At 39.2% G+C, this 118,285-nt stretch overlaps 1 protein-coding gene across 14 annotated transcripts; it reads left to right on the forward strand.

Annotated features, from left to right (window-relative positions):
- The first annotated feature begins 2,555 nt into the window (after nt 1–2,555).
- On the forward strand, nt 2,556–117,677 carry ATF7IP (activating transcription factor 7 interacting protein). 14 transcript variants are annotated; one of them, XM_080616494.1, is made up of 16 exons: nt 2,556–2,708; nt 61,867–62,927; nt 70,292–70,378; nt 74,594–74,739; nt 75,829–75,966; nt 77,847–77,912; nt 78,659–78,732; nt 79,667–79,755; nt 81,035–81,664; nt 83,247–83,314; nt 84,665–85,282; nt 98,642–98,720; nt 105,273–105,440; nt 106,336–106,521; nt 110,314–110,426; nt 111,815–117,670. In XM_080616494.1, the coding sequence occupies exons 2-16, from the start codon at nt 61,874–61,876 to the stop codon at nt 112,229–112,231; spliced, it is 3,933 nt and encodes a 1,310-aa protein (XP_080472620.1). In that variant the 5' UTR covers nt 2,556–2,708; nt 61,867–61,873; the 3' UTR covers nt 112,232–117,670. The 14 variants fall into 14 exon arrangements, with proteins under 14 accessions (XP_080472620.1, XP_080472615.1, XP_080472619.1 ...); XM_080616489.1 differs by having other exon boundaries at nt 2,580–3,042; XM_080616482.1 differs by lacking the exon at nt 2,556–2,708 and adding an exon at nt 9,937–14,003.
- Nucleotides 117,678–118,285: the final 608 nt, after the last annotated feature.

Raw genomic sequence — 118,285 nt, forward strand, 5'->3', positions numbered from 1 at the left:
CAAACAAACAAAAAAAAGCAACAAAACGAACAAACCAAAACCTTTCTGAACAGCACTTGAAATATTTATGAGTAATTCTTCAGAAATAGCCATTTGACTACCGGGCATTGCAGAAACTTTCCCATGCTATTTAAGTGTGAGATTTCAATGGCAACTTTCATGTTTCGATGTTTCATTACAGAACTGGCTCGATGAACTTCTTTCAGAGATTTCTGTTTCTGTCCCTGTGAACAACATACGAACTCTGCACAGCTGGATTCTTCATAATTTGAAAGAACACTATGAATAAACTAATAAACACTTCTCAAGTCGAGGAATAGTCACAATCAACAGCATCCTATCTCTTTTACTAGTAGATAGTGGGTCCCCTCAGTTACTGATGAAACTGTGCTCTGTCACCAAATGGAGACAGATATTAAGCCTGAAAATAGGATTTTTTTAAAATTTTTTTTATTTTTTTGAGGCACTCAGATTTTTAGTACTATTTTTTCTTCAGAGATCCAAGAAAGATTTTTGTAATAATTAATTCCTTGGCTCATTTCTATATTTTCTATTTACTTGTAAGAAAAAAAAAAAAAGTCAAGCTACAAGCAGCAAATTCATGCCTAAAGGCACACTTGACAAACTGTATATTTTTTAGGGTGACAAAAACTTCTTGATTCTCCCTTTAGATACACAAAATGCACTGCAGTGGACAAAATGGTGTTCCATATTAAGTTGTTTGGAATAACATCGATTGTTATCCAAATAAATGGTTGTAATATTACCCAGTCTTCTGAAAACATGAATCTTTTAGCCACAAAGCACTAATTCCTGATTGACTCTCAAATGATGTATGTGCATGGACTTTGCAAAAGCATTCTTCAGCAGTGAAATTTCAAGTTAAACAATAGGCATGGCTAGGAACTGCTCACTTCCAGATAATTCTACATTTTTCTTTCTGAAATATCTTGTCCTCAGACTGTACGCAAGAGCTTACAAGACTCAACTAAAACTCAAGCCTCCCTTTTTCCAAGACAAAACATTCCACTTTTGCACTGCAGCTCAATAAAGCTAGCTAAGAAATAACTGTTGCAGGTGCCTGTCACACTTTCTCTTAGAAATTTTCATGCCTGTAGCAAAGATCGCAGAGCAAGGTGTGTGTTCACATTTCGGCAGTTTCCAGGCTTGCACCCCTGCTTAAGGCACTCTTGCAGACACATTTGCAGAAGTTTATGGGCACATGTATACATTTCCTTCTTCCATCTTGGCTGTGCAATGGAAGCATGTTGCAAGGAGGTCAGGCAAACCACTGGGAATGGCAACATCTTAAAACACTACCACTCAGTCGGCCAAGCACATCTGACAGGACTCTTAAAATGGCTGTCTCGTAGGTACTGTTCCACAAACTACAAGAACAGAATGTCCTGTTGGTCAGCCTGGTCTGTACACAATGGACAAAAGAATTCGTATTTAGCTTACTCTTTAAATAGATAAATGAGAACGACATTTCTCACGCTTTCAATGCGAAGAGTATGAACTTCGTTTGTCTTAACAAGGAGGGAATAGGACTCTCCATAGCCAGGTTGGTAGGCATCTGATACTTGAATCTCAGCACTAGATTAGCACAGGCAGTATAATAGCGTTTCTGCCAAAAACTCTACACATACCCTTCTGTGCTCTTTTATCTTCTTGTGTACCTGAGATACAGCTGCTGGTCTCTCTGCTAGACCTGACCCATGCCTCATTCGTCGGACAGACCAGCTGTCAGCAATGGGCATTCCTGCCTTTGCCTCTGATACAAAGAGCGTCAAGTTCTGGCTCAGATTAAAGCAGGTCCTGTGGTTTTCTCCCCATCTGCACCCCTGAGGCAGAAATGGGTTGTGGGAAATGGCCACTGTGGTTTGGACCTGCGCCTCACCCAAGGTAAGCTGTGTGCCTTAGAGCCACTTAAAGTGCAGCCCATGGTAGCCTTCAGCTTCTTGGCACTTTTGAAATCCAAAGCCGATTAATAAAACCCCAAACCTCTGTGTTTTGGCCACATGCAGCCTGTCATGGATTTCTCCTTAAGACTTAAGGCTTAAGACTACCTGCAAGCCGCCCAGAACCTGGATAAGAGGAGAGCTGGAAGAAACTGATAAAGTAGGTTATTTTCAGAGATGCCCAGCAGACCTCGGGCCAGAGACGCTCCAGAGGCACACAGCCCTCAGCTCCTGTGGTGGGAAGCTGAAGAAGGGCAGAGAGAGCAGGAAGCACAAGGCAGGGACGACAGGAAAGGCGGGAAGGAATGACGCATGGCCGGCTGCCCCCGACCGCGCCACAGCGCCCTCTGGCAGGGACGGCTGCACCTCAGGCCCGACGCGTTATCAGCAATAAACATCCTTCACTGCCAGCCAAGGGGCGGAGCCACCCGCTCATTTAAATAACTCGACAGCTCATTTGCATGCTGCCAAGATGACTGGCCCTGCGATTGGCCGGCTCCAAGGCAGTCCCCGCTACCGGCCCCTCTGCCACAGAGGGGGCGGGGTCAGCGGCGAGAGGGGAGGGGACACGTGGCTTATTTGCATAACGGCCCGGCGCGTGCGACGGGGTTTGGCGGTGTTGGTTCCTGGAGTGGGATCCGATTTGAATCTCCGGCGGCAGCACCGAGGGAGGCGGGAGCGGCGACGGCGCCCGCGTAGCGCTGAGGCAGAAGGCGCGGCGGCACACGGCGGCACACAGCGGCGCAGGTACGGCGCGTTCCTTTCGCGGCGTGAGCGGCCGGGCAGCGGCAACACTGTGTGGAGCGCTGCCCCGCGCGGCGGCGGCACTAGTGCGCATGCTCCGGGGCTGCAGCTTTGCACACGCACCGCAGCGGGCAGCCACACTGACTCACAAGCGCGGCGCAGCTATGCGGGCGCTGCATGGGAGCACGTGACGCGGCTCCAGTGCAGGCGGCGGCGCGCATGCGCGGTGCCGTTTTCGCGCAGAGGTGGCAGCAGGTGGGACGCTGGGTGTGGGGTGGCGCTTTCCTTTGCCTCCCCACGTGTGGAGGGGTCCGTGCGGCGGCAGCAGCGGTTACAGGTAGGTCTGACGTGGGGCAGAGTATGGCTGGGTCGCTCCTCTCCGTCGTGAAGGTGGAAAGAGCTGGCCAACACTTGGGCAGTTTTCTGATTGCATTCTGTTCTGTGTATGGGTGGCCTGAGTGAGGTGAGGTGAGGTGCAGGCGCCTCCCATATGTCATTGGGCGGGTGTTTGGGTGGGACAGCAGTGTGTCTGCCTGCCTGGCGCCTCAAGAGTGTTTCCTGCTCTCTGAGTTGGGAATGACATGAGCTGAGTGGCATTGCACACAGCCAGTGGGTATCCTCACAAATACAGCATATTTGGAAGTTGAGTGTCGCAGTAGGAGCAATGAGGAGAAAACTGGTTTTTGTGGGTTTTTTCTTATGGCGATCAATAACACACTGATGAATTTAAAGTTTCAGAAGTGTATGGGCATGTTAGTTTACTAGAAATTAGGTTGCTTCAGTGGGAAAAAAGGGCCTAGTTGTGCCTTATTTACGTGATATCATCAGTAAACAAGGTCAGAGTGGCAACTCCAGGTTGTCATGAAGGCCCATGTCAAACAAAATGGCACAAGTTAACAGATTAAGTAGCATATTAGTGTAAAGAAGGCGCATTTGAACTTCTAATTTTCTTTGAATTTAATTATTCACAATATGGAGACTGTATTCATGGTTAAGCATTTCACATTTTAATGCTGACATCACATGGTAACCTGCTGAAGGTGTAGCAGTTTTTCATGTATATGCATATATATGTGGCCTACTGGATTTCCTAATCTCTGGCATATACGCAGTGGAAATCCCTACATTAGAATATTGTGTTGCATACTAGTAATCTTGAAATACATCTACATATTGGGATTTTGGTGTGACCCTTAAGGGACTTGTTGGGTGGGAAAATTGGACAGAATTGCTGATGGGGAAAAATATTAAAGGGGTGAATAGCTCAACTATTCTAGGCAACGGTCAATGAGCTTAAAACTGCATCCTTCATGCAGTCACAGAAAAATAACACTTGTGCATCTAGACAGCAAGCAGCAGATATCAGTGTAAGAAATAAGTATGTTTTTCTGATTAGGTACTGGTTTGTGCAGTCCTACAGGAAGGTATGAAGGGGATTATGACCTCAGATATTAAAAATTCTTTGGAAGGGAATAAAACAAACACAAGCCCCACTGCTATTTGGACGTGATCTTGAGTAGATAATTCATCGTTTTTCAGATTTCTGAAGTAGGGCTAATGGTAGATGTCAGGTCCATCATAAAATGAATTCACTGATGATTGCATGAGGACTCGTGCAATTTGTGAATCGTGGCAACTACACCCACTATTTATTCTTCAGATTTGGCAGTTATTTTCTATGCTCCAGAAGTATCAAGTTCCTATCTGTATATAATTCAGAACGGAACTATACTAACGGTTTTGGAGAGCAATACATTTTTCAATAAATGCCAAATAATTATAATACAGAAAAACTTGTCACTGTAACTAACTGTTCATTGAGTGTTCTTTTTCAAAGAATATCAGGAGATCTTTGTGTTCTCATTGTTACGTTCTTAGTTTAGTACGCTTATTACACTGCTTGGAGTAAAAGGCTTTTTGTCAGCTGCAACCTTGCTACCAAATGTAGCCATGCTGAACTGATGCTTCCTGTGATAATGTGGAACAGTGTAGTATTTTTCTGTATGAATTATTTTAACAAGGCCATCTTGAATGTTGTGAAGGCTCTAAACTGATCCTAACAAAATCGATTTATAGAAGGATGCAATAATTATATACATCAATTAAAACAGTTGAACTGATGCTGTTATTGAGGAATCTCTTAGTTTTCATTTCCTATCCATTACAAAGTCAGTTTTCAAGATGGTAATTCCACTAGGATACATCCTATCGTCTGCTGTATTTGCTGAAGCCTCCTGCTTTAGCTTGTATTGTTGTGCCCATTTCATGTATTTAGCAGATCAATATTAACTGTAGTACATTAGTTTCCTGTAAAGGCTCCTTTAGTAATGCTTCCATTTGGGGCATAAAGACAGGAAATGTGGTATCATATAGTACCATATAGTATAGTATCATAGACATACGCTTTCCCCCCAGCATGGGAGGTGATCTTGCTAGCCAAGACACTGAACAACCTATGAATAAAGATAGGTCAGGTTTAGATACTGATTTCACAGAATCTGCAGTAAACAGAAACTGTTTACAGGTTAAGCAATTTAAAAAAAATCTTATTTTAGTAACTGATTCATAATTAGTTACTAAATCCTCATCTTCATTGTGTTTGAGATTTTTGGGAGAAGGCAGATTTTCCTATTACATACAGACAGTATTTCCATAGTGAAGTTGTTGACTAACCAGATACTCTATTTTCCTTCCAAAACAAACCAAAAAAAAAAAAAAAAAAAAAGGAAATTCCTCCCCATCTAGATGCTTTTAATAGAATAATCATTGATTAGGCTTATGTGGGCTTACTGTAAGAAATTATATTTATGCCAAAAATCACAAGGTTATTCATGTAATGCAGATAGTAAGGCCAAAAGATACTCTACCAGTTGCTCTTACTTAAATAGCTTGCAAGATGAATGTATATATATATTTTATTTTTTTTTTAACTTATTCTCTGCATGGTATTTTTCTGTACTGTGGGCTGATTATATGCTTGTGAGTTTATTTTGGAAATTACTGCAGTGACACAGATCAGCCTATAAAAGTAACTCTTACCAATTTTAGAAATACAAAGTACTGATATGATATTAGTTATCCAAAAACTGAATCTTCAGAATGCATTAGTGGTTTTGTTGGGATTTGTTTGGTTGGGGTTTTTTTAAATGGTAAAGTTTGAGTTAAACCAATACGTAACTCTAGCTTTTTAGGGGGCATACGATTGAACTGTGATTCAGAAATAGGAGTCTGTTTTGGTTGGGGTTTTTTGTCTTTAGTTGCATATTCCGGTTTTAGTTAATGTAGCTCTTATCTCTGTCCTAACTATTTGTGTCCATGTATTTGCAAAAAAAAAAAAAAAAAAAAAAAAAAAAAAGACAAGGTTGAGAACAGAATTTCAAATACACTTGAGTTTTATGTGGCTTAGTGTTTTATATTTTCATTAGAGGGTATGTTAGTAATAAAAAAAAAAATGCTGTTAGTGAAAAATAAATGCCTGCATAAAACGTAAAAAATGCATGATCAAGGTTATTAAATGGCACTTAGGAATTCCATTAAGACAAATGTGTTTAACAACTTTTTTTTTTTTTTCTGAAGCAGAAAATTGCAAAACAGTATATGGCAAAAATGTTTAATTGTACCACAACCCCACAAGTTTTAACCAAAATCTGCTCAGTTGTAGCACAGTAGTACAATTTTATCTGAACATTGTTTGTCAATTGCTCTATCCACAGTAATTCTTGAAATACTTGTTTGTTTTCAGTAAATGTGACAGTAGTTAAGTGTCAAAGAGAATTAATTCCTGCAAGTTTTGTGAAAACAAGCATTTGGGGTGAGAAGAGGCTACCATTGTCCCCAGTGAAGGAACCTGGCAGTTACATGTTGTTTTGGGAGGATAACTTGCTGTAAGTCAGGACATGGGACATGGGTATTGTCTGTCAAAGCAGTATGGAAGCTGTTACAGCAACATGCAACATTCAGATTGGATGTGTGTGTGCACTCATTTGCCCTGTGTGGTAAAGCACCAATGATAACGTGAGGTTACTCTGATTAAGAAGTAGCAAGAGAATAATTCTGCAGGAAATGTGGTTTCATTACTTCCATTGCTCACTCATTACCTTTTTCAGTACCACTGATGTATACTTTTCTCAATCACCAGTGTATTTAATAGCAAATCTGCTCCTCGTCCCCTCCTTTTTTTTGGTTTTTGGTAACAATTCCTTGGTGGTGTAACTGAAAGCATAATAGTAACTATGTGATATTAAATAAATGCCTGATCCTCAGCTGTATGTCAGCTTCCACCATATCACTGTGGAGGAATTCAGAACACTGTGTGTTTGTATGTATATTGTATAAATGCCCTTTATGTTCCTTTGGGATTTATAAATAACTTTTTTTTTAAAAAAACCAAAACCCAAACAAACCAACAATGCACTGCATACCTTAATATGTTTTATTTTGAGCTGTGAGTGTTATGGATGACTAAAAACTGTACTCACGAGTTACTAGCTTTTATTTCTTCTAGGAACAAACATCAAATCATAACAGGTCTTAGTAAATCAGATGTTTGTGTGCGAAGTATTTTTTTTAATAATTTTAAGATATTTAGGTAAACTAATACAGTGTGTTTGCTATGCATAAGTTACATATTTTTAGAACAGGAAAATTGTTTTTCTCTTTTAGATCCAGTTTCTGAAATTGCTCTGAAGTAAATTCAAAGCACAGTTTTTTATGAATGGCTGTGGATATGTCAGCTAGCCGTTAAAATAACCTGTGTATCTGCTCCATCATTTTGTGCTGTCTAAGCATTATCCTCCACTTCAGAATAGTGTAAAGAAATTATGGGAGGGGAGGGGGAAACACACACCCCCCACCCTCCCCCCCCCAAAAAAAAAAAGGAAACAAAAACAAAACAAAAAAACTCCAGACAGACACAAAAAAACACATCACAACAAACCCTGACACAAAAGTAAGTTCTGTCTTTGTCTCCTACTTACTGCAGTTTCCAGAAGTCATTTTAAAAAGATGTTGCATTCTACTTCTTTGTAAGTCTTCTCAAAATGAAATACATGCTTGCCGACTTCAGTCCGTACACTGAAAACTTTCTTTCGTTGGTCCTACCATCAAGTGGCTTCGAATCATGAGAAGTCATCAAATGTGCAGATTTTGACTTTCTGGACTCTCAATGTTCCTTATCTCATGATCATCATGGGCTTGCTCTTTTCCCCAGTGGTTTAAGTTGTTTTTATCTTTTAAGTTCTTGCAGTCCCAAGTGAAAGTTGAGATGTTCTTGAAGTCAGCCTGCTGGCCTTTGTAAATATAGGAGTAAAGGAAGGTTTCAGTACTTGGTCTATTGAGACTTCAATTCAGATGCATACGAAGAATAGTAGTCTCTCTCATGAATTTGATCAGTGTAAGAACTGTTTTGTTCACTTATTAACTAACATACAAAAAACTCAAACCAAAACAACCCCCCCCCTGAAAAGAAAAAAAACCAAAAAACCCCAACCTAAAGCAAAGAAACAAACAAAACAGGGTAAATGAGAAAAGTGGATGCAGTGTGGTTTGCTGAAAAGGAAATGAGGATGATATGGAGCAGACAGGTTTCTTAAGTTCTTGATTTGAGTGAAAGAAATTATTTATGCCTTGGCTGCTTTTTTACTGCCCTTGTTGTATGAAATGACATAAAAACCTGTCTGAAAGTCCAGAATTTTCTGCCTCCCCATGACTTCCTATATATAGCCCCAGTATAAAGTCTGACTCAATGTAATATTTAAGAAGGGTGTGGGGGGTGATATTATTTATACAAGACAACAATTGGAGAAATGACAGGGTACCATTCTCTTGAGTTTCTTGTTTGATATTCATGAGCAGGTTGGAAATTCGACTATTTTAAAATTCAGCTTATGACTAGAATAATTGAACTTGCTGAGATACTACTGCAACATGTTGTCATGTTATTAGAAGAGGGCAGAGTTAAGGTGGTTTGGAGTTTTTGTTATGTATTTAATAGAAGTCTAAACATAGCAGGATATCACAGTATCACAGTATGCTAGAGATTGGAAGGGACCTCAAATGATCATCTAGTCCAATCCCCCTGCCGGAGCAGGAACACCTAGATGAGGTTACATATGCTTAAATTCCATTCTGAATCTCTTTTAAATTACCAATTTTCTTACTTATTTTTGGTGTTTAGAGGACCTGCGTAGGTGCCACCCTAACTAGCAATAAGAAGTTGTAGCCTCATACTAATATATATTTCCTGGACCTAAGCATTCTCAGATGAGTTATTTCAGTCTTAATTTTCTGTTTAATTAAACATCAGGTTTTATTTTAAAATAGGTTTGGTTAATACTTTTTAACCTATTAACATTATATATGTTAACTGACGTATATGGAAGTGAACCCTGGAGTGAATATATATGGTTTCTTACCACTCAGCTACACTTTTGCAGTTTGGGTTAACGTATCAGTACCACTGCATATTCATGAAGCTTTTTGACAAGATGACTGACTTCAGCAGCTGGATTGTGACATGGGTTCTGTTTTCTCTGGCTTGATGAAAGTGTTCTCAAAGTATTCTCAGTTCAAACCTATTTAAGTCATTGAGTTTCCGTATATCAAGCTTAAAGACTGAATGTTAGAGAATGCAGTGTTGTATCACTGCAGGTCTTGGGTTCCAGATTAGAACCTCCTTAAGTTTCTGTAGAACTTCTAGGACTGCATGTCAGAATTCACCTTTTGATGTAGGAATTTTGTAGGTGTGCTAAACATAGAACTCTCTTCTGTTTAAAACATCACTACTGTGGAAATCAAAGTCTATGTATATTTGTCATACAAATTAAGTACTAAGTTTGAATTTTTAAATGTTGCAAAATTACTGTAAATCCCTGTAAACTGAAGGTGTTCTATGTACGAAATTTAGAGTAAGCAACATGGAATTATAACTCACAGAAAAAAACTGTTTTCGAATTTGTTATAAATTTGATTTAGTAACAGGTCTTGGTGAAGAAAAGCTTCAGTGTAGTGGGTAATTTTAAACTAATTGTAATAAATTGTTATCCAGTCTTCACAAATTTGAGACTTGCCTTTTGGATATTTGAACTTCAAGCATATTTTAATTTAGTCTTCTGATTCTGTACAGTATTACCAAAGACAGTAATAATCAGTGTAGTTGTTTATACGTTTGTGGCATGTGCTGCTTGTGTTGCAAATCATGTCAGTAGAAGGACAAAAGGAAAAGCCAGGTGGTGTATAGCAACGTTTTTTAAATTTGAAATAGTAACAGTGGTGCTGATGTATACATCAGGCAACTACTGCTGGCATGATTAATCAGTCCTGAAATAACCAGCTACAGCTGGCAACAGACATGCACAGTTATGTAAGTTTAGACTTTTTTCATAAAAGAAGTATGTGGAGGGCACATTTTCTCCCAGTTGTGGGGGGAGGGGAGCTTACTGTGTTGATCTAATTTTGTATCACAAAGACTATTTTTTGGTAGAAGGATAGGAATAATTCAACATTTGATTTCCTTCAGGACTGCCCCATATGCTGTTGCAGTTCTTTTGATTTTAAAATTAGCCGGGTTTGGATTTTGTTAAAGAGGTGCACATGGTAAAGTGAAGTAGGTTCAGAGGAGCTCCCTCCAGAACTATCTACTGTTTCCTGGACAGGAGCATGTGATTTATGTTAATGAGCAGATACTAGAGAGAAACTTCTATTATATTTAGTTCTGATTGCATTAAGATTGTGTATTTGTTTGACAATCCCTCTGTTCCCTTCACAGATTACCAAACCAGTTCTATAGGAGCAAACTACTCACTATCATCACCAGATTATAGCAAATTCCTGAAGGGATTCTAGATATGTCATCTTCGAAAAAAAATTACTCAACATATTACATCATTCATAAATAATTAGATATTTGATTTCTGTGGACACTGATGTTCTGGAATATTCTTGGGGTTTTTTGCTAGCTGTCTTAAAAATTGATCTTCCTATTTCCCCTCCAAGTAAACTTTTATTGGGCAACTAATATTACACAGTGCTTTAAAATAGGTGGTGCTGTAAAAACATCCAGATCAGTTTCTTAAAGTTTTTGGGCTTGGATTTTTAATTTTTTTTTTTTTTTTTTTAAGACTGAAATAAGGCTACTCTTGAAAAGTATTCCCTAATGTTTGTCAGTTCTATGCATGATCTGGCTCTGTTTCTGTGGCTGTTAATGTATGACATGGATTCTGAACTGCATGGAATCGGCAGGGATTTGAAGTATGCAGTACAATTCCTGGATCACAGACCAAGCAGGGCAGCCCCTCGGAGATACGAGATTTTTCTGAGTTTTCTCTTTACCAGTGGTGCTCTGAGTAGGTGCAGTGTTGCAGCTGTGTGTTAACCATTTCCTGCCTGTAAAGAAACCATTCCTCTTTTCCCCCCCAACTCTGCCTGTGCGGTTTGTTGCAGTGTGGCAAAGAGGGAGGTGCTTTGCTATACAAATGTTTTATCCACTGCTGAGTTGTCACTGAGTGGCTGGTCTTGAGTGCACACTGCAGCCATTTTAATCACATTCTCAGTGCAGCAGAGACAGTGCAGTTTCAAAATGGCTGGCGAAGTGCTCTTCATTGCAGCAGTTTAGCTTGGCTGTATGCAAATGAGCAGAGCTGTTGGTATCACATGCTCCAGACCTTAGAGGTAACAGAGGTAAGCACCAGCTCTGTTTTGCTTAGAAAGAATTTCAAAGTTTAAGCAAAATTAAGTATTACAAGCTGCATAAAATAATGTCCTTTTTTGTCCACAGGAGGGATATTTTTTGGTGGGGTTTTGAGGGTTTTTTGGTTTTGTTTTTTGTGTTTGTGGTTTTTTTTTTGGTGGGGGGAGGGAGAGGTTTTTTGTTTTCCCTCCCCTCATCACTCTAGTAATTCATAGACCTCTAGCCTTTCTCAGTTAGAGAGTAAACTGGGTGGCATTGGAGAGGTCAAAGGTCATGCCATCTGTTTTGCCAAATTATTTCAGTTTGGCTCTTCCCTTACTAGGTCAAAACAACTCTCACTTTATGCTGCCCTTTCTCAAAAGCTTGCCACATTCTTTAACTAAAACATAAAATAAACAGTTTATAATCATTGTTACATCTTTGTAATCAAGCGGTTAAATTTACTTTTGATCATCATATTTTCAACATTTTAACTTTTTCCAGCAGTAGGTAAGAATTACAAAACCTGCATAAATACATTGGAATAGCAATGGTAATGTAAATGTTAGCTATTCTACAGGTAACAGTTATTTGCTACTCAAATACAACACTCGTGTAAATTCTGCAGAACTACTATAAATGATAGAATGAAAAGTTTCAAGGTAATTTTTTTTTTAATAGCTTAATTGACATCTTGAGTTTCAAAACGTGCTAGTGATTTAAACATGGCCTGGTCTTTTCTTGTTTATATTACTGGTTGGTGGCCTAGCTATCTGTCATGTTCAGCACTCATTAAAAGGTAGTTAATAGGTGTCTGAGTCTAGGGACATGAAGGTGGGAGAAAAGTAGTGCTCAGCATTTTTTTCATTGGGGAGGGGGAGAAAGAAGACATTTTTCCTCATGACTCATTTTTTTGGTTTGTGTTTGTCTGAAATGCTAGTTAAGGTCTTTATGGGATTTTAAGATGGATAGGAGTTAATTTGAGAGTAGTTAAATAGGGAGTTACTTCAAGTTCTCCAGAAATGTGTAAGGAGCAGCAGAGCTGGTTAACTCATCAGGATGTAGCTCATAGTATTTTCCTGTCTGAAACTGAACTTAGTGCTAAGGATGTGAAAATCGGTACTAAACACCTAAAAGTTTAGTCCTTCCTCAATATTTTTTCACAATTAATTTGGTGCTTTTAGCATATGCTGTAGCCAAGCACTTCACAGTTAAGTTAGTTTTTAAATAGCTGTTCCCATACATGATCTTCTATAGTTAATGATAATACACTGTTTATTAAGAAATGAAGTATTCTAGGCAGATCAGGTTCTCAGGAGATGAGGTTTGTCCATGTTTATTATGTGCATTTAATATGAAAAACTATAAAAAAATTCAGTAAAATACAGGATGTTAACCCAGGTTGACTTCTGACTTAAGCGAGCTGTGAATCGTAAGTAATTAGTCATAGGGTTTTCCTGCATTAGGATAAAAGATCAGTGACAGGAGTAATAAGAAAGTGCAGTCCCAGATTATGACGAAATGCAGGTAGGTAAGTAGCACGTTACTTGCTTTATTGCTAGCGGAATTTCGGTTAGTGTCAGATTTTAATTCATAGTGGGCTTTCTTGATTGGGTAGGATAGTTAAGGTCCTGAGAACATCTGGGCACTTTAAAATATCTGAAAACTTCGACAACAAATTTTACTTGAATGCATTTGTCTTGAAAAAATATGAAGTTCTGCCATATGCTCACTTCCATCTAATGAATGCAGATTAATAATGTCATGAGATTTCCTTCCCATTCCCTGAACAGTAATCTTTCTGGTTTTCTGCAAGATATTCTTGAGTCAAGTCATCCTGACACCAGTCTTACAATGATTACTGAGGTTTGTGTTGATGTGGTTTTTGGTCCGTTATTGTTACTGATTAATTATAGATGTTACTAACTTGTATCGTTCAAAGCAAGCAGAAACTATTTTTTATAATGAGATCACTGAACTCCTAATTTGTGATCATTGAAGGGGATGAAATTTTATGTTGAAAACATACTGTACCAAACATGTCCTGTGGTGATTTTGTTGATTTTGGTGTTTTTGTTTGTTTGGGGTTTTGTTTTGGTTGTTGTGGCTTTTTTGGTTTTTTTGGGGCGGGATTTTTTTGTTTGTTTGGTTTTGTTTTGCTTTTGCCTTTTTTTTTTTTTGTTTTTGTTTTTAAGGATCACATGAAAATGGTGTAAAACACTAGGCTTAAAAATTGTCAAGTTCTGTTGGGTTTTTTAATCCTCTCTTTAATGGGAACATGAAAAGGAAAATAGCTTATTTTTTGACATTTACTGTAAAGAGTAGTTCTTCACATGAATCATGTTTGAGTAAAACACTGTATATTCACACCATGGCTTTCATACAGTCCTTTTCTGCACCATTTGTTGCCCATGTTTTTTTCTATGAGCTGGTTGACCTTACTCCCCTATTACAGAAGAGTCAAAGGGAGATTGCCAGAGTTCAGAGGAAAGCTCTTGTCACAGTGTCTTCCCTTCCCTTTGGTTTTGGTTTACTTTCCTCTTTAACAGGCCATTTGGAAAAGAGTATTATTTTTGGAGGTGCTGAACAAAATGGCTGGCCCAGAAGGGAGCTGCAGCATTTTGCTGTATGAGGTGGGTGGTGTGGTTTGGTTTGGGTTTTTGGGGGTTGGTTTTCTTTTTTCTTTCATAAAGTGGGTGTTGGAATGCATGAAGTCTAGTAGGTTTTGAAACCTGTGCTGTGTATGGAACGCATCCCTGTTTCCAGAAGTCCAAGTACAGTGTACAGTAGTACTGGTAGCTGACAGCATGATCTCTTCTGTCTTATTATTTTGTTAATAACTTGTTCTTCAGTCAAAATGAAAATTAAAAACGCAGATTTACTGGCATGGAGACAAGGCACTTCAGTAGAGGGGGCAAAAGGGGGAGTTTTTATTAAATACATAAATTAGATGCTCATGATTTGAATTAGAAATAGTTGTGTATAATGAATTAATGACTTCCACTGAATTGATCGCTATACATTTTTAATGTTGAGATGCATTGTCAGACTCTGCTCAGTGTTCCTGTGTCTGCATTTTCTCCACTTCTGAGAGCTGCTGCATTCTAGAACAATTAGCTTTATACTGCTGATAAGTGAACTGGAAGGGTAAGTTTTCAGAAGTAAATGCATTGCAAATGGGTTAGCAGTCTCACACAGACTTTCAAAGTGAAATACCTGACATTAGTTTATTAGTTTACTCTGAAGGACTGTATAGATTCATAAGATTTACATTTTTTTTTTTTTTTCCCAAATGATGTATCCGATCATAAGAAGATTGTTCTACTTTATTTTGATTTGTGCTCCAAGTATTTGGCCAGTTTTTCATTATTAAATCATACTTGCTTGGAACCATTCTAACACGGCTTAATTATTTTTTATGTTTCCCTTATTAAAACTCAGAATTGTCTCAATTTGCACAGCTGCATCTTCTCTTTTGGTAGGTATTTTGGGAGCGAACAATCTCAGGCAGGATTCGAAACAAACTGGAATGGACTGCTGAATTAATGCAGTCCTGCTCAATGCATGCAAATCACTTTCAAACAGCCGACTTGTTTGGTTCTTTAGATGCTAGAAATAAATTATTACCAAGCACTTGGAACTGTTTGGAATCTTGAATACTTAATCACATTATGACTATTATTAAACAGTTAAATTGGATCTTTATTTTTAGCTATAAACTTTCTGTCTTCAGAGGAATTGCGAGTAAGGCAAATGGTTGTTTTCTGCATCATCTTGATGTGCAGGTTAAGATCCTCAGGTTTTCAGTATTTGTTTAGAAAATAACAAAATTATTCATGGCAGTTTAAGTGAGCAAAATGGGGCTCTTTCTTAAGTTGATAGGCAGTCAAAACCATCCTTTTCCCTTTCTAAAGGACAGGCAGGGAGTGCAATGTTAGACTTAACTGCCTGGAAGTTCATTTTGTGCTTTCTCTGTCCCTTCCCTACAGTAGAAAAGCAGATACAACTAGTGTCAGCCCTTCCCCCCTTCCCTTTCCTGCCTTCCCTGCTCCTTCTGTTGATACATGCTTCTGCTGTGAAGTTATCTTGAAATAAACCACACTGGCTAAGGTAATGAGTTGATAAGACAGTTCCCTGCTTCAGAAATGAACATAATTTTCTGTGTCTTTCAAAGACGGATGTGAGAAAGCTCTGACTCTTATGTAAATTATTTGTTCTGTTTCATGCTTTGGAGAAAGGGAGTGTTTTGTGTTTTGGACTCTGTGTGTGTGTTGCCTATGGAAGGCCCAGGGCCTTTCATTTTCTTTTGCTCTGGTAGGTGTGGGGTTTTTTTCCTTTCTTTTTTTCCTCCTTTTTTTTTTTTTTTTCCCCCTCTCTTTTTTTTTTTTCGTTTTAATCAAGCTACTGGTGACACATTTAATTGTAGTCGGTTTGGTTGGTTTTATTTCATTTTAGATGAACTTTATCCATCAAATGTTTTCCGATTTAGAATTGCGTGTGAATTAGGCAAGTCACTGTGGCAGCCTTTTCCGTATGTTTCTAAAATGACTCAACTGACATTTGAAATCTGAGGATATTGTCTTTGTTATGTACCAACTGAAACCATACAGTTAATGGTAATTATTTCAAACACCATTGGCCATACTGTGTTTGACTGTAACATCTGCTCTTGAAAGGCACTTCTGATGAAAGACTAAAAAATTGTGCGAGTGTTGGCACAAGAGTCCTGTTCCCTGGCTTGGAGAAGGCAAAGCACTGACACAACACTCAAATGTGGGGTAGGCAGGCAGACATTTTATTTCTTTATGTAATGACAGTGAGGAATTTAATGGAGTATGCTACTGTTTATTCTACCTTGTTACACTCTAACTACACCCCCTACCCCACAAAAAACACCACCACAAAACCACACCCCCACACAGACCCCCACACACCCACCCCCCCAAAAACATCCAAATACCCCATACCGCAGCTAAAGTGATTCCTGTGCTATTCTCAGGGTGAGTTGAGCAGCTACAGTTGTGTGCGGTTTAGCAAGCCCTCGGGTTACTTCAGCTCGCCTCTAGCCCTAGGGCAGCCCCCGTGCCCTGCTTCACTTAGTTGGTGCGTTTCTAACTGCTAAGCCGGTGGCTCCTCCTCTGCGTTAAAACAAACGTTATGCGAGACGCCGGGCGGTGCGGGGAAGAAGGCAGGGCCGAGCGACTGCGGTGACTCAGCGCGAACGTTCTGGAAGCGGGGTGGTGCCTCCCCTAGACTGCAGATGGAAAGCTCGCTCGTGGGGCTGTCGGCAAGCTCTGGTCTGGATTTCCGTGAGCGGAATGGAGCTGAGGATGGAAAATACTCAACGGAAAAGGCTCTTATTTTGCAGTATCCGTTTGTCTGTGTTGAGAGTCATATTGTTATTCTGGTATTTGTGCACAAGGGTGTGGAGGTGGGGAGAAGGTATGCCTCTATATAGGAAACACAGTGGGGTTTTTTTGTTTGTTCTTTTGTGGGGTGTTTTTTTTTTTTTTTGTCTGCTTCTTTTAAAGCAGCATTGATGCCCTTTATTTTTAAGCTCAGAGGCTGTTCATCTGATGATTCATTCTGTAAATGACAACAGCATCACTGGAAGATGTATTCTGCACAGTGGTTAAATGTGCTAACATACACACATCTGCCTGAAACTAAATAAAAGACATATGTGACATAAAAGTAGAGCAGTACCAGAGCAGTTGCATACTTAATGGTTGTCATTTTAAAATGACAGTCATTCTGGAAAAGTAATTATTTTTCCCTTACACATCACTTCAGGCTTTTGGATACCACAGCTGAGGATCAATTGTAATGACCAATGAAGAATAAATAGCATCACTAAATATTTTCAGAGAAAAAATCGGTATCTTTTTGACATTACAGACAAGCAAATTCTGCTATACTCAAATAACCTAGAACCAGCCTTACAGCAAATTGCACTCACAGAGGGAAAAGGGGAGGTGTAATTTGACTATGTATAGGCTTGACACTTGGCATTCCAAAGAGTACAGTGTAGGGAACTAGAAGAGAGGCCTGTGGTGAAAAGCAGGCGCTTATGGTCCTGAGGCTCTGTCTTTGCCTTGCAGGAGCCGACAAGCATCAGTCTCCATCACTTTCGCTTTCCACTAAATGGTGCCAAGCTGCAACTGCAGCAGTGTTTTGCTAGATGTCAGACATTACTGTGGCTTTAATGCGATTTTATTCAAGATTTCACAAATTCATGTTTACAGTTAGTATAATAACTAGTATGTTTATTTGCACTGATTTGTCACGTGCCATAGGAGTTTCTTATAAGGCAGCAAATGAGGTGAAAAAAGTATTGGTGAATGAGTCATCCTTTACGTATGCATAGTTAATAGTCAGCAAAGCCTAGGTTTTGTTGTTTTGAGACTAAGCACTTACATGATTTCTATATACATAACTACATTAACACTTTATCATATATGTATTTGTAACATATAAATACATTTGTTAATGTATTTGGACTTTGACTGGAAGGAAGGAGGTTAGAATGAAGAAATTAACTATTCCACATCAGAGTGAGGCTGAAATCCAAGCTCCTGCCTCTACTTGGCACTGTACCTTTTACCTAGAAAAGGTAAAAGTCCATGGCTCTGAATTTTTTTGTTTTATCTAATGAAGAAAAAAATGTGAAGTGGAAGCAGCAAATTAAATGGCCATACATGTTACCCATCAGTATTAGATTAAAAATGGGTCTACTCTACCTGCAGCAGGTATTGCTTATTGGTAGGTTGCAAAATAATGGAAGTATCAGTTTAAGAAAAGCTGGTTCCTGAGCATCATCGCACATACCGATTTTTTGATACTATTTCCATTACTACAGAGTGCTCACCAGAATTGCTGTGACCAGTGCAGTAACACATCCTACTAAGAACAGGCTTCAAAGTGGTATTTCTTTTGCAGAGACTTTTCTTAATTTTCACTTGTATGAACAGTAAGAGCAGCAGTTAGCTTCTGACCCGGATCTGTATTATTAGTAAGCAAATAACTATACGGTGCATTCTAGAACCCGTAGTAAGTCTGGCAGGGAGAGGCTTTGCTTAGCAATATCCTACTGCAATTGACTCCTGAAATGAGGCCCCTTTATGTAAATTTTCACTGGCGCCAGCTAGCTGTAACTGCAGTCTGGCTGCGCGTTGGCAGCACCTAACATGTGTCATGGACTTCTCGGCGTGGATTGCAGGGGCACTCTGGTTTGTGAACCGTAAGAGCCATGCTGATGAAAATGAAAAGATGCACAAAATAACCTAGGTGTAATTAGATTGCTAGTAAGTGAAAATACTGTGAGGAAATTCAAGCTTTTTTCTTTCTTTATAATGTGCTGTCTTGTGCTGTGCCGTAATAAATTATGCTTGTTGGTACTACTTTGTGGTATGTGGGAGGTACTTCACTGCACATAGTTGCTGCAGTGCTAATAGTTGGTAGCACAGAAGGCAGTACAAAGAGTCCGACTGGAGACACTTGCAGTTGCAGCGTTTCCTTGGAGGCTGTGGCATGCTCAGTGAGCTGCAGGGGCACTCCTGGCACCTTCAGCCACTTGTGTGGAGAAGTGGGAGTTCCAGCAGGCTTTAACAAGCAGATACAGGCTGCTAGCTGAGAGGTACAACAGCATAGCTCAGGCTGCCTAAAAAATAGTACTCATGCTGCTATGTAAACAAAACAAGATCTTAGTATCAAGATGGCCGACCTGGAAGTCTACTTGTAGCTTGTGATACTTAGGCAAATGAGCTACATGTCAGTGGCTTACTCACAGGAGGAAGCTCATTTTGCACGTGCCACCTTCTCGCCAGGTAAGAGAAGCAACTTGTGTTCTGCATTAATATTTTAGAGGCCTTTGAAGTTATTTTTCCACTTAGGTGTCCACCCCCACTTTCGCATAATGCCATGAAATAAATTTAAATATGTGTTTTCTGGGGAGCCTGGCAATTGTTTGTTCTTGCTGTAATTGTTTTGGGGTTGCTGTTGTTAAGAGGAACATTATTGTAAAATGTTTACTTCAGTAAAACTGATTGCTTTAAAAGTATCAGAAATATGAGTAGAAATATGAGTATGTAATTTTTGCTGCTAATGTTACTGTGTTTGGTTCAAACCCAAACTTCTACTCGTTTGTTACTGTGTTATTGTCTCTATAGTGACACCAGTTGATGCACATGGAGACTTAGCAATACTGTGAACTTATCCCTGATAAGGGTGCAGAATTAAGAAGGTTGAATCCACCACAGGTGTTCTTTTTGGCTTCATGGTGTTATGAAGAAACGTCATCATTTGATTGTAGTTTGAATTCTCTTCTTTTTGAGATGGGAAAGCTGTTAAAAATTATTGGACATTGAACTGTTGGCCATGTGTCTTTTAGTATAAATGCGCATTCTCAAGTGCATTTATGTAAGTTTGAAAAGGTATATTTGTAAATAGGGAAACAGATCAGAATATGGCTTTTGTCTGATCTCCCTCAGAAGACAATAAACTTGCCTTAAAGCAGCAAATTTTAAATTACAGTATTGCTAATTACATAACATACTGCATTGTGGTTATGCATGTAGTGCATGAAATGACTGCATGGGGCAGATGTGCTAATTCTGCACAAACATAGTTGGGTTGTTTTTGTTTTACAAATCAAAATTTTGAGAGGATGGGGGACTGGAAAGGAGAGATGGTAAATGAAAGTGACTGGATCTGAGAAGTCTCTGAGCTAGAGACAAAGAGATAATTCGAGATGCATGAACAAATCAAGGAAAACATGGTTACTTAAAATGCAGGCAGCAGCTCAAGGTAGGCATGTGGAACTGGCACTAGATGGGCTTTGCCTGGTTGAAGGAAAAATCAGATTAATCAAAGAGAATAAAGCTAAAATGGTAGATGGGCAAAATAAGCAGATTATTTATGTTTAAAATGGCAGTAGTAGGGTCTGAAAGTATTGAAGCCATTCTGAAATGGACTGTGAATTAAGGCCAACAGAGAAGATGTAAGTAGAGCAGGAAAGAGAACTATTACTGGTTGTATTGGGGAGGGGAAATTTAAAATTTAATGATAATAAAGGTATACTTAAGTACTGATATGGCAGAGTAAAATGCTGCATGCAAACAACTTGGGGCAAATGAGTCTTTTTTGTAAGTATCTTAATTTATTTTGGTACCTTTAAGTTTCTTTTAGTGGTAACTTAAGATTTGATACAGGACACAATTCTGCTTTTCATTTAGAAGTCTGGTCTATATACGGGTCCAGAGTAGAAAAAAACTACAGAAATGGTATGTGGGGGAGTGTGTGTGTGTGAGAAACTATTTAAATATATATATATGGTAGATGTTCCCCAAATAAATGACATTAGAAATCACCATTAAAAACTATATAAAGCTGAGCCATAAAGGGCAAATTCTGCCCTTATGGATTAAAATTTGTCTGGCTTTCATTGCAACGTGAAGGAAGCAGTTCAGGACCTCTTCCTCCTTTTCTGTAAAGTGTAAGTACAAGGATGGAAGAGTAGAAAAGGCATGAAAATCAGAAAAGTGATGAGCAAAATGTGCCTGGGAGAAAACCGTGACTAGTCATCTATATTACTCTTAAAAGAATTCCTCAATTTTTAACAGTGATAACATGATTCAAAATGAAGGAGAAGTCAGATTATGTGGCTTGGATTTTTTTTTTTAATAGAAGTGAGATTATGTTATAATATCTTGCAGATGACTAAGGTACTTAAAATCTGTAAGTTACAAGGAAGATACTTAAGAGCGCATGATAGGCATTTCTTAACAAAGGCTATAAACAGGTATTTGTAATCTGTACCGAGGAGTTCTGAAAGAATTGGCTGAGAATATTTATTTTCTGAGGTGCCTTTCCCTATAACTTAAAATACATTGTGAATTCCAGAAGACCTTGAAGACTTCCTTAAAAAAAGTCAGGTAGGATGACTCAAGTAAGTGTTTATCCTCACATCAGTCCTGGGGAAAAATACTGGAGGGGCACCTGAGGGAGTCAGTAAAATGCAAAAGAATATTATTAGAATTAATGCTGATGTGGTTTAACATAAATAAGACTTTATTAAAGAAAATCAAGGGCACTTGGTGTAAATACCTGATACGTGAAATGCAATTATGCCTCGATACAGTCTTTTTCTTAAATAGCAAACAGCCCACCCCCATCCCTGGTCACTGTATCAATAAAACATTACATTGGTTAAAAAGCTTTTTAAAGCTTTTGAAGGGGCGAGGGGTAGGAAGCATGCACCAAGTAAAGTTTCTTTGATTGGTATTGTAAAGCAGTTACTTTTGTTAACTTACAGAGGATAGAAGGATTGGCTTTTACAGTCATCTGGGTAATTTGCTTTGTGAGGCCCACTCAAAGTCTGCTATTGCACAGCAAAATGTGAAGTTGTACATTTAGAAACCATCTGTTATAGAATATACCTGCTTAACAGGAAGCCCAACCCTGGAATTAAGTAGGGATGATAGAGACAAAGGTCCCAAATAAAAAGTTAATGTAAAGGGGCTGAAATTCTTGAATGCAGAGAAAGAGTAATGATATCGTATGCTTTACTCCTACTAATCTGCCTTGACTATGCTGATAATGTGGATTCTGTCTTAGCACAGGTTACAGCGCTGTTGTCCATAAGGTTTTTTCACAATGTTGAAAAATTAGGAAGGTGTCTGGGAAGAGGCACAAAAATTTGTCTGGCTCAAGAACAAAATGATTTAAAATAATTTAAAATGATTTAAAATAATGTAGAAGTTAAACCAGTAGTTTAGGTAGGAAGGGATCTATGGAGGTCATCTACTCTGACTTCTTCAAAGGATGGTGACTTCAAAATTAGACCAGGTTGCTCCAGGGTTTGTCAAGATGAGGTTCAAAAATTGGCAAGTGTGGAGATTCCGCAACCACTCTAGATGAACTTTCCGTGTTTGACCACCCATGTGGTGAAGAAACTCTCTCTGTATCTGTCTGGAATTTACCTTGCTGCAAACCTTGTCAGTGTGCTGTGCAGCTCTGAAAATAGTATGGCTTTGTCTTCTCTATGAATACCGGTTAGGTTGTTAAAGAGAGCAATTACTTCTCCTCACTTAGCAAATTCAGCTCAGTAATCTCACTTCATCTGTCATGTTCTTCAGCTCTCAACCATCTTGGTGATTCTCCACTGGACCTGGGTCCTGGAAGTGGATGTACCATATTTCAGCTGTAGCTTCACAGGCATCTGAGTGGAGTAATCATTTCTTTTAATGGACAGGCTGGTTTTGATTATGCAGCCCAGTCTTGAGTTTTAAAAGAAAAAAATAGTAAAATAATAAAGAAATAAAGCAGTAATTCTGTTGAAGCTGCATGGAGACCTCATAGCAGCCTTCCTATATCTGAAGAGGGCCTACAAAGATACTGGAGAGGGACTCTTGATCAGGTACTCTAGCAATAGGACAAGGGATAATGGACTTAAGCAGGGTATGTTCAGGTTAGATATAAGGAAGAAATTCTTTACTGTGAGGGTGGTGAGGCACTGGAGCAGGTTGTCCAAAGAAGTGGTCAGTGCTCTGTCCCTGGCAGTGTTCAAGGCCACGTTGGAGAGAACCTTGGGCAAAACGGTCTAGTGTTGAGACATCCCTGCACATGGCAGGGGAGTTGGAACTAGATGATCTGAAGATCCTTTCTAACTCTAACCATTCTATGATTCTGTGTTCCTTTAGAAAGCAGGAATGACTACTCAGATAGGCTCTCCAGTCAGGGTGGGGGAGCTGGAGGCAGACTAGCTAATATTTTTAAAAGCAAGGAGTGAATTTTCTTTATGTTTTGTCTTTACAGAAAGACATTTAATCTTGATTTGAAGACAGGCTTCAAAGTAAAAGAATGGCCAACCTATTGCACTTAGATGGCATATGGATTTGGAACAGCTGATGTATTACTTGCCCTATGGCAACTCTGCAGCTGGGTTACATGGAATAATGCTGGAATTAAGTCTTCCATGTAATCTGTATCTCTGATTATGGGATAGAGTTACCTAGTGGGGACTGGTAACAACCTTTATGACTAGTTTGGCTTAGAGCTGCTTACATATTCAGCCAAACCATGGCCAGCCTTATACTGATGTGGTGAGACCCCACAAAAGTTGTCTAGGTCTTCTGCCCAAGAATAATTTCTGGACCGTCTCATCTTGTGGCTCTTAGCCAGATAAGATATTTAGATGATGAGGTCAAGAAAGTTAGCCAGGTTTGTATTAGCTGAGGAAGTGCCTTTCTGGTTTGAGCAAATGGACAGCTAAGGCCATTTAACGATCTGATGAGACTAGAAATGGTCCTTTTGTTATCATGGTTTACAAAGTCTTCCTTAATTCTAGGCATTTGGTATTATTGACCAGACATGTTGCAGTGATTCTGAATACTGTTGCTGTTTCCTCCCATCCCCTCCTTTCTGAGAGGACAGTAGGCAAAGCTTAATCTCCATGTGGCAAAACTTGTAACTGTTAAATGAAAACCCTTAGAGTCAAGAAAAGTAAAATACCTGATAATATTTAGTCATTCTGGGTAAAATATTATCTTTGTGTAGTCAGTGATTTTCATAGAATCATAGAATAGTTAGGGTTGGAAAGGACCTTGAGATCATCTAGTTCCAACCCCCCTGCCATGGGCAGGGACACCCCACACTAAACCATGTCACCCAAGGCCTCATCCAGCCTGGCCTTGAACACCGCCAAGGATGGAGCATTCACAACCTCCATGGGCAACCCATTCCAGTGCCTCACCACCCTCACAGTAAAGAACTTCTTCCTTATATCCAATCTAAACTTCCCCTGTTTAAGTTTGAACCCGTTACCCTTTGTCCTGTCACTACAGTCCCTGATGAAGAGTCCCTCCCCGGCATCCTTTTACTTTTTTTTTTTACTTTTTTTTACTTTTTACTTTATTTATTTATTTATTTACAATTGTATTTCTCTTCTGTTGTGGATCTTTCTATTAATTTGTGGTTAGACCTGCCCTAAAATTTCACCTTATGTGATGCTTTCCTTTTGCACTTAAACCTGCTTGCTTTGTTTGTGGTTTGGTTTGGGGTTTTTTGTTTTGTTTTTTTGTTTGGGGTTTTCTGTGGGTTTTGTTTTGTTTTTTGTTTGCTTGCTTTTTAAGGAAAGAGAACACTATTTAAAGCTGTGAACAGTACAACTTTTGTATTGCCTTGTTCTAGAACTTCAGTGGCACTGTGATCAGTGACAAGTATAGCTATCAGTGGTATTGTGTTATAGGCCTGAAATATGTGTGTGTGTGTGTGTGTGTGTGTGTTGGGGTGAGAGGGGAAGAGGTCCTTCGTGTTCTTCATCAGCAACCTCACAGAAAGAAGCGTGAAGCCTTGTTTGGCTGTTCTGAATAGAACTGAAGTCTGCTATGGAAAGATCCACTAATTGGTGCTGCAAACAATGAATATGTTACTGAAAATAGTTATGAAGTTTTAGAGCTTTGATTGAGGTAGAGCATCAGCAATTTCCAGTGCATGCAGTTGGTTTCATTATGGGACCAAGAAGGGGAAATTATGAAGCTCTGTCACACGTGAATTTGCTGTCATAAGATGTGATGGATGGAGAATTCTGAATGTGTTGCAGCCCAGGATTTTGTGCTGAACTGTCCTAATAGCAAATATTACATACTTCACAGCAGCAGGGAGAATGAAACTAGTATCTTGTGAGCTAGTTCTCAAAGTGAGAAAACTGTAGGATTGCGTCTACTTTCTTTCATTGGCTGGGATAAATCTAGCATCATGCATGCTAGCAAAAGAGCTGCATGTGTGTTCCAGGAAGCATTGCTTGACAGCATAAGACAAATTTTGTAAGTAACTTGCATTCTTCAGACTAGGAAATTAGCAGTGAACTTGGTAATGGACAAGAGTCATTGCAAAACCAAACCCAAACCTATTCATTTGGTATAGAAAATCCAGCTATCATATCAAAGTAAAAATACTAAAACGTAGTTTTAGTGCCATTTGAAGTAGATGATGCAGACTATTGGTTTGGACATGCTGTGATTATTTCTTAGTATAGGAGGTGAGCTTCTTTTAGGGGGAAGGCTTTGCTTCCATTCTCTAAAGAGGAGTTATTGTTTCTAACAAAGAACTAGCTTTCATTTAATAAGGATATTGGAAGAACGGACTACAGAATAAATAATGCATTTTAATGAATGCAAACCTGATAAAAAAACTGACTGATACTTGATCTGGGAAAAGTTAACATTATTTACCCCTTAGTAGTTACAGTGTTGTTTTGCTTGTATGCAAAATCTGCCTAGCTTTTATTTTCTCAGCACAGTGTAGTTTTTGGTTTAGGTGTTATTTTAGTGTTTTGGGTTTGGTGCTTTGCTTTTTGGTTTTTAAATCTCAAGTCTGTTAATGAAAGCAGCATGTATCACTTACTAGTCCCTGCTTGTGGCTGACCTTCCCTAGAGGAAGGTGGAAGCACTTTGGTGATCAGTACTTAAAATAGTTTGGGTTTTGAAAAGAAACCATTTGAGTGTCCAACACCACGGTCACGATCATCAAGAAGGCTGATCCTAACAAAGTGTCTGCACAGGTACTGAAATCTGTGGGGACTATGAACCTCAGTCAATCCTGTGAACCTGAACTCACAATAGTAGTATATCAAGATGTGGAGCCCATTGCTTTGAAAATTTAGCATAAGTGGACAAAGTTTACCCAAAACCGCAGCAACCACGTGCAATTCTTGAATTATAGGGTATCTCTAACCATGAAAGGACAAATGCATAAAATGGCAGCATCTATTTCCCAGAAGACTTCTGCATTATACTGTGCCATATGACTAGTCAGACACATGCAAACATGCTGTGGTCTGGATATGATGTCAAGAGATTTCACTAAGCTTTTGCATCTGGGTACCATTTGTGGGAGTGAGAATGTTTCTTTGAACACCAAATTAAACAGATATGTTCTAAGCTCTATAGCTTTCTCAAAGAATTGCTTCTTGATTTGCAGTACAGTTCAGTTCCATGGAGTAGAGAGGTTTTGATAATAAAGCATTTTCAGACTGAGGGTAACTTATAGGTGGGTTTCAGTCTTCCTATATAAGACTCCTGTGTTCTGGCAGAACATGACAATGTCATGTATTTTACAGAAGATTAAAAGATGTAGCTTATTTTCTGCTACCTGTCAAGCAGGTGTTTTATTTCATAAATCATCTTCACTACTGTGCATCAAGTCACTTACTTATTTGGGAGAACAATCATCAGGTTAAACATGTTTTATATAATTGGAAATACATAATTGAGAGTACAGTATTCTAGATAAGTGGCTGCTCAAGGTCAGTCAGGAGGTGAAATGATTAGATCTCTTAATGTCCGTTAGAAACATAATGAAATTTCTCTAACTCTGTTTTGGAAAGGTAGGGGACCTTGATACTTCCAAGATTTTAACACAGAATCTTTCTCTAAGCTCTTCTGAGTATCAGCGTTTTAAATTAGATGGAACAAAACTGTAATGGTGAGCTTTGCATATGAGAATCCATGTTTGTTATTAATTGTTTCTCTGCAAAACTTGGCCAGGCTTCTTATTTGAGTGAAAAAAAAAAAAAAAATCTAGAAAAGATACTGATTCACTCAAGAGCTCTTTACGCCAGCCCTTTTTAGAGGTCAAATAAGCCTTCTTTTATGTACAGTGTGGAATTTTCATTAATTTGTAACTCTTACTGAGCTAGTTACAGTCCATGGAATCTGTGCCCTTTCGTGAAGCACAAGGATCACTTTGAATTGGTCTTTGCTTTTGATGTATTAAACATATGAAGAAAATGACATTTTAGGAGTTCGATTCCCTTAAAAGTGTACCACAAAATACTAGTTTTATTATATGCCTCAGGTGATACCGAAGAGACTTCCTCTGCACCAGCCAGACCATTTGTTGGTAGCTTGGAGGGACGAAGGAGGTGTTTGCTGTGAGCTTTCTACACTTCTGGAGTTTAGCATGAGTTAGCTTTCAAGGGTAGGATCCACTTCACAGGCATAGTCGTGTAGAGCCATTTTGGATGCTCTAGGATGTGACTTGCATCTCAGCTGTGTTTCCAGAAGGGCACTGGTCTTCTCTATGTCTTATGTGGTAGCTTTATGCAGATTCCAGAGCATCAAAACCAGCACTAGTTGCCTGTGCTTGGGCTACTGAATTTTGATCCTGTGTGTTCCAAAGTTCCTTGAACTTTCACATTTACCACAGTTTACTGTAACCTCTGTATCCTGTTGTCCTTAAAGTTGGAAGGTCTGAGCACTTCAGCACTCTTCAGGTAAAGCATGGCATTGTACTTTGCTTAAACTAAGATGCACATGTTTGGATAATGGAGCACAAGTCGATCTGTTTTTCCCCATCAGGATACACCATTTTCTGTTCTGTGCCCTCATAAATTTGAATTATTTGATACAACAGATGAATTCAAGAAGCAGTGTCTGATTTTTTTTTGATTTATCTTTTTTTGAAACTTTTCATAGAAGCATTCTAATCCTCAGCAAAGATGCTGAAGCACTGAAATAGATATTTTTGCTTTGGTTATTTGGGGCTTTTTGTCATGTTTGTTTCAATATCCTTGTGAAAAAAGGTGACACAAATAGTGGCATTTAGAATGAACTTGTAACTTGTGGAATATTTATTATTGAATTTGCAATGAATTTATTAATCGAAACTTTCACTCTTCAAAATTAATTCAATATCAGAATAACATTCTGAATAGGGAAGTCCCTTACTTGGTTAAATATGTCCTGCACTGTGTTATAATGGATCAAGAATTAAACCGAAGATACTCAGATTCAATGTTAAGCTTCACAGAAAATGATGCCAGCCCATAGGAATTCATAATTTGTCAGTCATCTAATCTTACCTTTTCTCTCTTACAAGACAAGCACTGTAGGTGGTTTTGTTCCAAAATTGTACGTGTATTTTCAGATCTGCTAAAAATCTTTCTCCAATTCTTTATTTCATTTAAAAAGCAATGATTTTGTGTGGTATAGATTTTAAGGTTATGAAATGTGTTCCATATCCATTGTGAACTTGAAATGTATTGTCTTCTTAAAGCATAAACTAGATAAAAGTTGTCTTTTAAAATAAACTTATTTACCTTTGTATTTACTTATATGTGTTACTGAGTATCCTCTCAGTACCTCCTGACTGGCTGAAGCTTTTTTCCTAAGGAAATGCAAGAGGCAAGACTCTTGTGGATCACTTTATCGCAATTCCTGACTTTTGACAGTAGAGCTTACAGAGAAAGACTCATCCCTGTATCTCACTTTACAGTCAAGAAAAAGGCAGGTGATAATGCTGATTTGACAGGACAAAGTTGTTGATCAGTAGTGGAACTGAAATAGAAACAAGATCATCTTCAGCACCAGTTTTGTGCTTTATTCTTCAGGTCACAGTATGTTGTGCTAAGGGTAATGCCACATCGTCATGATTTGTCATTGTGCATATGCATACACACATACACAAGCACACAGGTACTGTGGCTAGAAAACAATCATTAGAGTAATCCCAAAGTTTTATTTGGGGATTGTCCCCATGTAGGCTTAAATTACAGGTTTAAACTTAACAATAGTGTGTGTGACTTTAAAGTTACATAGTAGAATAGAACAAACTGTTCTAAATTGCAAACACATACAGAGAAAGGAACGTTTGGCTGACAGGGGAAGGAACATCATGGGTCCGATAACAACTAAGGAGACAGTAAATAAGACCAAGGATGCTAGCTTTCAAGACAGCTAGCAGAGCGGTGCTCAATGTGGAGCCAGACTGGAACAGAACAGAAACAAGGACATACCAACTGCTAACTCAGCATTAGGACCTTGGGAGCATGCACAAGCACTGAGTTCATTCAGTTAACACAGCGAGGAAGACGAGCTGTGGCCACCAGAGACACCCACAAAGCAAGAAAATGCATGTGTAATTAGAATGCAAATATTATAATTAGCTTCTGGAAATCTCACTAATATGTAAGTCATTTACTTGAAAGCTGTGAATATGCATGGGTATGCTGAACATGTAGCCACTGCTGGCAAGTAGTGGGTGCATTCACCTTTGCAAAACTGACTTTTGTGGTAACCATACCCCCTGCAATTCCATGTGATTGTGAGGAAGAGTAATTCCATGACTTTTTTTGCTAAAGTAATATTTGTCCATAGGGATACATGTGTGTTGTCCTGACAGCCAACAGGCAGACATTGCACTGAAACTCCAGTTGTCCAGCAAGGCATAGAGAATTTGTTGCTATTACATTCTTGTCCCGAAGACCTCTGTTTTATTCTCTCCTTTTTTTACATTTAGTGCTTCTCTGCTTTTACAGACTGGTGTATCTTTGCTAGTAAGTTCTGCTCTTGCAGTATGGAGACTTTAGAATCTCCAGGCCTGAGGCCTTCACTGTACCTGGATCTGGTGTAAATTTTCTCACATGCCTTCAGACTGACAGATGTTGGTAGAATGTATTAGAGACTACTCAGAGCTGAATTCGGTATGTATGCTGTCTGTTTCATCTCACCTTCACTGCCTGGATAACCTGAAAGATACTGAACTTTGCAGATCTTTGTGAGAAGTTAAAGCCCCTCCTATGGAACCTCACATTTGGAGAAATCTTGAACAGAGCAGCTGAAAAGCCACACCTTCAAAAGCAGAGAGCAGTGTCCAGAACAGCATATAGTGGAAGAATCTGAGCATTTTAATTTAATTTTTGGTGAAACTGCCTCTATGACTTGATTGGTTATTGATTATCTTTCTGGGAATTCAGACTTCTAGAAAGGAAAGAAGCCTAATGAGCAGAATAGTTCCTTTTACAGAATACCCTTTAGTATTTTTCTGGTTTACAGTGACACTTGAAGACCAATCTTTTGCTACTTTTGGTTTATCACTAAGTATCTCATAGTGTTGAACAGCTCAGACATCTTTATGGCAATGAAATTGCCCTAATGAGCTAAAAGTGTGGTGATTTGGGTTTTGTTTTTGTTTTGATAGTTGAGTGTTGGGGATTTTTTGAGAAGGGGTATTTTTTGTTTGGTTTCTTGGTTTTTTTTTTTGGTTTTTTTTTTTTGTGGAGGTTTTTTTTGGAGGTTTTTTTTTTATTTGCTAGTGTGCATGGGGAAAGGGGGGGTGCACAGCCGTGTGTAGAGTGAGGGAGAACTTGAGTTCACAGTTCCGAGTATGTAGCCATGCATGATAGAAACACATGTAAACAGCATAGATTGAGGAATTTCACATATAGGTAGACATACACACTGCACACAACCCCCCCCATCATGTGGTGGTAAAGGACATAAGCCACCAATAGCTTTGGCTTAAGTAGGTTGAAAATGAGTTGGAAATAATCAGAGCTGTGATTTCAACATCTTTACATCAACCTGCTTAAGCAGTCCTTGTACCTTCCTGGTTTTAGCTATTTGGTCCTAGCCTTTGCCATCCTGTTCATGATGTTAGTACAACAAGGAGCTGAATTGGAGAGCTGGTCTGAAGGGCTGCTGAAGGGAAGCTGGTTCCATTGCTCACTGCACAGTCTTTTATGAACTGTTTTGCCAACACAGTAGAAATAGCATAGGGTGGAAATGAGGAACTGAGGAATATGGGTGTAGGATTTGTCACTGCAAAAAGGCATATTGATCCTTTACTTCACTGTCAACAATCCTGTAAATATGAGCAATAACTGTAGAACAGAATTATTTTATGGTTTTGAGGAAGGAGTGTATTTTACATAGACAGAGAAAAATTAATTCTTTGTTTCCAAGGGCATTACCTAATTTTTGTGTTAGAAGTTTTTGCTTATGGTTTGAAGGGGGTTGAAGTCTAATCTCTTGTATTGAATTTGAAAAGTATTCTTATTATGTTGGCTTTACAGAATGCTGTGTTCATGTAGAATAACAATGAGAGAGATCTATAGATGTGTGGAAGTTGTGGAGTAATATGAGGTATTTTTCGTCACTTTGTCGTTTATTCTGACTGAATAAACACCCTTCTGTTTTCAAGTCCAACTTCCTTTGAAATGCTTTCTGTCTTAGGTCTGTCTCTTCATTTCCTCAGCTTATTCAAATACAGTGCAGAATACAAAGCCGTAAATGGGGAAGAAAACCAGATTTTGTTTTTTGTTAAATTTAGTCCTGTAGATTTTATTTCTCTTCTTCTTGGGGAAGTCTCAGGCCCTCTAAAGGCTTCAGATGGAGTAGGATTTTTTTCAGCCTTTTTAAGGAGCATCTCCCAAGAGGTGCTGGCAGACCCTATGTTTTAAGTTCTCTTCTGCTTCATTGCCTGGATAATAATGAGAAGATGGAAGAATTTAAGCTGGCTGAATTAGTTACTTGGGTCTTCGGAGCTACTGTGGCAGTAAGGCAGTGACTAACAGGATTCTGAGATGGAGTAAGAAGCTCTAAAGAGCATTTCTCACTTTTCCTATCAACTTTAATCATCTTTGTGCAGTTTCAAAGTGAAGCAGAGCTATGTCATGCCAGCAGTGTCAGCCCAGTTGCATCTCAGTTGAGAAAGAACTTTGATGGCTTGTTTTAGATCTCATGGTTTACAATCTGGTACTCTGGTCATAGGCTGTACACACTCTGTAACAAAGGATCTCCAGTGAACAAAGAGGAGGTGTCTAGGAGGCCCCTTGTGAATTAGCGATCACGAGATGGTCGAGTTCAAGACCTTCAGGACAGTGAGAAGAGCATGCAGCAAGCTCACTGCCCTGGACTTCAAGAGAGCAGACTTTGGCCCTTTCAGGAACCTGCTCAGTAAGGTTCCATGGTGTCCTGGGTTCAGCAGTAGCAGTCATTTTTCTCCTTGTTAGTAGCTGGTGCAGTGCTGTGTGTTTGACTTTCAGCCTGGGAACAACACTAAGAACACCAATGTTTTTAGTTGTTGCTAAGTAATGTTTACTCTGACCAAGGACTTTCTAAGTCTCTTGCTCTGCCAGGGAGTAGGGGAAGCTGGAAGGAAGCAGAGACAGGACACCTGACCCAAACTAGCCAAAGAGGTATTCATGTAGAATTAGAATCATAGAATCATAGAAAGGGTTGGAAAGGACCTGAAGATCTTCTAGTTCCAACCCCCCTGCCATGAGCAGGGACACCTCACACTAAACCATGTCACCCAAGGCTCTGTCCAACCTGGCCTTGGGCAACCCATTCCAGTGCCTCACCCCCCTAACAGTAAAGAATTTCTTCCTTATATCCAATCTGACCTTCCCCTGTTTAAGTTTTAACCCATTACCCCTTGTCCTATCACTGCAGTCCCTAATGAATAGTTCCATCCCCAGCATCACTATAGCCCCCCTTCATACACATACCACAGCACATCATGCCCAGTATATAAAGTGGGGGCAGTTACCCAGAAGGGCTACATCACTGCTTGGGTCGGGCTGGGTATCTGTCGTCAGGTGGTGAGCAGTTGTATTGTCTTCCCTTGTTATTTCCCTTATCATCATTATTATTGGTGGTAGCAGTAGTGGTTTTGTGTTATACCTTAGTTACTGGACTGTTCTTATCTCAAGCCATGGGAGTTTCATTCTTTCAGTTCTCCTCCCCATCCTTCTGGGAGTGGGGGGGGAGGAAGAGAGGGAGTGAGCAAGCGGCTCTGTGGTTCTGGGTTGCTGGCTGGGCTTAAAGCACGACTGTTCTTTGTGGCACCCAGTGTGGTGCACGAAGGGTTGAGATAAAGATAGATCTGACCAGAGTGTGTCTAATTGTATTTGTGATAAGCATTCATTGTTTCAGATTAATAGTCACTCGTCACAATGCTGATTTCTTGGCTCTCAAAGTTGTTGCTCTTGATCTCGGAGTTTCAGTATGTCGTACCTTACTTTACAGCTGGTATTTGCTGTTTTAGTGTTTATCGGCTGGGGGGCTTGGGCTAAGGTTCTTGTTTCACTGTACTTTTTGGCAGTGACTTGTAATACAGTAGACTCATTGATCATGAAACTGATCTGGCTTGTGTTCCCAGTGTGGTCATCACCTGTATACTTTGGGAGGTATATAATAGAAGTGTTTAGCAATTACACATCTTATTTCCTGTCCTCAGATTGTCAGCCTATGAAAGAGACATTCGCTTACCTTCCCAGCCCCCGCCACCAGACTATTTACAGCATCATTTGAGAGTTCTGAAGGTTTCGAATGGCCTTTGGGTACCCTTGAGACCAGCCTGCTGATTGCGATGGGGATCACCATGTTGGCACACATACACAGTGTGTTTTACCCATGACCATTTTGTCTGATCTCGAAAGTTAAGCAGAGTTGGGTTTGGGTCTTGCCTAGGATTAGGTGACGATATAGGAGGACCAAGAGATTTTCCCCGAGGCTGGACAGTCATCAGTGACAGGGCGTGTGGGACAGTATGGGCAAGTATCTAGACTAGTGGGCCCCTCCAGTGCTTTGGAACTTCACCACTGAACACGTGCAAAATCCAGAAAAATCAGTAAAACACTTAAATGAGGTGTGTTGTCATCCTGGTCATACCAGAGAGGGACAAATCATGTCAACATGCTGGGGCTTGGCCTGTGCTTACAGAGCCCTGTTCAACACTATCCAGCACGTTCAAAGGTAAGAAAATGTCTCTGGATCTGATGGCAAAGCAACAGACAGCTCGGCTACTCCAACTCCAAATACAGCAGCTACACCAACCCTAGTGACAAGTACAGCAGCTACTCAGACTGACTACAACAGATAACGCAGCTACTCCAAGTACAGCAACTACCCCAGCCGCAGCAACAAGTACAGCAGCTACTCAAACTCCGACTGCAACAGACAGTGCAGCTACGCCAGCTGCAAGCACAGCAGCTACACCAGCCCCAGTGACAAGTACAGCAGCTACCCAAACCCTGACAGCAACAGACAGCGTAGCTGCTGGTGCTACTCAAACCCCAAGCACAGTGGCTCCACCAACCCTGACAACAGATACTGCAGCCACTCCAACCGCAGTGATAATCACTGCAGCTAAACCAGAGGAGCAATTCATGCCAATATCGGTTGCCCCTGTACGCAAGGGGGAAAGCAAAAAAGAGGCACAAAAAGCAACCTGTATAGTGAAGAAAGATGAAGAAACAATGCACTTACTACACGGGACAGCATCTGATCAGGAGTGATTATTGGAGTTACTATTACGTGAATCAGAGGAAGAAGAAGAAAAGGATCCTTCTGTTGTGGGAATGCAGAAGGTTGAAGAACAACAAGTGCCAACTATGACCACAACAGTGCAATGGCAGCAATATCATAGAATCATAGAATAGTTAGGGTTGGAAAGGACCTTAAGATCATCAAGTTCCAACACCCCAAGACTCTGATTCCCATCCATAAGCTCATCCGTAGACTGGAGAGCCAAGGAGCAATCAGTAGGACCTGCTCACCCTTTAATAACCCCATATGGCCAGTCTGAAAATCTAATGAAGAGTGGAGACTAACAGTAGACTATTGTGGCCTGAATGAAGTCAGAGCACCATTGAGTGCTGCCATACCGGACATGCTAGAACTTCAGTATGAACTGGAGTCAAAGGCAGCCAAGTGGTATGCCACGACTGATATTGCCAATGCATTTTTCTCAATTCCTTTGGCAGCAGACTGCAGGCCACAGTTTGTTTTACTTGGAGGAGCGTCCAGTACACTTGGAACCGACTGCCTCAGGGGTGGAAACACAGCCCTACCATGTGACATGGACTGATCCAGACTGCACTGGAACAGGGGCAAGCTCCAGAACACTTGCAGTACATTGATAACATTATCGTGTGGGGTGATACAGCAGAAGTTTTTGAGAAAGGGAGGAAAATAATCCAAATCCTGCTAAAAGCCGGTTTCGCCATAAAACAAAATAAGGTCAAGGGACCTGCACAGGAGATTCAATTTTTGGGGAATAAAATTACAAGATGGACGTCGCCAGATCCCCACAGATGTGATCAACAAGATAACAGCAATGTCTCCACCAACTAATAAGAAAGAAAAACAAGCTTTCTTGGGTGCTGTGGGGTTCTGGAGAATGCACATCCCAAATTACAGTTCGTTTGTAAGCCTTCTCTATCATGTGACCCGGAAGAAGAATGATTTTAAATGGGGCCCTGAGCAACAACAAGCCTTTGAGCAAATTAAACGAGAGATGGTTCATGCAGTAGCCCTTGGACCAGTCTGAATAGGGCCAGATGTAAAAAATGTACTGTACACCGCAGCTGGGGAGAATGGTCCTACCTGGAGCCTCTGGCAGAAGGCTCCAGGAGAGACTTGAGGTTGACCCTTCAGCTTCTGGACTCGGGAATACAGAGGATCTGAGGCCAGCTATACCCCAACTGAAGAAGAGATACTGGCAGCCTGTGAAGGGGTTCAAGCTGCTTCAGAAGTGATTGGCACTGAAGCACAGCTCCTCCTGGCACCCCGGTTGCCCACACTGGGCTGGACGTCCAAAGGCAGGGTCTCCTCTACACATCATGCAACTGATGCTACATGGAGTAAGTGGGCTGTACTAATTACACAACGAGCTTGAACTGGAAATCCCAGTCATCCAGGAATTCTAGAAGTTATCATGGACTGGCCAGAGGGCAAAGATTTTGGAATGTCACCAGAGGAGGAGGTGATGTGTGCTGAAGAGGCCCCACCATATAATAAACCGTCAGAAAGTGAAAAGCAGTATGCCTTGTTTACTGATGGGTCCTGCTGTATTGTTGGAAAGCATCAGAGATGGAAGGCAGCTGTATGGAGTCCCCTATGACAAGTTGCAGAAACTGCTGAAAGAGAAGGTGAATCGAGTCAGTTTGCCGAGGTGAAAGCCATCCAGCTAGCCCTGGACATTGCTGAATGAGAAAAGTGGCCATTACTTTATACTGACTCATGGATGGTGGCAAATACCCTGTGGGGTGGTTGCAGCAATGGAAACAGAGCAACTGGCAATGCAGAGGCAAACCCATCTCGCTGCTGCACTGTGGCAAGATATCACTGCCCGGGTGCAGAACATGGTGGTAAAGGTACACCAGGTAGATGCTCATGTACCCAAGAGTCGGGCCACTGAAGAACACCAGAACAACCAACAAGTGGATAAAGCTGCTAAGACTGAAGTGGCTCAGATGGACTTAGATTGGCAACATAAGGGTGAATTATTTTTGGCCCAGTGGGCCCATGACACTTCAGGCCATCAGGGCAGAGATGCAACATACAGATGGGCTCATGATCGAGGGGTGGACTTAACAATGGATTCTATTGCCCAGGTTATTCACGACTGTGAAACGTGCTGCAATTAACCAAGGCAAGCAGTTAAGGCCTCTTTGATATGGAGGACGATGGCTGAAGTACAAATATGGGGAGGCCTGGCAGATTGATTATATCACATTCTCACCAACCTGCCAAGGCAAGTGCCATGTGCTTACCATGGTGGAAGCAACCACTGGATGGCTGGAAACATGGGCTGTGCCCCTCGCCACTGCCCAGAACACTGTCCTGGGCCTTGAGAAACAGATTTTGTGGTGGCATGGCACCCCAGAGAGAATTGAGTCAGCCAATGGGACTCATTTCTGGAAGAACCTTATAGACACTTGGGCCAAAGAGCATGGCATTGAGTGGGTATATCACAGCCCCTAACGTGCACCAGCCTTTGGGAAAATTGAACGGTAGAATGGGCTGTTAAAAACTACACTGAGAGCAATGGCTGGTGGGACTTTCAAACATTGGGATACTCATTTAGCAAAAGCCGTCTGGTTGGTCAACACCAGAGGATCTGCCAAGAGAGCTGGCCCAGCCCAGTCAGAACTTTCACATACTGTAGAAGGTGATAAAGTGCCTGTGGTGCACATAAAGAATTTGCTGGGGAAGACAGCCTGGGTTATTCCTGCTTCAGGTAAAGGCAAACCCACTCAGGGGATTGTTTTTGCTCAGGGAGCCGAGTATACTTGGTGGGTAATGTGGGAAGATGGCGAAGTCCCATGTGTACCTCAAGGGGATATGATTTTAGGGGAAAACAGCCAATAAACTCAACTGTATGCTGTTGCCTGCTATGTAGCACTTCTGTAGCCCACCAAATAGATGTCTTCAGGTCACCAGCTGTTGGCCCTGACTTCCCTCCGACCATCATTCCAAAAAAGAATGAACTTTGACAAAACCAGACGAGCTCAGCAGTGACCAGATGAGTTCCGCGGTGTCAGCACATGACAGTCCAACACTGGACACCATCTGTCCTGCTCTGAAAGACTGTTACAAGAGATGGAGCTTGACATCATGGACTGGATGAACTCAGCAGCTTTATAGGGATTGGTCCGTGGAAGAGCAAGGGGTGGATACTGTCCTGGGTTCAGCAGTAGCAGTCATTTTTCTCCTTGTTAGTAGCTGGTGCAGTGCTGTGTGTTTGACTTTCAGCCTGGGAACAACACTAAGAACACCAATGTTTTTAGTTGTTGCTAAGTAATGTTTACTCTGACCAAGGACTTTCTAAGTCTCTTGCTCTGCCAGGGAGTAGGGGAAGCTGGAAGGAAGCAGAGACAGGACACCTGACCCAAACTAGCCAAAGAGGTATTCATGTAAAATTAGAATCATAGAATCATAGGATAGTTAGGGTTGGAAAGGACCTGAAGATCTTCTAGTTCCAACCCCCCTGCCATGAGCAGGGACACCTCACACTAAACCATGCCACCCACCGAAGGCTCTGTCCAGCCTGACCTTGAACACCGCCAGGGATGGATCATTCACAGCTTCCCTGGGCAACTTCCAGTGCCTCACCCCCCTAACAGTAAAGAATTTCTTCCTTATATCCAATCTGACCTTCCCCTGTTTAAGTTTTAACCCATTACCCCTTGTCCTATCACTGCAGTCCCTAATGAATAGTTCCATCCCCAGCATCACTATAGCTCCCCTTCATACACATACCACAGCACATCATGCCCAGTATATAAAGTGGGGGCAGTTACCCAGAAGGGCTACATCACTGCTTGGGTCGGGCTGGGTATCTGTCGTCAGGTGGTGAGCAGTTGTATTGTCTTCCCTTGTTGTTTCCCTTATCATCATTATTATTGGTGGTAGCAGTAGTGGTTTTGTGTTATACCTTAGTTACTGGACTGTTCTTATCTCAAGCCATGGGAGTTTCATTCTTTCAGTTCTCCTCCCCATCCTTCTGGGAGTGGGGGGGGGGAAGAGGGGGAGTGAGTGAGTGGCTGTGTGGTTCTGGGTTGCTGGCTGGGCTTAAACCACAACACATGGGATATAGCCCTAGGGGGCAGGGGGACCTAAGGTTTTTGGTTGATATACAAGGATCACCTGCTACAAGCTCAGGAGTGTTGCTTGTGTCCCAACTAGAAGGAAGTGTCGCAGGAGGGACAGGAGCCCTCCATGGATGGATAAGGAGCTGCTGAGAAAAATTCAAATGGAAAAAGAGGCTTATAAAAGGTGGAAGCAAGGACAGACAGCTTGGGAAGAATACAGAGATATTGTCTGAGAAACTAGGGACCAGGTTAGGAAACCTAAGGCCCAGTTAGAATTAAACTTTGTTAGGGATGTGAAAGATAACAGGAAGGGATTCTGTAGTTACATTGCAAATAAAAGACAGACTAGGGACAATGTGGGCCCTCTCCAGTAGCTAGCAGGAGAACTGGCTAGCCTGGATTTGGAGAAGGCTGAGGTTCTTAATGACTTCTTTAACTCACTCTTCACTGGCAAAGGCTCTGACCACACCACACAATTCTTGGAAGGCAGGTGCAGGGACTGTGAGAATGAAGACCCTAGGCCCACTTCAGGAGAGGATCAGGTTTGACACCATCTTAAGAAGCCGAACGTGCATGAGTGAATGCGACCTGATGAAATCCATCCGCGGGTCCTGAAGGAGCTGGCGAATGAGGCTGTTAAGCCACTATCCGTCATATTTGAAAAATCATGGCAGTCAGGTGAAGTTCCCAACAACTGGATAAAGTGAAATATAACCCCCATTTTCAAGAAGGGGAAAATGGAGGAACCAGGAAATTACAGACCAGTCAGTCTCAGCTCTGTGCCTAGCAAAATCTTGGAGCAGATTCTCCTGGAAAGCATGCTAAGTCACATGAAAAACAACAAGGTGCTTGGTGACAGCCAGCATGGCTTCACTAAGAGGAAATCATGCATGACCAATTTGGTGGCGTTCTATGATGGGGCTATGGAACTGATGGACAGGGGCAAAGCAGTTGATGTCATCTACCTGGACTTGTGCAAAGTGCTTGTGACACTGTTCCACACAGCATCCTTGTCTCTGAATTGGAGAGACATCAATTTGATAGATGGATCACTCGGTGGATAAAGAACTGTCTGGGTGGCTGCGCGCAAAGAATTGTGGTCAATAGCTCAATGTCCAGCTGGAGACCAGTAACGAGTGGTGTCCCTGAGGGATCAGTGTTGGGACCAGTCTTGTTCAGCACCTTTGTCGGTGACATGGACAGTGGGATCGAGTGCTCCCTCAGCAAGTTTGCCAATGATATCAAACTACGTGGTTCAGTTGATAGGCTGAAGGTAAGGAATGCCATCCAGAGGGACCTTGACACGCTTGTCAGGTGGACTGATGCCAGCCTTACAAAGTTTAACCAAGTGCAAGGTCCTGCACCTGGGTCACAGCAATCGCAGGCACAGCTACAGGTTGAGCAGAGAAGAGATGCAGAGCAGCCCTGTGGAGGAGGACTTGGGGTTGTTGGTCAATGAGAAAATGAACATGAGGCGGCTTCAGTGTGCGCTTGCAGCCCCGAAAGCCAACCGTATCCTGGGCTGCATCAAAAGGAGTGTGACCAGCAGGTCGAAGGAGGTGATCCTGCCCTTCTACTCTGCTCTTGTGCGACCTCACTTGGAGCGTGGTGTGCAGTTCTGGTGTCCTCAACATAAAAAGGACATGGAACTGTTGGAACAAGTCCAGAAGAGGGCCATGAGGATGATCAAGGGCTGGAGCACCTCCCATATGAAGACAGGCTGAGAAAGCTGGGTCTGTTCAGCCTGGAGAAGAGAAGGCTGCTTGGAGACCTCATAGCAGCCTTCCAGTATCTGAAGGGGGCCTGTAAGGATGCTGGGGAGGGACTCTTCATTAGGGACAAGGGGTAATGGGTTAAAACTTAAACAGGGGAAATTGAGATTGGATATAAGGAGGAAGTTCTTTACTGTAAGGGTGGTGAGGCACTGGAATGGGTTGCCCAGGGAAGTTGTGAATGCTCCATCCCTGGCAGTATTCAAGGCCAGGCTGCACAGGGCCTTGGGTGACATGGTTTAGTGTAAGGTATCCCTGCTCATGGCAGGGAGTTTGGAACTAAATGATCTTAAGGTCCTTTCCAACCCTAACTATTCTGTGATTCTAAGTCAGTATTTCAAGCACGGTTTGCATAAGCCTTCAAGTTAAAAAGGCTGCCTGAAATAACAAACCCAGCGTCCTACAATCAGAGGACTCCTGTCTCAAATTCTGCTGTACATGATAAAAAGAGTCAGGAAGAAGTAAATTTGGATCTTGCTGTAAAGCAAAAAATATGCAGCCTCAGCAAAAAGGATACAGAAAGAATTGTCCCTGTTTTCAACTACTCCATTATGGAAAGTGAGAAAATTAACTGAATTCTGAATGAGAAAAACAAGCAACAAAGTGGTTTTCTGTCAATGTCATGTGAGGATTTTGCTAAAACATGCTAAGCAGAATCTGTTTCCTTCTATTACTAGCATTTTGTAGAGAATATCCTAATACTGTCCATCAGAAAGCGTGGGTCCTCCTCCAGTTCTGATGTAGTACAGAAAGATATTTTGGGGAGAGGGTGTGTTGTCCTTATCAAACTATACAGTACAAAAAACACCAAGAAAACAACTTTGGTAAGGAAATCCGTACAAAAGAGGAAAAGCCTGCTACTCATCCTGTATGAGCAGAGTCCTTACTCAGTATTATTCTTCTTAGGAAAAAAAATTGAATCTTTAGGATGAAGGCTTTTCCAGGCAAAAATGAAAGACTGGTAGGTATTGTAATTATACTCTTCATTCAAGATCTTTGATGGCATCTAACTCTGGGTGGCATTTGGGAAGCATTCACAACAAGAAAAATTAAGTTTATTGTAGGTGATCATTCTGTCTGAGTGACTCTGTGCAAATGCACTTTTCTCCGTATAACTTCGTATGGACTTTAGGAAGGCAAGAAGTCCAAAATAGCCATATAAATTCTTCATGTACTTTTGTGTTTGCAGTGATGGTGCTCCTGGACTGTTGCTTCACGACTGCTTTTTGCCCTACCACAATGGTAAAGTTGAGGATGTTTTTGTAAAGCTGTTTCGAGCTCTTCAGACAGCAGTTTGGAGAAGTCTTTTACAGACCACATATTAACTGCTACTGGAAGTGCTGTCAGCCTCAGTGGCCATTATTTTTTGGGTGCAGGCTCAAATGCACTTGTCAGCTGTTTGAGCAAAATCCCTGTCAAATACTCTGCTGGTTCAACTAAACTTGCAGCTCCTTTTTTTGGTATTGTATGATACAGTGAATGCTGGTATGATGTTTTATGCAGACTATCAATGCTTCATGAATTTGTAATGTTTTGTTTTCTTATTTTTGAAGATTTGCAGTAGCAAGCAAAACAATCACCTCATTACTGGAAGAAATATGTCTTGATTTTACTTCCATCCTTTCCACTTAAGAATGCAATATTGGCATTTGAGATGGCTCTAGACCCCCTCTTTCTGAGCAGGAAGAGGCATAGGTCATAAGACGATCATATCTGTATTTCTCTGGTTCACTAGGCTATTATCTATGATCTTACCAGTTGGCACCAAGAAAATGTTCCTTGCTGACTTCTATCCGCAAGTTCACTGTCAGCTACCATGCTGTCATGGTTAACGCTTATTCCAGATGAAACCAGGACACATGCACAGTTGATGATGTTGAGTGTCTGCAAACTGGGGCTCATCACAGCTGTCTTTAAAAAAAATTCCACGGGGGAAAGAAAAAAAATCATCCTAGATGTGATATTTAAAGCCAGGAATGCCTTGTGCATCCTGCGTAATCTCCAGCCTCATCAAGGTCGTTAGTGAAGAGCTTCTTAAGACATAAGAAATACTTCTGGAAGTGTAAGTTGATCTCACTAGAGGTCTGTAGCTTCTTTTTCTAAAAGGCAAAGGTCTTCATTTATCAAGTCAAACATCTCTGTCTTGTTTTTTATTTTGTATTTCTGTCCTCTGAAACATGGCCCGAGAAGACCTGCAGGTTCAACAAGACTTTCAAGAGAACATTTTACAAGTAACTTTTTTCTACTTTCTTCTTCAAGGCCTTTTCTCTAAGAAATTGAGAAAACACAAAAATGGGCTCTTTCTTGTCATGCAGAAGAAATACCTTCACACTACATATTTTGATTTCATTTTCTTATATTCAGAAGTCCACATTCCTTTGTAATAGTAACAAGAAGGTGTAATTCACAGAAAGTATTTCAGATTCCTAGTATTAGGGTTTTGCTACAGTTGATGTTTGGTCACCCTGCAACACAGAAGATATTCTAGCTTCTAAGTAGCTTGTGTTTATCTTGTTCATAGAGAGTGGTGATTGAAAGGTTAATCCAAGTGGTATCACCCTTTTAACTAACCAGATTTCTTTAAATAATTTCTATGGTCTTTATGGTTTACCGATCACAGAAATCCAGTCTTCAAAGGGACTTGTGTCAATATGAATTTGCAAGAAAAAATGACTATCGGAAAGCTTTTTAATAAAGAGATTGCCAGAAGTATACTTAAGATTTGTTGGACTTGTGCAGCTTGATGAAGCAATATGCCAGACTTCAGAAGTCCTCTGAAAAAGTACTGTCATGCAAAAATTTTTTAGAGTGGATTGTATCTTGACCACAGACAGTGTTAGAATAGCTGCAAACATCCCATCAAAACCTCTCATCAGATGGGTGAAGAAAAAGAATAGTGCATGCAACACATCATCCATCCTTTATCCTTGTCAAGGCATTTGGGAATTATACTTCCAGCTGGAGATGGGCAATCTAGCTACATCATCTTTTAGAATCATGGAATTTCTTTTTCCCTGGAGATGCTTAAGAATATTTTGGGAAATAAGGCCATGGAAGTGGTCTGCCAGGCGACACTACCTTCCCATGAGAGAGATGAGAGCATAACAGCAGCGGGTTTTACATACTCATAGGAGGGGAAGAGCTAAACCGTTGTTCTTTCAGAGAGCCATTATGTCTGGTTTTTGAAGCAATGTGTAGTGTTCTTAGACTGGTATTTTCAGAGGGTTATCTAGAATTGTCTCTTAAATGTCTCTTTCCTTGAAGACTACAGTTCACGTATGCTTCACAATACAGAATCCCAGGAAAAAGAAAGGTCATAATAGATATAAAATTGGTCGTGCAGTTTCTGTACACAAACTTATCAGTTCATTCTCAGTGTCTGTTTTGTTGATGTGGTATGACAGGATAGATTTTTTTGATAGCTTAATATGCACAGTTGGGAGAAAAAGTCTTTTTGGGAGAGGATCGTCAAACCAGAATTGTACAGGCACTTTACTGTATGTAAAGAAAAAGCACTCACTGGTCTCTGAAAAATCTACTTGATCGCATTTCATAAAATAGTTGAGAATAGCTCACTTTTTCATTTGGTATCTGATGTTATGAAATCAGTGCATTTTAGATCTTTGGAAAAGGAGTGAAATAGGGTTATTAAAAGAGCATTAGATTCCAATGAATATTCCCAAATGTCAAAATGAGATGAAACTAAGAGATGTTGCTTAGCAACTGTGGTGGTCTCTGGTGGCCACAGATGAACAGTGAGTCTGTCTGAAGAAAGATGTCTAAAGAAGGTCATGAAATTCAACTATTATTTCTTCCTCATTCTGGTAAATCTTCAAACTACCATTGTTGGGGATGGGAAACAACCGGCAATAAAAGTGATTTTGCAAATTGACATTTTCTTAGTCGTAAACAACACTTTCTAGCAATTATTTTGGTATTTTATTTTTTATTATATTAGCAATAAGCTCTTCTATTTCTGTTCCTTTACTTGTCTTCAGAATTCAAGACAGGATTATACTGGATTAGTTATACCATAGCCTATAGTAGCAAAATGGGGAGGAAAAAGTATTTCATTATATCTGGCGATAACTTTCATTTAATGTTTTGTAGGATTTTTTTTCTTTTGCATCAGCCCCAATATCCTCTGTGACCTTTGCAACGCTCCCTGCTGTACATTTATGCAACTGTTGTGTGTATTCTTAAAGAAGTTCTACAAACCCCACTGGCAACCGCTTCATTTCTTCTCACCTTCACTTAAGGATTTCCTAGTGCAAACATATTTTGAAATGTGTAATGTGTGAACTCTTTTGATATTCTTCTGAAATGAAATTTTGCAGGTGGAAGACAAAGATGAGTAAATGGGACGTGAAGGTTAAAACCTGTGAAAGCAGAGTCAGAACTTGGGGAAATTTTAACAGTGCTCTTTTAACAGTTTTTGTAGGTGTGAGGAAATGAATCCAAAATGCATTGCATTGTGTTGCACTTCAAGTTTATCCTGATGTTTTCACTTGAATTCTTTGAAGTAAAAAGCAACACCAAAAAAAACCCCAAAACCCCACCACCAAAGAAGTGCTATGTTTTTGTCAGGGACTTTGAAGTCTTAGTCGCTCAGTGTCTGGACTTCTGAAGATTACCACCCCCTTCTAGAATGTGATCTTCAAGCCTTGCAGTGTACCTTGCCCATAAAACAAAGACATGCATCATGTTTATTTGACATGCTGGTTGTCTACATTGTTATGTAGGTGTTCCTAAATAAAAACAAATTGACACATATCCTCTCTTTTCATTACTTCTGCTTTGCCCTTAGATACTAAACCCACTGTCTTTATCTGTTTGCGTCTGAAGTATATCATGCAACTTGAAGAACTTGTAAGATCCTGTTAAGCTTGTTATTCCTTGCAGTATCTTCAAGTATATTTCTCTGTATTTTTATCAGCAGCATTTACTGAATTAATGGTTTATCTCACCATGTCAGAACAGTAAACAGTCAAAAAAAATTAATTTAAGAGGAAAATGCAAAATGGAGCTCTAATCATATTGGTTGACCAAGGAAATGGAAGTCAGGTACTTGGAATTAATCTCTCAGGTCTGATAGAAGTCTCAGTGTTATATCATATAAATTAGAAATTACATTTCAGAAGCAGAGTTATACTTTAGTTGTATCAATTTTTTGTGTATCTGACAAGATGCCATATTTGTGTCCTGGGAGGAAGGTGGCTAAAGAGGAGACAACCTTGGACAAGCCAGGGGACATGCTTTCTTCTCTCTTCTGGGAGAGAGTTCCAAAGCCTGTATTGACAAGAAGTTATATAGAATTGGCACAGTGTCCTGTTTTCATAGATTTGTTATTTTAAATGTGAAAATATATAGAACAGACTTCCTGATTTTTTGTGTGTTTGGTTTTGGTTTTGTGGGTTGTGGTTTGTTTTGTTTTGTTTTTTTTTTTCCCTGCTCACTTACTGTTTTTTCTTGCACATAACCACCTTTTTAAAGTAGCCTGCAATGGTATCAACAGAAAGAGCTTTTTTCATTTTGCCTCTTTGTTCTGGATGGTACCAGAAAATAGAAGTGTAAGTGCTTACATTGCATCTTTTGGAATTACTACACTCATCTTTGTACTGCTTCTCTTTAAAACTGGTTAGTACTGACCTGTCCTGAGAGGATGCTCTCCAGTAGTGAAAATTGAGTCTGTGCATTGCTGACATTTCCACAGGTTGCTTCAGTTGTATTTCAGCTCTGCTAAACAAATTCTGTTTGAAGAACAGAAGATTTGGTTTAGCTTCCTGGGCATATCATGGAAAAAAAATAGAGATAAGTTTTAGGTTATTTCTACTACAGGTTTCACTCATTGAGAAATGTGTTTGAAAAGATACTAATGATCACCCTGCTGATCTTTCTGTGTTTACACAGGTATCTGCTGGGTGCTTTTGTTTTCAGTGGTGGATAATCAGCTTGACCTTTCTGAAAGAGTCTATAATAAAAGCAAACCTAAGTAATTTGTTAATGTTACCAATTGTTATGTAGAATAACTAGGAACCTTCAATAACTTAGGAACTAGGTGCCATAAAAAGCTTAAACGCTAGGGGCATCAGTTTACCACACTACCACTCACACTTTGGTAAAATATTCTGAAAACATTTTGTTCATTTTATACTTCTATTATAAGCAGCTATAAGATGTTTACAAATCAAGAAATGGCACAGGACTGTTGCCAAATGCAGTGTTTGCTCAGTCCCTGTTTTGCATGACTGTATCAAATAAAATATCTTCCTGGTTTCATTATATTTGTCAAAGCACCTCGGAGTACTGGACAGATTTAAAATACAGGTTTAAGTGGTTGTGGTAGTAGGCTACAAATGTAAATGTGAGCAAAAGGGGGAAGATGTCACTTCTTCAGATAACATTAGTTTTCTTTAGAAGAATCTAATCCAATGTAAGAGCTGATTTTACAAACAGTCAGTTTGGAAAGTAACCAGTTTACTGGTTGTTTACTGTTCTTTTTAATCAACACAAGGCATAAATGAAATTAAGGTAGGAGAGACTTGAGAGTTTTGCAAATAGGGGGGAACTGGGTTGGGTTTGTTTGTGGGTTTTTTGTTGTTTTTTTTTTCTGGTGGTGGTTTGGTTTGTGTGGTTTAGCATTTTGTTTTGTAAAGTAAATGCAAGATACATAGATTCAGTAGAGGGAAAAGCCAGGCATTTGACAGCAAAGGACTTATAAGATACTAAGCATAATAAAAGTAAATTTGACTCTCTCACTCTGGTCATAACTCATTTTTTTTACAATGCAGTTAGAATTAAGATTCCTGTCTCTGGTCTGTCTCTTTTTCTGTCCCTCCCTCCCATGTGCCATGTTTCCACTTCCCCTGCATGAATGATATGTTTTTTTTTCTCTAGTAGTCTTAAGTCTGAGAAACATCTGATATTCTCAATGAAGTGTATGTGAGGACAGAAGAGATAAGGGGGGTAAATCAGCTTTGTCTAAAATTGTTGGAGGAAAATTTTACCAGCTTTTGTATGCATTAGGATTTATTTTCATATGTTTAGCAGCGATTTTTAATTGTTGTTTAATTAATGCATCATTTCTTGTCTGTACCTGATTTTGGATTTGGTACTTAAGTGTTTGAAATTCTTCCGTATGGATTCAAGGACTGAATGCAGTCAGTTGGGATCAGTGATCATACATAGAATATTTATTCAAAATTATTTCAGTATTATAAATATGACAGAATTCCTGCATGCCTTGTTCAAGATCAATGTTTGATATCTGGGTTGAAGACAGGTGTGATTGCAGGCAACCAACAAAAGGAGAGAGTCATCTAATCGAAACTGCTTCTCAGTAGGTATCTTTGGAATGCTGTGCTCAAAACTTACCTACTTTTATGTTTTATTGGTTAAGGCATGTGTCCCCAGATGTTCAGATTGGATACTAGTTTTCCTGAGGCAGGAAAGCTGCATCAGATTTTAATTGCTGTATTTATAGGTGACTTTTGGCAACTTAGTACAGCTACATTATAGCTTGCTTAGGTTAGCTTCTTTGTTCCGTGCATTTTCAAATTCTCTTGGAAGTAATAAACTCTAGAAATTATTTTAATCCCTAGATACTAAATACTGATAAGCTGCACAGGAAGGCACATTTAGTGTTTGTTTTTACTGTGAAGTCATACTCTACTATGTAGTTAAAAACCACACATGATTACTTGTAAATTGCTTTTAGTACTTACCAAAGGGGTTTAGATGAGTAAAAACTCCAATTGTTTGTATATGCCAAGCAGAACTAATGTTGGGGAAGGGTTATTCTGTCGATTTTTTTCCTAATATGGTTTCTCAAGTTGTTTTTTAGTTTGTTTGTTTTCCTTCAGGAAAGAATAGGGGCAGGGACATCAGTCTGTTTTTTTTCTGTCTTTGCAGCAAAATAGTTTGGAAGGAAATGCTTTAATGCTGTCAACCTCTTCTAAAGATCAGAAATTTTCTTTTGGGATAATCTGCGACCCCTTAAGGAGTTGCTTCTCCCTGTTGGTCCTTGTCACAAATGACTATTCTCTTTGATTATCATATGCAGGCACGTGAATTTTGCAAATCATATTTATGTAAGATATAATTAGTTTTAGGTTAAGCCATTTCAAGCTTCAATAGATAAATTCCCTTAAGGATACACTGGCACACTAGACATGGATTTTTCTCAGCAGCCTGAACGTTTTAGTTCATGCTGTACTCATCTTCGTGATGATGACACTTTCTGTTTGATTGGGATACCTGAATATTAAGTAGACCCATCCAAACCAGCTGTGGGTTATAAATAGACTCTTCCTGAACTAATTTTCCTGGTATGTTTAAATAGATACCAAGTCACTAAGTTAATGGACAATCCAAATAGATGAGTGAGTACAGAATTTCTGCAGAAAATTTCTACAGCTCAAATGCATGAAACCCGGGCTTCATATGACCAGGAAAACTTGAGAATGTTATGGAATTGAGTTTGTCATCCAATTTAAACTAACAAAGTAATGTTATTATAAAACATACTTGATTACTGTCAGGTTAGTTGGCAAAAAGCTTAGTATGAGCAACCTGGTCTAGTGGAAGGTATCCTTGCTTTATGGTAAGGGGCTTGGAACTGGGTGAACTTCAAGGTCACTTCCAATCCAAACCAGTCTGTGATTCTGTATGTATATGAACTCCCACAAATAATTTTTTTTTTTCCTTAATAGAGAATAAAATGTTAGCACATTCTGCAGGATGCTTGCTGAAATGTTTTTAAAGGATGGGATACTATGGCTTTTCATATTTTCTGTACTAATACTCATGGTATTGAATTCATAATTCTGAGTACAATCTACATATTTTATCTGTAATTGAGTACATAAGTCTGGAAATACGTAAATGAAAGATTGCATTAGGAGCTTGGTACTATCCATAGAGCAGAGGCAAATTTTGTCTCCTTTTCTTGTTAATATTCTGTCCGAAAACCGCTGTGCCTCACGGTCCTTTCACCACTGTATGATTTAGTACACTTCAACCCCAGGAGTTAAATAAGATGTTTATTCTGCTACTTTACAGTATTTTTGAAGCTTTCAAGAAATAACTACATATATACTATGTAATTAATACTCTTGCACCTAGTTGGTTTATGTCAGAGTAGTAGTTATAAGCATTTAAAAATAATTAGGAAGACGTACACCTTGAAGATAACAAATATATTTGTGGGAACAGCCTGCTTGCCCTGTCCCTAAAAAACCTGAATAACCAGATGATGCTGACTTTATGCGATACCTGTAGTGCTTTGTCAACCTCTGAAAGGTCTGCTTGTACATTACAGCAGGTCATTGACTCATACATTCACCCCAAAAAAACCCAGGGCTCTTGTATTGCATGTTCTGGTGCTGGAGCCCTGATGTTCCTCTAATTGTTTTATCAGCCAGTTCAAGCAGCTGAGTTCAACAAAGCACTGATCCTACTAAATATGTATCTGGAGGGTAAGCTTCCCTGATCTAAGTCAGTGCTGTAGTTGTACAGGTAATGTAAGCTGGTATTGAAAGGCTGCTATGCAATACACTAGTCTGAAGCTGTTCTCTTGTTCACTCTTCTGTCTTCTGCTGGCTTAAGTGTTAAAAGCAGCTGCACAATTAATAACATCAGCCAACTGATCTGGCTGAGACTTTGTTTACTTGCTTGATTGTTTGGTATTTGCTGGGTTAAACGAAAAGGTTTATCTGAATTCACATGCAACCTCATCAGTGCTTGTATCATGTTCGCACTTATTTCATCCTTCATATGCAAACATGACTGTCCTGTGTAATCCAATATCAGCATGCTTTATGTGGAGTGGGTGCAATTCTGTTATTAATGTTCATTCAAAAACATTGATAGGAGGAATAAACTTTAATATTTTTTTTTTTTTTATATATAGCATGAGTTGACACAAGCATGTTAGCGTTACATGGAAATCAGCACCTCAGAAATTAGTAGAGCATATTGGGCTTTGTTGCTAATGCAGATAAATACAACTGTGCCACTTAGAATTAGTGTGACATTATTTCAAAATCTATTCCTACTTGCATTGAATTTTAAAAGCGTAGCAAGAAGATACTAGTGAGAAAAGAGTATTTTATACGGTAACAGTTGAATCTAAGATGTTGCATTTGGTCTCAAAACAACTTGTGCAAATGGACTATAGCAAGATTGCAAATCCACTGACTATGCAGCAAGTATAATGAGAAAAGGGGGGGGATACATGGAAGGTTCTAGAAAGGAAGAATACAGCAAGGGTCGATACTATTTCAGTACTATTTTACCTTTTGTCATCAAAACCTCTTTCAAAACTAGTTCTATTGTTCTTAACATTTATTTCCATGATTGGAACTACATAAAGAAACCATCTTGTGTTTGCCCACTGTTTGCTTCCAGTTCATTGGTCAGTTTAGCAAAGAATTAATTTACATCTGGCAGTCTGTGTCTGCAGCCTGTTCTAAGCATGCTTAAGTAGAACCATCTATGCTATATAGTTGCTTACATGTTTGATTATGAAATGTTTAAAGTGCAGTTTCAGTAATACCTCAGGTAATTTTTCTTAAAACAAGCTTTTATGAGTTTGCAACATGTGACAAATCTTTGCTTAGCAGCAAATCAAGAAAATAATTGTCTGCCCATTGACCCAAGAGAATTTAATCTGCCACTGTACACTTTTGTTAGGGTAAATAAATCTTACTTGATTGTTTGCTTGGCATGGTAAGATACTGACTGCCATAGAAATTTATTAGAAAGTGACTGCTTATCATTGTGAAAACATGCATTACCTGCATTATCTAGGGGTCTTAGCATGTTAATACAGTGGGTTACCAGCACTGGAAACTCATTTATTTTTTTTCTCTCTTATCTTGTAATGGATAGAATGTTACATTGTTACATTTGTTTTTCAGTTTACATCCTTCCTCAACCCTAGTTTCTTTTGGAAAATACTTAGTCTCTGATTAATGAATAACTTGTAAGCAGGGGGGCACAGTTGCTAGTAAAATGTATTACGGGTAGCTAACTGATGACTGTGGAGTAAGCTACCTTTCCTAAAGAAGCGGCTTGTAACTGATAGTTCTAATAGAAGGTTCAGTACATTGTAGCTTTTACAAGAAACTTTTTGTGGGTTTTGGTTTTGCTTGCTTGTTTTTTTCTGATGTTATTTTGAAGATTTCTTACATTCAGATTTTTGTTTTCCTTCACTTTAACCTTTCTATTGGGGTTTCTGGTTAGTTTTTGTGATTGTTTTATGTCATTCAAAAGCTATCAATTGTTGTCCATGGCCACGCTTTTCTTCCTTCTCTCCTTATTTAATTGCAACAGTAAATTTTCATGTACCAGAGGTGCTTATTTATACCTTACGTTTGAAAGAGTGCTTTTCAGGTTGCTGAACCTCTGAATTAGGTAACTGTAGGTGTTTCATATGCATTGGGTGCTGTTCTCATCCATCTCATAAAATTTGCTTTACTTTACCTGCCCTTAACCAGTTCCTTGAAACAGAAACCAGGGGGCAGATTTGGATAGAAAGGTGTGGAAATCTCTTGCTTCTGCTGCAGTCAGAATAGTTTACACCATCAGTTCAGGAGGTACTGCAAATCAAAGTTGCATAGGTGATACTCAGTTTTGTAGGTTGAAAATGTAAATGCTGTACATGCAGATCACTGCTTAAGTTTTTTGTAATAGAACATATATTTACATAATAATTTTTAAATTGTGTGCTTTACCTACCCCATTTTGTAGGTTAATTTTTACTCTAAAGATGCTTTACTTATGCACAGAGTTTCTTTTCTTGGTTCATCTTGTTCACCTTTCCAAATACCACACTGGTTTTAGTTTGACTTCACAAATTGTATAGGTGCGTCTCTAGTGAGGTGTGACTTAGTAATGGATAACTTGGGAGCCAAAGAGAAGCCTGTAACTTCAGGTATAGAGTCCACATTTAATGAGGATTCGATAACGTCTGTTGCAGATATTGTGGATGACTCAGTTTTCATGTCACCAAACTAAATGGAATACTAAACAGAGTAAGAAGGGTGGTTTCTGTTCCTGCTTGCTTAGAAATAAAGGCAAGAAAGATGTGCAGATTATCTATCATACTCTGTTCTGAAAAGAGAATTAAGAAATTATTTTTTTCTATTAAAGAAAAAAACAACAAAACATACAAAACCCTTATGTAGTGTGTCACACCTCCACGTGACACTTACGCTGTTGGCACAGAACTTGACGACTGGCTGTCCCTTCGTTCCTTGTGTTTTGAAGTGGCTCTTCCCCCGCCCTTCTTGCCTGCCATGGGAGGCAGAGGACCCGAGTGCCGTGCCTCATTGGTGCTTACATCAGCATGGGAGGAGCTCCATCGCGGCCCGCCTCGGTGATGCGCAGAGCGCCCGCTCTTATTTTTAGGCGGTTGCCGGGCGGGTTTGCTATGCCTCGCGGTTGCATATTGATTTGTGGAAAGGGGATCTCCTGCAGCCAATCCCGAGCGCCTAATTTCCCGCCATGCCCTGAGGTTCAGCTCTGCCAACCCAGGCTCTGGTGAGGAGGCAAGATGGGGGTAAGGGCTCTATCCTGCACCTCCCGGCACTCACAGAAAGAAAATTAATCGCTTCATGTGGAAAATAGGCTTCATGCCCTGTCCTGGTTTAGCAGTAGCAGTCATTTTTTTCTCCTTCTTATTAGCTGATGCAGCGCTATGTTTTTGACTTTCGGCCTGGGAACAGAGCTGATAACACTGATGTTTGGTCTGACCAAGGACGTTGTGAGTCTCGTGCTCTGCCAGGAGGAGGGGAAGCTGGGAGGAAGCAGAGACAGGACACCTGACCCAAACTAGCTAAAGGGGTATTCCATACCACAGCACGTCATGCCCAGGATGTAACTGAGAGTTACCCGGAAGGGCTGGATCACTGCTGGGTGGGGGCGAGGTATCAGTCATATTCTCTTCCCTTGTTATTTCCTTCATCATTATTATTATTGGTGGTAGCAGTAGTGGTTTGTGTTATACCTTAGTTACTGGACTGTTCTTATCTCAACCCGTGGGAGTTGCATTCTTTCAGTTCTCCTCCCCGTCCTTCCAGGAGTGGGGGGAAGAAGGCGGAGGGGGGAAGTAGACTGCGTGGTTCTAATTTGTGGCCTGGGCTTAAACCATGACATGCCCCCAAAATCTAAAGATACTTCAAGTCACTACCAGGCTTCGGTTAGATGAAATTATGAAATAGCTGGTTCCTTCACGTATTGAAGACCTGCCTCCTTCAACCCAAAGTGATGTGCGTGGTGGGAGTGCAGCAGTGACGGAATTCTGTGTGTGGAAGGTACTGCTATCTGCAAGAAACAAGCAAGCAAGGCAGCAGGGACACTGCCACTCCTGAGAAAGGTTATCTTCTCAGAGGAAATACTTATATTACTTTGTAACAGCAGGTTCCCATGGCCAACTAATCAACTGCTATTTTAGTTCCATTTTAAATTGTTGCTTTGTTATTACTGAGGAAATGTAATATTCGGAGGAGAAAAAAAAAACCAACCAAAAAAAAAAAAAAAAAAAAACAACCACAAAACCCACAACATCCCAGCAATCTTCTAAAAGGCACTTGTGTGCATGACAAACACTTCATAACTTTTTATTCCAGCATCACCTTGTTTGTTGCAACTTTTCTTTTCGCTTTTGTTTCTTCTGGTATTTGAGAAGTGACCTCGGGGGATCACTGTTACCATCAGACACCTCCAAAGTCTCTTGCTGCCAAGCTGTGTCTGAAGGCTAAAGTTACATCACTACAGTTAGTTGTATTTGTAATATATGTGAGTTAGTTTAGAAATACTTTACAGAATGTTAAGGGTAAATATATCAGTGATATTCTGCATTTTATGTAACAGACTTGTAAAGATACCTTTACATTAGTGATAACTTCTTACAGATGTAGCCTGTTGAATTTTCACTTAAAATTTTATCTGTAAAAGGAAAAATTACTGTATTTTCTAATGCATGGAAAAGCCTAAGCATGAACAGAATATCTTGCCTTTTTTAAGGATTTTTTTTTTTTTTTTTCCCCAGAGTTTCATATTTTTTGGTCTGCACGTACATGAATAGTTCGTTCAGGTTTTAAGTTTGGAATATTAGAAGTTGGAAAAGTTTTTAATTGTAGATGTTGTGGCAGTTAGTGTCCACTTACGTGAATTATTAGCACTGCCTCATATTTAAGGATAATGGTAACTGTTAATTTGTGCCGGAGGTGGAACTGCAGTATAGCCTTTAAACTGTATAATAAAAATATTCCACAAATGTATCTTAAAATGCACAAATTCAGCTTTACATAAAATTTGACTGATTTTTTTTAATGTATATATATATATCAGAAACAGACATGCTTAGTGCTTTAACTTGTGCTAAAAAAATCAACTTGTAACAGCAAAATTCAGCTTCTTACAGATATTTCAAACAGCAGTACTTGTTTAGTGTTTGGAGCTCTCACAGCTGAATTGAAAGCTTATATTTTGAGTTGTTGATAAAAGTTGAAATCTCTACTTGTGGGAAGTAAGAAAACAGCATCTACCACTATTGTTGTGGCTGAGTTCTACTCAAGCAGTTTCACTGCTTTAATGACCTAAATAGGTGTTAAAATTTAGTTTACACAAAAAGGCAAAACTCATTCTTGGAGAATGAGCTGAAGCTTCAGGTCTTTAGTGACAGGGGATGTTTGTAAGGCTCTTTAGTTGTTTGGGTAGGGCTAAAGAGTATGTATTCTAATAGTTGTCTCCTGCTTATTTTCTAGTCTCCCATCTTCAAAAGTATCTACTTTATATGTAGTAGTTACCAGGTGTAAACTGATGAACCATCTAAGGACAATTCTGCAAAACCACCAGCAAGAGAAAGATCTTAGTTGTGTAAATGTACCTGACGAGGGTCTTTTTTTCCCCACAAGGAATCAGTTTATCCCACAAGGCATGGCAGCCTCCTAAGAAAAGAACTCTAAAATTGCTGATTCAATATGAGAAACAGGTTCATGAGCTAAAATCAAAGGTGATATATTCCTCTGATTCTAGAGAAGACACAGGACAACTATTTAATTCACTGTGATGCCAAAATGAAAGATGAGAGCATAGTTCAAGTTTGTACATGAAATTGTCAATCAGGTACAGTACACAAGACCATACAAACTGTTTGAAACTGTACTCTGAATTTTCTCAAGGTTTTCCAAGCCTGTAACAATACATTTGGGTATTTTTTGTAGGTGTAGGTCCACATGTGGACTTAACGTTCTATCAAAATGGTTGTTCAGAAGACAGCTTGCAGAGGTGTAGGAGAGTGGCCTTTACTTTCATGGCAAAAGTCATACTGCACTCATGGAAAAGCACTGATTTTGGTGCTTCTCTCGGGTCACCAGAAGAGTATGGGCACCGCATGGTGTTTAAAGAGAGCATACAAGCTGCCATACTTGAACCCATGTTGGATATCAGCAGTTTCTTCGATTGAACATCACAGAAATTCAGTAGTCAAAATCTCCTAAAAACGCTTCTGCAGGTTGAACACTAAATCCATACTGTGGCTGTGCACTGCACTAGCAGGTTAGTGCTTTTGTGCAGCTTCAGGCCTCAGACTGAAAACCCTTACCGTTTTCTTACATAATTTACCAGCTCTTTGGAAAACCTTTAGTTTTAACCCAAACCCCGCTCACCTGTGCTCTGCGGCCTGTGTTCGTGTTCATGCCCTGACTGCCTTCTAGCCAACGGTCTCCTGGGGGTTTGTTGCTGGGTAGAATTTAAGGAGCTGTTGTCTGATTGGCTGCCGTGTACTGCTCCTTCCAGCCAATTGGGTACAGGGCTGGAGCCTGTTCTCCCGCTGTGCAGTGCTCTCATGGTGACATTAATTTTTTCTTTGAAAATGGCACATTCTTTCACTTTGTTCAGCCAACACTAACATCATTTTAGCCTAAAAGGAAGGGAAACTCAAATCATCTGTCATGGTGTGCTAGAAGAAATACTATTTGCACTTACGAGACTTTATCTCCTTAATACGTTCTAAAATAAAGGCATAGTTGTATGTGATTCTCAGTAGGCTGGTGGTATCTTGCATTAGTGGTAGAAAAACAAATTACTGGCACATTATTTCAACAGAAGACTGCTTTATATGTAAGGTAGGTTCTGTTCAGTACTTCAATTTCCTGGGACTCTCTGTCTAGACCAAAATACTCTTGCCCATTTGCTGCCTTGCTTTTGATTTGGCTATACTACACTTGCATGTTGGAACACTGATTTTGATAATCAAAGGCTTTAACTTTCCCCATGTAGTTCTTGTGCTTTGGCAAATGTTGAATGGTTGTGGCGCTTTTGGCTAGCGCTCCGTGCATTCCAGGAACCCTTTACCAATGCTCTTCTAGACCGGTGATATTATGCAAACTGCACTGTGCACCATTGTTTAGATTGCAGTTCCCCCGACACTGCCCCCCCTCCATGTTTCCATGACCTTCTAATTGGCTGCTGCCTGTTACCAGGCAGGATTCAGGCAGCTACCTGCTGATTGGCTAATGTTTTGAGCAGCTCCTGGGCTGCTCATATGAGCACATGATTATAGGCTAATCCATTGCAGCTAAGCTAATACCTTCCTTTGTTGCTTTACAGCTGTAATCTATCTACAGAGTAATAGTAATTAAAAATAATTAAAAAAGAAAATAAATCAGGAAGTAGAGGGAGGGCTTTTTAACTGGCTGAGAGAGGAGTCCTTTGCATATTCCTGGATGCAGTGGCACATTTTGGATTTGCCATGTAGCACACATCTGGTTATGAGAATGAAATCTAAAAATACTAAATGGAGAGAAGTGCCTAATGGTGTATTTGTATCTCATGATGGAGTATATATGACTCTCATGCTAAAAATGAAACAAGGAATTTTCATAAATGATATCTAAACAACTATACACAATGTTCATGTGTGGTGGTGGTGGTGGTGGTTCAAAATTGATAATCGTGTTAAAAACAAAAACAAACAAACAAAAAAAAAAGGCAACCCAAAACCTACCACCTTATTTACAGTATTTAACCCTTACACACTTAGCTCTATATGCAGGAGGCATTTTGTGCTGTTATGTGCAAATCCTTTTCTTTGAAATGAAAGATACCCATCCATTGGTTTGCTGCTTGAGCCACTCATTTCCTTCTGTGTGACTCAGTCATACACTGGGTAAAAACTGAAAATACCCAAGCAGCAGATGAGGGAAGTGCAGAGCAAACATAACTAAACTTTGTGTGGCAAAGTGTAAAGAGAGGCTACCAATGTTCCTTCATTTAGAACACTCCTAGCTTTAAATTATTTATTTGTGCAGTAGTCAATTCACGTAACCTCTGTAGTTGCTTTTTGAAGGGCAGCCTTCTTACTCCTTTGAAAGACTGGGAGGCAGTATTTGTCAGATGCCTGCTGATTGTCTTGCATCGATATGACCAAACCTGCCTGGACTGGTTACCGATTTCGTTGTTTCTTCTCGCGGGAGATCTGTTACTTGGCTGCGGTGTGCTCCCTTGTGGGTATGGCTGGAAACACTTTAAGGCTACTCTCCAGTGATATATGCCTAGCTGTTAACCAGTGTTTAGCATTCATCTTTTAATCTTATCTATGCTTGTATTTTTGGAGCTTTTATTGGATATTCTTTGGCTGCAGATGATGTGGAATTGAGCTGAAAATATGTACAAGTTACTCAAATAACCATCTAACAATGGAATTTTACAAGAAGCCTTTTTTTCTTGTACAGGTTAACTGTCGAACTGTATTAGAGCTTGGTCTTTTAACTACATTTTGGATAATATCCTAACATACTAAGTAAATATAATTTTGAAACATTGAAATTCAAGCTTCGTCATTCAGTATATTTTTAAGAAAAAAGTATGCATCATTATAAAAGTATTCTGATGTTTGCTTTTTTAAGACTACTGTTCTTAGCAGATTTAAAAAGTGCCATTCCTTTTACTCTGTATTTGCTGTATTTTATGTTAAAAATATGAATGAAAGACTTCTTGGATGATTAAGGAAACTAGAGCAGAAAATATGAAAATTTTTTTTAAGTTATATTTTATGATTACTCAGGTGATGCACTTACAAATTATTTTAAGTTGTCTGAACATTTTATTAATCTGTGAGTATAACTTTTGGTCATAGGAAAATTAGGATTAGGAATGTTGTAAGAGAAGAACATCTAAATTCTGGGTAATGCTTATAAAAGAAAACATTTTAGTCCAGGAGAGCAAACTACTTTTCTGTCTTAATTTTGATACAGAGGCCTTGTATCCTTGTACTGCATTAACAGAAGACTCTCACTAGCTGCTCATCTCTTAGGAGCTTTTGGAATTTTTCAAGGTTAGCAAAGACTAATTTTTTCTTCCCCCTTCCGACTGTACAATATATAGGTCAGTAACAGCATTGCACATTGGTTGTAGGGGATTGTATGCATGGGATATGAGTGTGATGATCAGTACTCTATCACATGACAGTGATATATGCTTTTATAGTAATGTGAAGAAACATGCCTGAGTTCATGGGGAAAAAGGAAGGAATATGCTTTCAAAAACTGCATGTACATTATTAGAGGTTTTCATATACTTCTCCTAACTTCAGGGCTAGAATTATTATGTGAAATCTCTTATGAACAAATATGAAGGTACTGTATTTAGCATGAAGAAAACTCTGGAGAGACGTGAAGAGCTCACCTGGAGTTCATCTTTCATCTGACTGGAAATGGTTATGTGATGAGAATATTTTCAAAAATCAAGTAAAGTGATGTTTCAGATCAGTGTTTCTATAGGTGGTGTATTTTACTCCCACTAGTGGCAATGTAGTAATAGACAATCCTGTTCAGAAAATCTAGTTCAGACTGGCAGAAATGCATGTCTAAATGGTATTATTAGGGTCTGTAAATAGAGCTGATGTAACCATTTGTAAAGATTTGTTCATCTGTTCCTGTGGTGAGAATTAAAGAGTCATTTGAGCACCATCAGTTACTTAAACATGAGGATTCTAGATTGTTGTGCAGAAGAGAACTGAGATAAAGTAGAAGGGAATCTCACGTTAATAGGAAATGGGAATAGGGGAAAAAAATCTTTTTTTTTTTTTTTTAATTGCTTTCTATATTGCCCATATTTTTGTCAGGCTGTGTTAAGTATAAGAAGCCTTATAATTGTAAAATACAGTCTGTCATAACTGTATGGTTTAGAGTTGGTCTTGGTAATCAAATTCTTATTGTACCTTAGAATATATATTCATGTCTTATCCTAGAATATTGTGGGTGGGCAGTGCATAAATGTTAATTTTGTTTGTGAACAAACTCTCCGAAGTAAACTAGGAAGTGATAGGAACCTAAAGCACATGACCTGCAGTGAAGCGCTGAGGAAGCTCAACAACTGTCAGCTGATGAAGAGAAGGCTAAAGGCCAGTATTATAGCTGCCTAAATGAAACTTTAGGCAAGTATGGTTACAAAGAGGGTCTAAGTACTTTGAGGCTGCAGAATGTCTGTTTTGTGAATTTGACGAGTTGGTTGTATTTTTTGCTGATTTGACGTAGTGTTGGCAACAGTCTTTTGTGTGTGTGTATATATGTTTATACATACACACCCCCCTCCTGAAAAGACAAAATGCAGTTTATTAATGAATTTCTCAGCTTTGTGAATAGAAATGGATTGGGGGAAGATGCAAAAAGAACTGTAGTAAATGTTTAAGATGTGTCCTTTGTGTAATAATTCTCCTGTGTCAGTGGTAGAACCATTTGCCTATCTAATGCTTCTGGAAAAAATTAAACTCCTAATTTATTTTATTTCTTTTTTCTACACTGTAGTATCTTTTAACTACTGTTACCCAAGTGAACTTCTGAAAATTTTCAGAAACTTAAGAAAAGCCATCTCTTAGAGGGGAGTAACATATGATGGTGGTGTAGCTTTAGCAGAGCTAAGTTGATTAGCATTAGCTGATTGAAGATCTTGGTTGATGAGTTTCATTTAGGATATACCAAGTTCCTTAACTGCTTTCTGCTTTTGAACAATATTACCATAACTAAAACAAGACCACATGGTAGGGAGTAGAATTTAAAAATCCCTATGGGTTTGTTTGGTTAATTCATTTAATAGATACAAATGAGATTTTGTTGTATTTCAACAACATTATTTAACTCAATTTATTGATTTGATGAAGTAAATTTTTGAACACTATTTTCCTTAATTTTTTTATATATTAATGTTCTTATTTTTCTTAATATTTGCAGCGGTAGATGGAATGAATAAAATTATATGGAAGGCAGTGCTGTCAGTTTTCTTTGAAAAAGGAAGTTTTTTGGAAAGGAGCTACAAAACCTCTTTTTCATGAGCACAAATGGCCTTGAATTAAAGTGCTATATAAAACCCAAGTTCAGTTAACCATTGTATAAATACGGAGGATGAAGGTCTGTTTTATATATAGAGAAGAAAAAAGGTATCTTAGTGCATTCAAAAATTCATTCAGTATATATAAGTTTTCTTAAAATTTACTTGATAGAAAAATCTTGTATTTTACCCAAGTTATTAAATTTAATTTAATCTCATGAAATTACACAGTTGTAGAAAGAGAAAATAAATGTAAACTGATGGACCAAGAATATTTCTTACTTTCTTGCAAGAAGAGGGTCTGCTCTCTCTTACATTAGCACAATCTATTTTTAGCTAGAAAACCTCATTACCTGGTTTTGCTGTAATACTACTGTAATAGACAATTGGTCTAAAATGTGTAGTCAGAATATTACTATGTAATATTGTAGTGTGATCTGAGTAATCTTCTCATATGCATGTGTGTGAAGCATACTGTCCTGGTGTCAGCTGGTATAGTTAATTTTTTCCTTAGTAGCTGATGGAGTGCTGTGTTTTAGCTTTAGTCTGACAGTAAAGTTGATAACACACTGGTGTTTTAGTTGTTTCTAAGTAGTGCTTACTGTTAAGTCAAGGACTTTGCAGTTTCCCATGCTCTGCCACTGAGGAGGGGCACGAGAAGCCAGGAGGCAGCACAGCCAGGACAGCTAACCCACACTAGCCGAAGGGGTATTCCATACCACAGGACATAATACACAGTATATAAACTGGGGGGAGTTGGCTGGGAAGAGCTGATTGTGGTCGATTGCTGTTACAGGACAGGCTGGGTATCTGTCAGCGAGGGCTGAGCAACTGTATCGCTTGTCTGTCTTGAGTTTTATTTCTCTCTTTTTCCTATTGTTGTTGTTGATAAAATATTCTAATTTTTATTTCAATTATTGAACTGTTTTTGTCTCAACCCGTAAGTTTTACCTTTCGCAGTTTTCTCTTCCCCATCCCATGGCGGGGGGGGAGGCAGCGCTGTAGAGGTGAGAGTGAGCAAGCAGCTGCATGGCTGTAGAAACTTGTATTCACATCTTCTGAGGACAAATAAAATTTAAGTGTGTTGTTAGGTGTTTCTTTGTTTTTGTAGATGCAGTTTGCTGTAGATACTGGCTTGCTTTTAAACATGCCAAATGCTGCAGTCTTTCTTAGGAATGCTAGTATGGTGATAATCTGTTACCTTCACAGTTCTTTCTGACTTTTTTTAAGGATCAAGATGGATAACACAGATGAGCGTCAGAAAAAAGTCTTTAAAGCACGAAAAACAATGAGAGTAAGTGATCGACAACAACTCGAAGCTGTCTATAAGGTTAAAGAGGAGCTGTTGAAGACAACTGAAGTTAAACTGTTAAATGGAAAGCATGAGAATGGAGATTCTGATTTAAATTCCCCTTTAAGCAATACAGACTGTATGGAGGACAAGAGGGAAGTTAATGGCGTAGTGGACTTATGTGTTAATTCTGAAGAAGGAAGAACAGCTTCTGATGAAACTAGTGAAGCCAAAAGCCCTGAAAGTAGGGCAGGCAACATAGTCAGTGACATACAACCCAAACCTCTAACACTGTCTCCAGAGAATGTTACTCCTGAGCAAGGTAAAGATACTGATACTGCTTTAGCTTGTGAGGCTGAAAATGGAGTTCTTGGTAGCAATAAAGATGACTTCCATGAAAAAAATAATACAAAAGATCATTTGGACCAAAGAGAGAGCGATATCCCATTGGAAGGTGAAAGGAAATCAATCTGTGGTATTAGTGACTCTTTGGAAGAGAAGGTAGAAACACATGGCTTAAGTATTACTTCCAATTCATCTAGTGAGGAAAAGAGCACTGAAGAAGTAACTGTTGCAGATGCTGCTGGAGAAGAAGCCATCTCTAGCAGCATGGAAGCTGACCAGGAAGCAAAGGACGTACAAGATAGCACTACAGGTCTTCCAGAAACGACTGTTCAGAAAACAGCAGATGGGCCAAGTGACAGTATCTTGGACAACACTGACTCTATGGAAACAGATGAAATTATTCCAATTTTGGAAAAACTAGCCCCTGCTGAAGACGAACTGGGCTGTTTTTCTAAAAGCCCTCTGCTTCCAGTGGATGACACAGTCACAGATTTAGAAGAGAAAATAAACAGCTGTTTAGGTTCACCATCCAAGCAGGAAAGCAGTGAAAGTCTGCCAAAAGAGGCTTTCTTAGTATTGTCTGATGAAGAGGATCCCTGTGATGAGAAGGAGGAATGTGCTGAAGCGATATTACCAAACAAGTCAAGTCTTCCAGGTAAGAATTTTCTAAATTGGTAGTTTTAATTCAAGTTTGGGATTTTGTTCATTTCTGAGAATGACACACTTCTGATATGTTTCTCAGTCAAAAAAGCAGTCTTACCTGCCAGTTGTGTGTGACAGTCTCATAGGTTTCAAGGGTAAAATTTGAGGCCCAGAAAAAAAACCACACGTAACACAAAAACACTGTCATCATCAAGATCTGGTTTGGTTGGTTGGTTTGTTGGGTTTTTGGGGTTTTTTTCTCATATTCTGCAAACTGGGGTGAGGTGGTGGGTGAAACAAGAGGAAAGGTGAGTAGTTGCCAAATACAGAACAGAATGATTTCTGGGAAGTTCATGAACTGTTGTTGAGAGTAAGAAAGAATCTGAACTTTCTTTAATGTGTAGGTAAATAGTAACAGTGAGAACATGCTGATAATCCAGGAATGTCACAAGTGCCATTTGTTTCAAATTTCTTTTTTTCCACCCAAACACAGCATTGGAAAGATTTCATTAGAAACACAGTCATGTATGAGTTTTATGCCATATAGCTTTTATTCATTTAACTTACAATGAGTTTTATCTAACTTATTTGATAGCTATGCTAACTTATTAACATTTGAAATCATTAAGTGTAGGAACATGGTACATCAGTCTTTTCATGTAGTTAGTCAAAGATTTTTATCCTTTTTTTAGTGTTAAACTGAATAATGTCCTTTACAGTCTGTCCTATTTTACTCCTGTCCTATTGCTGTGCACCTTTAAAGGGTAGTGGCTCCATCTTCTCTGAATTCCTATTATGTGACGGAAGGCAGCAGTACAATCTCCAGTTAGTCTTCACCTGTTAAGGCTGAGCAAAGCCATTTCTGTCATCTTCTCCTTATATAACATGTACTTCACTCCCTTGACCTTTCTGGTAACCATTCACTGGTTCTGCTGTGGTTTTGTCAGTGCCTTTCTAGTATTTGGGATCTAATAACTGGACATAGTGCTCCAGATCGGGGTTTCTCAAGTGGTGAACAAGAGAATCGCTTCCCTTGTCCTACTGGACACATTTCTTACCCCTTGAAATGCTATTGAACTTAATTCACGTTTCTGAATGATGTTCAGATTGTTTTCCACCAGGAATTAAGGCCTTTTCTCCAGAGTATCATTCTAGCCAGTCAACCCGCATCCTGTCCTGTTGCACAGGATTATTCTATCCCAGATGCAGGACTTGGCATTTCTAATTGCTGCACTTTGTGTTAGCGCAATTTCCCAGCCTGCCACTGTGCCTCTGAACAGCAGCTATGCCTCACAGAGTATTTACCACTCCCCCCAGTTTTTGTCTGCAGACCTGCCAAGTGTGACCTCCTGCCCCTAGTAAATACAATAAATTGCATCAGTCCAGTATGGATCCCTGAGAACTGCCTCTAGTACTAAGCCAGCAGTTGGACTATATACCACTGATGACAATTCTTTGAGCCAGTTGTGAGAAGCTACCATGTCTGTCAGACGTGATTTGTCCTTACTAAATCCAGCCTGACCCAGTCACCTTCCTCTCCTTTGTGTGCCTGGCAGTGGCTTCCTGGGAGGAGTTTTTCCAAACTTCCCCAAGATGTCAGTTGAGACCAACCAGCCTTAGTTCCTCCTAATCGTCCTTCTTGACTGTCTTGAAAATGGCTGTGGTGTTTCCTTTTTTATAGTCATTGGGAGCTTCCCTTGGTTGCCATGAGGATGGAAGAGAGGGGCTTCACAATGCCTACCTCCCTCAGCACTCTTGGGTACATCTAATCTGTACCTGTGGACTTCTCTGAATCCACCTGGTTTAAGTGTGCCCTAGCTGTATCTCATTGGTGGTGGATAACACTTCGCTTCTGCAAACTCTGCCAGTCTTTCCCTCTGCTCTCAGAAGCCAACAGAAACTTGCCAATGAAAAACAGAGTCAGAAAAGTTGAGTATCACAGCATTTTCCATTTCCTCACTCATTAGGTTGCCTGTTCCAAAGAGCAGTGGCCCCACAGTTTTCGTTAGCTTTCCTTCTGCTACCATTGTAATTACAGAAGCCCTACTTGCCCTTCACATTTCTCACTGGTTTCAATTCCAGTTAAGCTTCAGCTTTTCTTACTCCATTACTGCACAACTGGACAATGTCCCTGTAGTCCTCTTAGTTGCTCCTCGTGTGTATTTTTTACACTGGAACTGTCAGGAGGTCCCTCTTCCCCCATGCTGGCTTTCTTCCATGCTGCCTCTACATTCTGCACAACAAAATGAACAGTACTCTTGCCTTGAGGAAGCTGTCCTTAAAGAACAACCAGCTCTTCTGGGTCCTTTTGCTTTCCAGGGGAGCCCCCTTTGAGAAACTACCAGGTAGGTCCTGAACTAGGTCAGTAGGTAAAATCAGCTGCCATGAGAGGGAGGACTGTTACGATATTTGTCCTGCTGACTTCTTGCAGGATTTTTAATTCCACAGTCTCATGGTTGCTGCAGGTGAACCTTCGTGAGCTCTTGACCTTCACATTCCAGATGAGTTCTTCCTTGTTTGTGATAATAAATCCAGAGTGTCTTGACGCATCAGTTGCCTGTGTTGAGAAAATATCTTCAGTACACTCCAGAAACCACCTGGATTGTGCCAAATCACACGGCACTTCCAGTTAAAGTACACACATGAGTCAGTCCTAAGGCCTGCAGCATTGTGAGATGACTCTATTGACTTCCTCTCCTTGATCAAGTTGAGTGACTTGCACAGCATTGCCTATGGTGTTTACCTCCTTCTCCTTGCCTACGAGCACTCAGCTGGCTCATCACCTGTCCCCTGGCAAAGCTCAGGGTGCTCCTCTGCATGAAGCACAAATGCTCCTCACCCTTTCCACCCTGTCTTTCCTAAAGAGACTGTGTTCATTGTCTGGAATGCTGTAGGTATTTCATCTGTCCCACCATGTCTCTAATCCAAACAAAATCCTAATTTTGCAGTTGTGTGTGAACTAGTAATTCCTCTTGTTTCTTGTGCTGCATTCATACCAGTACTTGAGATGACGAGCATTGAGCCATGATGCTTAATTCTGTACCTGTTCAGTAACTGTAAATTTGTGGGTAGAGAGGGAATCTTCATTCTGTTGGCTGAAAGTCACAGGCTTCTTATCTCCATTTTGAAAATTTCTATTTGTTGCTATTTTGAATATAGCCTCTAGATGGCCCTATTTTCTTGCTCTGTGGGGCTTGGTTTTTTTGTCTATGCAGGATTGAATTTATCCCCTCTGTCCATATTACAGTCAGCTCATCTCCTACAGGTTCTTTACTTTCTGACTCATAGCATATCAAAGAGAGAACTTCTAGGCAAAGATGGGACTGTATTTTAGAATAGGATCTTTCAGCCTGAAAGAAGAGATGGAGGGAGAGATGTGGCAAAGATCTGTATGTGGTAAGTGGTAGGGGGAATGGATATTTGCTGTCTTTTCTTCTACAAGAGCCTCACATACCAAATGGAGGGAAGGGAAAAAGTGGGAGTCAGGATCAAAGCATGGAAAAGATGGTTCTCCATCTGGAGAATTATGGAGCTCCTTGCTAGCAGCAGTGACTGTTAAAAGTTTAGCTACATTTGTATTCTGTGGAAGAGGAATTTTTTGAGGGCTATCACTCACAGAAACCCTATGGCTCTGGAGGTCTTCCACCAGCAATTTTTCAGAAAGTGGAGGAATTTTTCTGGGACTGTGTAAATATGTTTTTTCTCATTCTATTCTTCCTTACTTGATCACCTACAGTTGACATGAAAGTGTTGACAATAGAATCCTGGATTAAATGAACTGTTGGGTTTACCTGTTGTAGCTGTTGCTATGTTCTGTCTCTTAATCTATATGCTCTCAAATTTGACCAGGTGAGTGTGTCTGCCAAAAGCAAATCTGAAGTCTCTCTTTCTCAGAATTGTTAGCACTTTGAGTGCATTCTGGACACCTTGATTCTAGGCTTCTCCACAGCAATGGCTTTACGTGCCCTCCAGAGATAGTTTGAAAGAGAGCTTACTTGTTACTGATCTTTATTAATGGAGTCTGAAGTCAAGCAACACACCCAACTACAAACTTCTAAGAATAAATAATGCAGTTAACATTTAAAAAACTACAGCTTGTCTTCTAGAAAGTGGTGTTTGAAGAGATCTTCAGAGCATGTGAATGGCAGATGAACAGCTAAACATGAACCTTTGTTCCTGTGTTGTGACAGAATTAGCGGTCAAAGTTCTTGAATTCATAAACAGGAAAATGTTAGGCTTAAATGGCACCAATGAAACCACTTTTCTGCAGTCATATTCTTATTTCTGGTTTTTGATTCAAAAAGGGAAAATTGAAGGCTTCCAGAGAGTTGCTGCAAAAAAATATTTCAGCATTTGGGAAACAAGCCTTATACTGGAAAGCCTAAAAGAATTTAAGTTTTCTTCATCCAATAGAAGATTAAGGAGGTCTGTAATATCTGCAAATGGGAGCTGAATATGTGGTGGAAAGATGTTTCTTTAAAGTGGCAAAGACACAACTGCTGCGTTTTTGATCCACTGGATTTTGCAAACTAGAAATCGGGCACACTTCTGTTCTAGCCAAGCTATAAGGAAAACATTGCAGTTACAGGATTATGGAATAGTGAGAGCATGACTGCAGTTCAGAGTAACTTGCAGATACTGTTCAGAAGCTCTTAGGCTTACTCATTATTTTTATTTCCATTTACGTGTATATTTTGGCAGAACTGACATCTAAATATGCATCCAATCAGTCATTTAGCAGGTATCAATGCTTGCAGCTGTAGAAATTATTAAAAGGTATTTTCAACTGTTCAGTGACAGGCAAACACCGAGTAAAAAACTCAGATCCACAACAAATTGTGTGACTTAAGATAACTTAATTATAAATACAGTGGTAACTTAATTATATCAAATTATATCATCAAACTCTTTTTTTTTTTTTTTTTTTTTTTTTTTTTTTTTTAAGGATTGCATTCATTGCTTCTTCCTGTCTAGCATCAGTATAACGAGATCATAGAATGGTTTGGAAAGGACCTTGGGTTCTAACCCCCTTGCCATGGGCAAGGATGCCTCATGCTAGACCATGTTGCCCAAGGCTCTGTCCAGCCTGGCCTTGAACACTGCCAGGGATGGGGCATTTACCAGTTCTTTGAGCAGCCTGTTCCAATGTCTCAGCACTCTCACAGTAAAGAACTTCTTCCTTATATCTAACCTGAACTTCCCCTGTTTTAGTTTGAACCCATCACCCCTTGTCCTATCACTGCAGTCCCTGATAACAGTCCTTCTCCAGCATCCCTGTAGACCCCCTCAGATACCGGAAGACTGCTATGAGATCTCCACGCAACTTCTGCAGGCTGAACAGCCCCAACTTTCTCAGCCTGTCTTCATACGGGAGGTGTTCCAGCCCCCTTATCCTTGTGGCCCTCCTCTGGACTTGCTCCAGCAGCTCCATGTCCTTCTTACATTGAGCACTGCTTATTAGTGAAAAATCTGCTGATAGGCAATTGTGAAATTATCTCCAAATTGTGGTTCAAACCTTCTTGACTAGAGAGGTGTAGCTGTGTATCGTGTATAAACTACTTCTAGTTAAATGAGCTAAATTTGGTCAGAATGATGAAAGTGTGCAAGGAAGGCACTTCTTCCTGAAATTACTGTGTATTACTACATAGAACTCAAAAAGCTCAGCTTTAAAATTTGTAACGTGGTATTTTAGTATCTTTCCATGGAATATTTGTATTCTTCCGTTGAATATTAAAATCTGTGAATTGTGAAAAAAGTGCTCTTGAACTTAATGGCTCTACTTTAGATTCTTAGGTAATTCCTATTTTATTGATAGCAATTAAATAGAGGAAGCTTGTCTGTAAGTTTTAAAAAGCAGGTTGTATAGGCACTATGCCACTTTTATTAGCTTAAAACTAAATGAGATCTCTTTTGAAGTATGTATGTGGTATGAAGGTCAAAGGAGCTGATCCTGCCCCTCTACTCTGCTCTCGTGCAACCTGACTTGGAGTATTGTATACAGTTCTGGTGTCTCAACATAAAAAGGACATGGAACTGTTGGAACAAGTCCAGAGGAGGGCCACAAGAATGATCAGGGGCTGGAGCACCTCCCTTATGAAGACAGGCTGAGAAAGCTGGGGCTGTTCAGCCTGGGGAAGAGATGGCTGTGTGGAGACCTTCCAGTATCTAAAGGGGGGCCTGCAAGGTTGCTGGAGAGGGGCTCTTCATGAGGAACCGTAGTGATAGGACAGGGGGTGATGAGTTCAAACTTAAACAGGGGAAGTTCAGGTTAGATGTAAGGAAGGCATTCTTTACTGAGAGGGTGGTGAGGCACTGGAACATGTTGCCCAAGGTAGTTGTGAATGCTCCATCCCTGGCAGTGTTTAAGGCCAGGTTGGACAGAGTCTTAGGTGACATAGTTTAGTATGAGGTGTCCCCTGCCTCTAGCAGGGGGGCTTGGAGCTAGATAATCTAAAGTCCTTTCCAGCTATTCTATGATTATGTCTTGCATAAATTAAAAAAATGAAAAATATAATCATTTCAGTTTAGGGTTTTCTGACTCTTTTTTTTCCTGATTTCTTAGGTGACTTGTATAAATGTAAAGAAAAAAAAATTCTTCATTATAGAGACAAAATACAGTGTTAAGAGAATATCAAGCATATCTTTGTGAATAACAGTGAAAACAGGAAACTGTACAGATCAAGATGTGTATAACAGTGCTGACTTGTTACATTCTTGATAGATTCTAATGTCATCTTAAAAGTTGTAGTTTTATTTGTATCCAGCAAGCACAGAAGGTAACAAATAACCACATGTATGAAACACGTAATGGAAATTCGTGGAACATATAGTAAAGTTTTCATGAAGTGTTAGCAATTTTCATTTCAGCCTGTGTGGACTTGGGGGTGATACTTCTGATATTTCTTCCTTTCAGAATTTCCTAAACTGTATGTTTTTAAATGACTAGTCTTAAATTGTGACACTTTGTATTAGGAAAAACACTTTAAATAAAAATTCTGATTTATTAAGAAATGAAGAATCTCAGCCTATTCTACCATAAGGTTAATTGGTAAAATTGCCAACTGTAAATAGAGCATAGTGGTATTTTGTTACTGATTTTTTTAATACTTTTTTCCTAGGCAAAAAATAAACTGAAACAGTTTATTGAGTACTTTAACTGCATTAAAAATGGATTGTTTTGCTGTGTGGTAGTTCAAATTTTTGCTCTGAAGAACAGTATTCTGGTTTTTTATTTCTGCATTCCCTGTGTCATACTTATTTCACTTTTCCCAGCATGATTTTTCAGAAGTATTCTAAGTTCACTAGTCAAAATAGGACTCTATGAGACTTTTGTAAGTCAGCATAATTAATACATGTGGTTTTGTCTTCCATTTGTAGAAGAGGTGGAAAAGGAGACGGGAAAGGAAAGTAAGGAGGATAAAGAAGAGGAGGCCCACAAAGAAGAAGAGAAACACACTGAGAGAAGTACGCAATGTTAAAGCTATTACTCTTTGCTGCTGGCTCGTGCTAAAAGCACAGAATCATCGAGGTTTGGAAGTGACCTTTAGAGATTATCTGCTCCAGACCCTCTACTCAAAACCAGGTCAAGTAGAGCAGTTTGCTCAGAACCATGTCCAGACAGGTTTTAAGTACCTCCACAGACGGTAACTCCAAAACTTTCTAGAGTTCCCCTTCTAGTGTTTGACCACTTTCACAGTAAAAATGTTTTCATGCATTTGAATGGAATTTCCTGTATTTCAATTTGCATCCGTTTCTCTCATCCTTTCACAGGTACTCACTAAGAGTCTTGCTCTGTCTTTTTTCACTCTCCACCCATCAGGTAATTTACACACATTATAAAATCTCCCCTAACTGCCTTCTCCAGTTGAACAATGCCAGCTATCATTTCCTCACATGCGTGTCCGTAAAACATCTTGGTGGCCCTACGCTAAGCTCCAGTATGCTCACGTCTTTCTTGTATTTAGAAGCCCGGAATTGCACATAGGACTCAAGATTTAGTCTCATAGCACTGCTTAGAGTGGAATAATTACCTCCCTTGACCTGCTGACAATACTTCTCCTTACTCAGCCAAGGATCTTACCGGCTTTTTTTGCCAACAGCGCACATTGCTGGCTCACGTTCAACTTGATATACATGGAGACCACGAGGGCCTTTTCTGCAAAGCAGTTTTCCATGTAGTCGGTTCCCAGCCTGTACTAGTACATGGGTTATTCCTACCAAGCTCTAGGACTTTCCATTTCCTTTTGTTGAACTTAATGAGGTTCCTGTTTGCCTATTCCTCCAGCTTGTCAAGGTGACACTGAATGGCAGCATAACCATCTAGCATAGCAACCACTCCTTCCAGTTCTGTATCATCTGCAAATTGCTGAGGATGCCTTCTATCCCATTATCTAAGTCATTTATGAAGATGTTAGTATTGTTACTAGTATAATCTGCTGGTGTACATTACTAGCAATGAGCTCCAACTGGACTTTGTGCCACTAATCACAGCTGCAGTTGAGCCAGTCCATTTATCTAGGCCATACATTGTGAGTTTGCCTCTGAGGATGTTTTGGGTGTCAGAAGCATTGCTAAAGACAAGAGAAACAGCATCCACTGCTGTTACCTCATCCACCAAGCCAGTTGTCTCATTATAAAAGGCTATCAGGCTGTTGAAGCAAGATTTACCCTTGATAAATCCATTCTGACTATTCCCCATCACATTAATGTGTTTAGAGATGGTTTCTAGAATTATTTGCTCCATCATGTTCCCAGGGATTCAGGTGAGGCTGACCTTCCTCTATTTCTCTGGGTCCTTCTTGCCTTTCTTGAAGATTAGAAAAAAATAAATGTCACTTCTGTCCTCAGGAAACCTTCCAGAGGTTGAGAATGGCTTTGCAGTCACCTCAGGCAGGTCTGTTGGTGCTTGTGAGTGCATCCCTCTGGCTTGGGTGGACTTGGGTACGTCCAGTTTGTTGTCTGCCTTTGCTCCCGCCAGTCCCACTGGTCTCAGGGAGCTGGCATTGCTGAAGGCAAACATCACTGAAGTCTGAGGCAAAGAAGTCATTGAGCACCTGGGCTTTATCTGTGTCTTTGTCACTTGCTCCCGTTCCTCATCCAGCAGAGGGGACATATTTTCCCTGGTTTTTCTTTTGCTGCTGGTGTACTGGTAGAAACCCTCTTGTTGCCCTTCATGTCCCTTACCAGATTCAGCTTAAAGTGAGCTTCGGCTTTCCTAATGCCGTTCCTACCCACACAGTGCCTTTTATCTTTTTCACAGGTCACCTGTCCCTCGAAGATAGGGGCCTCCATCCCCTGCAGGCAGGGAGTCACTTGCTGTTAATATGCAGTCCCACTGCATGGGTCAGGCTTAGCCAGTTCAGTCTTTTCACTGGGCATAGCTCCCAGTCCTGTATCTGTTACAAGGGCACTTGAACCAGATCTGTCATTGTCCTTTGCATCCACAGGCAGAGCAGGAGCTGCTGTCTTGGTGTTTCCAGCCTTTGTCATTACAGGAGTCTCCATTTCCCATGTGGATAAGCTCAGACTCTGACTACTTTTTTTGGTACAGCTAGGGGTTGCAGTTCTTGAGGCTGCAAGGTCTTGGAGTATATCCAGTCAATCTCATGATTTCTGATTCTGCGCCATCTCCTGACTGCCTCCCATAGCTCCTTTAACTTGGCAATGCAGGTTTCTCACTACTTGCAACATTTGTAGCCAAGAAGCTCATCTTCCTCTGCCATAACTTCAGCCAGACTGGGAGGCCCTAGGTAAGCTCTGCAGCCCAAGACTTGCAAAACTTAATCTTCCCCCAGAATAGCTCAGTCTAGGTGGAGGCTCTGAGTTTACAGTGAGAGTTGTTCCAGTGGCTGCTGGAGACCACACTGTGTGTCATGTAACTACCATTACTGAATGCAGGGACCATCCTCCTTCTGTACACCCTGCTGTACAAAGCCCTATGTTAGCTGCTCACTGGGAGCTACACTCGAGGCTCAGCAGTAATACAGGTGTGTGTCTTAAACCTGCTCAAAGGGTGTTTGAGTCTTCATAAGGAATCAGCTGGGACACAAGCACAAAGCACCCTTTGACCAAGAAAAGCTGACACAGTTCATTAGAATTTGCTGGGATTTCCTAGAAGTCACAGCCTCCTTTAGATATCCTTTCCTCTAGTAGCAAACACCCTGAAGCTCTCTAAAGAGAATCTTAACTGCAGTAAGATCATACAGAGCATCTGGTTCAGAACAAGTTACCTGAATATTAAACATGTTCTCTTAAGTATGTAAGTAGCTCTTTGATGTTACAAATTACTTGTACCATTTAGAGTTAAGACTTTTCTAGAGAGACTGACCGGGAGTAGGAAAGAGTTGTATGGAAGAGCCTAATAAACTTGTCTTCAGTAGTCTGGGCATAGTGTTCTAACTATTTAGTTTTTCTTTTCTATTTCTACAAGTTTTTATGATGGATGAAAGAAAGATGTAGATGTAGCTCTTTTTTTCCGTAATGACATGGAATAATGGAAAATGAAGGGAAAAAGTAAAAAAAAAAATAATATTAAAACCTCATACCTTAGACATTTATAGTGCTTGCAAATACTCAGCATTCTGCAAATGTTTGTGAAGAGCCCTGTGCCACTACAAAACTTACCTAAACTTTGGGGCCCTATGCTTTCACAAACTTTAAAAAATAACCTAGGTTGTCATGCAGATTCTTTAATCGTTTTCAGTACATTAATGCTTTTCTAGTGCAATTAAACAAAAATATCAAAAAATCAGATCAGACTGGAACTAACAAAATTTAACCATCAAAAAATCTAAACTAAAAGAAAAAGAAATATGACTCAGAGTATATGTAATATAAGTAAAGAAAAAAATTATGGCAGTGGAAAGTAACTATTTGTTATGCTCTCAGTCTCCAGTGAATCTTCATTGATGTGCCACTAATTCTGTCTTTATCATCCTCAGGTTTGTGGTAGAGGGGTTGGGAGCTGTGGTCTTTGGAGTTTTGATAGCAGTCAGGTACCCACAGTATGCTCTATAACTTCCTTTCCTCATAATTTCCGTAGTGTCAAGAGGTGGAGGAGTTAATGAAGTCTCTTTTGTGCTTCATTGCTGTGATGGAAATTACTTTTATAATATAGCTCTGATATGAGCCTTTTCTTTTGTTAGATTTTTACTTTCCTTCTCACCCAAGAAGTAAGAAAAAGGATTGAATATTATTTTCAGTCAGGAATTGGAGATACAGGGTAAACTTTTATAGCAGGTGAGAAAAAAGGTTTATTGCTGACACAGGCAGGATGAAATGTAGGTTTTTTGGCTGGAATTCAGAGGATTCTTTTTGCAGAAGAGGGTTTTGTTTTGCTTCTGGGAAGCCATGTTTCATTATAGAATGGTCCTGATAGGAGCAGAAAGAACTGGAGGCAAGTTCGGAAGAAGAGAATAGTGGTATTAGAGCCATTTTGCATTTGGGGCAGTAGTTTGGTGGTGAGTCACAAAGTGGAACTCACAGGGAGGCCTGTGTACAAAGACCAAAGCGACAGCTGTAATTCTTTGATGTCATCAAACATCTGGGTTTTCTAGAAGCATTCTTACAAGTTTTGGATGAAAAAGCTTGAACTTGGGACAAATAAGCTTCCTAATAATCACAGCATTCTGCAGATACCTGTTTTTTGAAAGGTTCCTCACTCGTATCTCATTGTTCCAGGTGAAGTGTCAAGGAGAAAGCGTTCCAGATCTGAGGACATGGATAGCATTCATTCTAAACGTCGTAGATATATGAGAGAAGATTATGAAGCAGAACTCCAAGTAAAAATTACAGCCAGACAGGATGTTGACCAAAAATTACAAAAGGTAGAATGGAGGTGCAGAGATGGCAAACGCATCTGCTTCCTATCCCCTCTCCCCTCCAACACTTTTTCTGCAGTTGAAAATTTGACATAATTCAAGTAACAAAGGTGTCTTCATACATATGGAGTCCTATATAGCCCTACTTGTAAGAGACTAAATATTATTTGAAAACTATTCTGCAAGAATTACATTTGAAATGTGTGAAATATTTAAACTCTTAAACTTCATCTTAGAAAAAGAGAGATTTCAGTGTGGTAAAGGTTTCTATGTGCTGCACTTCGTTGTGTACCTAGCTTTAAAACCACTCTTGTTTCCAAACAAGAGTGCAGTCAAAATTGTGTCTTGCAGATTTTTATAGAGCAGTTAATTGTCTGTTTGCACCATTAGCATGTAAAGAAACCTATGGTCTTGAAGGAAAAACTTTGTGTCCTTCTTCCATTAGTTAGCTAACGCATGTTGTCACTTCATTAATGTAGGATGCAGAAAACCGAAGCATGTTTGTTTTGTTTCCTAAGGAATTTTTTTGCACTGCAGTAGGTATGGGAGGGAGAAAAAAAATGAGGTGCATCAGGTAAACTTTATGGAAATCAGTCTCTCTTTCCATTTTTAGCTTCTGATAAAAACCCAACACAGCATTTCTGCTAGGGAAAATGCATCTCAGAAATGAAGTTTTGTTGCATGGCATTAGTTTCTGTTCTTTGAGTGCCAGTGTCCTTCTCAAAACAGAAGAGTAAGAGGAAAAATCAATCTGTGTAAACACAGCAGTTTATGAAAATATCTTCTATTGTTAAAGCTCTTTTTATATGTATAAGGCTTTATGCACATCATACTGCAATTAAATTAATTTCTTGAATTGATGGCAAAGAAGGACCAGTTGTATTTGCCAAAATATATGTAGAAACATTTCTTAGCTGTGCAAGCGTATGCTTGCTAGTGACTACAGATTTACTTGATTTGCAGGGCACAACTGTTGTCATTGTTCTGTTTGTAGCAGGGTACTTATTAAGAATTGAAAATATTTTTATAGATGGTCTCCAAAATTCTGGGATTGCACTGTTATGTTTCTTCTTTCTTTATATAATAATTTTGCAGGTTATCCAGAGACTATTAGATGAAAAATTTACTGCTTTACAATGTGCTGTGTTTGACAAGACTCTGGCGGAACTGAAAACCCGAATAGAGAAAGTAGAATGTAGCAAAAGGCATAAAACAGTGCTTACCGAACTGCAGGTGAGTTGTGTGTGTGTTGGACTGTATACTGTAGTCAAATTTAAAACTAAGTTCCTCAACATTTTGTAGTAAGTCTCCTGTAGTTGTCAATAGGGAAGTCATTTTGACTCCACAGAGAGAAAGGGGTAGGGGGGAGCAGCAAATACTAATGTTGCTTTTGAATTGTAAAATTCTGTTTTCCTACTGAGAAACAAGAAGGCAACCAGTTAATCATCAAAAAAAGCCAAAGCAAATATTCTTTCTGGCAAACTGTTATTCAACTGCTTTTCCACTCTTCTGTTCCATTTAGACATTCTTCAAATAAGTGTTAAGTATGAAAATACCTTATACCCCTATAAAAACAGGAATTTGCTTAAAACCGGAAAAGTTGCAGATAGCAGAAGACAGTAGCACTGGATTTTGTACAATGTTCAAACAAAGAAGCATCGCATGCTACTTGTCCATGTTATTTCCCCAGAAACTAAATAATTACGTTCTAGCAAGGAGGCAAATAGCTAGTGTTGAATGCAGTGTGCTTTCTAACATTCTGTATAGAAATTATGTAGATAGTGGTGGCATGAGAAACATCACAAACATAAAAGAATTTTGAAGTGACAGTTAAAAGCTTATGTCATAACAAATTAAAGCAATAAGGCCATTTTACCTTGAATATAAAAAAAAGTATGGAGTTTGCCAGACCAGCTGATACTACATAATTCTTCCCACTCACCACCCCAGACATTTTTTAAATGATACTTAAGATGCTTTCAGTATAGTTGTGTATCAGTGTCTTTAGCCATTAACTGCAGTGCCAAATTAATAACATTGTATAAGGCTGTGGATGTGTTGATGTTACTGTACTTGCAGTCTAAGCTTACATGGTTTTATTACGCAAGGTAGAATCATAGAATAGTTAAGGTTGGAAAGGACCTTAAGATCATCTTGTTCCAACCCCCCTGCCATGTGCATTCCAAAACCACCTCTATGTTGTAGAAGAACAGAAATTGAAATAAAATGTAACCAAAGACAGGCTATAATTGTAGCTTGTGATGTTCCTTTGTAAAAATGTGGAAGAGGTGAGGTTTCTGAATGGACCAGCTCTTTTTAGGTAAGAAGTTCTGAAATTATAGTATGTTAAAGTCTCTCTTTTTAAAGAAAAAACAACTTCAATTCTTCTAGTGCTAACCTAGTGTTTTCAGGAGTTTGTAAAAAGAATTTAACTCTTCTGTGCAAACAAAAAAACCCCATAAACAAGTACGTGCTCAGAACAAGGGCACAACTACTGCTTCCAGAGTAAGTCAGCCATCAGAGCTGCAGTGTAGACAAGGTGAATTATAGAGAGCATGGTCACAAAATGGTATATTGAGGGGAGCACAAGAAGTAAATGCAAGATGTAAAAATACTGCATATGAAGATAATGAACCTGAGACCTGAGCATCAAATAGAGTAGAACAAACCTGAGAGTAGGGTGTGTGATACACCATATGTCAGTGAGAAGGAGGAATAGGATAAGTGGGGGAAGAATAGGTAATATGAAAGATTAAATGGGGTGCATTTTTCAATACAGTTGGAACGTAAGATGTTGAAACAGATGCTTTCAGTTGCTTTCATTCATGCAGATTATCACATGAATCTTTGCAGGATGGGTTCTGTTTGTGCAGTTGTGAATAGGAAGGACAGTAACTTGTCTTTATCTTGACTGATACACGTGTGTCTTTTTGCTGCTCTTAAGTAATATAGTTGTACCATGTTTCAACGGAGGAATAATTTTCCCTGGTATGAATATAGCCTTTGACTTCATGTTTTAATTATATATGTTATAGTTTGTATAACTTCTTTGATGGTTCTTGGAGAGGATACTTATGGTTTTGCTTGCTTGTTTTCATCTTTTTCCCATTTAGGCTAAAATTGCTAGATTGACAAAGCGGTTTGGAGCAGCCAGAGAGGACTTGAAGAAAAGACAGGAAGTAAGAACTAGATTTGTTTGTTTGTTTCTGACTTAGCTTTAACCTTGTGTTGAAAAATAAAGAAACTTTACATGCAGAAAGATATGACTTCACAAAGTAGGTTTGTCTTGTTTGGTTAAAAGCAGTGATATGAAAGAATATCATTTTAGTAGCTGTTATGTAATTCTGATTTGTACAGAAGGTTCTTTAGGCATTAATAGCGTGAAAACACCTTAAACTGTATGTAATTAACTCTAATTTACTTCAGTAAATAAGCAAATAAGTAAATAAGCATGAATCCCAGTACCTTGATTTTGGGGATAGAAGGGTACAGTTTGTCACCCCATGCGATCAATAGCATTTGTCTGTGTCTGGAATAAATATTTTAGGTTAATTACTGTGAAGAAGTGGAAGCTTAGAAGTCCATTAATTTTCTGGTGGAAGTTCTTATTCTCATCCTATAAATACCTGAAGGAGAAGAGACTTACAAAAAGGGAGGATGTAGGAGAGGACCAAGGAGGTTTAGGGAGATATAAAACATGTCAGGTTCTCCTGCGGTGTTGGTTCCAGAAAATTTCTCTCTCACACAAATACGAATGGAAGTATAATGAAATGTAATGAAAGCATAAGTTTACAAGCTGACTTATGGTTATTTTTTTATGGCTTTTCCTTCCTTCCCCCATCACCTTTCTCCTCCTCCCCCCTTCCCTCCTCCCCGCCGCTCCCCTCCCCCCCCCCCTGTTTGTTTTTGTTTTCTTTTTCGGTAGACTTCACCAAATACACCTCTATCTTCAGCAAAAACAGCAAGTGACACTGCAAACACAGCCAATGTAATATATCGGTAAGCAAAACACATCATTGTGCCCATGTAAAAATTACAGTAGGACACTTGAAATACCTAATGTAATGAATAATCCTTGTATCTTCAGTTTAGTTTTTTGCTGGGTTTTTCTTTTGGTATTTTTAGTTAGTGTTCTTCCATTCCCTTCATTATTCCTCAGTTGTAAAATTCAGTTTTCTTTCACAGAAGTCATAAATGAACAATTTCGAATCCATTCTTAGGTGAACAGAGATGAGTGTTGTTTCAGCAGCTAAAATATAATGGGTAAAATGGAAGTTTAATTTTAAGGAAGGATCATGAGGATGATAAGGGGGCTGGTCACCTAACATTAACACAGGCTGAGAAAGTTGGGGCTGTTCAGCCTGGAGAAGAGAAGATTGCATGGAGACCTCATAGCAGCATTCCAGTAAGGGGGCCTATGAAGATACTGGAGAGGGACTCTTCACTAGGGACTATAGCGATAGGACAAGGGGTGATGGGTTCAAACTAAAACAGGGGAAGTTCAGGTTAGATACAAGGAACAAGTAATTTACTGTGAGAGTGCTGAGGCTCTGGAACAGGTTGCCCAAGGAAGTTGTGAATGCTTCATCCCTGGCAGTATTCAAGGCCAGGCTGGACAGAGCCTTGGGCAACATGGTCTAGTGTGAGGTGTCCCTGCCCATGGCAGGAGGGTTGGAACTAGATGATCTTAAAGTCCTTTCCAACCCAAAACCATTTTGTGATTCTGTGAAGGGAAAATTCTTATGGTGAAAGGCAAACGTAGTGCAAGCACTTGAAAATTTACAAATAGTTCTGCATTATTTTTTTTTTTAGTAGGGGAATATTCAAAGCTAATTTGCATGGAAAGAATAGCAGTAAAATTTTACACTGTACTGATCATAATTATGCCCAGTGTGGCTTATTGAGAAATGCTAACTGAAACTTTGTTCCATAGAAATGCCAACACAGTGAGGCAGATGCTGGAGTCAAAGAGAAATATAGGAGAGAGCACACCAGTAACTTTTCAAGCCCCTGTGAATACAGGTGAGAAACTGTCTATGGACTACAAACACACTTCTCTTCTTACAAGTTTTCTAGCTTTTCATTAGATAACTAACTGAACACAGCAAAATTGGTATTTATGACTTGTTATTTTCTAATATCAAAAATCATTATTTTAAGCTCCTTATCACATTCCCAGTTTACATTAGTGTAGTCTGCTTACCAAGTAATGGGAAAAAATGTATTGATTTGGCCAACCAGAACATGTGGGTAAATTACATGCTTCAGCAAATGGCAGTCTGGGTATGGCAGCAAAACTTGCAGTCTCTCAGCTGCTGAGAAGTGAAACACATGGCTCATGGGCCAGTATTTTGTACTTAATCGTAGGATGCTGATTTTACCCTCTGCCTAATGGCTACAGAAGTTGAATGGGGAACTAAAGAAAGTCATAAGCCCCACTTCTTAAGGGAGTCAAGTTAAATTTAGTTTCTAATTAAAATTTTATAGGGAATGTAGAATCAAATCCACTATTAATTATATTCATTGTAATCCTTGGTTTGAAAAATAGTTTAGGTAATATTGAATACTGAATCTTTTCCACTGAATCATTTCACAGTAGGCATATACTGACTTTCTGTATTGCGTTGTGCTTGTATTGTGCTTGTGATTTAATCCTTAAATTTTGTTGCTCAAAAGTGAGTGTCTTCTCTGACACATTCTTGGTTTCAGTAGAATTTTCTGGATACAAGGTCCTTCCTATACAAAGTTAGTTAGTCATAATTAACATGAGTGTTTAAAACGCTATATTTCATGTGCTTTCAACAGTTCATTTTTTGAGCTTGCTTTGAGCCTGTTTGTGTCATAGTTCTTTGTAGATCCTATATTTTTGCTATTATATATAGTTTATCAAGCAGGAGCAGGTATTAATTGTGCCTTTAACTAGACCATTGAGTATCAGAGTGTACAACATTAAAAAAGAGTATCTATAGCATTTTTTGGCAAAAAAGAAGTTAATAATATGCCACATTTTTTATAGAATGGTTTGGGTTGGAAGTGGCCATTAATTACAGATCATCTAGTCCAACCCATCTGCCATGGCCCAGGAGGTCTTTTTTTTAGACCAGGTTGCTCAAAGCCCTGCCCAGCCTGACTTTAACACTTGCAATGATAGGGTATTCACAACTTCTCTGGAAAACCTGTTCAAGTGACTCACCACACTAATCATAAGTCTTTTCCATTTGCTGTGTTGGAGCAAAACTTCCCACTTGGTTCAGAGGCTTACATTTTTTGGTTTTGATGGTTTTTTGTTTTCTTTATGTAGTGCCAGCTTCCAGTCTTGCTGCTCCTCCAGCACTTGTCAGTGGACATCCGAAGCCTCCAGTGACCTCTACCAGCAATTTGACAACAACAGTTCTTCCCGCAGCTAACACAGCTACTGTTGTAGGCACTAACCAAGTGCCCAGTGGCAGCACTCAGTCAGTGTCTGTCTCGTTGCAGTCTTTGCCTGTAATCTTGCATGTACCTGTGGCAGTGTCATCCCAGCCTCAGCTCCTGCAAGGCCACACAGGAACTTTGGTCACTAACCAGCAGTCAGGCAACGTTGAGTTTATATCCGTACAAAGCTCTTCTACAGTTGGTAGCCTTACCAAAACTACAGTGTCTTTGGCATCAACTAACCCAACTAAACCAAATAACAGCCCATCTGTGCCCAGTCCTAGTATTCAGAGGAACTCTCCAGGCAGTGCTGTGTCAATAGGCACAACGTTGGCAGTACAGGCTGTTTCTACTGCACATCCTGTTGCCCAGGCCCCAAGGACTTTGCCCACAGTGGCTACTTCAGGACTTCATAATGCTACCAGCAGTCGAGCTCCCCTACAGATGAAGATTCCCCTTTCTGCATTTAGCAGTACAGCTCCTGCTGAACCACTTGCCGTTACAGCACCCAGAGTTGGTAAGTTATGTTTGAATGTTGACACTGGGAAGACACAAAGGGAAACACCAAACTGCACTCCGGTGGAAATCTGTTTATTAGTGTATTTTACTGAGATGCTGCTTCTGGGTTACCTTTCCACTGAAATTGTCACGATCAAAATCATATATGTCATAAATGTGTTTCCACCCATTTTCTAAAACAGCCTCTCCTTAGGAGTCAGCAGTGTGGCTCTGTAAGCTTTGTTTTATTTAGAGCTTCGTTTATATAATTTCTAGCATGAAGTCTGAAACTTCTACCAGAAACAACTTGATACTTGTTTTTAATACAGTCTCTCAAAATAATCTAAGCAAAGACATACAGAAATGAAAGTATAATTTTCACAAGACTTAAAAGTGAACAAAATTTGAGGGGAGAAAAGCGCAACTGAATGCTAACCTAGTCCCAAAGTATTACATTTATTGAATTTAAAGTAAAGTCTCTGAACACAGTGTTCAAATTGTGTTAATATATACTGTTCAAATAACAGTATATAGATTAACTATTTTAAAATACTTCGTCTTCATCCTCGGCCATACTGTGGTGATTCTCTGCTCTTCTGATTTTACATGCTGTGGATTTTTTTTTTCGAAGAGGTCCTCAAGATTTGTGAGTTGGAATTACAGCAAGTTTCTCATTTGCAGAATAGAATGTTAAAATTACTCAAGTAGAGCTTGACATCAGAACTAGTTTTATTTAATTTTCCCATCTCTAAATTGCCTGTGTTAAAACATGCCTTACACAGAGTTGGATAGGTATAGGCCTTGTATTGATTTTTAGCTCTAAAGCTAATACAGTGATCTAACACAACGTAAAAAGGATTGTAACAGATGAGGCACAGTGACCAAAGGGCCTACGTGTCAAAAAAACATGTCTTATTTTATGCAGTTCAAGTAGCCTTAGTGTATACCCTAGTAGTTTTCTCACCAGAATTGAAACACTGCTTTGGGCTAGCACTATTGCTGATAAGCTCTGGTTAAAATTAAAAGGAATGAGAACGGAGAATTTGGATTTAAATGTTTACATAAAATATTAAAGCAACTTCTGTTTAAGTTGTTAGTTTAGATGTACATTTGACTGAGCTAATAAAGATACTTGGTTGCCCTGCACAAATTGTCTCAGTTATGTATTTTGCTGTCTATTTAACCATCCACTTGTTCAATCAATTTTCTGTACAAAAAATGTTGAATAATCGTAGAACTTTTCAGTTTAGTATCTTGTCAGTTTACATACAGAGAGAGGAGAGCTTGTAGTTACTCTTTGTCCTCAATAGGCAAGGGAATTGTTCATGAAATGTTTTGGATGCATTGTCAGATTTCCAAGGAAGGGAATATACACTGCTTTTAGGCTGGAAAGTGCCATTTTGCTTTTTTGTATCTTCTGTTGCTTTTGAAAAATGGCAGTAATTAAGCTTGAATACTTAAAATTGAAAATTAGAGCTGTAAAATAAGCCATATTTGTTTAGTATCAAACAGTTTTGAATATTGCTTCCGAATTTGTATAGTGGATAGCAGTATTTAGTACTGATTAGATACTGCAAATGAACAATTTCTTGACCCCTCAGAAAACCAGACAAGCAGGCCACCAACAGATACTTCGGCAAACAAGCGAACTGCTGAGGGAACACCACAGGTAGGTTGTTGATTGTTTCTATATAAAATTCTAAAGTTACAATCCACAGGAGAAGAGTTCTTTACCTTTATTGTCCAGAACGAAACAATTTTAGTTTCTTTTTTTGTGACATCCTTTCTAGTTTCTGTCCATTTGTAATTTTCTTCTTCTGATCCAGAGTATTACTTGGAGCATCTGCTTCTGATAGTCTTCTCAGAAGTTTTTTGATGGGGTTTGGTAAATAGATGAGTTATTAATTCAGGAGCACACTAAAAATTATCTGATAAGCCAGAGCTAACATACAAAAGAAAACCCTGCCTTTTTTTTGTCTGAGTAACTTGAGCTTAAAGCTACAAATATTCTCTAGATTACTTTAGCTCTCTCATTTCCATCCTAATCCAGAAGCTAATAAGAATTGGAGTTCTAATATTTCATTCCCATATGTAAAAAAAATCCAAGGAAACTTTTTTTCAAGAATAACTATTTCATGATAAAGGAGAACTTGCAGTATTTCTGGATTCCTCATCTAAAAATTGTTGAACTTGCTTTGAAATTTAAAGGTTAAAGTTAAGATATTTAAAATTATTCATAATTAATTTTCTTTCCATGTACAGATACTTTACAAAGTACCTCATACTTACATTGTTGTTAACCTGAAGTAATTTTGTTAAGGGGAATAAAATTAATTTATTCTAGCGAAAATTTCCACATTTAATACTGTTTCAAGGTACAGGTAAATCTGAATTGTATTTCAAAGCAAGAAGAAAATATACTAGACAAGACTGGTTTTCACCTGTTGCAGAAATTGTATGGCAGAGATACTGTGCCTCACTCTACCTTTTTATTAAGGCATTAATAACGAATGGTTATTTGGAACTTCATTTTTTCAAAGATACCTGTGGATTATAGCTATTAAAACATTTGTCAGTACTTGAGATGTAGGAAATTCAATATCAGAATGGACAACAGATGTATGGTTTTAAGATTAAGATTTAATTTTCAGTATATTTCAGTATATTTTGGAAATTTTCTTCTTTGGTAGAGCCTGAAACCCAGAAAAGATTTTGGAAAAACAGTTTGTGTGTAAGAGTGGTATTTAGCAATGGAAGGTGAGCAAGGAGGAGGGAAAAAAGACACATGATGCTTTCCGGTTTTCAGTATTCTGTTATAGCATATGTTTCTAGGCTTGCTTTCAGTCAAATCAGTTAAAGCATGTGTAATGCCATGGTTAATAAAGAAGGGCCTGATGCATTTTAATTGGCTAGTGAGGTATGGAATTGATATGCCATATCATTTGAAAAATTCAGTTAATGCCACCTGCTTTTTGTTATGTAAAATGCAAAATATTATGTATTACTCCGCACTTCACAGCTCTCAGATCAAAAAGTAGTTCGCTGTATGCCGTGTACTTGTGGCATATTTGATGGTACAACTTTGATCAATTGTTTCGAAAAGCAGTTGAAACATGAGGAGACTTCATCAGAAAATAAAGAAGCACAGACGAATTTTAACTTCCCCGAGGATGTCCTCTTTGGCTTGGAGGAAGAGGAAGAGGATGCTAAGAGCATAAAAAACACCCACAAGCAGACTGGCTGGGCAGCTAACCTATTAAAACAATGGCTGGCCAAAAATGGCAAGGATCCTAGCTTTGAATTGGTCCCAGTAAGTGAACTCAATGATATCTTAAGAGAGTTTTATTACACAATAAGGAATCACGATGGAAATACCTACAGTGTGGCAAGCTACAAGTCAATGCGTGCTGGTTTAAACCGGCATCTCAAAATGCCACCTTACAATCGTCAGATTTGCTTAATGAAGGACAAAGAGTTTGCTAGTGCGAACATGGTATTTGTGAGTGTGCTGAAGATGCTGCGCATGCAGGGAAAGGATGAGACTCACCACCATCCTCCTATAGCTGCTGAGGACTTGCGTAAGATTAAAGAATCTGGTGTGCTGGGATTGCACAGTCCACTGGCACTCGTCAACAAGGTGTGGTTTGATTTGCAGTTGCATTTTGCCAAACGAGGGAGGGAAATTTTAAGAGATCTGGCTCCAGATGCTTTTGTTGTTGAGAAGGACAAGAATGGGCGTCGATACGCTATGTTTAGGTATCCTGGCAAAGGAAAAAATGGAGAAGATCCTCATAAAATGGGTAAAATGTATGATATGCCAGGGGACCCAAACTGTCCTGTTTTTTCATTGGAGCTTTATTTGTCTAAGTTGCCTCCAGAGCCCCCTGCCTTTTACCTGCATCCTTTAAAGTTAACATCAGAGCAAATGCAAGAACAGCCTGTCTGGTACAAAAGAGAACCAATGGGTGTGAACTACTTAGGTACCATGATGCCCAGGATAAGCGTGGCAGCCAGGCTCTCTCAGCGGTACACCAATCATTCTCTCCGAACTACCACCATCCAGCTACTGTGTGAAGCAGGACTGGGGCCTAGAGAAATAATGGCAGTGACAGGCCATCGCTCTGAATCTGCTATTAGACACTACTGGGGAGCTGCGGAAGTTCGCTACAGGGCTTGGTCAGATGTAATGGAGAATAATGCCCCCAATTACCTTTATAGTAAGATCCCAAATGAAGTGATGAAAGAATCACTATCTGGTGTGTCCACCTCTTCTATAAACCATGTTGTTCTAGAACAAAGCAAAATTTTATTTCCTAAGAAATCTGTGGTGCCACCTTTCGCTACCTCTGTGACTTTGGTCCCAGAGAGCCACCCAGCTCTGAATTCCAAAAGCCCCATACTGTTGAACCACAGTTCTTCCAAAGTGTTTCTCTCCAAGAACACAGCCGGTGTGAACCTAACTGCCAGTCCCCTTCAAGGCTGTTGTAACAAAGCTGTCTTTATAAAGCGTGTGATAAAACAAGAACCAATGACTTGATGCTTCTGTAATGGAACTGATTTCAAGTGAATTGCTGAAATTGAAAAATTATTGGATATGGTTTTTCACTTGATCTACTAAGGAAGTTTCTTACGGTCTAGTTCAGCAAGAAGTATCCTGTTCACACTCCTGAAGTGAGCTATGAACAGAAACTTAAACAAAGCAGGGCTTGGAGTTTGTATGACTTTGTGGCAGCTGGGACTCTTTAAGTGGCTAGGCAGAGCTATTTAAAAAGAAAAAAAAAATGAAAGGGAGATACTCATTTCCACTTAGCTGAAGAGCAATGCTTTCTTCACTAAGTGCATAGCTTTTATATTTTGTGAAGAGTGTATTTATTACACCGTTTTGTGTCTGCTGGCACTAATGTAGCATCTTACAAATCAAATACTTGATTACTGAAAAACACAAAGAAAGTAGAAGCTGAATGAAACAGAGATACACTACAAATACATACAATATGCATGAAACCACCTCAAATTGCTTGACCACTGTCAATCTCTCTGTTCAAATTGTTATTGGACCTACCAGAGGATTGTACTGCTTTTTTTTTAATTCTTCTAAATTGATTTTTTTCTGTGAGCTACATATTTGTATTGCAGGTCTTTCTTTTCTTCTCCTATTTAATATTTCTGGCTAAGATAGTGTTCATTCTGTCCTCCAAAGGCAGTACTTGATGCAAATTGTATTAAAATTAGGATCACTTCAGTTGTGCATGAACTGGGGAAAATGCTCTCAAAAGAGCTGAGAACAGGCTTGTTGCTTAAATGGCAAGTAATTATAGTGTTGTCTCTTTATGTGCTTATCTTGTGAAAGGGTTTTTTGTATTTCCTCTCACCCCTTGCATTACATTTCATATTGTCTTTGCAGTATAGTCAGTATAGTTTTTGTCAGTATAGTACATAATTAAGAAAAAGCACATCCTGTTCTTCTCCACCAAACCCTACCCAAACATTGTTGTTTTAACTTCTTTAGGTTAGATTGCTATAATAAACTGATACTATCAATGCATTTTCCATAGGTGATTTTTACAGGTTAGAAATTCTCAGGATAGTGAATATGAATTTTGTCAGAGAAATTAAATTGTAGTTTAAAAGGCTCTTTAATGAAAGATAAAAATTAAAAACTAGGAGGGCTGGTCATTGTTCATTCTTAGTGAATTGCACTTGAGAATCTAATTCATGGTTTGTTTCTACTATTCTGTGCTCCTGTCTTTGCAGGGGGGTTGGACTAGGTGACATTTGAACGTTCCTTCCAACCCAAACTATTCCATGATTCTGTGCCATTATTTTTGTTAGAGATTCTGACAAATCAAGAGATCTTTGAAATGAAAAACTGATTATCAAATCACAAATTATAGTAGGTCCACTTTGGAAGAAGAAACAGTGTAGCATTTAAAACTGTTTTGCATTAACTGAATGAAATAAGAATGGTTTTATTCTTTTGAAATTCTGTATATGTGCGTGTACACAAATGCACCCACACATGTGTCTTGTAACACTAAAGACTTTACTGGAAGTGTCTTCATTGCTCAGCAGTGGACAAAATAGAGAAAAATCGCAGCTGAAATTAAAAAAAAAATCATGATTAATTCTTAATTCTTTGGAGAACTTCCTTGCTGGGAAAGGCTTTCAAATATTGAACAAGATTTATCGCTTTGTTATAGCCTCAACAGAGGACTTGATGTCTGACCTTTGGAGTTTTTGTCTTGGCTGATGATGTTTACCTTTGTGGCCTTGGGTAGGTTATTCATACTTACTGTATCAATTTTCTGAATCGTAAGACCAGCACAGAGTGTTCCATTTTCTGATGGATCGTGTTAAAGATTAAAAGGTTTTGAAAGTGCCATATATTCATCTCACTGTGTTCACAGTCACTTTATTTGGTGGTGTTACAGTGATTGAACTAGGTGATGAGATATAATTGTTAATATAAAAAATAATTCTGCACAGTCCTACACTTCCTTAGTTGCAGCATTAACTTACAACATCAGTGGTGAGAGGAAGGAAATCACGGATCCAGGATTATCATTTTGTCAAGTCTGGAGTAAATCAAATTGAAATAATAAAGTAATCATTTCTAATGGCTAGGAAGAAGAAAAAGAGGAAACAGTTCTCAAACTACAGGAGAGCTGTGCAGCAACTTACTCTATTCTTATTCTTATTAGAGCAACACAGATTTTCAAATCTTAGGGATTCATTGAATTTGTAATTCAGCCAGACTGGCAAATTTAGTTTATTGTTTGAAGAGACCTACTCTAAACTTTCACCATGATGGGTATGTATTATTTAAAAAAAAAAAAAATTCCTGGTTTTGACTGGGGTGGTTGCTTGTTCCAGCCTACTGTGGTGAACATTTATCCAGAAAACCAAGAAAAGTATGTTGTAAGGAGATGATTCTTTTTTGTTCCCTCTTGCTGCATACTGTGTTCATACTGACCACATGCCCTGCTCTGGTCCTAACTGCATCTAGGTAACTTACTGTAACAGCATATTGTTTCATATCTTCACACAAATCTAGTTGGTAATTTAAATTAAAAAAGGGACTCTTTTGGCCAAAATCTGGGCATGTCTCTGATTCTTTTCAATTATCATTTGGCTTCTAATGTTAGCTTCACTCTGTAGCTCATTATTGGGTATTTACGGTTTCTTACTGTTAAATTGTAATTATGTTGGCACCAACTATACAATGTCCTCTCAGTACCTTCAGTTTGAACCTGATACTTCAAAGCTACTAGATGCAGTATGACTAGCTTTTTATTTTTGTATGGGAGAGCATTCCTGGTTTGGGCTGAAAGTATTATTGCTTCACAAGAGCTGGGGTCAGTATTAGCTAAATTTTCTGTTAACATTTGAATTAATTCTAACCTTCCAGAACTGAAATTTTTTTCTCCTGTTCCCCTTCCTACCCAAAGTGTTAAATGAATCTTTCCTACATGTTTTTGCTTTCTAGAAAAGCTGAAGTAGGCAAATAGGATGGTGTTTTCCTGCTTTTGCAACTTCAGCTGTGTTCAGTAATACAGGAGCAGGGTGTCTTCTCCCCCCACCTTTTTTTTTTTTTTCCTTTTTTTTTTTTCCCTTCCCCCCCCCCTTTTTTTTTTTTTAATTGTGAGATAACTTTTCAAGTTAATCCTGTTCATTGCAGTACAGCTTATCCTGTGTGAACATCATGGATGTGAATTGGACTCCTCAGTGCAGTATCAGCAGCGAACCCCAAACAGCAAGATTTCTGTTTTTTAAAAAACAGGTTAATAACACTTTGTTTGTCTAAACTTAAATTTAGACTTTGGCTGTAAACTTAATACAAAATTGTTAATATAAAATTAACTTTAAAAATCTGAGTATAACAAATACAATTTGAAAGAAATTTATCATCTGTCACTCTTGAATTTTATAATTAGATCTTTTTGTAAAAATAGGAGTATTTCAATTGGGAAAAAAACCCCAACACTTAGCCTTAACTAAAGCCAACTAAACTAATTTTCTAAATAATGGCTGACATGCCATTGATTAAGTTCCATTTCCATTGATGGAAATGGCTATGAAAAAAGTATAGAACGACTGGAAGTTTATGTAATACATCCGTATATTTAGGTTTGCATCTCCTTTTCATAATGAAGCTTTGGTCCTGGTTCTGTGAATCTAGAACTTGTATTTTCTGTGCTTTTTCCTGTTAAATTTTAAATGTCTGCTGTTACTTCAAGGAGTACCCTAATTACTTTCTATTTTTATGAAGTTGGCACAGTATCTTGCATTACATCTTACAATATGTTAATTTTCATATTGTTTTATTGCTATTTAAGTAATTAATCCCCACTGTAAGGTACTGAGATCTATACAGCATGTGAGGTCTAGAAGGTAAATGTTATTAACTATATGCACCTTATCTGTGTCCCTGGAAGAGCTCTGTTGTACACAGTGTCAAGTACCTGGCAATATTGGAAGGATGCTTTGAAATTGAACATATTCTTGGCTTTGTTGTGGTTTTAGTCTGGTGCGTCTCTTTGGTTATCCTGAACTATACAGCTTCTTCAATAATTGCATACTGTTAGGTCAGAAAGCTTTCAGTAAGCAGCTTGGGCATATGATTTTGCTGTATGACTGCTTCTCTTTTTTCAGCCGTCCTCTGTTTCTTGCTTCAAAAGGAATGCCCATAGGGATGTGGGAGGGGACATCTTAGTATGTTTGTGTTAGTCTCTCAACTGAAACTTTCTTGTGTACACAGAAATTGAAGGGTTATTACTCAGTCCTAGTAATTTTACCAATGGCCATTCCAGTGCCTCGGATCCTAGAACTGCATTTCTGACAACATGACAAGCACTTTTAAAGTTTTGGCGTAAATATTATTGTAACAGAGGCAAAGGCATTTTTAATTATATACCAAATCTTTAGAATGGTTTCAAAGTATTTTATTATGAATCCCAGTTATAGATACAGGTTTTATATATATTATATATAATATATAAATATAGCTGCAGTGTACTGAGAAAATCTATGAAAGCAGCGTTTATTATGTTGTGACATAAAATAACAGTGAACAAATTTGAATGCGGTTGGATGTGTTAAAAATGGCTGCCATAAAGTCAGTCTGTTCAAGAATGATTACATTATATTTATTAAAATATCACGTCAGGTGAATAGTCATTTCTTCCCTCTGCCCTACTCCAGGTGCACCTTATCCTCTTATGGAACAAATCTTTCAGTCTAAATTTCATCTTTTCAGTTTATATTAGTTTAACAAAACACATCAGTGTCCTATCCATTTCCCTTTGTTTCTGAGAGACCTTGATTTGTTTGATTGAACTACAGTTTAATTTAAGCTTTTCCACTGACTATTGGGAATTCATCTGGTAAATGTTAATAAAGTACATTTATAACTCCTATCCCTTTACTTTGCAATGTGTAACAAACTTTGTGAATGTCAGTTGGGAAAAAATGTGAACAAAGTGGGTATGTAAGCTTACAATTTATGAGCAGCTATTTATTCTATATTGTTGAGCATTACTGATTAATATGTTTCTTGCATTTCATGGTTTTGTCACTGAAAATAAACATACATAATTATATATGTAAAATGGGCTACTTGATTTTTGTCTCTGGAGTTATGTTTGTGCTGTTTAAGGTGCAACTAGCTTTCATCTATGAGGTGGAACCTTTACCTGAGACTAATCAGAACTCTAAATTATAAAGATGTTAGCAGGAGGACAGTTTAAAAAATGAATTTAAAAAGTCATCTGACAAATTCCGACAGGACTTGACATAGGTGAATTTAGTGGCTGTTGTAAGGAACAAAATTCAAATAAATCCATTCTTGTATGACTTTTAAAGTGATCTGTCTTTCCCTGAGACCATATCTGTGCTACCTAGACCACCTGCAGTTATTGAGAGGAGCTTTCAGTAAGGAAATGTACTTGTGTTTTGTAGGCTTCAGTTTGTCATTTGGGGCCAAAAATTTGAGACAGTCTAGCTGATTATGACATTGTAACAGGAATGGATTATAGCTTTTAAAAGCTGCATTATACTAATCTGAAAAGTATTATAAATATATTTACTGATCATCCAAGATGGCCATCCTATATAGTACTGTTGGGAAACTGTCAGTAGGCTTTGGGGAAACAAGGTAGATGTTTCACCTTAAAAGCGTAAGAACCAGTAACGTATGTGTGTGTGCATGCATGCATGTATGTGTTTATTATATACCCTTTTAACTGTTTGATTAAAGAAAAACAAAATCACAGAAGAAGAGAAATATTTTAACCATTGTGTTAAGTGTTCATTTGTAGCTTTTAGTTGGAATTATGATTGCTAGCGCCTGAAAACAGCATTTCGGGCAGCCAGTCTCTCAGCCTTCTTGATTTATGATTCTGACTAACAGCACAGAGTCATAGAATGGTTTGAGTTGGAAGGGGCCTTAGAGATTGTCCAGTTCCACCACCCTGTCGTGGGAATGGACACCTTTCACTAGGTGAGGTTGCTCCAAGCCCCGTCCAACCTGGCCTTGAACACTGGCAGGGATGGGGCAGCCATGGCTTCTTTGGCAGCCTGTTCCAGTGCCTCACCACTTATAGTGAAGAATAGGGGTATCAGAGCCAATGTCTACTCTTAGCACCAAAGATATGAGAGGGTATATAATACTTAGGGGTTACTAAGACTGATGATTCTTTTTATTCTGTGCTTGCATTGTTCTTGTTGTGTAGAAGGTGTTGCACAGTATGACTTAAGGGTAAGGGGAACACAGCAGTCTCATAAATGCAATATGTAAAATGTCAGTGAATAGTATTTGAGTATTGTATGTAACCATACACTATCAAAACATGTATTGCAACCCTGTGAAATTTTGTTTGTGCAAACTGTGAACTTGGTAAACTGCTAACTTTACAGCATTATCATTTTCATTTTTATCTTGGTAAGAGATGACAAATACATTTGGTACCTGGTCAAATAAATTTTCATGACAGCTTTGCAAGGCTGGAATAATTACTCCAGTTTCGTGGGAGTTAATGCATTGGGAAAAATAGCTGTTTAAGGAGTGATAAGTCAGGTACTGAAGCAGTTAGTGACTGAAATAGGCTCAAAAATGTATGAAATAATTTCCACAGCTGTTTAGACTGTGCTTGGAATCTGTAGTTTGTGTACGGCTGACTTAAAACATGATATAGGCCTTATAATTATGCATACAAACACTGCATCACCACTCTTCCCACTGCTCCCCGAACATATTTTGAACATCACTCCCCATACTTTAAGATTGATTTTGCTATTATATAACGCCTTGGAGCGTCATGTGTGATTGTGGTGACGTGATGCTTCATGGATTGTCTTGTTTTACAATCCCCCAGATTTTTTTCTGTTTTGTTACTGTAGAAACTGAATAATAAAGTTGTCTGCACTGTGTCAGTGTGCCACACGTAATCTTCAGAATTTAGATCTTTACTACACTGGAATTAATTTTTATTTTGTACTGTATTTTTTTGTTGTTGCATTTTTTCCTTAATTTTCCGCTTTCATGTACTGAATTGTTCCTTGATGAAAAGCAGGTGGCATTACAATGAATAGCATTGTTATCTATGTGATGAACTGAACCGTGGCGTTATATAATACCAAAATTTTTTTTTTCTTATCGTATGTATCATATGTGAACCACAACTTCCTTCAAAATACCAACATCTACGTTTTGTTCTTTCATGTGGTACAATACTTGTGGCATGTTGGCATGTGTGTGCATGCTGTTATACAAAATAGTGTGACAGGTAGCATTGGTTGCTCACTTTGAGTTCTAGAAATTGCTTTCCAGTCTTCTTCACTGGTTTGCCATTGGCATATGTATGCTGTGAGGTTGTAACTACTTGTTTGTGTTAAATTTCACAATTATACTGGGAGATACCCCTTTTCTCAACCTTGTGTCTACCATACATGCTTTGGCCTGCAAATTCAGTCTCCTTTGTTGTATTTGTTGTCCTCATGGAATTGAAATAGCTTTTTTCCTTCCACCCCCATCCTTTTTTTCTTTTGCTCTCTCTTTTCAAAATTATGAATGATGAATCAATCTAATTTGCATCAGTGCTGGTCTCAAAAAGTTGCTGGATAGCAAAGCTAAGGAGATATTCTTCCACTACAGTGTATTTTACAACTCTGTGAAATGGTCTCAGCATGTGCAAAAACATAAAAAGATAACAGTCTGTCTCAATGCCCCTGCTTTTCCAGAGGCAGATGAGGGAAACTGCTCCTGAATTATTTCAACACCAGAGCTCTTCAATCCTTCATTTTATTGCAAGGCTGATTCCTTTCTGATTTCTCCCGATAAAGTTACTATTGACTTGCATAGGTTAATTATTAGGTATTGCGGTCATTGGCATCTGGGATGTAGCAGCAGTCTTCCAAAAGAAAGTTCTTAATTACAAGGCATTTGCATTGCGTTTATTGCATGTCTTAAATGTGATTGCAAATTTGGGTGACCCTGTTCACTGTATTTGTGCATTTTTAAGAAGTTCCAGCATTTTTATTACTTTTAAGAACATTATTTGTTTTTAAAATGTCTATAATATCCGTATGGTATTGGGTCTAGAAAGTCACTGTATAATTCTTTTCCTCCTCAAGGAAATCTGTACTATTGCTGCCTTTTCCTAGCACTTTTCCCCATAAGTATATCTTTTTTGTCAGTGCATCTGTTTGTCAGTACTTTATTTGTTAAAAAGACTTTAGTGGATGGGATTGGAAGAAAGCAGATGTTATATTGTCATAGTATATATAGTGGAAAATGTGTGAAATTCTGAGTATAGGTCATTTTTACCAACCTTTAGTTGAAATCCCTAAAGTGTTATTACTGTAATATGAATATGTAAGAAGTGAAAGCAAAGTCTGTTTCTAGTATTTTTCATGATAAAAAAGAAAAAAAAAATATTTTAAACTGTTACTCAGAAGAATCAGTACTTTTCAGATCACTTTTCAGCAAACGTTTTATAGCTAGTAGAAGACTTAGAAATACCAATTTCCAATATGAATTTAAGTGAGAGAGATGCAAGAATTTGAATAATTGCATTCATTTTATACATATTTTTCAGTATTTTATCTTCCATATGCACTATAAAGCAGTTTACGCTTAACCAATTAAGTGGAGCATAGAAGAGGTTGTGACTTAGGCTCTGTTTCAGGACTTAGCAGGTTTCACTCAGATATTTGAAGGAGATGAGGATTTAGTGTTTTGATTTTGCTCCTCTTACAGGGTCTTTCAGTTGCTGCATTCACAAATTATGTGCTTGGCATTAGAATTCTTCTCCTTCATGCTTGCCTGAGGCATTTGGCATGCAAGCACAGCCCAGGGGGGAGTTATTTATTGATAAATGCAGACATGACTTTGCAGACCGAAGAAGCTGTAGCAGAGGGCCTGCTATTTGCCAAAATTTTCTTTAATGAGCACACTTTTCAAAACAGATCAAGATTGTAAATGTGAAGTGCCTTCTGCTTGGCTGGATGTTTCAGGAGAAATGTGCAACACTGAGAACAGCAGGGTAGCATTACAGTACACTTGCACCATACGTCTGTATTTGTGGTGAGGCATGCTCAGCTGATGCGTGGCTTGTAATTCTCTTTTCCCCTGCTCCCTTTTTTCACCTTTGTTTCTGCTCTTAATCATACCTTAGAGTCCTCTTCCCCCCTTCACCTTGTGTTTCACCTTTCAACTCCAAATTGCATGAATCTTCTTTGGCTGGATCTACATTATACTTCAGTATGAAATATTCAATTATGGGACATTGTTTTTATGCAAAATATCTTAATTGCAAATGGAAGTTCACCAACCAGATGAAGAATAAAGATGTGGCTATGTTAAAATTGTCAGGAGAAGATGAAGTCTTGGGGTATTTTCCTTGCTTCCTAATATTTTTCATGTTTATCCTTAAAACTGTTACATTTCATAGTAGAATTTGTTAGGTTTAATTTTTAATTTAGTTTTTTTGTTGCATTGTTTTGTGCTAAGATTGTTACACTCCTGGCAGCAGAGAAATATTTAAAATAAGGCAACTTGGCTGCAGTTACGGTTACCAGAATAGTTCAGTTCATGATATTGCTACCTCCAGGTTGTAGAAAGTTAGCTCATCAGCTATGGATGAAACAGGTCCAAAACGGCATCATGAATGATAGTATCTTGGGGGATTTCTACTTACTTGGAGCTAAAGGGGTATACGTTGATACGTGGGCTGTTAAGAAGGATGAAAAAAAGAGTTCGGCGGTTTACATTTCTTTTAAATCTCAATGTAAACTTTTTTGTGTTTGATTACTAGAAACTGCCAAAATGCTGTTGTAAGTGCCACTTCTGGTCTGTTTGCAGACTGGTGCTCTAGTTCTGCCAAATGAAACAGTGTTTTGGGTGGTGGTTTTTTTGTTTTGTTTGAGGTTTTTTGTAACTATGATCTTTTTAATAGAGATCACTCTGTATTACTGTGGTTATTTTGTTTCTGTTCCATCTTTTTTGATATTCTAAGGTGACTGAGTCTTCTGTTGTTCAGACTTGCTAGGCAATTTGTGGACTAAAGCACCTGGGATAAGTTTTGCATTCTCATTAAATTGGTTTTAATTATTTCACTAGTGTGACTGTGCTGATGAAAAGGTGTTATGATTGCATCATCTTGCTCTTTTGCAGAGGTCAGCTGAAACAGATCCAGGTTCTTGGCTTCCTGTGTTTTGAGAAACCTGAAAACTGACAGCAGAGCAGAATGGCTTGACTTTGCTTTTCTGCATTAATTTTTCTGCCTAAATGCTTGCTGAAATCTAGTATTAGGAGCTGAAAGAGTTGATATCTTACTGCAGTTTTTGACATAAATATTAATGTTATTCCTACATGACTGAAAGTCCAATGTCAGGCTTCCTTTTGCCTTAATTAGTGCTGCAAGCCTTCGTAAGGTGGATTTTAATTTTGCTTAAAGCAGCACATCTGAATCTCCTCTTCTGGTGTGTGACACGGCTGTCTCCTCAGAATCCCATTCCCTTCTTTTTACAGAAGTAGTAGCAGTTGTTTCTCTCTAGCCTTTCCTCGAACATACCTCTATTGTAAACTGGAGTTTTCACAAGTCCTTGTAACAACAAAAATTTCCCCAAAAGAATTCCTGAGTAGTCATGATACGCAAAAAGGGGTGGTTTTATTTTCTTGACGGGTTGAGCACAGGGTGTTACTTGGTTTTAGCAGGAATGATTCCAAATGGTTCCATTTGTAGGTCCTCCTAAATCTCCCTCCATTTTTCAGTGTGTTCTCCTGGCAGAGAGTTGTAGTTCAAAATACACACCACTGACTGCAAAGATGATCAAGTTGGAATGAAATTCCTCTTGACTTTATACTAATCAAGCAGTCATTGATTATTTGACTGTGCCTTTTATCTTAAGCTTCAAGTGGGTAAATCAGCTCATCATACTAAGAAAACTGAAGCTCTATTCTTTTAAATAGAAATCACTTGACAGAAGACTTCCATGGTTAATAAATATGAGAGATGTTTCTCTATGTAAAGATAGAGTCCCTATAGAGAGATTATTGCCTGTGAACATGAAAAGTTAGGTATTTCGTATTCAAATTGTGTATCCTGTAGGTTGTTAGCAGAATTTCATCAGTGGCAGCATGAGAACTTAAGAAGAAATGGGGTTTTAATAATGCATAATGAAAAGTCATGTCAGGTGCTCCAAATTCAGTGACCGGTAACTTGGACACACCTTTTGTTTGCATTTAGTAATAATACAGTACCTCTTTTCCCTCTTCTCAGAGCCTTGCTTGTGTGAGCATTGTCTTTAGGACCTCCTTAAAGGCTTAGTTTTACCCAAATGAAAGCTCATAGAGCAGATAATCTTAATGCTTAGGGGTTTTGCATCTGTCCCCATCTGACTGCACAGAAAAATCTCTAATCTTCCTAGTATTTATCATGTTGGCATTTGTACAGGCCGTGTGGGGCTGGTAACTCCTACGCTTTTTTCCATGTTAATTGTTCAGAGATTTGATAGTTATGTTCCTTTCCAAACCCTTTGCCTGTCCTAAGGAATCTGGTTTACTCTAATCCATAAATCTGGAGCAGTTCAGTCCAACAATAAATGATCATCTCTTCAACAAAACAAACCAACAGAAAAATCCCTAGTTTTTACAGCACATTTAGGGAGCTAGAAATAGACATAATTCAAGTTTTTTTTCTCTAGAAAGCATATTTAAAAACCTGGACTCTCGTCTGAACTGCCAGGGGACAGCAATTATTCAGAAGATAAATCTTGTTTGATGGTCCTGGGGGGGGGGGGGGGTTGGTGGTGATATAACAGCCTTCACAATAGCTTAAAAGGTCCCTTTATTCTCTAAAGAGATGGGTATAAATGGCTTCATGCGTAGATTAATGGAATGTTAAAATTTGTGACAATGGATGAAAATGCAATAACAAAATAAAAAGCTGAATACAGTTAGAGTTTTCTGATGGCATTTGGTGATGTTTTATAAGCATACAGGTTCCAGTGAGGCTTTCCCTTTTTCATATTGTGAAGTCAGTTTCTTTATAGGGACATTGGCTGAAGCTGTCTCAAAATAAATAATATATTGTCCTGGTGACTCTTCTGTGAAAAGGTTGCACTACTATAGGGGAAAGCACAGATAAAAAACAGATTAAAATGTTAAGAGTCATAATTGAAAGATACTTTGTAACAGCAGATTGTTATTTATTTACCTGTAAAGTAACAATATGTTACTAGTGGTCATCAGGCTTTTTTTACTCCTTACAAAGCTAAAAATACTTCAGTATTTGATATCACAGTACAGTCATTTGGTTATTGTCTGTTTTTCAAGTCATGGAAAATTTGTCTGAAATTTCCTCCTTCTGCTTATTTCATCAGTTCCTTTCTGAGTGTAAAATTCTGAGATCTCTCCTTCTGAATGTTCAATTCATACCCCTTTTCCACCTGTGTTCCTGGATTTGCTTTTGCAAAATGAAGGAGTTTTGTCTTTCAGAGCGGGAAGGTCACAGGAAGTGATTCAGGAGCTGTCATTGATCTTACATTGGATGAAGAGGACGATGGCTCTTTGCAAGGTAGGTGAAAAATATTTTGCTAGATGCAGGGGTGATCAAGCTACACGTATTATTTCATCCCATGGATGACAGAAAGGAATAGACCTCTCCTTCTGCTTTGTGTATTTTATTCAATGGTGTTTCAGTTAAACAGGACTGTTGTTAAACAATTCTGATAGGCATTAAATAAAAGGAATTTACTTACTGTAGAACAGTTTAAGATTTTTACCTTTGCCTTAATTTAAGCATTGTTGTTGTCTGTGCTTAAATCCATTAGGTTTGGGGAATAATTTGAGACATTCAAATTCTTTATCATATTTTGGTGAATTCTTACAGATATATTTAATTTTTCTGTTTACTGATTCATTAAAGATCTCTTAATTCTACAGTTGGTATTTAGGCATTAGATTACTAGAGTTTCTAATCTTTCATTTAACCAAAAAACTTTATGTGCAAGAGTTCAAATACCAAATGCAGATCTTTGCTTTGGGACTGTATGCAGAGATTAGACTAAATATAGTTGTGCTTTTACAACCTTTGGCAGTTTGGATGCATTTCATCTTTGAAAAGAACACTTTTTTTTTTTTTTTTTTTTTTTTTTTTGTAAGTCTTGCAGAACTGTGGGCAGGTGTACTTATAATTAGCACTGGATTGGTAAAGAATTATAGTATTTCATAGAAGTAATACGAGTCTGTATTTAAGACCATTTATGGCACTGTCATCTTGACTGAAAAAAGTTATTTCTGCTGTTAGAGATAAAATTTTAGTTCTGAGTGGTCCCTAAATACATGCCTCTGAGCTTTGTTCTGAAGTCTAGTCACCAATAATTTTGATTCCTCTAGACAACTTTGGTAGCTATCTCTTTAGCTAATGTGATCAACTTCTACATGTACTTCCTTAATAGCATGATCTGCTCTGTATTTGTATTACACAAATGTAGAAAATCATATTAGCACATAGTAGCATTTCTTTCAGTGAGGAAGAAATGTAGTGTTAACATCAGAAAGGGGTGCATGTGGTATACAAGTGTTATAGAAGCATGATGCACTTCAGATAGCTGGCAGTCTAGTTCTTAATTCAGTGTCCACTACTGATAAAAGTATGAGCCAACAGTGTGTTCTCCTTTAAATTTAAGTTAGTATTTCTCCCACACTGATGCTAGTGGGATCACAGCTGAAATACAGGGTCCAGTTTTGGCTCCCCCTTCCTTGTCCAGAATAGTTGTGGTAGCTCTGGATAGGGCCAAGTAGATGGTGTCAGGATGGTGGTGGCCTAGAGAAGAGATAACAGAGCATAGCATGTCTGGCAGAGAACATCTGAGAGACGGTGTAATAGTAGCCTGCAGCTACTTGGAAGATAGTCACAAAGATGATGGCCCATGGCCAGCAGAGGCCCTTTCCAGACAGGATTTTGATGGTTCTGTGAATTGCTTAGCTGAGTGTCAGAAAAACAGAGAGAATCAAGTTTTTACCACTGTCATCTCTTCTGAGTGTTTGTTCTCAAAGAGGTAATAAAAAAGACAGTTGCACTTGGACTGTGGAAATTTGTCAGGTGAGGTTAATCTCCCCGGTCCTATTTAATATTCTGGAAAAGACACCAACATATGTAAATGGATTTATGGTATCTTTTAAAGTAGCATGTCACAGTATTTTATTTCAGCTAAACTTTTTCTATCAAAAGTAACATTTTCTCAGACCATTTTTAACTCTCTGATGGCAAAAGGTATACCTTCACCTCATGGTCACCTGAAAAGATCAATACCCATGGTTGCATGTGCAAATACAAGAATGCTTCTCCTAAGTAGAAGTGCTACCAGCCATGGCAGTCATAGCTCCATTACAGTACAGTAACTTAATTCTTTCTCAGTTTCTTTTTGGGGGCTTGAGCCAGTATCTTACAATTTTCTTTTGTGGAGTATGGTGAGATTCTTTCCTCTTCGTTATCAGGTTTTAGATAATTGTCCTTTCATTAGGGAGAAAGGTTAGTGGGGTAATTTCAGGATGGTATGTCTCCTCTGTCTCTTCACTGCAAAGCAGAAGCCAGTCTCTCACTGTAGTCTGCAGATTTGTAGATTAGTTTGTGTTTAGACTTTGTGAAGAGTCAGTTGAAATGTATGGAATAAAACCCCAGTAAAAGCTTGAGTTTCACCATGCAGTGAAAACATATCTCTCGGGGTTTGAGCAAGTTTATCAGGAAATAATTCACAGGTTTTGGTAACAACATTCAGGTTGCAAAGAGGAAGAGTACACTTCTGACAGCTTTTGCACAATCACATGCATGTATATACCTTTGGCTAAATATTTTTTCCACTGCACTTTGTTTACAGCAAATGGGGAGCAAGTTTTATTTTGTTTTAGGTTCATTGGGACAACGCCTCAGGATAGAAAGCACCACCAGCATTATGATGTTTGCTACAGTATGCTGGGATATCAGTTCAGTGCTAATTCACATAGAAAGGCAACATACACAGTGTTCTGGGGAACACTCAGATCCTGATTATCTTTTTTTAGAGCACTGTCACCCACGTAGTAAGTAAACCTAATTCTGTTACTTACAAAAGGTATTTAAATAGATGTTAATACCTGGAGAGATATGGGTTATGTGTTTCCCTTTAAATCCCAGCACAACCAGGGAACAAAGTTACACTATTTTGGTAGTATACAACTATGATGGATGTCCTTGTTGGCTGAAATTGCTGAAGATTTGGGTTGAGAATAAATTTTAACACTGTGGTAGATTTCTAAATTTGTTCGTGTAATCCACTTCCCATCCTTTCCTTTTTCCACTGAAGTTTCCAATAGAATCAGCAATTAATATCTTCAGATTTTTTACCAAAGTGTGCATATAGAGTAAATTAGACTTAAACTTTAGGTTAATAACTATGGAATTTTTAGGTGTTTTGTGAGATTATTAAACTGAAATCAAAGTTTCTGTATTGGGGCACAGAAGACCAGACCTACACAGACTGTCATCAGGCTCAGTCTTCAGTCATGGTTTATAGCCAAAACCCTGTGTGTTATTTTTAAGGGCTAATCATCTTTTCAGGGTGGAGGTTTTTTGATTGGTTGATTGTTGGGTTGGCTTGGTTTTTAGTGTCATAGTGACTAGGACCTTTAATTGTGTGCTTCAGCCCACCGGGTTTGGATCTTAGAAAACACAGTAACTGTTAACAGCTATTAGTTTGGCATTTTGAAACCCCACTCTATTAACACTGAAACCTGTGTCCAAATTCCAACCCCTTTTTAACATACAGCAGCTTGCATTCAAATAGTGGTTTGCGTAAGGGGAAGGAACAGTATTGCCATCACACTGATGTAGCCAATACAGCATTTCCTCTCTATATTTGCATTTCCTCTCAAACTTTTGTCATACAAGCACACGCAGGCACTATGTAATTATCATATGCAGGTTTTCCTGATCATCGTCACTGCCCCACACATGGTTTCTCACATGAATAGTAGAAGTTCTTATCAATTCCTAAATGGCTAATATTGTGCTCTCTATCATCCTTTATTTTCTAGTTGTCAAGTCTTAGCTTTGTTCTGACTAATGTTTCGGTCCACTTCCATAATGGTGGCATCTTCCGGTTTAATACACTGCAACTAAATTTAGTACATGCTTTCTGATGTGTGCAAAAGCTATTCATGAAAATGTTGTGTAACATTTGAGAAACTAATTTCTGTTCAGAACAGTTGTTGTCATCTTTTTTGTCAAAGAGCAATCTCGATACTTTTCTGTCTGCAAGTATCTTGCAATACTTCTACAGTCTTCTTGCTGTTTTTTTCAAATACTTGTGTAGTGCAGTACATCAAATTATATAAAAACTAAAACAGGGACCTTATTAGTGTATATAAATATATAAAGGGGGAGTGTCATGAGGATGGAGCCAGGCTCTTCTCAATGGCAAACAATGATAGGACAAGGGGTAATGGGTATAAACTGGAACACAAGAGGTTCCACTTAAACTTGAGAAGAAACTTCTTCTCAGTGAGGGTGACAGAACACTGGAACAGGCTGCCCAGGGAGCTTGTGGAGTCTCCTTCTCTGGAGACATTCAAAACCCGCCTGGACACATTCCTATGTAACCTTATCTAGGTGTTCCTGCTCTGGCAGGGGAATTGGACTAGATGATCTTTTGAGGTCCCTTCCAATCTCTAACATACTGTGATACTGTAATACTGTGAAATAGATTTGTAATTTAAGATGCACAAACAACTGTCTCAAAACCAGCCATGTTCCACATACATATTTATTTTTTTGTAGGAAAAAATATTAAATACATACAGTATCATTATTAGCTTTTTTATCTAATTAAAAAAATCTGTAGTTCTCTGGATCACTTTTTGTCTGGTTCTTGAGCATATGGTTCTGGTGCATATGGTATGTTTGCTGTTCTGTAACTACACCACTTCTAAATTAGTAGGCTGATTAAAACTCCTTCCTGCTATAACTGCAGTGTGTAGACCCATTTTCTGGCATGGAAATCAGGCCCTCTTCTTTTCCAATTTGTGTATTAGATTTAGAGTTTTACTTACACCTCCAGTAGTAATGATTTCCATTTTATGCTCATTTCCATAAATCAGATTGCCCTGTCTCCTCCAGGTCCACGTTTTTAATGAATATGATGCTGTGTTCATTTAGGTTTGGAACTATTTCTGTATTGCTTTTAACCTTAGTCCTGTGCTTACTATGCATCCAGTCTTCCTGTTTTCTGTGCTGATTTTTAATTTTCACAACTACATCAGCCTTCATTAAGTGTTTCCATTTATTTAGTGAAGTCTGGTTGGTTATCTTTTATCACTTCACATGACTGGTGCAATCCTGACCTACTTTCCAGCAATTGGAATCTCAACAGGGCTTTTGATTTGTCAGGGAGACAAATGAACTTGCTTCTGTGTGAGATTAAAAACAGAAGCAAAACCAAAAAGCCCTCACATTTGTCCTGTCATTTTTACTTGAACTACATTTTTACAGCAGTAGTGTGTTAAGTGTTTTTACTAATTGACTCATGAGCACATTTTCCCTAGGTCATTACTAAGAATGCACTCGCAACACTTAAATTATCCAACGGCAGTTGAAATGTGCATGAGTTTGTGAATATTCAAAGTAAATAGCATCTCAGTAGGAATCTCTTTAGAGTTAAGTAATTTGCTGAACACTGGATTATCTTTCATACTCATGGAAAATAAAAGAAGCTTGATCTAATCACAACACCTGTTACTTGATGGAAAAGCAGGAAATATCTCACCTTCTGTTTTCAAAACGAGCATCCCTTTACTGCTCCTTTTATAGACTTTGAAAAAAAGAAAATAAGATTATATTTTCATCAAATGGCTTTAGTGAAGTAACTAAGCTATTCAGTCTGCAGAAAGAGAGTATGGTCTGCAATTTATATTACATTTTATTTTTGAGGTCTTGAATTGTATTTATCATATAGCAGTTTCTGCAGGGTACTTCTACTTCAAGCTGTTAGTAGCTGGTGTTAAAGACAGCTTCGTGAGACCATAAATATAATCTCCAGCTGCCAAAAGAAAACCAACATTTTGAGCTACACTGCCATTGACCCTGTTCCTAATGCTTTGAAATCAAATAATTGATAATTTGTAAATGAGTTATTCAATATACTGTTGATATGTTTTCTCAAGCATAAAATACATATTAATGAATTCTTTTTTTTTAAATTGTGCAGATTTCTACTAAATTAGTGGCTGCTGCTTGTACAATATTATTAGGGTAAATCTAGTTTTGAATTATGCCCTTAAAAGCTACTTTCTTATCTTGTGATTTTAGTTTTTCACGGTGTTTTCACTTCCCTCTACTACTCTAATCTATCTGAAATATGCAGGCAAAAGCTTGTTAATTCTTCTTTATTCAACTTGTGCACAGATGTGATTACATACTGACTTGCACTTGAAAATTTTCATGTTGCCACAAATAAACTAGAGCAGGAAAAAATATTGCTGTAGTAAACTGCGGATACAGATGCTATTTGTCACTTCTCATAAGTCACTGTCATGTTGAGGGAGGGTGTCAGTGTGAGAAAACTAGTTAAATTCTCTTAGAAGTTTCCGTAAATAATAAAGTGATTCCCCTATATTAAGAAAAGAGCATGAAAATTCAGCAACAAAAAAGGGCTTGAACAAAGGAAAAAGTCAGCAAATATGAAAGGGTGTAAGCATCAAAGGTAGATAAGTCTTATTTAGGGAGCTGTTATAATTTTTTTTTGAAACAAACTGCATTGTTTAGGCCTTTTTAAGGTTTTAGGTTATTCTCTTTTTTTAATAGAAACTTCTAAAGACTTTGCCACTGAATTCAGTTTCCATTATGCTGAAATACACAGGCTTTATGAAGATAGAATGAAACATAGGGTGTTTGGGGAGGGGAGATTGACATGATGGAAGTGAGAGGAATTGAATGAATTTTGCAGTTTGTTTGCATAACAAAATGATCAAAGCAATGTCATTCTAGGAAATACCCTTGCTAATCTGTGAATGGGGGGGAAGAGAGATTTTAAATCTTCATGATGTTATAACTTCTGTTTGCTATCATCTATAATTTCATTTTTTTTCAAAGCAGACAGCAAGAAGCAGAAGCAGACACCTGTTACAGGATTGAGCATATCCACCCAGCCTGTGGCTCGACCTTTGCAGCCTTTACAGCCTTCACAGCCAAACCCTGTGCAGCAAACAGGAGTACCAACGAGTGGACCTTCCCAGACCACCATACATGTGTTACCTACAGGTAACTTCATTTTACACCCTTATACGAATACTCTTCTTCTTAAATTAGACTATTGTGTGTTCTTCTTTCTGCTTACATTTTCAGGTGAATATTCAGAATGTTTAAATCATGTTTTAGTCTTCCATTCTAGTCAGTTTACCATAACTTTTGGTTTTTTTAAACTGATGAAGTAAGAGGTAGTCCTGTTGGTTTGGAAAGCATTCAGGATCAAATTAATTGCATGGAGAGGAAGAAATCTTGCTAAGGGCAGTTATGGAAATTATTAAATGTAACTGTTGTCTGTAAGAGCGAAGGAGAAGAAACCTATAGCAGTTGCATTATTGAAGTAATGGGAGGGAAAAACCCACTAGCAACATCCTTCCTAGATCTTCCACCTGCATTTGGCAATTAATCCTTTTGGCAGTGAATGGCAAGACTAACACTGAAGTTCTATCCATAGTTAAATGTAATTTTGTCTGCAGTGTAATTCCCCCCATGCCCCCCCCTTTTTTTTTTTCTAATATAAAGAAATATAGATCTGTTTTTTTTTTTTCCTTCCCCCCCCCCAGCCTCGTACATGGTTGTTGAAGATCAGTTGGCATTGGAATTGTCTTACATTCAGGACCCTTTGGTTGTTGGTTTTTTTTTTTTGTGAGGGTGGGGGGTGGGTGTTATTTTCTGTCTAGAATTTGTATATATATATATTGGCGTTATTATTTCAGGTGAAAATTACTGTTTAGGCTGTTTTCTCTCTTCTTGCATTATCAAAAGTGGATAGAATTCCACAGGAAGAGTTTTTATTTTGCATAGCTCAGATGAGTCAGTTTTCCAAAGGAGGTGTGTGCTCTGGAATAGGTATATCACCTTAATGTCATGGAATTCCATTGTAGGTTGTGGTCTTTCTGTCTTTTTCCAGTTCCGACAACAGTGAACATAACTCATCGGTCGCTGACTCAAACTGCTGCAAAGCTTCCTATACCAAGAACCCCTGCAAACCATCAGGTGGTCTATACCACTCTTCCTGCACCGCCAGCTCAGAATCCTGTAAGAGGAGCTATCATGTCAAGCCCAAGTTTAAGGCCAGTCAACCCGCAGACTGGAGGTAGGGATGCCTTCTTTCATACACATTTTTGCACAACACAGCTTGATACGTTCTACCTGATGGATGTGGCATTTGATTTTTTGTTTCGGGTTTGTTGTTGGGTTTGGGTTGGGGTTTTTTTGGTGGTTTGTTTTGTTGGTTTTTTTTTTTTTTTACAATACTTGTCCAAATTATAGAGGTTAGGATTTTTTCCCAGTTTACAGGCTTGAGAAAATCTCAGGCTATGAAGAAATCATTCCCCCTGCAGCTATGTGAATAAGGAAAAACAAGATTTAAGTAATCTTGGGCACTACCTTTGCCAGTGAAGTATCTCTGAATGACATGCCTAATGCTTTACAAAGTAGCAGAAGGTAATGTGATGAGCACCACTGTAAGATCAAAACGTATAAGTATGTAGTAAATCATGCCCATTTGCCTGTTTAAAAGTTACATTTGTATCAGGCATTCTGATGTAGTTCTTTAGAAATCTGTCCTGTCCCCAGCAAATTTTCTTATTTTATCTAAGCCTACAGATTAAATTCCTCACCAAATGTATCAGAAATTGATCCTTGCTTGAATTTGCTTGACTAGAGAAGTCAGCAAGTTCATCTTGACTTTGCAAACATGTAACTGGTATCTTCCCATAGCAGGAAACTGATTTTCTGAACTGAGTAGTATATGTCAGAAATCATAGAATCATCGAATACTTAGGGTTAGAAAGGACATTAAGATCATCTAGTTGCAACTCCCCTGCCATGGGCAGGGACACCTCACACTAAACCATGCCACCTAAGGCCTCATCCAACCTGGCCTTGAACACCGCCAAGGATGGAGCATTCACAACCTCCCTGGGCAACCCATTCCAGTGCCTCACCATCCTCACAGTAAAGAATTTCTTCCTTATATCCAATCTAAACTTCCCCTGTTTAAGTTTTAACCCATTACCCCTTGTCCTGTCACTACAGTCCCTGATGAATAGTCCATCCCCAGCATCCTTGTAGGCCCCCTTCAAATACTGGAAGGCTGGTATGAGGTCTCCACACAGCCTTCTCTTCTCCAGGCTGAACAGCCCCAACTTTCTCAGCCTATCTTCATACGGGAGGTGCTCCAGTCCCCTGATCATCCTCGTGGCCCTCCTCTGGAGTTGTTCCAACAGTTCCATGTCCTTTTTATGTTGAGGACACCAGCACTGCACACAATACTCCAAGTGAGATCTCACAAGAGCAGAGTAGAGGGGCAGGATCACCTCCTTTGACCTGCTGGTCACGCTCCTTTTGATGCAGCCCAAGATGCGGTTGGCTTTCTGGGCTGCGAGTGCACACTGCAGCCGGCTCATGTTCATTTTCTCATTGACCAACACCCCCACGTCCTTCTCCACAGGGCTGCTCTGAATCTCTTCTCTGCCCAACCTGTGGCTGTGGCTGGGATTGCTGTGACCCAGGTGTAGGACCTTGCACTTGGCATAGTTAAACTTCATCAGGTTGGCATCAGCCCACCTCACAAGCGTGTCAAGGTCCCTCTGGATGGCATCCCTTCCCTCCAGGGTATCAACCAAACCACACAGCTTGGTGTCATTGGCAAACTTGCTGAGGGTGCACTCAATCCCACTGTCCATGTCACCGACAAAGGTGTTGAAATAAAGACCTTAAAGTTAAATGATAGTCTCTACTATGTTACGAAGTGATAGATCTTAACTGCCTTTTTTTCAGCTCCCCACAGCTTCTAGACTATGATTATTTTAACACATTTATGTTCAACATAAATTTCCCTGTTTAGTACACTGAGTATGAGCCTACTTTTGTGACATCCAGGTAGTGATTTTTCAGACATCATCTGTATAAGCCAGAATCAGAACACTATGTGCTTGAGCGATGTAGGACTGTACCTATGTAGGCTTGTGCAGAAATAATCAATTAATTGCTCTGAAACTACAGTTTCTGGGAAGGAGAATATCCATGTATGTTTGTAGCGATTTAATTCTGAGTGTCTTTTATGGTTGGGCTCACCTGCATTGCCACAGACAGAAAAATCAGGTGTGCTCAACAGAAGTTGAGCTGACAGTTCTTGAGCTGTGAAATGTCAGGGTGTAAGGAATTGCAGTTCTTGTCAGAGTACTTGTTGATATTTTTTAAACTTACGCTCTTATGCCAGGTGCATTTGAGTACAGGTTCTTCTGACCAGCCGTGTCTTCTGAGAGGCATGTCTGCATCTTCTGTTAAAAGGCAATAAAAGGCAAGGTAGCTTCAGCCCGCACTTCGTTTTCTTTATCATTACCCTTAGTTGCAAGCTAGACGCATGTGATCTACTTGTTGTTAGGAAGGAATTTTGAGTCCTTAACTGTACGTTCACTTACATTAATTAACTTTAATAGTATTTTCTTCTTCTGTGCCAAAATACATGGTGTTGTCAGAATCTACTGCTAATTTTAGAGCAGCTATTACGACTAAGTAAACATCACTCATATTAGTATCTCCAGAGTACCTTTAGCGTTACACATGTAAGACAATTAATGTGTTGTTGAAGAACATAAAATAGGTAATGTGCTACTTTAAGGCCTTTTCTAGGAGAATTCAATGAGGTAGGAATTCATGTTTTTCAGTCAAGATCATCCAACGAGATTTTGTGTAATATGCTTCTGACCTGATGGTCCAGTGATACAATGAATGCTTGTCCTGCAGTTGTCTGCTTAGAAATCTCAGAAATCAAGGAAGGTTTGAGTGAATGTAATTAAGATTCACCTTGACCAGACCCTGAATTACCTAACCTAAAATCATTCTTTCAACAGAAAGTTGGGCATGGTCATCTCCAGAGGTTCCTAGACTTTTCTCTGATTTGGTTAGAGGCAGTTCTGTTACTCTGTTGAAAAGTATGTCTGTGTCTTACACAAGTACTTACACAAGTATTTACACAAGTACTTACACAAGTACTATTGTCTGACAAGCCACAGAAGACACAAGAATATAGCTGTTCTTGCATAGCACTGTGTGTTTTCTGAACCTCAGGACAACGAAGCCAGGTGATTAACCTCAGTAGGTGAGAGACTAGTTCAGTTAGTATACAGATTATTTCAAGGCTTCATATTGGCATGCCAGTTAGAGAGGTTTCACATACTAGGAACAAGAGAATCATATGTCTTGAACCCTTTTAGCTGTCATAAGTTTTCATCTTTTAGTCCATTCTGCATTTTTCACTGTCTTTGTTATACAGCTTTCAGAAATGCTGCTACTGGTGTGTACTGGTTTATATTATCATTGAAATGGTCTTTTTTGTCAGTAGCAGATATCTCAGGAGTTAAGAGCTCTGCGCTTTGTCTTTGGCAGAATAACTGTGAGAGCTCATCCAAAGTGTTTGGCAAATCATAGTTTTGTATTTCTACCTCAATTAAGTAGTATGCCTAACTAGAAATAATGCTAAAATTTGTACTTTATATCTTAAGGCATTTCTGGCCATCTTTCTTCAGATAATTGTCATTTCCTGAGATAGAACAGCAGTCATGCTAAAACAGTGTATCTGTCTGAGTGAATTCTCATAGATGAGAAGTAGCCAGTTCAGGTGGCTGTTTATCCTACAGAAGTTTGCACAGTTGCATTGTCCTCTCTGCAAACATAGCACTTGCTGTCTTTCATTTACAGCTTCAGGGGATGGAAGGTGATTTTGTTGTTGTGCAGTACTTCATCAGTCTGCTGGCCGTTTGAGGAGAGTGTGGCAGTTTGAAATTTGGTGTCATCCAACCAAACCAAGGAGTTGCTTTCCCAGTGTTCTGTTTAGCTGATTTTAAGTGTTGAATACTCAAGGTATTCACTGTGGTTATAGGTATGACAGTACGGATGCCTCAAACAACTGCATATGTTGTGAACAGTGGACTAGCTCTTGGATCTGGAACACCTCAGCTTACAGTGCATCATCGACCCCCACAAGTGCATGCTGTGAGTAGTCCTTTTGAAATTACTTAATGCAATTTATAGCCTTGTTTCTGCATTAATGTCTTCCAGATTGCATCTTAGTGTGAACTGCAGGATAGTGAAATGCCTTGTAGACACGTTGCAACCAGCTCATGTGCATAGCACGATCCTATCACCTTACAGCAATTTCTGCTGGTAAAAGCTGTGCAGTCTGTTAGCTTACCCCAGTGTTCTCCAGATCACCAGTAGCATGAATTGTTCGCTGTGGAGTTAAGATACAGAAGAGCTACCACTAAAAAGTTTGGCTACAAATTGGATGACCAGATTCTCAGTACAGCTGTTTGCAAAACTGAGGTAGGAGAACAGGATACAGACAAGACCTCAAAGTTGCCAACTCCGAAATGTCAGAATTTTATCACTGTTGGGAGTGATTACTTCTGCATCACCTCAAACCCTTTTCATAAATATTTGAGAATTTACTCTGATTCATTTCATAACATTTTGTTGTTGAGACTAAAACAAATACATTGCCTGCAGTACTTACTGTTGGGCAGTCACACCACTTGTGATGTCATGAAATTTAAATATATGGCCAGCAATGCAGTTACTTATTCTTTCAATCTAAACATCATTCAACCTAATGTATTCTCCAGGTGTAAATAATGAGAATAAATCAAGCCAATATCACACAGAACACTTAAGATGACAAAAACCCAACCTGAAAGGCCCCTGGTTTGAAGAATAATAAAACTGTGTACCTGTTGTAACCACATTCCTTAACTAGCATAAATGAGAGACCTAGAACTGTTTCTGTGGTATTGGGGGTGGGGGAGGGAAACAAAACCAAAAAACAATGGAAAGCCACATTTGTGTCCTTACTTCAAAATATTATGGAAACTGAGGCTGAGCTTTTATGATCACTTTAAAGTGATAAAATCCACGTGGCACCACTACCCATTCTGTCTTTTGTGACTGAAAGCCTGCCTTGGTTGCCTGATGAGTTGTCAGCTTAATTTACTGCCTGAGGTGTTTTGGGTGACGTGGGAACAGCAACTAAAATGTAGATTAGCTCAAAGTTGTTGTGAACTTGCCTGCCCATCCTTGATAAAAGAGCACAGTGTTCAGACCATCACCTCTAGGATGAGAAGCAGAGGATATTGGGAAATAACTGTGGCAATGATCATCTGTACAGCTAGGGTTTTAGATGTGCATGTTAAGAACTTACGGCATCCTTGGTTCCATCCCTTCTCAACATTTGCTGCTGCTTTCTTGCCTCCACACAGAGGACTAAGAGGTGTGCTAGTTGGGTGACTGCAGGCTCATTTGCTCCCAGTTACCTGGGGAATGATAAATCAGTCTCCTTCCACCACTGCAGACTTTGACCTTTTCCTTATTGCTCTTACGTTTATTAGGAGCCACCACGCCCTGTACATCCTGCCCCACTCCCAGAGGCACCGCAGCCACCGCGTCTGCCCCCAGAAGCTGCCAATACTTCTCCACCTCAAAAGCCCCAGCTGAAGCTGGCACGAGTACAGAGCCAGAATGGTATTGTGCTGTCATGGAGCGTCATGGAGGTGGACCGAAGCTGTGCCACTGTGGACAGTTACCATCTCTACGCCTACCACGAGGACCCAAGTGCCACTATGCCCTCCCAGTGGAAGAAGATTGGGGAAGTGAAGGCCCTCCCACTACCTATGGCATGCACTCTTACACAGTTTGTGTCTGGCAGCAAATACTACTTTGCGGTCCGGGCTAAGGACATCTATGGACGTTTTGGACCCTTCTGTGACCCCCAGTCCACAGATGTGATCTCTTCCCAGAGCAGTTAAACTAGAGATCTTTGGAGCCTTTAAACCTGTCCTACTACCAAGAATTACCCCAGTTTTGGGGGGTTGATCCCCTGCATGAAATTCACTTTTAAATCCTCTCTCTGCAGGATTATTTAGACAGTTGTGTAGTACACTACATGCATTCGGAACCAAAAGAAAAATAAAAGTATCACCTGCAGCAAGAGAGCCTGTGTTTTTCTGGATATCTCAAGTCATGGGCCATTTGAAAATTTTATTTTCCTATTTTCCCTTCCATGACAGCTGTTCCACTTAGATACCTACCTTTTACCCAAGGACACCCTGCATGCCTGGGATTCTGCTTCAGAGTGGAACAAAATAATGAATTACAGTTTATCTGAAGCAAAACACACACATCTGTAATACCTACCAAGGCACTAACATGAAGGCAAGAAGAGATTTTACTCTTGTCCCCCACCACTCTGTGCAGGCTGTGATGCAAAGGGTGGTTCAAGGTGTCACTTTTTCTACTGAAAGACTGAGTGGTCTGGTCTTATTTTACAGACTGTAAAGAGCTCTCTGAGGAGAGGGAAGGGAATTTGAGTCTGGCCAGGGAATCAATATATGTGTAAATGTGGAGGTAGTGGAAAAAGAAACAGTGAACCCACTACCTCCTACCTCTCCTAAATAAGAATGTTCCTCTGCTTTCACAATCTTCCCCACTCACCCTGGAAGCATTCCCAGGTCAGATCTGAAACTGGATTTGTAGAGACTGCATTTACACCTCTCCAGCTCAGATAATTTCTCTACTTCTCCCCTCATTCATCCAGCCCTATTTTTTAGATTTATTTTGTGCCTTAAAGAATAATTTCAGAAATAAAATGTAGCCAGATACCTTGTGGTGTTCTTTTTTTTGCTTGGAGTTATTTTTTCCTTTACATTTCTAGCCTTTCATTACTGCTTCTCATTTTCCTGGCCTGCAGTAATTATTATTTCTGTAAAGACCAGAAAGTGTAACATCTGCTGATGCTGGATTTGTTTTTATCTGCAGTATCATTCAACCCTTTCCTCACTGTAATTCTTGAGTAGTTGTTTTTGTCCTGTCAAGAATATTAGAGTATACAGATGGGATTTTCCACCAAAGCCTTTCCCTGTTCATTTGGGAAAGCTGTATGCTGTAGTTCAGCCAAAGAAGAAACCTCTGTGGTGCGGCACCGTAAAAGCTTCTAGCAGCTTGCACTCAGTTTGGAAAAAGTACAAAAAGTTAAGAAGTTGGCTTCCCAGTCATCTTCTCTGGCCCATCACCTGCCTGCCTCTGCAGAAAGCTAAGACACCAAAAGCAGTTTAGAAATTATTGTAGACAGTGACCTAAAGCTAGTGAGCAACTGCAAATGTTAATAGATGCTTTCATGATGCTTCTGAGCTAAGAAAAGAAATTGGTGTATCTGTCCCACTGTCACTGACATGTAAAACTCGCTTTTCAGAGAACCAAACTGTAATGCATCTGGGCAAAAGAGTATATGTAAGAGTTCTATTTTGATGCTTTTTGGTCTCATTCCTACCCAGCAGAGCTAAACAGTGGTTTTAGAAGGGAAACGGTCTGTTTTTTTAATACAGTAAAGCTGTAGAAGGTGACATTTTTTAATTTCAGTGCTGTCTTTCTTAAAACCAACATTTTTACATGTAAAGCAAGGTTGAGTAAAGGGCAGGAAAAATGAAATCCCAAAACATGGCTGGTGGAATATCCTGTGAGATTATAGGTTCTGTTCCCTTCAAGAGCTTTTACAGTAAAAGAAACAGCACTGTAGGTTTTTGTGCTATTTACTGCACTCCTTCATGTAGCTGGGATTGTCACTTCTGTCAGGTAAGTTCCAGATAGTCTCTGTGTGGAATGTTGCATTTAAAGTATCACAGTTTTACTGATTTGGGCAAGCAAAAATCCTGTCTGAACCCAAGTTTCATGGGAGAAGGTTCACACTGAATCTCATGTATGAAGGATGTGTAACCTTGCCTTTGAGTAACAGTTGTCCCTGTAATACTGGTGCCGGTATCAACAATGCCTTGAATTTTTCTATGTTTAATTGTTTTGTTTGCATATTTCAAGGACGGATTACTTAATAATTCAATTAGTCTGCTTATGGAGAGTTGGGTCTTTATAAAGCCAGTTCTGTAGTAGAGGTTAGAGCAGTTCATTCCAGTTGATAACTGTCAAGTCCTCCTTGGACAACTTTTTAATATGCTTTTGAGGTGGTACCAAAGGGCCGTTGGCCACATCAATACAATTGAGGTTTTATAGTTTGAAAATTAAAATAAACATTAGAATAAAACCTAGAATTTACACTGCTTATTTATTTATGATTCCAGCCCAAACTGTTCTTGGCTTTGTCTTGCTTGGGATAGGCGGGGGGTGAGTCCTGTGTTAGAATTTTTCTCTTTCCTCCAATGGAGCTGGTCTGGTATTGTGTTTGAAGGTTTTATGAGTTGCATCTCTAGAGAAAAAAGACTCATCTTTATTTACTAAAGATGTAGTTCACAACCGAACTGATGGTGAAAAGTGAATTCTAGCTTAATAGACCATTTCTGGTTTATATGGCAGAGTGCAGCTGATTTTTTTGTTGAGAGATTAAATTAGCACCATATGGTTGACTTCTTTTTTGTTTCATCCCAGCAGTGGCCAATTGTATGAGGTTCAACAAGGCAAAGTGTCGGGTCCTGCATTTGGATCACAACAACCCCATGCAACACTCCAGGCTTGGGGAAGAGTGGCTGGAAAGCTGCTCATGGAAAAGGACCTGGGGGTGCTGGTTGATGGAGCTGAACATGAGCAGCTTGTGCCCAGGCAGCCAAGAAGCCAAGAGCATCCTGGCCTGTATGAGAAATAGTGTAGCCAGCAGGTCCAGGGCAGTGATCATCTGCTGTACTCAGCACTGGTGAGGCCACAGCTCAAATACTGTGTGCAGTTCTGGGCCCCTCATTTGAAGTGAGATACTGAGTTGCTGGAGCAGGTCTAGAGAAGGGCAGGGAAGCTGTTGAGGGGTCTACAGCACAAGTCTGATGAGGATCGGCTGGAGAAGAGAAGGCTCAGAGGGACCTTATCGCTCTGTACAACTGCTTGAAAGGAGGATGGAGCGCAGAGGTGGCTGGTGTCTTCTCCCAAATAACAAGCGATAGGACAAGAGAAAATGGCCTCAAGCTGCACCAGGGGAGGTTTAGACTGGATATTAGGAAAAAATTCTTCCCCAAAACAGCAGTCAGGAACAGGCTGCCCAGGGCAATGGTAGAATCACTGTCCCTGGAAGTGTTCAAAAACGTTGTAGCTGAGACCCTTGTGACATAGTTTTGTGGTGGGCTTAGCAGTCCTGGAATAAAGAACTTGATGATCTTAAAGGTCTTTTCCAACCTAGTTGATTCTATGGTTGTATGAACTGAGCCACTTCTGCAAAATCTTTGTCATGGTGGAGCACATTGCTGCAGTATTTGCCCTTACACCAGCAAACAGGAGTACTGCCTAATTCCTTAACTCGTGACACTTTTCCCTGTGTTATGGGTTGGCTGGTTATTTTATTATTCTGTACCTCCCAGAAACAAGTTATTGAGAAACTGAATTTCTCCTAACAACAAACATCCAGAAATAATTTATTTCAGTTAATAGACTTTAGCTGAAAGTATTACTAAAGTATCCAGGAATGTTCCATACAGGTCTGTTAATACCATGCTTGTAGACTGGGCCATTCATAAGATGTTCATTGCTGGAGGTTTCCAATAACACACACTTAAATATGCCTAAAAATCTCTCTATGGCTTTTAAGCGGAAGGGTTGGATTTAGTTACTTTGCACTTCATGCAAATTTTTCCATCTTATTTTCAGTAGCCTGATATAAAGTTGCTCCTAACCTTGGTTTTGCAGCTGTCACTGGGCACATGACATTGCAGCAGTACCACCTTGGATGTAGTACCCTTTGGTTTGGCAAACACAGCACTGATTCTAGAGCGGTGTTTCCATCCTCATTTAGTAGGATTTTAGTGGTTTTCTCTGTGTGATACAAGGGCATCTAGATGTCCAGGGTGAAAGTAATTTTGAGTTAGTTTAGTTCTTGGTTGGTGAGGAACCTTTCTGTGGAGTGCCGATGGCAAAATGCCATTCCTTTCCACTGTATTCTTCCTAGTTAGAGCTTCACTGGCCTCCTTTACTCCAGTGTATGTCTAAAAAAAAGCTTTCTTGGATTCAAATTACTGCATCTTAGGGAGGGGCCAGGCTGTAGATACAGCATCTGTACTGCATCTGCAGCGGCAGCTTTGGAAAACATAGGTGCAAAAGCAGGTACGCCTCAGCTTGCATTTAGTTCCAGCTTCCCTTAAAACAGCAGGTGGTCTGAAACTTTGCTCCTTTGAATTATTTGTGCCACCACTGGCTCTGTTGGATCACTTGAGCGCAAGGACCAGACACTCGCCCATCCCAAGGTTTTTAGCACAAGGCTTGGAAATGCCTATGGTGTCTTCTGTGTAAAGATGAGGGGTCTTACCCTGCTTCCTTTGAAAATGACAGCAAAACCCCTTGTGCCTTCAGTGGGAGCACAACTGGGCCCAGTACTAGGATCTGAGCATCATTTTGTACTGTAACAAAGGAAGGGCTGAAGTGACTTTTTGTGCTGTTTGTCTTTAAATGTCCAATAAATTAGAATCTGTATTGTATGGAGGGACAGGTCAAATCTGTTCCTGCTCCCCAAGCAGCTATTCCACAGTTGGAGTACTGATACACCACTATATAAAATCAAGCTGTGATTCTGCCTTCTTATAAACACCTGAGTATTTTCATTTAATCAAAAATATCTATCCAGACTTTTTTTAACTAGAACCTCAATATAATAAACATATATATGGGGGTTATTTTCTGATTTGTTGGTTTGGGTAGGGGTGGGCATTGTATGAAAACACTGGAGGGAGGGGAGTTCGAATGACACTGAGCCAGCCCTGCTACCAAAATCTGTACTTCCTTCCAAATACCTTCTGAAGGGAGAAAGAAAAAAATGATAGCTGAAAGAAAGCAAATGAATGAATTTTCTTTCCAGCCTAAGTACTTATTAAAATGCATCTTTATTTCTCATTGTCATCATGCAGGCTGAGCATTCTCTTTTTTTATATATAGATATACATACACACATTTATATATATATATATTTGAAGTGCTGCACTAATTTAATGGGTTGCATCTGTAAATAAGATAACTGGGTAATACCTGTCTGGGGAGTCCTGTTCAGCTTTAGTAATTTATTGGCTATTGGGAGTCAAATGTGCAAAATCCTTTGTCAGGAAACTCAGAATCTGATTTGTTTTGCAGCTGGACTTGCAAAACAAAATTCAGACTGATTTCATGTCCAAATTCAACTGGGCAGTTGCAAGCTGTCCCCATTTTTGTATGTACTGTAGATAAGCGTGTGTGTCTGTGTTAACTGTAGTGTGGGGTTTTGTCTGACAAGCCTGAAATTTATACTTTGAAATAAACTACCGGGTTTTTAACCTTTTGAGTTAGTGTGCTTAGTTCCAGACACCTCTGGAGGCAGCTCTTTCACAATGAGCCCAATGTGTGCTCTTTGTCATCAGACACACTACTGCCTTGCTCAAGTAACGTTAGGCAGCAATGGTTTGGCTCTGGGTCATTTCCAGAAAGGCAACTGCGCGACCTTGCCCTCTCTGCCTTCTCAGAGAAGCAGGAAATTAAAGCAATGCTATAATTTCTGGAAAGTCACTTTCTAGGCCATTCTGCAAAGGAAGGGGCTATGGAAGTGCTTAAGACGCCAGGTTGGACGGGGCTTGGAGCAACCTGGTCTAGTGGAAGGTGCCCCTGCCCATGGGGAGCTTTAAGGTCCCTTCCAACCCAAACCATTCTATGTGCCCTGGGCAGATAGAATTGAGGAACCTGCATGCTGAAGTTGCGCTGGGGGGGAGGGGAGAGGAATGGAAGCCAAATTACTGGTGCTACTCTCCCCTCAAGGGGCTGTGTTTTACTCTCTATAAAAATGCTCATTCTTTTAGCATGAGGCTGCGGACAAAGTAGAGACCATGGCTTTGGTTTTCACAGCCCCCTGAAAGAGCTGT

Source organism: Psittacula echo, assembly GCF_963264785.1.
Source record: "Psittacula echo genome assembly, chromosome: 1".
Lineage (NCBI taxonomy): Eukaryota > Metazoa > Chordata > Aves > Psittaciformes > Psittacidae > Psittacula > Psittacula echo.

Coding starts and splice junctions, on each gene's coding strand:
- ATF7IP (XM_080616482.1), top strand. Junction 83,315..84,664: donor CTGCTGAGGGAACACCACAG/GTAGGTTGTTGA, acceptor CGCACTTCACAG/CTCTCAGATCAAAAAGTAGT. Junction 110,427..111,814: donor GACCCCCACAAGTGCATGCT/GTGAGTAGTCCT, acceptor TACGTTTATTAG/GAGCCACCACGCCCTGTACA.